The sequence below is a fragment of the Melanostigma gelatinosum genome (genome assembly GCF_949748355.1).
Source record: "Melanostigma gelatinosum genome assembly, chromosome: 10".
Classification (NCBI taxonomy): Eukaryota; Metazoa; Chordata; class Actinopteri; order Perciformes; family Zoarcidae; genus Melanostigma; species Melanostigma gelatinosum.
The window spans coordinates 22,363,210-22,489,712 of NC_136643.1; the positions used below are offsets into that span (position 1 = coordinate 22,363,210).

A 126,503-nucleotide genomic window follows, 5' to 3' on the forward strand; every position below is an offset into this window, starting at 1 on the left:
GCCAAATGTTTTCTCACACTCAGAGCAGCTAAAGAGTTCCTCACCAGCACTACATCTTGAATCACTGACTTCATCCGGTTTCACAGAGTTTAAACCTGACTGAGGTTCTCTGGTCTTCTTCCAATCACCACTGTCATCAGTGTCAAAATAATCTCCAGTCTTCTCATCAGCATCTGGTTCTGGATGTCTATCTGGATCCAAGTTCATGTCTGGTTCTGGTCCTCCACAGTCTTCTCCATCAGCATCTGGTTCTGGATGTCTATCTGGATCCAAGTTCATGTCTGGTTCTGGTCCTCCACAGTCTTCTCCATCAGCATCTGGTTCTGGATGTCTATCTGGATCCAAGTTCATGTCTGGTTCTGGTCCTCCACAGTCTTCTCCATCAGCATCTGGTTCTGGATGTCTATCTGGATCCAAGTTCCTGTCTGGTTCTGGTCCTCCACAGTCCTCTCCATCAGCATCTGTTTTCATCTGTTCAGTTTGTCTTTGATGACGCTGTGAGGACTGAGCTTCCTCTTCTTCATCTTCACTCGTCACAGGAGTGAATGAGAACTTGACATCAGCCTCCTCCAGCCCTTGAAGCTGCTCTCCTTCCTGACTGGTGCAGAGGTCCTCCTGCTCCTCTTTAATGTGTGGGGGTTCTGGGTCCTCCTGCTCCTCTTTAATGTGTGAGGGTTCTGGGTCCTCCTGTTCCTCTTTAATGTGTGGGGGTTCTGGGTCCTCCTGTTCCTCTTTAATGTGTGAGGGCTCTGGGTCCTCCTGTTCCTCTTTAATGTGTGAGGGCTCTGGGTCCTCCTGTTCCTCTTTAATGTGTGAGGGCTCTGGGTCCTCCTGTTCCTCTTTAATGTGTGGGGGTTCTGGGTCCTCCTGTTCCTCTTTAATGTGTGAGGGCTCTGGGTCCTCCTGTTCCTCTTTAATGTGTGGGGGTTCTGGGTCCTCCTGTTCCTCTTTAATGTGTGGGGGTTCTGGGTCCTCCTGGTCCAGACTGGAGCTCCACTCCTGCTGCTCAGAGGGAACCTCTTCTTTAACCAACAACAGCTGCTGGACGTCTGCAGGAAAACAGTAAACACACACAGAGGTGTTACAAAGACATTTTAGAATTGAGCAAATAGTCTCCTGTACATACACTTCCAGAGTATCAACAGAACCCGATAATACAATAATGTAATCAACTTATGTGACCATGACCATATGAACCATTTTAAGCTGCCAAATCCAGGTGGCGTTATCAAAGAGAACAAACTTGTACTTTAAGTTGAAATATGTCCTGTCATCTAGAGGCTGAGAGAACAAATCAGCATACCTGCAAACTCATAAGAGACGAAAAAGGGGACAAGCACCCTAGGGGGGGGGGGGTGTTCCCCGGGAGAATTTTATTTTAAATATGGTCTTTAAAATGTATCATTCTGGTGTACTCTGAGAAGAAAATGAAATGATACATTTACTTTCAGCAAAAAACTAATTTATTATTCAGTTATTAATCAGTATTTCAGCTCTAGTTGAACAGCTGGCTAGTTAGCTTTATTTTTTCATCAATATTCTTAGTATTAACCTTTATTTAGACAAAATCCATTGAGCTAAATTTTTGGTCATATAAAAACAAAGATAGCAAGAGTAGCGAGAACCATCGCCTATACAAAATAAAGGGATTACTTTCCAATTTACATGCATTCAATCCAGTTCAATTTTTTAAATGATGACGGTACAGGCTCCTTAACACTCTCTCTCATTACTTCAGGGCCTTTGGGAGCAACTGCGGTGGGACTATTGGGACCGGAAGTACACTTGCTGTAGTCATTACAGCGAACAGTGTCTGGCAGTGTGATGAGAGGGCACGTGAGCCCTTGTTCCTGTACTTCATATTGAAGCTGATTGGCCAAGACTCGACACGTCACATCAAATATGTTTTATTGCGAAGATCACAACATCACCTCAAATCCTGCTTGGCCAGTTGACCCCACCCAAAAAAATAAAGACTCTACAGGTCTACACTTGATATATTTTGATTCAAAACAGCTTATTTCACCGAAAAGCAACAGGTTTGCAAATATGAAATCAGGAGAAGAAGAAAAAAAGATTCATTGCAACAGAGTCTCACTCCAAACTACATTCAAAGGTATCAGCCAGAGCACGAACAGTGTTTGAGAACTGAGAGAATAAATAAAGTGAACCCACGTGCTCTTTGTATCCGGACTTCCGGGTTGAAAACAGCGTCCAGAAGTTCCCGCTGTCGCTTATTCTCCTGTTTTGAACAAGATAGTTCCTCCTCGTACTCTGCTATCGTTCTTACAAGCAGACCAAATATCTCTTCACAAACCGCAGTTAGTCGCTGGTTGACGAAAGATCTCAGCATTTCTAGTTTAGACATTTTCACTAAACCACAGAAAGTTTCCCTCCAGACGAACTCCTTTAAAAACACCGTTTACTCTCATTCAGCTCTGACTAGCGCTGTGTTGGTCACTTCTGTCCCAGTCCGTCTGTTTCCAGGTAGCATGCTAAGCTACTTCAATCGCTTTATAGGCTACGATGAGATACTTCCTCGCCTCTTTCTTCTTCTTCGCTTTCGTCTTCTTCTTCTTTCACTTTAATGGCGGACTACAGACCAACGTTTAAGGCGCCACCTACTGGACCGGAGTGTGAAACATCATGACTTTATGACAGTTATCATTTAAACACAATACAAATGTTATTAGGGGACAAGCACCCTAGGGGGGGGGGGGGGGTGTACAGCAGGTTTGTACTGCTTCTTCCCATGCAAACGATGCTATGAGAGCGGTGAGAGTGAACCAGAACAGTAAAGTTGTGTGTCGGACGGATAAATAATGAGCTGAAACTCACTATAAAGCTCCCATTAACTGATCCACAGCACTTGACTACAGTTCAACTCAACCAGTCTTGAAGTTTCTATCTCTGAAACTCTAAACCTTCTGAAAAGACTTGATCATCAAAGACTGACAGCTTTACGAAAACCATGACATGTTGGTTTTATTTAGAACAAAAGTGAACATGTACATACATAAAGTATGCGTCCTAATTAAAGATCAAGATACAATTATGTGGGTGTGTTTGTCCCCCCCTCCCCCTCTCTCTCTCTCTCTGTCGTCAGGTTAATCCTCTGCAGGACAGCTGTAGTTTAGCCGATTTAACAGGAGGATTAGCGTCTTCTCACTGCATCATTCAGCTTTACTGCCATCTATACAAACAGCAGCAAGTGGTGGTCAGTGTCACACAACAGGTAACATGACACAGTGGGCGGATAAGACGGGGAATATTGTGTCTACATGATCTTTATAACGTGAAATAAAAATAACAACCAAAAATATAAAGAGAAAGTGCCTGCATAAGAACTCAGATATTGTACTTCAGTAAAAGCAGTAATACTACAATTTACAACCCAAAATGGCAATACTCGTTGCCCAGAATATACTGGGAAATATGTATTTGATGCATGCATGTGTTAATCACTTTAAAGGAATTGTATATTTTGAACATCAGCAGCAAGCAACTATTAGCTATGTAAAGATTTAGTAGAGTAATGGCGTCCTGAGCAGAGAATCCTCTGTGGCTGTGTCCGAAATCAATCACTTTATCTCCACTTTAAAGTGCTTGTGTGGCCTTCACGCCCATTTGGTTCGGTTTGAGCTGCTGCTGCTTTAGTGCGATATCTAGTGGTTCTGAATGTAATAGAACCTTTAATGGTGCAGCTGGAAAAAGTGGAGCGTGTGTGTGTGTGTGTGTGTGTGTAATAGGAGTGGACGTGTTGACCTGGTTTCTGTGGTGTGAAGGTTTTAACTTCGCCCTGCTAACCTCAGAACCAGCAGACCTGCTCAGACAGCTCACTTCGTTCCCACAGCACCAACGGCTGAGACTCATCGGTGTCAAAGTATTTAGAGGCATCCACCGTATCAAACTGACTTTAACTGAACTCCTAGTCACGGAATAAACCTTCATTATCAGCAAATCATGCAGGAGATTCCAATGTTTCTATGATAAATCATTAAAAATGCTTCATAACTACCGGTACATTGTTAAACATCAGAGCTAACGTGTCTTCTACTGAATACACTCTTCAGGTCAGGATGTCATGTGAAGAGACAAAGCCACTTCAGTACATGTACATATTGTATGCCTTGTATAAAGGGCATGATTAACATCCCATTAAATGTCTTTTTGGTTTTAGTCTACTAAGATTTCTATCGTCATTTTTTATGGTTTTTCATACTGAATCACTTATTTCCAAGAAACGTATGAGCATCTCTCTGGTAAACACAAGATTCAAAGTGGTGCTTTTGTCTGATTCTTTCTGCAGAAACTCGGTTTTACAGATCTGTCAGTCAAATCAAGAGAGTTTCTTTGGTCTCAGCCCGAGCTGAATTCATTTTGGGCGACTTTATAGAGAGCAGATCCCAGGACCACAGCATTAAATACTGAACTTGGACAGACTTCCTCCAAGTACTGTGCACCATCAACTTTAAATCGAACAAACTTTAAAAGACTTTAACCCTTGAATGTCTCATCCTATTGGAGGAAATAATGACCAAATAGTTGCCATGACCAAAAACCTTTCGACAAATATGAGTATCTAAAATCTTTATGGCTCGTTCCTTGTGCAGTCTTGGCATTCATTCGCAGGGAAAAAACTAAAACATGATCAATGAAAAGAAAGTGATTGGACCTATTGAAGGCAAGATTGGCAGGAGAGCCGAGTGAGGGATTATTAGCATCCATGGCTACTTTGGAGCACTACCAACAGGTGACATCACGGCTGATCAGCCAACCACAAAGCTGCTAGAGGCCGTCACGGCTCAGCACGTGATCCACCTGCCGCTCTAAAATCCCCACGACGAGTCTTTAAGCTCGCTGTCCTTTCTGCTTCACTTTATCTCCCTCACTTTGGATTCATCCATCCAAGTTTAAAATATGTTAAAGTGAACCAGCCATCTTTAATCCACCTTTTGGGATTTAACAAGAGCAGGAGAGGGAGAAATGAATGAGGAGGGTGAGATGTTGCACTGAGGCTCTCCCTAAGACACTTTCCCTCAGCTTGATTTGATCAGAGTCTGTTTCTTCAGAGCCGCAGACCAAGTCAGCTGCACAGGTGAGCACTGAAATACACCTGTAAATACCTTTATAGAAAATGTGCTTGGTAGAGATTGTTCCTCTTTTTTACAAGATGTACAATTAGAAAGACTTAATTAAGGTCATTATTTTAAAAAGCATCGAGCCAAAGACAAGTTATAATTTAGCAAATTCAAGCAATCCTTAATTTGATTAATATTTGATTCATTTATGAATTTATCTAGAGCCAAATATTCTATAGTATTTTATTGTGCAGCATCTTACCATTCATGTTGTATGTATTTTGGTGAAATTAACATTAAGATAAACATTGATTGTGATGATTGTTATTCTGTTTTTAAGGAGAAAAAGAGTGTAAAACTGGGAAAAGATGTATAATAATTGTTTCTTTTAACCCTTTACTGTGCCTTACTGTTGGTTGCTGCTGGCACCATGTAGTGTTTTCATGCAACTTTAGTGCTCAACTTTAAATAAATATGAACATTTAATGCAGAGCCTGAGATACACAACATTTAATAAACACGAACACAAAATCAAATTGTGTGATGGTGGAGCAGCGAGGATGCAGCGTTGTCAAGAGATACCTCCTCCCTTTGTGCATTCCAATACCCATACCATACAACATAGCATGCTAGAAAAAGATTTAGTCCATCCCAATACATAATATGTCAAATACCAGGATATCCCACTGCATCCGGTCCTATTTTGCAGTATGCAGGACAGCATGCTTTTCTTTAGGTGGCAGATATATGAGCAAGAGGGTCAAAGTTCAAGGTGCCATGTTATGACGAGGTAGTACATCGGAATTAAATGCATTCTGTATGCAACAGTACGCACTTTGTAAGCAGCTTATGAACCAGCTAAAGATTGTAAACAAGAACCACATGGACTGACATCTTCCTGCTCCATGAACGTACTTTTCAAGGCAGTGACTGATGTCATAAAAAAAAAGACTTGTGATATTTTCAGAAACTAGCGTATTGGCTCTTTTGCTGAGAGTTACATGAGACGACAGTCACCACACACAGTACATTCAACAGCCAGTTAGCTTCCCCCTGTTTCCAGTCGTAATGCTAAGCTAACTCGCTGCTGGCTGTAGCTTCATATTCAAAAGACAGACATGAGAGCGGTCTTAAACTTTTCATCCTACTCTCGTCAAGACAGCGAAGTGTATTTCTCAAAATATCGAACTTTTGCTTTAATGTTTACTACCAGCCAAGGGTTCACTAAGAGGAATGGAATAAAAGACAATAGAAAACATTTCAACTTTATTGTTTAATTAACCACGGCTGGAAATGTGTTTTTGGCCCCTTCTCAAGATAATTTAACTCAGATTTGATCACATAAGAAAATAGACAAACCCACGAACTTCATGGACAATAAATCACAGTTAAAACATGTGAGACTGTATCTTTGGTCTGTTAATCGTATGATTGGTGGTTTGATCCCCAGCTCAGTGCCCATGAGCGAGACACTGAACCCCAAATTTAAGGTTAAGTAAGCTTTAGATAAAAGTATCAAAAGGGCCAAATGTAAAGTAATATAATGTTTCAGATGAATGTGAACAAGAAAACCAGAATTCAGGCTCAAATCAACATACCTAAAACTGGCTATGTCTGGCTATGTAACAACCAGCCATACAGGAATCATAATTTTAAAATGTAGATTACTGACATGCAGAACTCTCTTTAGGTAACTGTTAAAATGTCCTTTGTGGTGTGTTTCCTGAAGCCTCGTTCCACCAGCTGTCCTCAAAGCGCCGGCTGAATCCAATTATCTCAAACAGGCGTCACCATCCAGCCACCTCAAGATCCCTGTTAAACGTTAATTAACTGACCTAAATAGACCAAAAACAAGGTAATTGATTTGATTCATTAGGGACATTCTGAACTGTTGATCCTGTCACAGAGCTATTTTAGGGGGGGGGGGGGGCACTAAATAGCACGAGTTAGATATTATTGTAATTTTCTGGACCTTTGCCCGAGGACATTTTCTCAATCTGGACCTTTTGGAATTTTAGTTGAATACCCCTGCAATAGCCTATCATACTTAACGATATAAACCCCGGGCACTAGGATTGAACCAATCTATGAACTGTCTGAAACAATGGATATCCGCGGCCCCAAATGGGCCCCAAACTAATTTTCCGCAAACATGCCACTCCCCTTGGGGCTAAGCCCCCCCATTCTTTAAATCCTAGAAACGCCCCTGTCACAGAAAAACCATGCCAACCGTCAAGAGCAAGAAGAAGAAGCCGAAGAAGGAAGTCATCGAAGGAGAGGAGCAGGGAGAAGGTGAGAGGTGACGCCTGCAGCTCCACACCACACTCTTTTCTCTTCTATTCTAGTTCACCATATTTTGTTTCTCTACAGTTGGTGTGGAGGTGGAGATGGAGGAAGTGACCAATAGGAGCCACTCTGTCAGCAGAGACTCTTTGACCCCAGAGCCGCAGTATCCAGCACCACAGAAGAAGAAGAAAAAGAAGAGGGCGCCTACTATAGGTAGAAACAATGGACCAACTGTTATTCATGCCACCTGTTTTAAGAACCTGCGATTAACATGTGTTTGTGTAAGTAAACACAGTAGAGGGAGGGGTTAAGTTGTATTCACACACCAGTACCTCCATCTTTGTTGTTACACTTTATGCATCAGCATGTTTGTAGAAGCAGAATAGGGATTTCTGGGTCAAAACCCCAGCAAGACTTGCATTATAAGCTATAGTTCTAACATTCTCATATTTAGCAGCGAATGTTTTTCATGTTCACCAGCTAAGTTTGTCTTGTTGTCACGCTAGCATTTGTTAATTAGCGGTAAAAAGTACAGCTGAATCTGATGGGTATGCCATTAGTTTTTTTTGGTATTTTTGTCAGAAACCAAAGTATTTTACAGTTGTTAGTATTGAAGTCTTTTGACTCAAATGTTTACCCAATGATGGCGTTAAATGAAAAGTCTCAGGAGCAACAAGGTTAATGCATCATCCATAGAGAAACATGAATGTCTGACCACATTTAATTCATCCAGTTGTCGTTGAGATATTTCACTATTTCAGTTATATTTTGTGGATAAAACCGATTTTGACACTAAAGTTTACTTTAAACACATTATGGAGACAACAAGAATGAATGAAAAGGAAATAAATTAATCAAATCCCTGAATCCACCATGTTTCATGAACTGAAGGGTTTTTCCGTTCTTCCTTATGAACATGGCGTCCTAAAAAAAATGATTTTATTCAGAAAAGTATTACATGTAGCTCTGACTTTCAGCAAGATACATAGTTTAGTCAAAGTGGAAAAGGTTTTCTTTGTGTTGAAAATAAACCTCATGTTTCATGTGCCGTTTTGTTTTGTTCAGATCTGGAAGCAGAGAATGCCGACGTGCCAAATGGTAACATGGCCGAGCCCGACATGGACGGAGAGGAAATGACTGTTGCCGCAACCAGAAAGACGAAAAGGAAGAGGTGAGTTTAATAATGAGTTCATGAGAATGTTGAAGGGATGATGGATGTAGATGAAAAGTCAAAGGATCACCAAAGTTATTACAAGTCATTCTGAGGGGAAGTTCTGAACCACATTTCATCACAACCAATCCAATGGTTGTTGAGGTATTTCAGTCTCCAACCACACAGCGTGGCTAAACATGTAAGGTGCTTCGGACAAAACCGCTCTTTCTCAAATCACGTGGCAGGAAGGTGAAGGCGCCGGAGCACTACAGCAATGATCTGGGAGCCGAGGACGACGACATCATCACAGACCCTCAGTCCCCGATCCCCCAGCATTCCCTGTTCTCCGCCCCACACGGACACAGCCAGCCGGTCGGCAAAGTCTTTGTGGAGAGAAACAGTGAGTGTGAAAGACAAGGCTGGCAGTGACAACAAACACAACTAGAAAGGTGCACTCATTAGACCACTGCCGTGTTGTGTGATTCAGTGAATACAACCAACAAGTTGCTATAACAATGGCCTGTAAGGCGTCGCAAAACAAACATTCAAACTCAAAAACAATAGGAGACAAACTCAGACAATCAGCTTGAAGTGGCAACCCAAAATATTGCTCAGTTTCTGCAGCAGAATGCGAGATTAGCCGGAGACGGACACAGAGATGCACACTCAGTCCGTCACGGACGCACACACACACACACACACACACACACACACACACACACACACACACACACACGCACGTTTGGACATTTAGTTATTTGTTCATTTGTTTTTAGCCAACAACTACAAAAACAGTGCAAAAATATAATAATAAACTTTTTTATGAAAGAGAAAATTTGAATTTACATTAACTGGAGTGAATAAACAAATGTTCATTCGTCATTGATTGTTCAATTTTAAGTACCATACTCGTCCTTTTGTAGTATTTTTGTCCCACTTCATGTAGTTTGTATCTTGTAATGGCTTCAAGCAAATATCTGTTTGAAAAGAACAAACCCACAAGTTTGTTCTAGGGTTCATAAAATAATAAATCACTTCATTTTATTTCACCAGCAAGGATTTGATTTATTTTACTTGGACCCCATTTAAAATGAGTCACTTCATGCTTCGGCTGATCTCATAAAAAAGTGTGTGTGTGTGTGTGTGTGTGTGTGTGTGTGCAGGGCGTTTCCAAGCAGAGCGAGTTGATCAGCTCCGACACTCTGAGATGATGGATGACTACATGGACCCCAGACAGATCTGGACCACCAGAGACGTCGCTATGAGGGTCCACAGTGGCTTCAGGTCTGCAAACACTCACAAACGCACACATATATACTATTAGAAAACTCTTTTACACATTGTCCTGTGTTTGTGTGTGTGTGTGTGTGTTCTCCCTCTGCAGGGTGATCGGTCTGTTCTCTCACGGTTTCCTGGCCGGCTACGCAGTGTGGAACATCATTGTTGTGTATGTGCTGGCGGGTGAGCAGATGACCATGCTGCCCAACCTGCTGCAGCAGTATCACCTACTGGCCTACCCAGCTCAGTCTCTGCTGTACCTGCTGCTGACCATCAGCACCGTGTCGGCATTCGACAGGTCTGTGGATCTCTGGGTGTGAGAGTGTGTGTGTGTCTGTTTGTTATTGTACCAATACTTGTTGGGTAGTTTTATCTAAATGCATCATATTCTATAAAATCATCATATGTTTGTAGCGCCACTGCCCTATGAGAAAAACAGCTATTTTTCAGCTTTGTCATGAAACATTTGAATAGTTTATTGAGCTTTTAAGAAGTAGGAGAATTTTCACAACACATTAAGGAACACTTAATAATTTAAAATCAACACACCTGGAGCTACATGATGAAAGACGTGACAAATGTGGTGCGGACAAATTACAACATTTGCCTCTGAGCTGAAGTGGCATAGAAGTATAAAGTTGCATTCAAATGAAAATACTCAAGTAAAGTACAATTACGTTGAATTTGTGACGACTAACAGCTTCATGTTTGGTCTCACCTGCAGGGTGAACCTGGCCAAAGCCTCCATGGCACTGAGAGGCTTCCTCACTCTGGACCCTGCTGCTCTGGCTTCTTTCTGTAAGTGAGATAAGACGAAGAAGATGACATGGATGATGAAGATGATGATGATGTGTTCCAAAAAACGTTTCTCTTTGTGTTCAGTGTATTTCATAGCCCTGATCCTGTCCCTCAGTCAGCAAATGACCAGCGATCGCATCAACCTCTATCCTACGGCCAACGAGACTCTGTGGTGAGAACTTGTATTGTGTTTCACTGTATTGTACTGTGTTGTATTGCTTTGTACTGCACCATATTGTGTATTCTGCTGTATTGTAATGCACTGTATTGTATATACTCTCACCTCCTCCAGGCCTCCAGGTTCAGATCAGCAGATCCTGCGGCCGTGGATCATAGTGAACCTGGTGGTGGCGATGTTGGTGGGCCTGGCCTGGGCTGTCGTTTCCACCCGGCCCGACGTCGACTACACAGAAGGTAGGTGGAGATATTGTGCTGCACATTAGTGTCAAGTTAAATCTTTGGTGAAACACATGTATAGAATCGACTCTAATTAAATGTTGGCTGATGGCTTGAACACATGTAACACTAGAGGTGTTTAAAAGACAAATAGAAATATGTGAAGAGGAAACCCCACTCTGATTTATTTTGTAGAATTACTAAGTAAATAGCTGTGCCATTATAGCATCTCTCAGATTATTGTGAATGCATATGTTAAGTCATATTCATTAAGGCTGAAGCAACACGTAATAGTGTAAAAACATTCTTTTTTAGTTTTGTGCATGTATGTTTCATGCTTGATGCTACCATTGGATAGCGCCAAAGTAAAACATGTTATCAAATACTACACACAGTGACTTTACTTTTTCTGCAGAGTTTTTGATGACGATGGAAGTGGAGGGATTCCCGAGAGGAGACGAGAATCTGGACATCCCTGTCTGAAAGTCTGCAAACCTCTCCCCGACTGTCCGTCTGTCCGACTCTAAATCAGTTATCTTGTTCATTTCACGTATGTTTTTGTACAAAATGTTTTCTAGCACTTTGTTTTGCTGAGTGTTATTTTGTAAATAAATAAATACAGTATATGTACAGTATCACCTGTTCGTTGTTTTGTGGTTGTTTTTGTGTTTACAGCATTTGACCACAGGATGGCGCTACTGCTCTAAGAAACAAGTGAGGAGAATTATTTCAATATTGAATTTTATCACATTGTCTGCAGCACTCAGTCAACAACATGAGGTTGAGATGTTCAATTGTAGAATGAAGCTATAATTAAATCCCCATTTTGACAAATCTTTAATGAAGAGTGGTTGCTTCTTGTATTTGTAGTCTTCACTCTTGCTAAACCCAGAAAAGTTTGCAATAAGACAATGGGACAAATACCTGAACCTAATTTTGAGGTTGTGACTTAAATGTATTCTTTCCATTTTATGCCACTATATAGTTAGTATTGTACTTTTTACTGCACTACATTTACACATAGTTTGACATCAACTTTGGTAAACTCTCCTCCACTGATAGTGTCTAACGGGCTCCTGACTGGTTGGCGTCTTGTATGGCAGCCTCTGCATAAATGCAGGCCATTTATCATACCATTTACTGATGAAAAATATTTAAATACTACTTCCACCACTGGAAATTGTCAAGCTTGTCAATGTCCTATCGGATTTACTTCCTGCAGTTTTCTTTTGACGAAGTTCACATGAATGCTCCATTAAACTGATGGGAGTTGAAGATGCGTAATGATTAGATACTTAATGGACATCATTTGCTGTTTCCATAAGGAATCCAACAAGGCCCTCTTAATTACTGCCAAAATTGATGATGATTGGCATGCTCCTGTTCCATTGACATCTCAGGAAAAAATACCGAATTTCCCGTTTTTCTCGTTTGTCGTATTACCAGTTGTGATATTGCCCACATTCCTTGAAGGCAGCGGGATACATCCAGTCAGCGCGCGCCGCAGCCGTTAGTAGTAAAACCATGCAAAGATGGCGGAGCTACAAATGCTGCTGGAGGAGGAAATTCCTGCGGGACGGAGATCTTTACTGGACAGTTTTACCAATCTGGAAAGAGTAGCGGAGTACTGCGAAAGCAACTATGTCCAGGTAAATGTTAGTATTTGAAACAGCAGATGTGTACGTCAAGTTAAAAATGACAAAATCGGGTGTAATGCTAGCAGGGAGTGGGCGGTATGGAGAGAGTGGAGTGATGGAATGACAGTACCAAGATCCGTTATGTGACCGTTAGGTTTGAGATAAAAGATAAAAGTCACGCCGGATTCAATTAAATAAAATCATTAAATCACACGGCTGAACAGTCAGTTCGGCTTCAAAATATTCCAACAAACACCTCTGCTTTTGTGGAAATCCAACTTTTACTGGTTTTGAAACGTGACTGTTTGAATACGTAATTGGGTTATTCAGTTTCTCAAAGTAGATATTTGACGTGATTGTAGTTTTAGTTGGTTTACTGCATGCATGCCGAATGAAAGAGCGATTTGTGTTTTATTTTAAATTATCTTGACTCATCTTCTAGAAGGTGTGTGATGAATGCAGATAAGCAGGGACTCATCAGATGGAGGTGTTTCAGAGCGAGTCTGGTGTGGGAGAGGATGGCCCAGCTAGCTACGACTTAACCAACATGATGTTGTTGTGATTATTACTTAAAATCATGATTTCATTGTAGTGAGAAAATTATCTTCTTTTACCAGTTTGGGGGATTTTGCTGAACATAATCTTGTGATCATTGATTGATTTTACTAAATTATTTTATTTTATTTTTATCAACTGTCTCACTGAGCTTTCTGTTATTGTTTTTATTGCCTTTTGCTTTTTCTGATTTTTCTGTCAAAGCACTTTGTAAACTCTTATATTAACATAAAGTTGTAGTAGATTGAGGGGGTGTTTTTAGTGCTGGTAAAAGCTAATGGGGATCCAAATAAATACTCAAATAAACAAACATGTAAAGTCAGCAATGTTGATGTTTATCACCAGGATGTTGAGCAGATTGGAAAATACCATCCACAAGTTCCACAGCAACCAATCGTTTTCTGGATTCATCAATTTATTGTTTAGTTCAACACGTCTGAAAATTGAGTCCGAGGTGACGTTTTCAAGTTGCTTATTTTGTCCAACCAACAGTTAAAAACCCAAAGATATTCAGTTTATTATCTTGTTGGAAAAAGAAGCACGCTCGGTAATATTTAGCATTTTTGCTTGAAAAATGACTTTAATGGATTATTGAAATGGTTGCATGTTCATTTTATGTTTATCGACAAGGATCGTTTCAGCTCTGCTTATCTGTAAATATATTTATTAAGGTATATGTGTGTGTGTGTGTGTGTGTGGGGGCAGCAAAGACTGTTATGGACAACTGTTCCTCCTCAGTTGGCTTTAAATTAACACATGTTCATCACCACATTTCATCTTCATCACATTCTGCAGCAGTCAATCAACGAGACAAGCTGCATTAACAGTCTGAAAATGAATATGTTATAATTCGGGAATGATTTCTCCCCATTTTTCTTTCTTTCCTTTTTTCTTTCCTCATTTCACCCTTTTTATTTTCCTTATCTTTACCTTATTCTATCTTGTTCCCGTCTCTCCAAATGTCAATTGTTTCTTCCTTCCTTGCCCTCTTTAACTGTTCCTTCCTTATGTCCTTTCACTGAAATAACTCCAAACACTCCTTTCCTGATAACATTCTCCTCTCAGCGTCACACCACCTCTTTCTGAATGAACAAGACTATTTTCTAGTTTATTAGCCGGTTCATACTACATGCCCAAACGGCGCCTAACAGGGCTAACTCTAACCCACTGGATGGCCTACATCCCCGCTGTCAGCAGATGATCCAATAGTTGAGCTTTTGATCTTGTTTTATGGACTAAATATTTGGATTCAGTGTTAACCCATGTTAAGCCCTGTGTGACCCCCTCTTGGGCTATCAGACACCGTCAGGATTAGATTTTTCTTTTTTTGTTTAATGCTGAGCAGCTGCTCATCGTTATACTATTAATCATGTCGTTCTACCAATAATAAAAACTCAGTACTAAGGCATCGACTATTTACATCGGAACAAATCAAGTTGTTGAAATTTGCACAAAAAGTTTATTTACATATTTTACATGATATTGAGCTGAGGGAACTGAAGCAGGAAAACGAGATGCAACTCTGCATCCATCAGCCTAAACATTTAAAAATGTTTAGGCTCCCCCCTTGTCCTTTCTGGGTCCTCCACAGATGGTACTAGTTAGCTGTCAGGAGAAGTAGTCATAATGTAACTTGACCTCCTGCTCATTGAAAACACATGGTACCACTGCAGGAGGCTGGACATTGTGTGTGTGTGTGTGTCTGTGTGTGTGTGTTTTAGCTTGGAAACCATGGTGATTGGTTTTCCAGTTGAAGGAGTATCAGCCTCCACCTTCAGTGTCAGTGCCAGGAACAGCCCCTGCGGGGGCGTTTTGGAAAGACGGGTTTGTTCTCAGAAGCTTGGCAGTTTTTAAACCTGAGCAGATCACATGGCGGTTTCACATCACAGCTAGAGAAAAAGTATTTTTTAAATGTTCTTACTTTGTTTTATGTTTGCTCTTTAGGGGGTTCTTCCATGCTTTCCCTGTTAAAGGGTTTTTGTGGGGGGTAGTTATTCCTTATCTTAAATACTATCTAAATAAAAATGTACTTGACTAGTTGACAGACAATGAGGTGTATCTTACTATAACACACACACACACACACACACACACACAGACAGATTCCCCTCTGTCACACGCTGCCATGCATGGTCTGTAAGTAGAGGCTGTGTGACAGACATGGCTACAATTTGCAGATGTAGATTACGCACACACACACACACATAGGTCTGGTTGTACCTCAGCCACCAATATTTTTTTGCAAGCCTCAATTTCTTTCCAGACAGTTATACATTCAAATACATATTTGTTAAAGGTATTTTTACATTATTGTGTTTTGACAACGATGCATGAAAGGAAAATCGAAAACAACCTTTATATAAACATCCATGTTTGTTTGAGCATTGAGGTTTATTTTGATCACTTACTTGGCTATTCCTAAAGCTTTCAGCCATGTCCCGCTGCTGTGGGAACATCTAAGTACGTGAACCTAGAATTTCCAAGGATCTGCCGGCTGGTTGACCTCGTCTGAACATGTTTTAAAATTGGTTTGCCAGACTTTTTCGTGTTGTTTTTCAGCATCTAAGTGGATAATTTGACAGGAACTTAAAATTTTTTTTTAAACTAAACTACAACTACACTAAAAAGACATACAACTTAAGTATTCTTTTTGGCAATCACAATTTTGACTAAATATTAGTCTAAACTGCTAAAATGTGTATTTAGGAATTTAATTTGTCTCTAATGTCAATAATTTGCCTCCACACCTTCAGGCAGGTTTAATCTCTTTACATGTTGATGTTGAGCAAAGCTCAGAGACAGTGGCTCTTCACTAAATTGAAGCTGGATCACATTAAAAGCCAGCCCACCTTTAAGAGCATCTACAGAAGCTGTGGCTAACTTTGGGGCTAACCCCATTAGCTTTAATCAGGAGTTGTAGCATTAATTTACCAACAAATAGCCTAAACCAAATGCAGGAACATGACCGTTCTTCAGTAAAAAAAAGGTCAGAGGAATCAGAGCGTGCATATGATTCTATGTAGATTAGTCATGTACATGAACCTCGTATATTTAGCTGGAATTGAGAAAAAACAACACTGAAATGTGTGTGTGTGTGTCTGATGCTCTGCGCTGTCCTGAGGCCAGAGAGGCCCCCCTCCAACTAGGTCACCACTAATAGGACATCAGATGGCTGATGGGAAAGAGAGAGAGAAAATAAGAGATGTAATGAGGAGGATGTGATGAAGAGAGGTTGTGTGTGTGTGTGTGTGTGTGTGTGTGTGTGTGTGTGTGTGTGTGTGTGTGTGTGTGTGTGTGTGTGTGTGTGTGTGTGTGTGTGTGTGTGTGTGTGTGTGTGTGTGTGTGTGTGTGTGTGTGTGTGTGTGTGTGTGTGTGTGTGTGTGTGTGTGTGTGTGTGTGTGTGTGTGTGAGTGAGTGAGTGCCCTGTCTCTACATAAGGAGTCCCACTATATCTGGCCTGGACCTCTTTAAAAATATATCCACACATTAGAGGTGAAAGATTCCGATCTTTTCCTTAAGTTTTCCGGTTGTGTTGTGGTTTGGGTCTTTGTTTCTGAACCGTTACACCATAGACTGTGTTTGGATCTTTGTTTACATTTTCAAGAGAGTGTTTGAGCTCTAGCCTAATTCAGTCAACTCTCCCTCGTCCTCCGTGTCCAACGGCGTGGGTAAAGGAGTTGTGGGTGGATCCCAACAGTCCTCTACATCACCACTTTGTAGACTGTATATACTTACCGGTACTATATGCTATACTGCTAGTTTTTCCTTATCGGATGCAAGCGTGTTGTACAGATTGTAAAACCCTCTGAAGTGAATTTGTGATATTGGGCTATAAATTGCATTGGAAATGTAATTGAATATACTTTTGAGCGCTCTGATTGAGTACTTGAAGTTTGAGGTCTGACTGTGAGTAAATGTAAGTGTAAAAGTGTGTGTATATCAGAGACAGACACACATTGGTGTCAGTGTGTTTCTTGTCAACCTCGGGCATGAATGAGTTAGACCTGACCTACATCTTGCTCCAGCACACACACATATATCAGTGTCTTTTTATACTATCCCTGCTGGATTATGTACTCGTACAGTATACATGTTGCAGACACACAAATGAACAACTCACACATTTGGTTACATACATACTGATGCTCATTTTCAGATCGCTTTGCCGCTCTGATTGTGTTTCCTTCAGCCAAACATGGATATCATATCATGACTAAGACGGTAAAGTGGATTAATTAGGGTTAGTATAACTTAGTAAGTGAATGTGCATTTGTCTCTTTTGTTGAATAAATTCTTCTCTGTGAGTAAATTCATATATATATATATAGTGCTATTGTGCAAAACAGTTAAGGCATCACCTGTCATGTTGAGCTGTTGCCAGGGGATTATGGGTAACCCCAGATATGCACTGTTGATACATAAAGACAACAATAAGCTTTTGCGCATGTGTGTACTTCAGCCCTTGTATTGATTGTCTGCCACGACTGTTTTTTCTTCTGCGTCTATGAGAATAAAATGGTGGCACGGTGTGACCTCCGTTCTAAATCTGTCTCCCCTCTCCCTGCAGTCAGCAGACAAGGAGCGAGCGCTGGAGGAGACGAAGAGCTACACCACCCAGTCTCTGGCCAGCGTCGCCTACCTCATCAACACGCTGGCCAACAATGTGCTGCAGATGCTGGACATCCAGGCCTCGCAGCTCCGCCGCATGGAAAGCTCCATCAACCACATTTCACAGGTCTGGTGGGAACACAAGAGGACCCTCAGCTTTGGTTCATTTTGATTTATTTTTATACTGCACAGAGACTTCTCCAAACCCCTCGGTCATAGAAATTCTAAAAATCACAGTCATCAGTCTAAAAATCTCTTTTTCTTCTTTATGATAAATTGAAAATCAGGATATCTTCCCACCAGCAACACTTCATAGACAAATAATAAATCTCATTTTAATTTCACCCGCCCACATTGCCTTGATCACAGGTGTGTACAGGCCCACTGATGCTGAAGAATATTGTGTCATTGATAAAGAACTTGCTTTTTAAACCTTGGATATGTATGTCAGCATGCACAAATCACTGGCACGGACACAGTGTAGCTCTGTTATTCACAGTGAGAGCACTCATGAAAGCACACACAATATGTATAATCATGTATGCATGCAGTCTCACTTATGTTCTTCGCGTCATGCCGAGTAGCATCTCAGGAGGATATTGCACTTACAAAATCCCACAGCGTGCAACAGTGATAAACTGCGGAGGAAAATTAACAGCGAAAATCGGCTAGAGTGCAAAAATATGTATTTATAGTTTCCCACTCTGCATTCTGCACACATGAGAGGTTATTGTATGAATTTCATTGGGGTTATGAACGAAGTTATTTCTTGGCCGGCATGAGTGTTAATGAACTACAGCTGAATACATTTCCTGGTGACAGCTGTCGTTATAGCCAGTGAAATCAACGGTCACTGGTTTAAAGTTTTCAGGAGCAGCTAATTATGTAAGTTAGAAATCAAATCTGCAAATTGTCAGATGGATGTGGAGTCAAAAACACTTTTAATTTGACATCGACCGTTTTAACACTGAGATACTATTAGAAGCATGTCGACAGAAAGATGAATAAGCAGGTTTCTCAATGAACGAATACAATGAAAACGAGGATAAGGCTCCAAACCAGGACCCCAGTTTGCATGTTAACATACAGCTAGTTGAGTACATTTACAGTTTGCTTCAGTATGTTGAAGGAGGCAGTCTAAGAAGACAAAGAAAAACAAGACTCTTCATGTTTGTCAGCTGCTCGGACGAATAAAACCATCTGTAGGTGTGAAGCATCACCAGTGGTCTGATTACACAACACTCTGCACCCACACTGCGTATCGACTCTCTCTCAAATCTGTTGTCATTGGTATACTTCAATAACACCGCATTGATATTCCTAGAAAAACTCACACATCATCCATACAAAGTCAGCCGACGCGTGGCTCAGTGCACTCTGTGTCGAGATTCATTATTTAACACCGACTGTAGGAAAAGAAGAATTTAAATTTTATTAAACATTGAAAGACACAACCGTCCCTATACGGAGTAGTACTTAAAGGAATACAACTTTAACTTTCAGTGGTACAGAGGATCCATTCTCCTCCTCAGACCTCTGAATATTCAGTACAATGAGAATAAGCTCTGCATGCAGAAATAATGAGATGCTTCTCTGTGTTCTGTTAAGCCAGGACTGTGATTACACGTCATAATTACTGCTTTCAGTTCAGTGAGACACAGTCACATCTGTTACGTAGGCGAACGTTTCGGTGCCATGAGGCTCCGTCTCATAAGACTAAAACTGAGATGAGCTTATATAATCCATTTAGCATTTCATGCTGTAGAAATCAGCCAACAATGTGTAAGATGGAGGGACAAACATATGTGTGCAGGATGTGTCTTTAAATGTTTGCTTTAAACATAGTGGCCACCTTGCCCCCCATCGATGTTTGTATTCCTGTGTGTAATGATTTTTAAGTATAATAATCTACTAATATAGATGTTTTCACAGCTGGAATTCCCTGCTTTGAATGTAAAAACCATCGTGATGGCGACTGTTTCAGAACTGTCACCTTTCTCATCTCACTTGAGTAATAGCTTTACTGTCCTATAGTCTTAACTGAAGAGAAAAAGCTATATCAACTGATTGCAACATGTAAACACATGTTTTTTAATGCACCACTGAAAATGCAATTAACACTTGTTCTGACTCGAGACCTAAAAATAAAGCAGCTTTTCATACATATTAAAATGTATAGCACCAAAGATATCTGTGGTGTGAGAGCACAGAACCAGTGTGAAACGTGAAGATTCACTCTCTCTGTCGTTTATCACAGTGAATACATTTAGACTATAAAGACTTCACTCCAGGGAACGTGTGGGCTCCTGAAACTAATTTAGAGTTTCAGTGAGCTGTACTCTGTGTTTACTGCTCATTAGCTAATGTTAGCATAAAAAAATAACCTGATAAACATACCTGCTGTACATTAGCATGTTAGCAGTCAGTCAGTATTTAGCTGTAGATTCTTGTTCTTACCGTAAACAGGATTGGTGACAATCATTTGATTTCCGGTGGGATGAATCACATATTTAAATTTTCTCTGTTTTTTATTGAATCCATTCTTTTAAAGACCGTTGACATTCACAAAGAGAAGGTGGCGAGGCGGGAGATCGGCATCTTGACCACCAATAAGAACACGTCCCGCTCGCATAAAATAGTTGCTCCGGCCAATCCAGAGAGACCGGTGCGCTTCATCAGGAAGCCCATCGACTACAACGTGCTCGATGACATTGGACATGGAGTCAAGGTGGGAATAATAACGAAAATAATGATGATGAAAATGATAATTATACATGTTTTCAGCACAAGAACAGATATTTTTAGTCGGTGTGGCACATTTTAACAGATGTGCCACACAGAGCAACGAGACAGCAAAAGACAGAAATGCAGCCATGAAAAGAGAGTGCAACATTAAGAAGAAGATGAGTAAAAACTAACCAGCTCAAAGCTGAAGGAATCCCACACTTGCTTACTTGTGTGCAGTGTAGTTTAGCGTCTGTGTGTGTCTCACAGAATATGTAGAGTATGCCTTTGCAGTAGTGTAAAATGCCTCTGTGTAGAAGTGGAATTGATTGTCTAGTCATTCTGATTTATTTAAGTGCGACTTAACATGTCTTTCCTGTCCACACTGTTGGCGCTGCATGGTATCATTTCCCTCTGACTCTTTATCTCTTCCTGTCTGCCTGTGCTTCGTCTTTATCTGCGTCTGTGTTTAATGTTTGCGTGATGCTGTTGCACCGACACTAACCTCTAGACAACTGTTCTCTCCTCTTCTTCCTCCTGTTCCCTTTGCTTTCATTGATGCATTCAGTGGTTGTTGAGGTTCAAGGTAAGGATGCACAACACATCTGTACATAATACCAGGACAATAGATCTCGTGTGTAACTGAGGGAGGACAAATAGCCATAGTAAAGCTACATAAAGAAATGCCAGTCATGAACAAAGGGAATGATTGATCCAGTTGGTTGCTAGTTGAAATGTGTACTGCCTAGTCATTTAAAAAAACAAATAAAAACCTATGTGGTAGTTTGAAAGACATTATGATCGTGTTCAAATATGTATTTTCCTCAGGTGAATGGCCAGCAGAACATGAAACTAGGAGTGGGCCTGTCCCGGTCCAACCCCCCCACCCAGAAACCGCCCAGCCCTCCGAGGGCAGGCCAGGGCACCTTAGGGTACGTACCCAGCCTGACATACACACTCACACACATGCACACGCTCACACACACTCTGACATTTACGCATCTTTTGTCATGTGTTCTCCTGTGTTCACGGTTTTATTTCTCAGTGATTGCGATTCTCGCGTTGTGTTTATATTGGTCCTGAATGTGTGAATAATGCGAGCATTTTGTATTAAATGTTTTATTTCAAATGCAAATAGAAGATTATGCAGACACAAATCCTCCTTCACAGAGTCCCAGATGTGTCGTTCTTTGAGCTGACGTCTGAAATAAGTGGCGTGCTGCAGTTTGTGTGCGTTTCTCTCTTGTGGGAGGACAGGGGTTCCTGCGGCGAGTTTATTGCAGATTAGACCCGGCAGAGGGGGATCACATCACACACACACACACACACACACACACACACACACACACACACACACACACTGAAACGTAGTGCTCAGAGGAAGAGGAGTAACGTCATGCGTTGTGAAAGCTTGTTGTGTTCTCAAACATCTAGGTCACCCAGCTGTATCTCTTCCTCTTCTCTCTACTTATCTTTATCTCCAATTTTGCTTCCTCTCCCAATCTTTTCCCTTTCTGTTTATTTCAGTCTCGTCTTCTCCTTCATCTCACTTTCTCCTCCTTTCTAACCTCTCTCTCTCTCTCTCTGTCTTCTTCACTCTGTTCTTCACTCTCTCTCCTCTGACCCAGTGCCCAGTGGCCCGTTAGCTCAGGTTACAAGGTTCATTTATTGACATCGTACAAAAACAGGGTTGTGGACCCAAATGCAGTTTGTAGTCCCATATGCTGCATAAAAACTCTCAAAAAATAGGCAAAACTGTATTATATAGTGGAGGGTGGAAGATGAGTTAACTTAGCATCAAGGCTGGAAACAGGGAGAAATAGCTTGCCTGGCAAAATGTCCAAAGGTAACAAGATCACCCTCTACTACCAGCACCTCTGTTTTATAAATGTACCGCAACGTTTTGTTTCACAGACGGGGTATCTATCAAAGTGTCGAATTATTGCTTTAAAGAATTCTACATCTCATATTTGCGTGACATATTTCAGAACCTAAAATAAAAACTTAAAATTCAATACTGCTAAATGATATGGAGGCAAGCGATAAACTATTACAGCAAGTTATCTATTCATTTAATAATTCCTTTGTTGGAGTATTAAATCATTACAATCCTTAATACAGCACTTACAATGTATGTTACATAACTGTGTGTGTGTGTGGGTGGGTGGGTGTGTGGGTGGGTGTGAGTGTGTAGCCAGCTGGTCTAGTGCCACCTAAGCCCTCCTGTTGGTGTGTTCCTTCCTGTTCCCTGTACTAACCTGCTGATCAGCCGGCTGTTTCTCTACTATGAACCTTCATTAGGTGGCAGGTGGCAGCAGCGTTATCCTTCTGAAACTGTCAAAGTAAGAGCTGACGATGTAAGAGAATGAAGCATAGGAATAAAAATGTAATTTATAGAATTTAAGAAGAGAACGTGTTTGAGTATGTTGGGAAAAGTCAACAGAAGCAGCTCACTCTTTAGTTGGAACTGAAGCTGTCGTTAACGCGCCAAGTCCCTCAAACGCACAGCAGTGTGTTGGCATCACGCTGCAATCACCAGCTCAAGTCCTTCTGTCTTCTCACACACACACACACACACTCCAACAACAACACCCCAGAAACACGCTCACACTTCATTCTATAACTGTTCTGTTCTTATGTAATTCTTGTTTTTGTATTTGCATACTTATAGGCTGTATGCACATTATGCCACACAAAGGTGCAGCTGGTCATATTGCAGAGTTATAACCATGCTTGTGCTTCTTTCTCCTGCAGTAACCGACATTGTTTGTGTTTATTTTGGGAGTAATTCTAATCAAACTTACTCCTGTTTGTCTTCAGTCTGGTTTTCATTCTGTGATGATGCTCAGTTGTCCTTATTCTCTACAGTTTGTGATGCTGGAGGAGTCATAATCCTCTAAAAATACATCCTGACCTTTTAAGCCGTAACCGATTTCTCCACTTCTCTGACAGCAGGGAGGCAAAATCCCAGCCCATACTTAATGTAGAACTGTCTTTTAATTACATATGAATCACCATAGGAGCCATGCCTTTTTAATGTCATGTTTTATTTAATTGTGACTGACGGTTAATACTAGAATACGCTGTCCACTCTTTGAGCCGGTGCTACAGCATGTTAGAGCTACAGTGCCCTCCTGTGGCTCCTTACCCACAGTTACATTATTAAACAGGCTGACTTAACATGATTCAATCTTATTAAAGTAGGAATCTAAATCTGTAACGTCACCTTTTTCCTTCTGCCTCACTTTAAACCAGTGAGGAGATGTGTAAAATTGCTCATTTGAAATAACCACAAAAGGTTTGTAGTGTTACGCAACAATGGTGCTGGACCTTGTCATTTGTAAATATCTCCCCCATTAACCCCGTCTCCACCCTTACCCCCCTTACATGTACAGGAAGAACTCCCCCTACAGGACACTGGAGCCGGTGCGCCCCCCAGTGGTGCCCAACGATTATGTCTCCAGTCCCACCAGAAACAATATGGCCGTCGGACAGCTTCCTAGTCCGGCCCGCACTGCCACCCTCAACCATCGACCCCGAACATACAGGTAGCCAGGTCGGCGGGTAAACATGGCTGCCAGAATGGGATTTCAGAGCTTTCCCTTCTACTCCAATGCTTTTTTCTATTTTTGCCTCTTTGTAGTTAATTTACAAAAAAAGGGCAGATATTCAACACAACTGTATGTCTAGTTTGGGATCACTGATTGTATATTTGCCGCTCTTCAATGCAATATGAGGTCTTGCTGAAGTTGCACAAACATGCTTCGTTCCAATCTAGACTGACAGATGTGTTGAAGACAATGAAACTACACATCCTCTCAGCGTGCTTTGGTTAATGCTTTTGTTCTTGGCTGATCTCATCACATTTAGCCAGCGAACTGAACATGAGCAAATATTTTGGATTTGTTGGAGGCTCATTGATGTCATAATGCCCAAGAAAAAAGGTCCCCAGACTAACGCTCAGGACTGGTAACTTCAAGCAGGAGAGACGGGTTGATAAATAGTAATACTGTGTACTGTAATCCTATTAAAGGAAAGTTTTTGTGCATTTAACTGTGAAGCATGAAGACTAAATAAACAAGATCTAACATGTTGTGTGAGCTTTAGTGGTGCTAGTAGGCAGATTGTTTTGACGGAGCTAGGCTTTATGCTATGCTAAGCTAACCAGATGCTATCCGTCGCTTCATATTCGGCATACAGACATAACAGTAGTAACAATAATAAGATTTGGACCTGTGCTCTCAAGCATCTCTGTGCATTGTTGATGAGTTTTGGACAAGACGGAACATTTAAAGTGACATTGTAGAATAATAATAATCCGAGCGATTTGCGTTTTTCTCAAATCTTTTCTGACGAGTTCTCACCTTTCTTCTGACTTCATTGCTAAACTTCATCACAAGATCTGCTTCTGTCCCGTGTTTCCTCTGGTTCTATTCAGCAGTGATGCTCAGCGAGTTACTTTAGTTTTGGTTTGAAATGCAGCATTGTGCTTTGCTGAAATATTTGACATGGTTACTGCAGTGAACCCTGACTAGTTGATCATTAACGATCAAAAACATCTTTAACTTTCTTCCTACTTTACTGAGAACAGACAGACAAGCACTCACAAATAGATGGTACAGATGGTACAATTTACTGACAACACAATTTCCTTTTGAGCATCTCCTCCAGCTCCGTATTGAGGAGAAGTTTGTGAATCCAGAGCAGAAATTTGAAACCTTCAAACTGTTTAGTGCTTAAATAAAAACGTACAAATGTATTAAAGCCTCCAGCAGTGACAGTCACTGTGTTGCAGCGTCACTGCTGAGTGAACACAGAGGAGTAACGTTCTGCTTTCATCTTCACAGCATCAACTAACTGACTTTCTTCTCATTCATAGATTCATTTTCAGTTTTATTTTCTGCACTTTATGTAACTGTGGGCTTGTCGGTGCTCTGGATGGAAAAAGACAGACCGTTCTAGAATCTTTTCCATCCAATCTCCACCTTTTGTCTGTCCTGATCTAGAGCCTCCAGCCAATCAGAGTATGTGTTTGTAGCTTATCGTTGTTTCATTGCTTCTGTGCCGACATTAACTTGACTCACTGCTGCTGTTCCTGCAGCCATCGCTCTGCTTTTATCCTTTTGTTTTTTCTCTACAGGCAGCTGACTCCCTTTCTGTCTGTTCTGTCTTTTATTATTGTCTTCATCAGTTTCTTTCTGCTTCTAACATCCTCTTTTCTCCTTTCTTAAGCTTCATTATCTGCTTCACGTCCTTCTTAAAATGAGTCAAATTCAATGTCAAAATCAAATTGGTTATTGTTCAGTGACATTCACGTTGCTGCTGAATCTCAATCGAGAGGCAAAGTCCCTCCCCTTCCTGGTGTCCCCGCATGGGACCTTATTTCAGGGAAAAGGTTTGATAGACAGAAGCCAGAGACAAATATATTTTAAATTCAGTTTGTGCCATAAATCGCAGTGGTAGCAGTGGGGGCAGCCATCCCAGCAGCAGCAGTCGGAGCAGCAGCAGGGAGAACAGTGGCAGTGGCAGCGTGGGCATTCCCATCGCTGTGCCGACGCCTTCCCCGCCCTCCACCTTCCCAGGTAACACACACGGACACACACACACACACACACACACACACACACACACACGGACACACACACACGGACACATCCACACTCAACAGTATTTTTATTGAACCACATTAACAGCTTACGTTTTGGGCCTGATGTTTGAATGTCTTCTTGTAGCAACCGCTGCTTGAGATATTTCCAGCTGTGTTTCTCACTCCCTTCCTGCTTATCTCCTCCCTCTTTTCCTTCCTTCCTCCCTTCGTCTCTGAAGTTTCCCCGACTACTGGACCTGCTAGCTCTTCCTCCACTGCTCCTAACTCCTCTCCCTCCCCCTCCCCAACTCCTTCCTCCTTCTCGTCTTCTTCCTCCACCGCAACCTTAACACAACCCAATGCACCCTTATTGCAAAACTCATCTTCGCAACACACCGACTCACCTCCTCCACCAAACCCACGATCACATGCACCCAACGACACTTCTCCGGCCTCTAACCCCGCCCCCAACACGACCGATGTCCAATCGGTTGTTTTTCCTGGAGAGGTGTCTCCTCTCCTTCCTCCTGCCCCTCCTCCTCCACTCTCCCCCTCTTCCTCCTCCTCATCACCTGCCGAAGGTGAGTTTCTCCAACGACCCCACCACCTCCACCGCCTGCTTTCTCCCTTCCGCCATTCTCCACTTTCTTACCAAGAAATCGTTCATGTGTTTTCATTACATTGTAGAGATGAAAAGTGAATCTTGTAATGTTTGTGTATTAACATATCTGATCTTTTTAGGGTTGAGCTCCTATTAGAGCTGCAACTTAAGTTTTATGTTGAATAACTGATTACTCTGCTGATTATTTTCTCTGTTAATCAATTAGTGTTTTAGTTTATGCAATGTAAAAAAAGAGGGAAAAGGCTGAGCCCAAGGCGGTTTTCAAATGTCTTGTGTTGTCCGACCAACAGTCCAAAACCCGAAGATATTCAATTTATAAGGATATAAAACAGAAAAACATCAAATTATTGGTATATTTGCTTTAAAAAATGACGTTCTTGACGTTCTCCCAGAGAAACTTTAATTGATATGAGATCAATAGTTTTAAAAGTCAACTTTATAATGCTGACATCCAGTATTGGGAGTAACAAAGAGTCAGTGGGCTGCAGCTATTATTTCAGTGTGTCTGATACATTTTTAATCAACATTTCATATCCTCTGCTGCTCATCTCATTATCAGGTTGTAGCTTCAGGTTGTTAACTGAATACACAACAAACAGCTGTTTCTCAAAACTCAGTCTGTCACCTCTTGATTCATTCGGCTGGTTGTTCATCTTCGCATCCTGCTTTTTCATTGATGAGTGTTCAAACAGCCAAAAGGAGCAGTTAAATCTTTTCTATTTAAATATATCAGTTACCAGTTCTTAACTTACTCTGTCACCTCGTCAGGCCCCATCGTCCCTCAGTTCTTCAGTATGAACCGGCCTCAGCCCCGACAGCAGGCTCAACAGGTGGGGGGGTCACTGCCGTACCGCCGCCCCCCCTCTGTGACTGGCCAGCCAATCGTAACAGAGAACCAGGTCAACGGCGGTCCCTACTACAACCAAAGCCCAGGTATGTCCTGGGACGCACACCAGTCTGGTCCTTTTTGGTCATTTTCATTATTTGCACACCTTGAATATTTTGGAAATCAGATTATTTGTGTATTTTAAACCTCAAGACGTAAATTATCTCTGATATGTGTGTGTTGGCAGCCTCCCCCCCGCCCCCCTCCCTCCTCCAGTTCAGTCCTCAGCTTCCTCTGATGGGTTTCGTTGCTCGAGTTCAGGAGTCCAGTAAGTATTCAGGTTCCTTCACTCGTATTGTAATATTGTTGAGGAGGTTTTAAGTGCGATGCATCTGTAAAATGTATTTTTCACCTCCAGTCTCAGACGTCCCTCCTCCGCCTCACCCAGCTGCCGAGAGCCAATCAGGGGGCGAGGAGCCCCTCCTTAGTCCTCAGCCATTGGAGGACGGACACGAAGAGGAGGACTCAGCGGTGGTGGAGTACTGTGACCCGTACGCTGAGGAAGACCCACCGTGGGCCCCCAGAACCTACCACGAGAAAGGTACGTATACACCGTACACTACCAGCTTACATTTAGTTCAGTGTTGCATTGTGGGACAGGGATGGACATAATGATGGGTAACCTTACTCAAACATTTTTCAGGCACTCCCCTCTCCTTCATGCCATTCAATAGAAGAACATGGAGAACATGTTGATTATTATTAATAATATCATGCTGTGTTTGTCGCTCTCTAGTGGTGGCCATCTACGACTACGCAGCCGACAAGGAGGACGAATTGTCGTTCCAGGAAGGAGCGATCATCTACGTCATCAAGAAGAACGAGGACGGGTGGTACGAAGGCGTGATGAACGAGACTACGGGCCTCTTCCCTGGGAACTATGTGGAGTCCATCATGCACTACGCCGACTGAGGACCAAGAGGAGTGTTTCTGTTTCCTTGTTTGTTCAGTCTGTTTGTCTCCGGACATGTGTCGTCTCACTCCAGTTCAGCTTCTTGGATCTGAACTGGAAGGGAAAAGTTGACTCAGCTCCTTTTTTTAGTTTTTTCCTTTAGAGTCGCACCAATCAATCGCAAGCAAATCAGAGCATGTGAACAAAACTCGTAGTTTCACAAATATTGTAATGTGACTTTAGTTTATTGGACAGAATCAGAAGCTGTCAGTGAGTCTGAGCATCAGTTCAGACTTTGTTTTGTTCGGCTCTCTGAGCTACATCTGTCTCTTTCTAGCCAACAGGCCTTGTATTTAGGGGTCTCTTAATGCTGGTTCAGTTTATGTATTAATAAGGTCTCTTGTTGGAGAGCTGAGAGGCATTTCAGGCATCTCAATGTTCGGTGTGAGTTTCACTGCAGATGTGTTCGGTGTGAAGGATCCGACATTTCTTTTCTTTTACAGAAGGTTCAGAGAAGTTTCTTTTGATCACAAGAAATGTGTATAAATGTCGACACAACACGTTTGTTTTTTTGAAATCACAAAATAATCACCTTAATCCTTCGAGACAAAATGTGCATGACCCCATGGCGTTTTTGAAGGAGACCTTTAAACACGTCTTCTTTACTCTGTCGATGGAAGAAGCTGTGAAAACCTTCCTTCTCATGACATTGAAATCAATATTTTTGTCACCTCAACTTTCAATCATGGAATGATCATTTTATGTTTACAGGAAAACAAATCTTGTTATGGTCAGGCCATGATTTATTTTTTTGTGATCAAAAGAAAATAATTGCGTGTGCACTACATAATGGCCTCTTTGGGCTTCCGTAGGTTTGCCCCCTGCTACTCTCACCATTCTCACATCTCAGACATTCACAGTCCTCGCCCTGGCCGGAAACATTTAGATCATTTTTAATATTACCACGTAGGAAACGAGAAGAAATATATAAAATATGCTGAGTCTGATTCCAGAGTTGAAAGGAAGCGATACCAAAAAACAACAACACTAAATTCAGAGATTTCCTTTCTTTGTATTTCCTTCCCCGTCGTTCTTCCTCTGAAGCACCTTTACAGACTCTCTCTGGTCTTCTCTGTCTGGTTTAGTGACAAACGCATCGTGTTTCCTGTGACTGCTTCACAATAAAAGCCCCTCCGTGTTTCACCAGTTGATGACTTTCAATGTGAAGCAGCAGCAGGAAACGTCATGTTAGCAGTAACTTAACCCAAATGTAGTATGGTTGCAGGAGATTAAACAGTGAAGCTAATATCAATCAGATCAAATTTAGAAAAGGTCTAGAACCTGCCAGAATGTTTCGGTTATTTATGGACAGAAGTGAGTTCAGGGTCTGGATTTATCAGATGTCTCGGAGCAGGAAATCATTCCTCACCGGCCAGAAACTCTCAGAGTGACGCATCTTTTATTCTACTTTCAGCACAAGAAGTAAAAGCATTTCATATTTTAAGTTTCCCCTGAGAACTGTCCCTCCTCCTTCCACTTGTTATCATCATCTTCCTCATTCACGTCAACCTCACCTGCTTTCGTATTGATATTGTGAAAGCTTATAGAGACGCTGGTGTTGTAACTGACCGCTACTCCTACACACCACGACATCAGTGGCTTCGGTGTATAAGGAGGATTTATTTTATTTATATTTTACTTCCCTTTGACCTTTGCCTTAACAGATATCTCAACATTTTACTGTCTCAAGAGCCTTACCTCCATCTTATCTATCAATAAAGTAAATAAGAACTCTGGGGAAAGAATTAGAGATGAAACGAAGTGCGTAGTGTCACAAAAGAGTTAAAGGAATTCAACTTCAACAGAAGAAAGAGCAATGACACTCAGTGAAGCTGTGTGAGTGAAGTGGAAGTCATCCTGCTGTGACGAACAGTTTTCAGTAAGATTTGTGCCATAAATCTTCATCATCAGCATCCTCACACATCCGTCTTTCATGTGAAGTCTGTAACTTGAGCCTCTGTGTGTTAGTTTAGAGGTGATTTTACCACCAATAAATGACCTTAAATACATCTGGTGGTCAGCGTAGATGAAGACGATTATTTTTGGATTGTGAAGATTTCGTAGTAAAATTCATTGAAGCGTTTGGTCTTATGGTTTTAGTTTTCACTATAATGTCTAAGAACATAACTCAAACCTGACAATCTAAACCGCTAGTTTGGAAAAGAAAGGAAGCATAAGGATATTATATTAAAGGGACACAGTGCTGTTTTTGAACATCTTAACTCCACACTGATACCCCAAAATACTGGCATTAAGATAAGATAGATTCATTTAACTTTAAAGTAGGAGAACTTTCATAAAATGTAGGAATCATTTACGTGTAGCCATACAGAACTTAACCTATTATTACTTGTATTCATTTTGCTCTAGTTTAATAGGATCTCTTAAGCATCCACAGAAGTGTTGATCAGTACATATTAAACTACAGAACGTATTTAAAATGGATTCACGCGTATCTGAAGTGTGACTTGTGTTGTGCTGACTCAGCCTGTGGCCGAGTGGTGAAGTGGAGCTGAACAAACCGCCTGGTGGAGATTGTGGACCTGTTGCCAGTGTTGAAGTTTACAGTGGGTTTGCCTGCATGCCTGATATATAACGGACAGTTTTATTCAAATTGTTTTCATATTCATGTTCATTTTCTTGGGGTTTTTTTTTCACCAACTTGCTTTATGTTCTCTGTTTGATCAGCTGGAGGTTGTGATGTTTCTGTTCAGTAATGTTTGGTTGTAATCGCCCTTTAAAGAGACGTCCCGTGTGTTTGGACTCCAGACTGACTCTCAGATTGGAGGTGGATATTTTTGTGCCATATATCCAGGTGTGTGTGTGTGTGTGTGTGTGTGCCGTATGAACCAAACCTTCCCTCGTGGACTCACGTGACTATGGACCTGAAACGGTGTTTCCTTGTTGTACAGTGTTATTTAAGAGCCACAAAAACCAGAGTATGCCGATCCCTGAGAGAAAAACGAATCTTCTCGGCTGCATCTTATTTTCCTGAAGATGGAGTCGATGTGTGTTCAGTATAAAAAGGTTGAGTACATGTCTCCTCACAGTGTGAGCCCAACAGACCAGTGAACTTAAAGTAGAAACACTAAGCAGCCATGAGTGCATCACTTTAAATAATTTAACCTTTTAGTGTTCTGAGAATTACAGGAAGAAGATACATGCCTGAAGAACATCATTTTGCTCCATATCTCCTCCAGTTTTGATGCTACAAAAACAAATCTTATCTAAAATGATGCACCGTTCTTCGTAGATGGCTGCTGTGACTTTTCTAATTGATAACTTATATTTGATGAACGACTGAGGTTTAGAAACAACCCTATAGACCGATAGTGTTCATATCACAGCAAAAAGGATTCAGGAGTCATTTAGAGTTATTCATATGTATAGTGCATTGAAGTATATGGATTTATATTGTATTATAACTCAGCCGATACATTATGGTCAGTCAGTGTTCTTGTGATTATAAAGTCATTAAAAAAGAATGCCGTTCATCATCAATGCACACAGCAATCACACGTTTTATTCAAGAAATGCTTCTCTAGTTTGTTTTTAAAGCTGATTGAAACCCTTCTATGGATCCAGAGATGCAGTAAAAGGCAAAGTTCATCTCAAAAGTTGTAAACGACTGATGGTCAGACTGAACTGTAATTATTTCCATGTTACTGTTCAGTCTCACTGTCACGTTCATGCCTTCTCTTTGGGAAACAAACGAAAATAATAAAGGTAGTTTTGTCATTTAGACTTCTTCATTTGACACGCCAGAGCCGCAAAGGATTCTGGGAGAAGTTAACATTTGTCATGTCGATGGAAGAAATGCCTAAATTTAAGAGTTATTTCAGTTTACTTGACTTCTAACAACCTGTAGAGCTTTGTAGATGGCAAAGAGCAGTTTACAACGTGTTGAAGTCGTAGCTAAACAGCAAGTTTGAGACCTTTCTGGGTTATTCTTTGAATGTAACTGAAAAACAAGTTTCACCAGAAATAGCGACTCACATTTAAAATCAATCCTTTCATCTGGCCTGAAGTAAAGTCAATTTAAAGCTTGCATCTCTCATCATTGAATCCTCAGTCTGCATGTGTTCCTGTAGAACGTGACATCTAGAGAAACCTTCTGCTTTCCACACTTAAACCTCGACTGAAAGCACATCGCTATTTTGTAAGAAAGTGGGGAAAAAATGGTAAATTCTGAAGTAAATGTTTGAACAGCTCATCTGTGTTGGTGTTTTATTTAATCTTACACACACACGCACTGTCAAGGCCTCTCAGGAAGTTAAGTTTTGAGTGCACAGAATTGCTGCATGTCCTGACAACGCAACCTGTATGTCAGTGGAATAGTGTGAAACTAAAGCAGGAATGTTTATGTTTTTGAGAAAATGTTTTAAAACGAGTTATTTAAAAAATGGCTTGAGTTCCATCATCCTCACACCAGTTGTAAAACTAATTAAAAGTAATAAATATGGTTAATCGTCAGCTCTAGACATTGTGTGGACACTGTCACATTTACTAATTTATATAAACATAATGCAAGATTCAGCATTTACCGGTATAACAAACTGTAAAACGTGTTTAAAAAATGTAATTATTTAAAAATGTATTTACTTAATTACTTTAATAGTTAAAGACAAACCCCCTGATTCATGACTCTAAATATACAAACTCAAAACCTTTATTTTCATTATCATTAATGCAACTGTATATTTGATAAATGATGAGATAAATGTGCTGTAAAGTTGGGCCTAAAATATTTGCCTCTGAGATGTAGTGAAGTAGAAAGTAAAAAATGGAGATAGTGAAGTACAAGTATCTAAAATTGTACTTAGTGTATGTACAGTACCTGAGTAAATTAACTTAGTCACTTACTAACATTGATTATCATTATTGCTCCAGCAAGATGCTGACAAGGGCCATTTAAGGGGTTACAACTTTTACCGTTACTCCAGCGCAAGCCCCGGAAGTACATCGCAAGGGCTTGTGGGTAAAGAGGGTTATTAGCCAGTCAAGTTAGTGTTCATTTCTGGTCAGTTTTATCTTTAAAAGCGTTAGCTAGGAGGTAAGTGGTTCATACACATTACAATAAAACTGGATTTAAAGTCACGTATTATCGTAAAGTGTTAGCGCGAGGGTTTTCTCTTGAGGACAACAGTCCCGATTTGTGCGGGAAGTGAAACCCTGGAACATGAAACTACGCTACCCACAATGCAACGCTCCGGAGGGGTCAAATCTGAATTTAAACGGCTAAAGCAGCAGAGCTGTGTTTAACAGTTCTCTTCACGCTTCAACCAGACCATAATAACTCAGCTCGGTGGATGTTTCGTGGTGTTGTGTAGACGTATGTAGCTACCGACCCGATCAGCGTGGGTTTCCTCGGACAGACTCTTCCGTTTGTGCCATGACTTTTACCGGATTTTGCCAGTTGGCGCTGCTAGGCTAAGCTAACTCGTTGCTAACGTGTGATGACTTTCAGTGCGTTCTGTGACGTCTCGCAGGTGATGACAGATCAACGGTATTAACGGTAACTACAGTTTTATTATAACGCCATTCTCCGAAGAGTCACGTCACCGAGGAGCGAGGAGACCATGACCCTCGCCCCGAAGGAGCTGTCCAACCTGCTGAGCATCATATCGGAGGAGGCATGCACCAACACCTTCGAGAGCCTCTCCACCAACTTCCACCACTACTTCGGGAAAGCGGAGCACTTCCGGGTGGGTTCGGTGCTGGTCATGCTCCTCCAGCAGCCGGACCTGCTTCCAAGCTCTCCGCAGCGGCTCACCGCGCTCTACCTGCTGTGGGAGATGTACCGCACGGAGCCGCTGGCCGCTAACCCGTTCGCCGCAGTGTTTGCACACCTTCTGAATCCATCACCTGCCGGGGAGGAGCCGGAGAAGGTGCTCTCAGGTAGGTGTGTGTGTGTGTGTAGGTCTGTGGCTGTGTGTGTTAAATATTAATATATATATATTTGACATTTCTGAGCCAAATATTGTACTTCTTACTCTACTACATTGATTGATAACTTAAGTTACTTTGTAGATGCAGATTAAATGATACATTTTATTTAAAAAAACACAATATACATTTTAGCATCATTAGTCTGACACATTTGTCTGTTCTGTGTCACGTGACCTCTGCAGGCTTCCTGCCTCCCATCACCCAGCCAGAGAAGTTCTTCCTGTCTCAGCTGATGTTGGCACCGCCGAGGGATCTCTTCAAAAAGACGCCCAGGCAGGTGTCGTGCATGGACGTCGGCAACATGCCCCAGTCCATAGACATCAGTGGGCTGCAGCTAGCGTTAGCAGGTCAGTGCTCGGCTACACCACTGTTCAGCTACTGGAAAAAAACAACACTGCTTGTGTTTAAAGGCTGGAGCTTTACTTGTTTGCTGAAAAGTTAACAATTTGAGCATTTTACAAATTTGTTGGAGCACACACACCACCAGCCTGCTCCTTGTTTTTGTAATTTTTTTTTCCGTGTTTTGTGTGTTTGTTGTGCAGAGCGTCAGTCAGAGCTGCCCACTCAGAGCAAAGCAAGCTTCCCCAGCATCCTGAACGACCCAGATCCAGATTCATCCAACTCAGGATTCGACAGCTCCGTGGCCAATCAGATCATCGAGTCTCTGGTCACAGGGCCCCGCCCTCCTCTGGAGAGTAAGTGTTTTTGATGCTGATGTTGTTTTTAAAGTTGAAGAATTGGTCATCGTGTAGAAAACAGAAACAAAGTTACAGGACGTCTCTGATCTGTGTTTGAACAGAAGGAACCAGGGACTCAGTTTAGTTCAATGTGGCAGATAGTGAACGTTAACGCACTGGTTTCTATTCACATGAAAAGAAAACATTTGATTTGTTGCATGTTATAATGTAGTCTTCTGTCCAATCTTCTGTATTTTGTCTTTTGACTGAGTGCTAATAGCTCAGCTGGTTGCAGACAAAGTGAAATCTTAAATTTATGTCTTTAAACTCAACCTGCTCTACATGTCACTTTGGCAAGTAACCAGGTGAATTTTAGGTAATTTGGAGTCCATATTAAACTCCACAACACAAAAACACATTTGTCAGGTGAAGTGGTTCCATGTTCTAGTGCCCAGGTTACATAACAAAGTGAGAAACCACCAAACAGAAGCTGCTCTAGATCTCAGAGTCCTCATCCCTTCTCTCTCGACTCCTTAAAATGTGCGTCCAAACAACCTGTCCACCCGTCTCCGTCCTCAGGTCACTTTCGGCCGGAGTTCATCCGGCCGCCGCCTCCTCTGCACGTGTGCGAGGATGAGCTGGCGTGGCTGAACCCCACCGAGCCGGACCACAGCGTCCGATGGGATCGCTCCATGTGCGTGAAGAACAGCACCGGCGTGGAGATCAAACGTGTCATGTCCAAGGCCTTCAAGAGCCCGCTGTCCGCCCAGCAGCAGTCACAGGTGAGCTCGTGTCCCGCTGTGTCAGTCACATGGTTGTTTAAAGCCCATTGGTTCCTAGTAGATTCATTCAGTGTTGATTTACTTCATCTCTCTCTCTCCAGCTGCTGGCCGAGTTGGAGAAGGACCCAAAGTTGGTTTATCACATCGGTCTGTCCCCGGCGAAGCTCCCTGACCTGGTGGAGAACAACCCACTGGTGGCCATCGAGATGCTGCTGAAGCTGATGCAGAGTAGCCAGATCACGGAGTATTTCTCCGTGCTGGTGAACATGGACATGTCGCTGCACTCCATGGAGGTCGTCAACAGGTGATGCCACTGCAGTAAAATGTCCCGTGTTCCTAAATTTAACTGAGATCATCATGTTTGTAGCATCGCTGTCCTGAGAGAAGCCACGTTAACGAACCTTATTTCAGCTTTGTGACATTACATTTTCCAGCTTATCTAAGAGGGTTTTTATTTAGCTGAAGAAGCGGGATCATTTTCTCAACATAAAGAAACTCTTCATCCTTCAGTTGATCACAAACATTCAATATCAACACATCTGTCATGTGGTGGACACGTCTTTAAAGGTGCCACTTCTTCTTTAAATGTCGATGATTTAATTAAATTTATTTTTCTTAAATCACTGCTCGTGCTTCCTCAGGTTGACCACAGCTGTGGATTTACCTCCAGAGTTCATCCACCTCTACATCTCCAACTGCATCTCCACCTGTGAGCAAATCAAAGACAAGTACATGCAGGTAGAGTACAACACTTTGCTCATAACTACAGTTAAAATGCTGTTTTATCAGATCTTCGGTCGAACAAAAACAGACAGAAATTCATTGAATGTCTCTTGAGATGCCAAAAATGTCAGTAATTCTCCTGTACATTCATTGTTTATTCATTTATAATAATTATTTCATACAAGATATATTCACAATGCCAGATGATTAAAACAGAATAACAACTAAACTGTTCAGGCCCAGTATTTGGTCCATCTAGTGCAGTCTAATACAACAGCGCTGCATTAAATCCTCCCTCCTGAAGGTTTATAATGCTTTTAGTTTGTAGCTCGAGAGTCGTTTTAACTGACATTTACGACGCTGTCCTCCAGAACCGCCTGGTCCGTCTGGTCTGCGTCTTCCTCCAGTCGCTGATCCGAAACAAGATCATCAACGTCCAGGACCTCTTCATCGAGGTTCAGGCCTTCTGCATCGAGTTCAGCCGCATCCGAGAAGCCGCCGGCCTATTCCGCCTCCTCAAGACCCTGGACACCGGAGACAACCCCGGCGAGGCCAAACCGGCCAAATAACGACGCTCACAGAGACACTGCACGGACGGTGGAAGTGGCCCGAATTACTAAAATAATGCCACGTTTATCAAAACTATCAGAGGGACGTTGTTTGTTTCAACATTCTTCATGTCTTTGTACGTCACAGGAGCCGGAACTAAAGCCAGTTAATATTGTAAATATGTAGTGACGGTTTCTTCAGACCTTAAAATCCAGTTCTGCCTCTGAACTCTGGCACCATTTCCCCCTTTTCTCTTTTCCAGAAGTTTAAAAAAAAAAAGGATCAACTGCGTTCACCTTTTAATTTTTTTTAACCAGGGCTCTCTTTCCTTTGGAAATCTTGCGATTTTTCTCAAATTAAACAGAGTGTTTAATTCAATCTTGTGGTATTTCTGTTCTTTCATTGATGTTTTAATTTATCAGGTAAATATTTATGACATGAATCAACTGAATGCAGCTAAACATTTATGAAGACACAACGGGGCTGAGGCACTGAGGACTTTACTGTCTGTAGACGTCGAGCTGACCCTCAGTGTGAGAAACGTGTTCTCTCGAATCAGATGTTCAGATTTATACCACTCGTGTTTGTACGCCAATTATAAACATTCAGTCATGTCAGCATAGACGAGCTTTTCAGGCAGCGTTAAGTGACAAGTGATATTAGTTGTTACAGGACAATGTCTCGTACAATAACGACACAGTTCTTAATACAAAAATCGGTTTATTTGTTTAATACATTTGGCGTTACCCTGCTTCACTGCTGCACATAAGTGAGATGTTTTAAAAAAGAGAACGGCAATATTACAAAGTTTAACAATCCGATTGCTTTAAATTGTTTGTAGAATCGAACTCCAGGAAGTTCTGTTTGAGTTTAAAGTCTGGATTTTTCTAAAGTGTGTGTAAAAGGAATAGACTGCAGTGGTTGTACCAAAATAAACTTTAATGTCCCGTTGCCTTCAGACATCACTGTTCCTAAATGTGTACCCGGTCAGAAACCCTGTATATCCAATATATTTAGGTGGCTGTGGTCGTTAGGCTCTCTTCATGCCGCGGGCCATGAGGCAGGCGAACACCGTCATCACCATCTTAGGTTTCACCTCCACCAGGTCCTCGGGCAGCGCGTACACCCGGGTGCCGATCTTCCTGGCCATGGAGATGGCGTACCTGTCAACACAATGACGGCGATGAGAAGAACTGTCTCCAAACACCGACTCACAATCTCGCTCTTTCTACAAGACTTCAACATTTCACAGAAGATGGAAATTATGTGAAATAATTAGTAACAAATGTGTCAATACTTTGCATTGTTGAGTTTCTCCTCTTCAGTTAGATCTTCTGTCTTCAGCAGGTCGTATCTGATCGATCCGGGCTGGATCGCATCGATCAAGTCCAGAACTGGCATACTGCTGCTGATAGACCCGTCCTACACACACACATAATGAACCTCTGTCTAACCAGAACTGCACAGCTGCCAGTGGAACTACAAATAAAACTGTCAAAGGAAAGGATGCCATAAATATATCATAAAAAAGTCAAGAGTATAGTATGTCATAAGACATTGTCTAAATACTGTATGAATTTAAAAAATATTATTTACACAATATCTGATCTAATAGTTAGGCTGCCTGATAGTTGTTTTTATATCATTCAGTGTATCAAACCTCCATACTTTGAGGTTTGAAACAGCCTCAAGTCTGACTTGTGGTGGCCAGTTTACTGACATCTTACCTCATATCTGGGTGACAATTAAAAATAAAAAACAACCTCTATTGTCACTACTTTGGCTTGAAATCATCTTTGCTGAAGATACTATGCATCTGACACAGTGAGTTTAGATTTCAACATTGAAAACAAAAACTGAAAAACATTGAAACAATTGTAAAAATTTCAGCTGAAAAAGAAAACGTTTCCAAAAAAACGTTTCCAACAACAAATAAACAAAACACACTTGTTATTATTTTTGACACACTTCGTCAGAAAATTGCAAATAAAAACACCAGAATGAAAATATATTAAATATGTCAAAATAAAATGTAATGGTCAGTTAATTATAAAATAAATTAAAAAGTGTGTTAAATTCCAATGTTTCTTTTACAACTTCAGGTTCTGTTTTCAATGCAAGCATCTATGTTATGTTCCTTGCTCCACAACATGTGAGTTGATGTGTATCTTTGTGCTTCAGTTACCTTAAAGCTGGAGATTTTGGATTTTCCAGCCTGTGTGAGCATGTCGTTGACCCAGGTCACGATGGTGTCATCCGTCACTTTCTGACCGTCGCCCAGGTCCTCCAGGATGTTCAGCGTGTACCTGAGGGAACAGACAGCGATCAGCCCCGTCACCACAGGCAGCATGAGGGGAGAGCACAACAACACCTGCTTTCAAAATAAAAGCTTCACCTGACCAGGGTTGATGCAAAAACATAAGGTCTTCTTTTATAGCGGAGGGAACTGAATTAAATGCTTTTAAAGACGTGTCGTTTGCTGAAACATACTTTTCAGAGCCACTTTGGTACTTAAAACACTATTTTTGTTTATTCCTTTAGGAAAACAGATGTTTTTGTTCCCTCTTTAAAAGTGAAAGGTTTAAAAAACAAAGGTGTTGTTACCTCCTCATGAGCTGCCAGAGCAGAGCGAGGGTGAGCTTTCGATTCCCTGCGTTCAGGTCCTGACCTGCGATTCCCACCAGGGAGAATTTGGCCTCCTTCTTCCCCAACTCCACTGCGTAGTTACAGTTCTCCAGCTGGAACACAGAATAATTATATTCTGTTTTAGTTACAGTCCAGTTGTATTAGCTGGAAGTATTTCATTTTTAGAGCTACACAAACAGTTTCTTTCTGCTTTTTCAGTGCGTCGAAAAGCATGTTGTGTGTGTGTTCAAATCACACAGTGATCAGGCTTAATCTGTTGACTTCTGAGTGTGCTGTCACACATTATTCTCCCACAATGCAATGCACAAAGGACATGGTGGAGCTGCTCTTAGCTGGACAAAATTGAAATCACTTGCAGGAGGTGAGACGGCTCCAGAAATATCTCAGAAAACTAAAATATGACACACATATTGTAGAACTTCCTGTTGGAGTTGAAAAAGGAAAGTGTGTGTTGATATTTTTATAACAACACACACACACACCCACACACACACTTGTCAAATACTTTGGTTTGTGACCAAATTCCTGAAAAACGAATGACTTTCCTGTCAGCCTCATTTGTTCTTTGTGTTTATTGCTAATCACAAGATGATGAACCGTTAAACCTGCTGGCATCAGCATGTTAGTATTTGCTGAGCTTTTTCTCAGTATTTAAACTCTAGCGTGAAACATCATTGTCAATCGTAACAGACTTGAACTTTGCTTGTCGTACCTTCTTCATGTTGCTGCCCAGTTTAGAGTACGGAGGCTTGTTGACTTTGTCCCAGTCCACCGGTACCTTGATCTTCTCGTACAGCTGGAAGATCACCAGTGCGTCATCGATGTCTCTGTAACAAACACACACATTACATGACTTTCACTGCGGGGCCAACCATCAGATAATGCCAAACCATTGTGGTGGTCAGAGAAGAAGAGCGAGTGTTCTTACACGTAGAGGTGGTTGACACGAGGATTGACCCCCAGTGAGTTCATCCAGTTCCTGAAGGTTCGCTCCTCCCTGGTTTCACCTGGAAGAACAACATCAGTGCTCTGATTAAAAGACAGGAATGACTGAAGTACAGTGTAACATGTGACGTGTTTCTCTGTGTCACAAAAACATGTGAATTTAGTCCAGAGGTTGAGTTCCACTGCTCTTCATACTCATAAATATATCTTAACACGTTTAGCTGCCAACAATATATACAAAATAATATTTATGACATGATTTTCAACCATCAAACAATAAAATACAGTGTGTTTTTCTGTTTTTTTGCGTCGGGAACAAATAAAGCTTAAACTGAGTCTAAATAAAAGCTGTGGAAACAGAACAGGAGTAAAATATTGTGCATTGGGTTACATTTCATGATTTTTCTTTCCTTTTACATTCCAGATGGATGTAAAAGTTGGTACAAGGAGTTATTGATTTCATAAATAATTGATCATTCTGCATCATTTTATTATAATTTGTTTAAATCAGGACAAATATTACTGCAAATATATCAGTTCAAAGCAGCAAACTGTGAACTGCGTCTTTGCGTTTGACAACAATGTAGAAATCCTGAAAGTACAGCGGTCCGACACGTTTTCAATTTCAAATTTCCAGACTTCTCGTGGATTTTTCAGACTTGACTGTGTGACACAGAATGCTGTGACACGACTACAGCGCTTACACGCTTGCAGATGGCCTGAATGTTAATAAATAAATTGCAGCAAATAAAAACGTACCCCCGTCCATCAATAAAGATGTTGAGAGGAGGAGAGAGAAGAACAGATCGTCTCATATTCCTTCTCTGTGGATGAACTCACCTTCGATGGAGCTCCAGTCGATGTCCTGGTTCTCTGGTTTCTTCAGAGCCGGGTACTTGTTGAACAGATTGGCGACAAAAGCCAAGTTCAATTTGGGGTTGCCGCGGACGACATCTGTTGGCATGACGAACTGTCTGCATCCGAGGCGGTCGGCCTGATCCAGCATGCACTCGGCCCGCTTCAGGTCGTCCTTCTCCTGCAGAGATGGACGACGACAACTGTGTTCATCTCACATTCAGATCATCTTTCAAATCACTTCTCTCAGATTTTTATAAAAGCTAGCACCGTTTTATTTCCAAATTTATGATTACTACATTGTATCATTATTATTATTGTTAGACTGTTGCTTTAAAAACAAGCGATTTGAAGGCGTCGCCTCGAGCTTTTTCCACAATTTTTTGACATTTATACCAGAGAATTGAAAGTGATGATCGAAAATAGTCTGCAGATTAATCAAGTAAGTAAATAGTTGTGAGTTTCAGCACTAATTTATATTCATACACTTAGAGTTAGTCTCTCTATATAAGAGCCAAGTGAAAAGTCAAGTCAGTTTTAGATAACCCAAAATCCCTCCTTATCCCCAGAGCCTCGACTAAAACGTAAATTAAATTGTCAACTCCATTTCCAGATGAGAGTAGCAATACCTGATACACGAAGGTTAACAACTGAACTGATGAGATCATTAATTAGACTCAGGAGGTTAAAGGAATAGTTCAACAACCCTTTTCCCACAAAATGACGAACTATTCCTTGAAAGTTAAAGCTGCCAAACTACAGCGATTAAACAGATATTGCACGATTCCTCCACATGATATCGGAGTCTCTCACCCTGAGTCCTGACACGTCGATGGCGATGGGGGGGATTCCCTCCTCGTCTCCTTTGGGTGCCACCTGGTTCAGCAGGTTGTAGTACGCCTTGGAGTCCTGAAACATACACAACAGTTTGGGAGAGCGGAATTTGCCTTCAACAGAACATATTTAATCTGTCTTTTGTTTTTTAAAGCAGATAGAAAAACAACAGCATTGATTTTATTGGAGTGAATCTTCTTTTCTTTGTGTCTATTGTTTTGTCAACAACCAAAGTTGTTGCTCACATCCTCGTTTGTTTGGTAGTCAACCCCTTTACATGAAGTTTAGTAGATTTAGTAGATGTGTGTGTGTGAGTGTGTGTGTGTGTGTGTGTGTGTGTGTGTGTGTGTGTGTGTGTGTGTGTGTGTGTGTGTGTGTGTGTGTGTGTGTGATGATAACCTTGATGTCAGAGCTGAAGTTATTGATCTTGGCACAGCCAGCCTCCTCCAGGTGATAGTTGGCCCAACGCAGCAGCAGTTCCTCCGGGGAAAGTTTCATCAGATCCTCCAGACTTTCTCCATCACGCAGCAGAGCGATCAGAGCTGCACACAGCGTGGAACGTGTTCATCAGTGAGCTTTGGAGGTGCTGCTAGGGTTGATTTTGTTACCTTTGGACAGAGCTAGCCGTTTCCCCTAGTTTCCACTTTTTGTGCTAAGCTAACTGTACAGACTGAACCTCTAACTCCCAGCAAGAAGGCAAATAAGCGTATTTGACTAAATGTGGAACTATTCCTTTAAACTCTGGGGTCATTTTTGAGGCTGTCATTAGTTTTGCTGTTCAAAGTTGAATCAACACACACACACACACACACCTTCATTCCTGCTGAGCTCGATGTCGGCGAACAGCCCGATCTTGATGACCTGCCACAGCAGACCCAGGACCAGGTGCTGCCTGCCCTCCTTCAGGTCCTCAGCTCCGATGTTGACCACGTGGCAGCCGATGGCCGACGACGAGTTCAGAGCCAAGTTCAGGTTCTCCTGTTGGGCCGGACGACACGACGCAGGATGTAAACAAACACACACAGAGCGGAGCAGGTAACAGTGGGACCGAACTGAATCAGACACTTGCTGTCTCACCTGGATCGTGAAAGGTGTGAGCTTCTTCTTGTTGATGGTTCTCTCGTCGATGGTGTCCGGGACAGACAGGTTGATCATCTTACTAACAAGCGAGAACATTGTGACATTTTAACGGACCGTTTATAGAATAAAGCACATCCTTAAAGATACTTTCAACGATAAGTCTGACATTTCGGGAATTACACACTTTGCTTTTTTGCTGAGAATTAGATGACTCATACCACTCTTATGTTTTTACAGTGATTATGAAGCTACAGTCAGCCGAGGGTTAGCTCAGCAGAAAGACTTGCATGGCTCTGTACAAAGGTATTGAAATGAACCTACCAGCACCTAATTTGTTGTTTTTACTCTTCAGTATTTGTATAGATTAGAAAAAACAAGATATAACATATCAATTAGCGAGCTTTCGAGATGTCGGTCGGTGGCTTTTGTAACGCTGTTTCCCACTGTTTCCTGTCTTCATGCTAAGCTAAGCTAAGCGGCTGCTGGCTCCAGCGTCATATACCATTTATAGACATTACAGGCGCATCAATCTGAACATGTAACTTTCAGCAAGAGAGCAAAAGAAGCAAACTTGAGAACTGTTGAAAATTGGTCTATTTCTCTCAGCAGAACGTACCACAGAACGATCCCGTCTCCCATAGCGGTGAACAGGTCGTCGGTGTTGGGATCCATCGGCAGAACATGTTTGCAGTCGGCATCCTTCTCCAGAGCTTTATTGATCCAGTTCACAAAGGCCACTTTCTCCTCCTCTGCAGACACAGGAAAGCACACAGCGGGTCACAGAGAGCAGCCAAAAACAAGGTGCTCTTACAAAAGCCCTGATATATGGAAAATGTTGAACTTGAATACAAATAATACTCTTTCTTCAGCTGTGGGAAAAACAAAAGAAGTTGTACTTTGACAATCCTTAAGGCTGTGTGTGTGTGTCACTGATCACAGACCTGAGTATGAGTGCTGAGTGCCGGACTGCTCTGAGGTTCCTGCCACGTTACAGATTCCCTCCTTTTTATTGATGGCCTTCCTGAAGGTCTTTGCCACCTCCGAGCTCTTCAGCCCGTGGACAATCTGACGGTCGACACACGAGTATGAAGATCAGCAATGAATTCACACCAAAGACAGCTTAGAAAAAGGGAAGCGGTTCAAGGTTTCGACAGCAGGGGGTCAGATCATCTTTGAGCATTTCGTTCTGAACGTTTGGCCGGTGGACTCACCTGAGTAAACTCCTCAAAGGTGAGCTGGTCGGTGGTCTTGGTCAGCTCCTGGACGATCTCTCGGACCCTGTAGCCCGGCAGCGCCAGGTTAGCGGCCCTGAAAAGCTCGGTGAGCTCAGCCTTGCTGATGAACCCATTGTTGTCCACATCTGGAGGAGAATGGAAAGAGGTCAGCGGTCAAACACAGGAAACAGACAGCATAACTTTGATACCGTTTTTCCCTAGTTTCAGAATATTTCTGATGAATGTAACCTTTATTTCTCCGAACTATAAAGAGGACAGACTGGTTTGGATTTATAAATGCTAAAAGTAGAAAACGTCAAATCTTTAAAAGGACAATTTCAAAATGAGTAAGTTACAACTAAAGGGTTTTAGAAAGGATTGATAATTTATCCCAAGGGAAGTTATTGTGCAAATAAAACAATTGTAAACAATGCCAGAAATGTAAACAGGTTAACGGTGATGTGCAAACCTATAATATCTGAAGTTGAGTGTGTTTTGTATATTTCTGATGCACCGGTCCTTTGCTGGTTGAGTCAAAAGAGGAGGTGACAGTATCCTCTGTCAGTTCACTTACCAATCTTGGCGAAGGCTTCTCGAAGTTCCTCCTGTTCCTCCGGAGAGATCGGCATTGGGGTGGTCATGCTGGGAACCTGAAACTGAAACAGAACAAAAAACACAACATCCTTAAGTGAAAAGTCAGAACCTGACAGGATGGAGCGGCTCGGCATACGTGTGTAAAGGAGGAACTCGGTGTCTCCTAATGTTGTGATGAAAACTGCTCATAGTTCTCATTTCTGCCAGCCTCCAACTTCCTGCATCGGCTGCACTTCCTGCCTGACAGAGAAGTGTTTCTTTGTCTGTCGCTGGCGTTTGTAATAAGATCAGCTGGTCCCACAGGTAGTCTGTACTCTGACCGGTGGACTGAGCATCACACTCCTGTTGGATAACTCTGTCAGACTCATGCTGGAAATGGAAAATGAATGCCAGCAGAAGCAGAGAAATCCACTGCTTTTCAAACTGCGTACTTCTTTTTACTTTTAGTACTTTATGTATTTAATTGGGACATACTACTACTTCCTCATTACATTGCACTATGACACTCTTACTCATATATCCGCTGGATTGTGGGTCAAAATAGCCTGAAAAGCTGGCTGTAAAAAGTGCAGTAGGACATCCTGGTATATTTGGCATACTGCATTCTACGTACTACGTACTGACAAATACTAAATACTATGTAGCAGGGGTATTGGTTCAGATGTTCTTCATCTTCCTTACCCACAATGCAACTCTCCCTCAAACAAACATGATGTAACATGCTAATCAGTGGGCTTTGGAGGTGCTGGCAGGTGGATTTACTTACCTTTGGACAGAGTCAGAGCACAGAGTCTTTATGCTAAGCTAAGCTAACTGGCTGCTGGCTGTAGGATCACATGTGGTATCATCTGCACAACTTTAAAGCTACTGAAGGGGAAACTAAAGGGGGAAACGTTCTGTCTTTATTTAGTAATATGAGGTCTCCACACGAATACATTGTGTGTTTTAAATGAACTGCAGCAATATAGTTCTGTAACTGTTAACATCAACTTCTTGTGTCTCAAGAAAGGAAAGAGTTGCACATGAGGAAGAGTGAAGCAATTCTGAGAAGTAGGAAATCACATGACACAGAGGGCATTTTATTTCAGCCTGTGGTGATTCACTGAGACAGTGTGTGTGTGTGTGTGTGTGTGTGTGTGTGTGTGTGTGTGTGTGTGTGTGTGTGTGTGTGTGTGTGTGTGTGTGTGTGTGTGTGTGTGTGTGTGTGTGTGTGTGAGTGTGACATACTGATACTGAGGAGAACACTTGAAACCACAAAGAAGACTTCAACCCTCAAGACGAGTGATTCAACTTCCTGCTCTGCTCGAATAAAAAGAAGAAGAGGAAACACGACGGTGTGAAGACTGAGGCCAAATTAAGCAGTGATGATATATTACAGTATACTGTTCCTGAGACCTGTTCCGCTCATTACAATGGGAGCAAAATATTTTATATTTTATAATATATGTGGTCTCTGCTGTATCAATAATTAACAATTTCTTGCTAAATGCATTCTCAAAACAAATCGTCAGTATATAAACGTGATTTCTAAGACGTAGGGTCATATAGAGAGGTTTCTACCTGATGTATCCTCTTCCAAAGTAGACTTAAAGATAATCAAACCCGAATCAAAGCGTAATCGAGCGGATCCGACTCAAACAGCACGGCGCTCCAACGAACAAGCAGCCAAAGTGGAAAATAAGACCGGTACACATCATTTTTCCTGCACTTCACAGTTCAAAGAGGGTCCAGACCGCATGAGCTGAAGCCTTCAGATCTGTGAGCCAATGAGAACAGAGTGGAGTCCTCATACGTGAGATGTGTTACTTCCTTTGCTGCCACACAAGTATAAAAGCTAACAGGCTGCTGCTTTTACTGTTTTTTATGAAGTTGATTCAGTATAAACTCCTCAATGTTGCTCAACTGACCGGAGAACAACCTGTTCCTGCTGTAGTTATAATTCAAGAGCATTAGTTATCAATTCAATGTGTATAATAAAAATAAAATAAAAACTATTGACCTGACATGCTCCATCATTATCTAAATTTGGAAAAAAAAGATGAAGATAAACTAAAAGTGAAACAAAAAAAATTCAAGAAAAGGTCGAACATTTTATTCTGAATAAATTTGTATTTAAAAAGCATAAAAGGAAACAGATCACTGGTCCTTTGCTCAGAGCAGTGAACATCTCCCACAGTGACTAAACACTGAACACTTTTAGCTGGTACTTTTATCCTAAATATTTCATTTTATTTATTTTGACATTTATTGGGTTGTTTTGTTCCAGCTGATTTGTTGAGATGCTCTGCTACATACTTATTAATTGCCCCACTGCTGAGGATCATAAAAGTTGATTCATTTAATTATAAATTAAACTGAAGATGAATTGATTATCAGTTAGTCTCCTGATTATTTTCTCTGTCAATGCATTATCTGTTTGGTATATTAAATGTCAGATTATAGTGAAAAGAACACTGCAATTTCAAAACGTCTTTTTTCAAAACCCAAAGATGTTCAGTTTATTTTCACATGGGACGCGGAAGACGGCAAATCATCACAACTGAGAATCTAAAAATGTTGGAATTTTGCTTTAAAAATGACTGAAACAATCAACATATTGTCAAAGTAGTTGCCAATCATTTTTCTGTCAATTGACAAAATGTTGCAGCTCTAAATCGAACTGAATTGAATTCAACATTTGGAGCAGAGATGCTGAGGTCAGCTCACCCCAACAGGTTCCAACAGGTTTGGTTGTCGCCTGCATCTAAATCTAACACATCCACGTTGCAACGTGTGATGCTCATGATGCAGGAAAGTGTGAAGTTCTGACGGGGAGTCGGTTGATGTCGATCGTTTCCTGTTTGCTTTCAGATGAAATCAACTTGAAGGCTCTTGATAAAATACATATGAATTCAGTTCTTATCAAACCCCAGCAGCCGACAGTTAAGAACTGAAACTACTTCCTTCAAAATCTCACACTGAGGTATCCATTACTTGTAGATAATATCTTGTGAAACTTTTTTATATGAATGTAAAATAAACATGAATATTAAAATGCAATTTCCCTCCTGCTCCTGCCTCCTGATTGGCTTCTGTCAGATTGATTGAAAGTATCTCTGTTGTCAGGAAAATAACACGATTGATTACCTGCAAACTTTGTTCCATATTATCTTTAATCTTTGTGATACCCGGAAACGTTTCACAATGTTGTTGATTAACATGAATTGATAATCGTTTACGGGTAAAACAACTGAAGTTCATCTTTATCCGCGCACACGTGACCCCTGCATGTTACTGTTAGAACATTTAAAAGCTCAGTTGAAGCTTCAAAGTAAGAGAGGACATCACGTCTCTTCTTTAAAATGTTGTTTTAAGGAACATTTGTTCCTTCTCTAAAGTCTAAATGTGACAGCAGCTCTGCTCTGTCCTGAAGAAGCAGAAATGAAACTCAGCAGCTACAAAGAACCTCTGAACAGTTTTAAACATTCACTTCTCATCAGCTTTGTGCTGATTTTAGTTAAGTGACTCAGTCTGACATTTAAAGGTGCAAAACCGGAGACACTCTGCACGTCTTTACCGTTTCTGCCCGTGGCAACAAGCTCCACCTTCTTTGCAGCCATTTGTATTATTTAATTATCTTAAGTATCATCATTCTTTCCATTGTTTTAATTGACTACTTTAGTTTTGCTCTGTGAAATTGTAGACAAGGAATAAAATAAAGATTAGCAGATTTGTGCTTTCCATTTTAATTCATTTCTTTTGGACCTTACTTTGTGGTTATATTAATGTTTTTATCTTGAAATTTTCTTATGTGTGGACCCCGGGAAGAGGTGGATTTCTCCAACGATTCACAGGGTTCAGATCTCTGTGTGCAGCACCTCAATGTGTAAAACAAGGCAGCGCCACTGAGAGGGTTTGTGGTTTGAATCCCAGTGACGACGCCTAGTCCTGAAACAACTAAGCCATTAGAACTGATTAATTAACCCGCCAACAGTTTTGATCATTGGTTCATAAATAACAAACAGTTGTTGGTTCCAGCTTCTCAAATGTGAGGATTCGCTGCTTTTCTCAGTTTTGTTAATCACTGTAGACTGATTATATTTGGGTTTAAGACAGAACGAGATATTTGAAGAGGTCGACTCCGGCTCTGGGGCATTTTGATTGAATTTTGATTGAATTTGTAGGCATTTTAAACACTAAGTGATGGATCAATTGATTGAAAAAGGAAAACAATTGTTACTTGCAGCCCTAGAGCCGCCTCAGTTTTACTGGGAATCAACCAACTCTCTCCCACTTTGAGTTACTGGGGAACAGACATACAGTGAACGTGGTTATTCAACTGTGAGTGCAATTCAATGTCTGAATCTGTGACTGATCAGAGAAAGAAGACTTTATAAATCAATCTTCAGACAATAAAACAGGATTGTCTCTGAGCAGCGCGGCTTCTATCTGTGAGAGTATATTTGCATGAGCTGAACCTCAGCATGCCTCACACGTGCTTGAGGTTTCACGAACTTTATTCACAACATCAAAGTATGAACGAATAAAGAAACACAGTCCTGAGCTGATGGCGGCGTCTCTGGAAGGATTTTGTAGCAGTTGAAGTAAGGCTAACCGCAAACTTCCCTTTCAGCTCGCTGCAGTGGTTTTAACTTCTTCTTCCTCTCCCCTGAAGGCCTCACTCTGCCTCCAACTGCTCTTATCTTTTCAGTTGTACGAGTTTTATATGATTTGGTTGTCGTGACGGGCACAGAGTTGTAAAACGTAAGCGATCCAGCTTTTAAGTTTTTAGCTGTTGCTTCGTGTTCGTTTAAAGAAGTGGGACAATTTGTTAGCATGAACCTGGCCTGCAGTGAAGAACAGTCAGGGGTTTGGATTATGAAAATATGAATATAATACAACAAAATAAGATCACAAACACACTGTCTTCCCTTCTTGTTCTTTTCTGCCATCCCTCTTTTAAAAAAGAACATACAGAATAATAAAAAAGCTCTCAGGTGTCTTTCATCTCACAGTGATGCCTTCAGGAAACACCAGTGTGGACCAGAGGCCCCCGATCTCACGCGTAGTTACCTGAGAGGTGAGGCGAGGAGGCTGGTGATCTCTGGGCGTGGAGGACTGTGAGTCTCTCTCTTCCTCGGTTGGTTCGTCTGGCTGCTGTGCGACTCACTGCTTGACAGGCAGCGCACTGAGTCGCCACCAAAAGCAGTGCGACGACGCCTCTATTCAAATCTACATGGAAGGAAGTGACATGCAAGCCTTCAGAAACAGGAATGAAAGAGGTTTTGTCTTTATATGGCAATGCACGCTGGCTGCGAGCGAAGGTGACCACCTTGAGATGTTACAGTACCGAGGGCTCCATTTAAAATGCTGTCATGATCAGAATAAGGTGGCGATAGAGACCACATTCACATTCTCATCAACTGGATGTGTCAATTATTTTAATGGAGGCAGTTTTTTAAATTGTATATCTGAATACAATGCTGTTGGTCCTTCCTGTGACATTTAAATCAAGCAGCCAGATAGACAGGTGTTTAGAGAGACAGACAGTCAGATTAAGAGGATCCAGACGGGCAGTTTTAAATGTCAAAGTAGAGACGGACTGGTAGAGTGAGGTGGACAGAAAGACAGAAAAGACAGGTGGATACCGCCAGGCAAAGACACAGACACGTAGTGTAAAATACCGATCAAAGGTATAGCAGATAATTAGAGACAAGGAGGTAAATAAGAGAGTCAGACAGGTAGTAATGAGGAAATACTGGTAAAAAGACAAGTTAAGACAGATAAGATGAAGACAGGTAGAGAGGCAGGAGGGTGAAGATAGACAGATAAGACCGGTGGAGACAACCAGGTGATGTCTACATACTTTTGGCAATATATCTGTGTACCTGTCAGCTCCCTCTGGGGATGTTATATTCAATGTTGCATAAAATCTCTCGATACTTTCTCGTCCAACAAACTACCAAGTAAATGCATTCAAACTACAACTATTGAACTACAGACCTCGTTAAACTCCCGGTCTTTGTGTTGTGTATCAGAAATGATGAAAAATCAAGGAGGAACTTTGTTTTGCAAAACAGAGAAAGAGAAGTTACAGTCAGTGTTCCAACTCAGCAGGTTTCGTGGGATGAACCTGTTCCTCTTCTGTCACTGTCAGCATTTTCAGATTCATCTGATAGTTTATCAATGAAGGTATGTCATGAAACTCACCTCTACTCTTTACCTCAGCAGGTATCAGGGTGAGGTAAAGACACCTCCGCCCATCTGACGGACACCGTCACTGAGGGGTTCCCCTGTAAACCACCACGCCTCTGCCCCAAGAACCCCCTACAGAACCCCAAGAACCCCCTACAGACACTCGTCAGGTAAAACTGAATGTATACGTCTAAAACTGGAGAATATCAAAATGTCACTTAAAAAATAACTCTAACTTGTGTTTTGGCAGATACGAGGTTCGTAGAGGACATTGTGAATATCTTGTGTTTAATATCAACTTTATTCAAAATAAGCTTTTGCAGAAACCAAAATGAAAGACATTTGTCCAAATCAACCAAAAGTTTGGTCTTGAATCATATGTTAGCGTACATCTCGCTTCCCACACCGCTGAGAGCTGCTGTTCTTCCTCTGGTCATTGAGGTTGGCGTATTTAAACCATTTCAGGAAGAAGACAGAGATTTTGTGGCCTGCGATCTGTTTTTTTGTTACTGTTCAATTTCAGATGATTTAAGAGAGTTGAATGAAGATTTCTGAAAATTGTGGTTTACAGATGTTTAGGTTTGCTAACTTTGTCTCAAATAACTGTGTTTTGAGATACTGTACTGAAAACTACACAGAGCATTGAACCTCCAAAAGGCAAACAGAGGGAACTGTTTTCAAACATCTACACCCGGAAATCCTACTGTAGGTGACAAGGATGAAACTGAAAGTGACCAACTCATATTTACCCGCCCTGCTTTCCATGTGTGTGTGTTAGATGAGTTCATTTGGGATATTGACTGTCATTGTGCCTCGTATGAATTATTATATATTCATTTTTATTAAGTAAACTATGTGTTGTTATTTCTTTTTTTGTCTAATTACATATACACCAACATGGTGAGGTCAATCAGAAGTAGAAAGATTGGACAAATCACGTGGAAAGATGGATTTTGAAGTATTTGGGTTTGGATTTATTTACAAATATTGTTGTACAGCTGTAAATAACACTGTTAACTTATCACATTATCACATCTCAGGGAATAAACTACTTCAGAGACTATTTATCTTACCAATTGTAAAAACAAAAATAAGAAAGTAAAAACATATAGTACGTTAATTATATTTTGCAAATGTTTTTTTTATTTGAACATGTATTGCAGTTAATAAATAGCTTTTAAAAACTTGTTTGTGTTGAATATTGTATATATTTGTGCCCATTATGGATGCAACTATTTATTATATTGGACCCATAACCAATGTTTTTATTTGATGTATGGTATTTTCTATGTGTATGTATTTATTTAGCATTACTTTTATTTTAACACGTGTTCGAAATGAATAAAGAAATAAATAGATGCATGTCACGTGTCGATGACGTAGAGGTAAACAAAGCGCTGAGCCAATCGCAGAGAGGCAGCTCGGTCAGCCGACAGATGCTTCCGGGATTGTGTTGTGTTGTCAAAATGGCAGAACACCATCATCATCATCACTTCTCTCTGTGCTTCTGCGATTTAATGAGGTACGCTTCTTCTCACACAATCCCTCTCTTCATTCACTTGATGACATTTTATCAACAAAAAGGTAGAATCCCACTGAGACGAACTCGAGTCACGAGTGCAAAGTAACACGTCTTTCGGTAAAGCCCCGGTGGTGTTCCCGTCTACTCACGGTCCTGTGTTGTGTGTCCTAGGTTGTTGTGGTCCCTGGTCTTGCCCTGCGTCTACCTCAGCCTGGTCCTGACCCTCGTGCTGCTGCTGCTCCTGCTGGGGGTCCGACTGTGGCTGCATGGCCGCCGCAAGGCCCGCGGGGCTCCGGACGGAGGCCCCGCGGTGGCTTTCTTCCACCCGTACTGCAACGCCGGAGGAGGCGGGGAGCGGGTCCTCTGGTGCTCCCTGAGGGCCCTCATGAACCGGTACTGTCCAACTGCACCACCAGGTCACACTGTATGGCCAACAGCACGTGGACACACTTGTTCCAATGGCGGAAGTTCTTTACTTCAGTACAATTGTTGAAATTTCACTGAAGTATTTACATTTCCTGCTACTTTAATAATGTAGAATATAGTCCACACATAAATAATGATGTTATATTATAGATTAATGCTAATGCCTGTGTGTTATTTATACTTGAGTACAAGATCTGTCAAGTACTTCACATACTTCAGTGTACTTAACTGGTTTGATGTTTTCCCTCATCTCCTCAGATACCCGAGCGTCTCCTTCGTGGTCTACACTGGAGACCAGGGAGTGACGGGCGAGCAGATTCTGGAGGGAGCCCGCCAGCGTTTCAACATCACGCTGCCCCGACCGATCACCTTCGTCTTCCTGCGACACCGCTCGCTGGTGGAGGCCAGTTCTTACCCGCACTTCACCCTGCTGGGTCAGAGCGGCGGCTCCATGTTCCTCGGTAAGGCCGCGCCAGAACTTATGCTGAATTACTTTTGATGGACGTAGACGGGGATTGTGAGTTCAAGTACATTAACACTGTGTGAGTGTTGCAGGCTGGGAGGCGCTGACGGCCTTCGTCCCCGACCTGTACGTGGACTCGATGGGCTACGCCTTCACCCTGCCCATCTTCCGCTACCTGGGAGGCTGCAAGGTGGCAAGCTACGTCCACTATCCCACCGTCAGCACCGACATGCTGTCTGTGATCAGAGAGAAGAACACCAGGTTCAACAACGCTGACTTCATCTCCAGAAACCCCGTGCTGAGCGCAGTCAAGGTGGTGTACTATTGTTGCTTCGCCCTGCTGTACGGCCTGGCCGGCTCCTGCAGCGACGTCATCATGGTGAACTCCACCTGGACGCTGGGACACATACTGTCTCTGTGGCGCGCCCCGAGCCGCACCAGCATCGTCTACCCTCCCTGCGACGTCAGGGCCTTCCTGGGCGTCCCGCTGGAGGAGGATGAGGACAAAGAGGAAGTGGAGGAGGGCTGGGAAGAGCTCGGACGGGAGCTGAGTAGTGAAGAGGAAGGAGTCGGGGGCAGGAAGTGCCACTCCATCGTGTCGGTGGGTCAGTTCCGACCAGAGAAGGACCACCGGCTGCAGATTCGGGCGTTTCACAAACTGCTGGACAGGAAGGAGGGGCCCGGGGGGCGGGAGTCTCTGCGGCTGGTGCTGATTGGTGGATGCAGGAACCAGGAGGACGAGGAGCGGGTGCTGATGCTGCGGGGGCTCTGCCAGGAGCTGGACGTGGCCGACCGCGTCGACTTCAAACTCAACGTGTCCTTCGAGGAGCTGAAGAGAGAGCTGGTGGACGCCACCATCGGTCTGCACACCATGTGGAACGAACACTTTGGTATAGGTGAGGACAGCACGCCCCACACACACTTCACCAAGTATTTACAAAAACTACACAGGTACTTTATTACTTTGAAGGTCTCCCCAGACATGTTTTTAAGAGATGCAAAAGAAGTTTGATGAATTAAAAAATGAATGACATCTTCTCCCTCATTGAAAAATCAAGAATGTACGGCGATACAAATATTGTCAATTTCAAGTTTAACAGGTGGACACATGACGGCAGAGGATTTCTGACGGTGAATGTTTGTTTGTATTCGATCAGCAGCTCTCTGTCTCTCTCTCTCTCCAGGTGTGGTGGAGTGTATGGCTGCGGGCACCATCGTCCTCGCTCATAAGTCTGGAGGTCCAAAGATGGACATCGTGGTGCCGTACGAAGGCGGACAGACGGGCTTCCTGGCCGACAGCGAGGACGGCTACGCCGCTGCCATGGAAGCCATCTTGGCGCTGTCGCCATCGGCCAGACTGGAGATCCGACGCAACGCCCGGCGCTCTGTGGAGCGATTCTCCGACCAAGAGTTCGAGGCTTGTTTCATCGCTGCCATGGAGTCTCTCATGTGCAAACTGGAGCGATGAGGAGGACCAGACGAGGCCCGGTGTCCACCAGGGACCTGGAATCCATATTAAGTTAATTCTGCTCCCCAGATATATGAGGGGGGGAAGCAGTGAGTCATATCGAAGTTTAAAACAAGCTCAGCTTCCGACGCTGTTACTAAAGTGTGACATAGTGTCTCGTTCCTCATTTAAAATAATAGAGCCCACATTGTTCAGTTCCTGGTGGACACCCAGAGATAAACTTGTCTGTCGTATACGCTGCGATGACGCAAAAACAACAAAAAACATTTCCAGTGACTTTGCATGTGTCAAACTCACGACGACTGTTCACCAAACGGACAGAAACACGGAGAAGAGACGAAGCGTCTAATGTTCGTAGTAACAAACGTCACTGTTGAAATCCTCCCCGAACAGAAAACCGTAGCAGGGCTGATCGCCGTAATGTTGATTCATCAAAGTGACCCCGCTCGGAGGAGCGGATGACAGATGAAACATGGAAGTCGCATCGTGTTCACTGTTAAACCATCAACGTGGCTCACAGCTCAGAGAAGACCTCAAGCTTCAGGGAACTTTTAATCACATTATTCCCAGTTGGAAGTTACATTTACAAGAGGAAATGGATTTTGGGAGTTTTTATCATTATTAACGTCATATCGCTGTGGTATTTGTTCCAGGACCTGTTGAGCCTAGTTTACCACAAAGGCTGACAGCAGAGGGATGCTGCTAGCCTGCGTAAAAGAAGAAAAAGTTTCTCTTCCATCTGTTTCCTTACCAACACGTTTGATCTTGTTCGCCAGCCAGCTTGTGTTTCTTCTCTTTTGATTATGCTAAGCCTGCTTCCCCCTTCTTCCAGTCTTTGTGCTAAGCCAAGCCAAACACATGCTGGACTTATCTCAGTACTGGACGCACAGATATTCAACTTGCATGAATCTTCTCATCTGACGATGAAGCATATTTACCAAAAATGTTCCTTTGAGGTGTTTAAAAATTGAGAGTAGTTAGATTCCAACCAGCTTTTTATGCGGCACCACTGAAGGCCATGTAGTGAGTTATATCAAGTTATACTGGTGTGACTTTGAGTATAGTTTATTTATGATGATGTTTTCCAATTACTGACTGATTCTTGAACAGATGTAAAGGGGTTTGCAATGTTATTTTTCCTCACGAAGTTACCGAAATGAAGACTTTTCTGTTTCTGCGCACATCGAGGGATCACTTCAAAATAGAAATATCTCTCGTTTAAATGTTGTTTCACTTCCTGCATTCCTGTTTGTAATGAGTTCACGAAAATATTATACGTGTTGAATATTAAAAATCTTTATTTCAAAAATGAATTATAACTATTTAAGTATGTCCGTGTTGAGAGGATGAGAAAACTGAACCAATACTGCAATAAACGCAATCGTCAAAACACTTCATAGAAACTGTTTGTTTGTGCTGCCAGCCTGTGGCAAGAAACAGCAACAGCACAGCAAAGGTAACGCACTACTGCTGCTTATTGGAGAAGAACATCCATTTAATAACTGACCAACTGTTTTGGAAATTACTGAGCATTTCCCTTTTTTTGTCAAAAAACATTTGTGTTTTTAAAGATGTGTCTTCAGTAGGAACCTGTTGGCACGGAGCTGAGAGCCGGGGCAGAAAAGTATTGAGAGACGGACGAACACATTGTTACTTTTGGTCTTTTTTCGTGGGATTTGTTGAAGGTAAGAACGATGTAGAACACCACCAGACTCATCCAATATAAAGTACAAAACAACGGACGAAGGAACCTAACAACAGACATGCTGGACCTCAAGCTCTCTTTTTGTATTCTGCACAAAACCAGTTCTTTCTGACTAAACAGTGTGGCAGGCGAAAGCATCAGATCTGTGTGGAGCGATGAGGAGACTTCCTCACATTAATACATGACAATAAATGTCATATCTCCGTCATGTGTTCCACGCTTTGATCTTTGAGTCGAGCTCTTTCAATGAATGACCTCATCTCATTGTGTCCTTAATTTGAATGGTGCTGAACGGATAATTAGCTCCACCAGCTGCTTATCTCCATCAACCGATGAACTCATATTCACACAACAGTAGCGGATGGAAATGCTAATTGATTTGCCTTTACTTTTGCCAATTTCCTGGAAATTTTGTTGTAATTTGCACTGACTTTGGATGCCTTGACTTATGTTCAGAACAGCTATAAACACTTCAAACTAGTCTGTTTCAAGCAAACTGGGGCCTTAAAAACTGAATTTATAGGACAATGAAGGTGGCTGGTTAAAGGAGCCCTCAGAGGAAATCTTACCTCCCCCATAAAACATCTGCAAAGCTGAATTTGACATGTTTTAGTTGCTGCTGTCTTGTTTTGACGTGCGGACAATGTCTGCGCAGGAGTCTTCAACTTCCTGCTGGTTGTGTTGCGAGTGTGCAGCGCTCACTTCTCGTTCATCCCTTCCTCCACCGCTGCCCTCTCCTCTGTGAGCTCCGCCTCGTCCGAGCTCCCGTCCTCCATCACAAACAGGTTCTTCATGGAGTCGGCCACCGCCTCTCTCAGCTCGTCCTCCGACTCCTCGAAGTTGCTGATGAGCAAAGAGGAAATTAAAATGATCTCATGCAGAGCAAAAAACAGTATGTTGTTTGCTAACTCACACTTATACTTATAATTATATTCATAAAGAATTAAGAGGTAAAGAGCAGCGAACAGAAAGCAGTGTTACTCACGTGTCGTCATCGTCTGACCTCGGCTCCAGACGATCTTCATCCATCTCCACATCAGAGGCCTCCTCTTCATCCTCCTCTTCTTCTCTGTCCTTCTCTGGCTCTAAATCTGAGAGTAAACACAGTTCAGTGAGTCCAATTTTTTTTAAGTGGTTGTAATAAAACCTCTGGTTTTCTGTCCATGTTTTTAAGATAAATCCTTTAACTGGACACTTCATTATTCTAATAATAATAATAATTATTATTATTATTCAGATGTCAGTGTGAGAGAGTAAAGTCTGACCTGCATTCACTGAGTCCAGAGTTGATGTGAGCTCAGCCTGAGCGAGAGCGTTCAGCAGGGTGTTGGGGGGGTCATCAACCCACTGTCTGCGACCGCCCGCCTCCTCACCTGAGGGGGGGGGGGGGGGGGGGGTCAGGTGACATACTTGCTCATACATCTTGCATTGTCATGGTCATGTTTCTCTACAGGTTACCTGTAGTGTCCACAGGGATTTTAAAGGATTTTTTGCACTTCCGCTAAGGCGGATTTTGTTTTCCAGTCTTGATGCTAAGCTAAGCTAACCATACACTGGCTGTGCATTCATATTTAATGTACAGACATGCTATCGATCTGAACATCTAGCTCTCAGAAAGACAGCGAATAAACATGTTTATGAAAATGTCAAACTCATACAACTACCTTAAAACTAAGAGAAGACAAGAAAAGCTCAGGAAATAAAAATAAAGTAACTTAAGAAAACAAACTTTAAATCTGTGAAACTTTGGTTTTTGTAAAAAGTGAAAGAGAGAGAAGAGATGAGAAGATTACGTGCTTTTATCACTCACTAATAATGGATAACTAAAAGTTAGCATCCATGACTTGAACACATTTGTGGGCCTCTTCACTCAGATGTTTAACAGGTGTACTGCACCTTGTTCAGCCTCAGCAGCGGTGCTGTGGGCAGAGTTGATGTCCATGTTTGCGAGAGCGTCCAGCAAAGTCTGTGGAGTCCTCTGGCTCCACCCCCTCCTCCCCTCCGACCAATCTCTGAGCTTCAACTCCTCCCCCTCCTGGAAGCTCAGAGTCTGGTTCAGAGGGTCCACTTCCTGATCGGAGGACCAGGGACAGCATGAGAAAGAGACAAAGTGAAGAAGAGGAGCTGTGAAAGAGAGACAGAGAGAGTTGTCACTTACCTCCTCCATTTGTCTTCCATCACCCACTTTCTCCTCTTCTTCCTCGCTTCCCTCCTCTTTCTCCTTCTCTGCGTCCTCTTTCATGGCGTCCTCGTCTAACCGGATCTCAAACATGATTCCTTTCTGCAGGAATAAAAGTTATAGCACGGATTTACACTTGACAGCTGTTGTTCCAGGAGGTTCATGGTCTTTTTGGCCGTTTGTGCGTTTTAATTACCAAAAATGCACACATCACATGAAGGCTATTAATTAGTAAAGTCGCACGAATGAAAAAGATGACATCTTCATCTTCATGGTGCTGATAAATCCAGAGGGGTCATCCTCTGAGAGCAGGAATATCCTCAGCAGCACGTCATGTAAATCTGGCAGGGAGCTATCGAGTCACGTGTGCTGCTCAACAAAGTGTTTGACAAACCAACTTCTATGATTTTAGGAGGACAGCGGGCTGAAAACTGAGCTGCTTATTTAGCGTACCACACGCTATTCTATGTAAAATATTAAAATATTTTGAATTTGGGTAGTCAATCGTGATTAGAAGCTGTTATACCAAGCTCAAAGACAGGTCTGACTCCCGCGTTAAGACTTCAGCTCTGACTGTCTGAGCTGAATATTTAGTGCAGTCACCTTGTCTTTGTGTTTTCTCTCCAGCGCTCTCTTCTGGTCTCTGTTCTCCTCTCTGATCTGCCTCAGAGCTGCATCCATGTCCTGCAGACACAGGAAGGACACGCTGTTAGAGACTCACACGTGTGTGTTCTGTTGAGCGCTTATGGGATGAACACGACTTGTGTAGTTGATTCTGAAACAACTCTGCGTCTGCATGTTTATCTCTGAAAGAGTAGCTGGATGACGGGAGGATGTCACAGAAAAACAAAACAGACAATGTTCAAAGTAATGAAGGAAAACGTCAACAAAGGCAACAATCCTTTCAGAGTATTATTGTTATTAATAGAGTACTGACTGGAGTATGAAAAGCATTATGGCCAGAATGCGAGTGACACAACTGATTTCTTGTGAGTGTTTACCTGTGCAGGTGGAGCTCTCTGCTGCTCAGGTTCTGGGTCTCTGGGTTTCTCCACCACAAAGGTTTCATGTTTGTGTTGTGGCTGAGGCTGACACATGATCAAATGAAAATATATGAATGTTTAACTCGGTCTCATTAATCACGCTGAAGCATTCACAATGAGAGTCACTGACAGGAGGAGCTGATGTTGTCTCATTCAGACTCGATGGGGAGGCAAAGATACTGCAGGAGGTGAATTTGAGTCAGAAATTCAAAATATATCATGATATAATGTAACGAGTAACCCTGTAATCTCATAACTGTACAGTGCTGTAGTGCCTTTAAAGGGCCAGTGTGTAGGATTTAGCAGGATCTATAAGTGAAAATGGAATGTAATATTCATAGCTATGCTCTCCTTAGTGTATAATAGGGCTGTCAACAAATATACTACACACAGCTCATGGTAAACAAACCATGCACCTGCAGTATCAGTGTCGGTTGGTTGTAATCTGCAACCTTTAGTTCACACTAAATCCTACACACTGGTCCTGTAAGGATCACCCAGACAAATCATTGCACAGGTCACGTGCCATGCAATAAAGGGATAACAGAGATGTAGAAATTGTCCCTTTAAAATCAGACACTTTTCTGACCGCTGTTCTGAAACCTGAAGTGGAAATTAGGTTTTCGTGTACCTCTACTTCAGCTCTCAGCCTCATCTGTCTCATCTCCCGGTGATACTGCTGTCTGATGAGATCCAGCTGACGTAGGTAATCCTGCACACACACACGCACACACGCACACACACACACACACACACACACACACACACACACACACACACACACACACACACACACACACACACACACACACACACACACACACACACGCACACACACATAAACTCAACATTCAGGTCTGTTCACAGATTTACTGAATACAATACTTGAGTAGTAGCTGCCAACATGTGGTTCAAAACTCTGCAGAAGCAGTGGTATTTTTGTATTATATATTTTTATATTACTTTATTATATAATATTTCTTTCCAGGATTTCTGTGGAACACCCATTTATGCCAGGCCATTTTTCTACTATTTACATTTTTTTTTGCAAAGCACAACTCCAACACATTTCATTCAGTCTTCACTAAATCATTCTAAACTTCAAAAAGTCAGAACCTTGACTGTAATCACCGACCTGCTGTCCCTCCTGCCTCTTGTCCTGAGGTGCATGTTGTTGTTCAGGTCGCACTTCCTGCTCCTGACCGCCGCGCTTCCTGTTGCACTCAGCTGTACACGGACGCAGACCCTGACGCTCAGAAAGTAGAAGTCAGTTCGCGCTGATCTTTGTTTTAAATGTGATCGTTAGTAATTACTGTGTTCCCTCAGTGTGGGATTTTTCTAAACTGGAAGGAACCTGAATGAGTTGACAGCTAAAATAAATAATTGAATTAATAATCCAATAGTCAAGCCAATAATCAGAAACATGTTGTAGAGTCAGCATGTGTGAGTGACAGAACAGACTGTGAAGCAGGAGCTTCATCCTACCAGCTGTTTCTCTGCTCTCAGCTTGTACTGGTTCGCCTCCTGTCTCCTCTGCAGGTATTCATTACGAGCTGCAGCCACACTGACAAACAAGTGAGGGGGTGGAAACAAAGACATGGTTGATATTGTTATTAAGACAGCATGTCTGGTTTTGATCAGAATCCATAATGACAACACATCACCAATGAATTATGCTGGAAACACAATATCAGCTCCAAAAAACAAGCCAAAACGAATTGTTGACTTAAAACATTCAACATTTTGGGAATTAATATACGGTATCATACAAGCATTACCAAGTTTGAGCTTCTCAAATGTGAGGGTTTCCTGCCTTTTTCCTCTTATGTGATTGTGAATTGAATATATTTGAGTTTTGGACTGTTGATCGGACAAAGCAAGCAGTCTGAATACATCTCTTTGAGTTATGGGGAAATAATCCACAGATTAATCGATAATGAGTATAATTGTTAGTTGCTGCTCTGGGTGTATGAACACTCACAGCTGGTATGGTTCCACAGTGTGGTCTTCACATCGCTCCTTCTGTCTCTCCTGAGGAGGAGGAGGAGGAGGAGGAGGAGGAGGAGGAGGAGGAGGAGGAGGAGGAGGAGGAGGGACGTCTTCCTTGTTCCTCCTCTGAAAGGCGTCCAGCTGGGCGTAGTGGTGCTGGTAATGGCCGACTGGCTGCTGTCCATTAAACCTGCATCAGTAATAGTTTTAGGTCAAAGTGCACCTCTGAAGCTCATTGAGAAGATTTCCATTCATGGAAGAAAGAGGTTGATACAGTCGATCTAATTCACCTTTGCTTCTGCTGCCCTGCAGCTTCTCTGTCTGCAACTCTTTGATGAAGAGGCTGCAATCATAATTAAATGAAGTATTAGAACAATAGAAAGAAGAAAAACAATATATATATATATGTATATATATATATATATTTAAATATATAATACAGCATTTCCTTCTGTAATGTAGCGGAGTTGAAGTTTAAAGTAGCATCAAAATGGAAGTACCTCAAAATTGTATATTTAAGTTCAATACTTGAGTTAGTGTAGTTCGTTTTATTCAACCTGCACACTGTTAATTACTTGTACTCATTTTATTACGACATGTTGGTGATCAGGTGAATTTGATGAGGGCAAACAGCACCAGCACCATCACATACTTGAACATGGGGATGAAACACTATTCACAGGGTTCCAATACGAGGCTATTTTCATATAAATACCGGGGCTCTTTGCCAGTTATTATTATTATTACTTTGTAGTGGGCAGGAGTGTAGACTCTGAGTGGGACTCTCCAGTCTGGCCTCTTCACAGCGACTCCGGGCCTCTCTGCTGCTCTGGACTTCTGCTTGTTCTCTGGATAACAGGAAAGTCTTGAGTTAGAAGAACAAAGCAGGTAAACAAGCTGTTTATCTAGATGAAGGTGCAACTTTGAATGTTGTCAGCGACGTACATTTACTTACCGGTAAGTACGAATTCAAGTCACTTTTTCCATTTAATGTAACTTTATTCTTCTACTCCACTAAATCTCAGAGTCAAATATTGTCTCACAGAACAACAACCCCATAAACATATGATGATCTTATAGAATATGATGCATTGATGTAGATTAAACACTGGCTGCTGTATACATATATCACATGTGCACCTATAGGTGGCATGAGTTGCCGGTTTAGTACTGCTCTTCCTGCCCTTGTTCCTTTGTCTGAAAGTGTTTAAAAATGCTAAAAAAAAAAACTGCTTTAAAATTTGAATAAACACTTTTAAGTTTACAAAAAACATGAAATATAAGACAAAATAAGACATTATGATTTAAGACTTTAATGTCTGATGTTACCAAAACACAAAGCGTGCCAAGATATGATACGATCACAATCAGTCCAATCAGGATCCCGCCCAGCTGTGATACACGACCGAGGAGAGAATCGTGTTTCAGTCTGTCAGACGTGTTGAAGCCGAGCCTGCAGCAACAAAGCCTGATCAGACTGAACTGGTGTCGGTGAACGACCACTGGGTGGCGCCAGAATCCAGAGTCAACACATCTTATGAGAACTTTAACTACTTTACCTTGTGGGGGGCAAGGTATTTTTTTTTTAGCATTATTGTGCAAGACGTTCCATGATAACCTTTCAGCATATTATAACTGAAGTGTTCTGAGATAGAACTAGACTTCTGAACCTCCTCTTGGCTCTGTTTTCAGGATTTACTAAATCTGGCCTGTGATGGGAGACATATAAAAGAGAGGGCGTTTCTATTGGCTGTTCTACAAACACAGATGTGCGTGCAGGACTCTTCGGTGAAAGGCTTTTTTTTAAAGGCAGAATATGCTGAGAGAAAAGTTGCTGTTCCAAAAGGATACCAAATATATACTGCTTACCCCGATCTAAACATTCAGTTTCTGTGGCTGCTGTTATGCTGGTTGTTGTCTGTGTTACATGCGTGTTGTGTACATGTTATTTTCATGTTTATGTGTGTGCGGCCTTACCTGCTGCTCCTGCTCTTGTTTTAACAGCCTGGGATGCTGCTGCTCTGTTTCGATGCAGCACCGTGTGGCCGAACTCCTCCTGCATCACCTGCACATGCACACACACACACACACACACACACACACACACACACACACGCACACACGCACACACACACGCACACACACGTTTATTCATCTGTTCTTCTGGGGACCCTGATCCATGGAAACAGAAAATGGCCACAGAAATTCAAATATTGTAAGAAACTGAATACATACTGTGGCAGCCGGAGGGGCAACCTCAGAGGAGAAGTGGTAGAGGGACGATATTGCCGGACATGGAGGCGGAGCCCCATGTCAGGGAGTGGAAAAGAGCGCCAAACCACCATCAGCCCAAACAAGCAACACCTGAGGAGGAGAGCCGAGGGAGCGACCACACCCTATCGGAGGAGGAGGAGGGGACTATAAAAGGGCCCCGGACACAGGAAACTGGAAGAGAGTAGGAGTGGAAAGAGACGGAGACACAGCAAACGCATTGGAGACAACTGGCTTACCCCTTGATCACCCTGGAACGTCTGACTACCCGCCCGGCTCCCGACCCCTGCCTGTACGACTACCCTGCTCCTGCCCGCGCCCTGGACCGTATGAGGAATACCCGTTGTGCACCGAACCGTGGAAGTGAACCCCGACCATCCCTCTGGAAAGCGGACAGTGTATTGTTGAGTGTCTATCCTACCTCTATCCACTCTCTATCTTCAGTAAAAACCTCACTTGCACCATTTATCTACCGACTGGTTGTGTTTATTGGTCCGTGTTGTCGTGAAACCCCCTTGCCACCCCGGGGGCTGTCACAATTTGGTGGAGAATGTGGGCACAGTCCGGTTCTGGCAACACTGACCGATAGACCGACCAACCCAGTAAGCATGGCCACCCCGGTGCCATTTCAAGAGCTGCTAGCGGGGCTAATCGCTAGCAACCAGGAAACCCAAAAACGCCACGAACAAGCCATGCAAGTACAAATGCAAATCCTCCAAGCACAGCAGCAACAACAATACCAACAGCAAGTACACATGGAGCAGTATATGGCGGTACAAACCGAACGCGCGGAGGCGATGCAAAGCGACATCAAGGGCATGTTACAGACACAACAAGAGCAACGTACCGTGGAGAAAGCCAACCCAGCGCGCTTCCTTCTCAAGCAGACGGCAGCTGACGATGTGGAAATATTTTTTCAGATATTCCAGACAACGGCACTCCGGGAAAAATGGCCAGAAGAGCACTGGGCTGAGTTGATAGCCCCCTTTTTGATCAACGAAACGCAAGTAACGTATCAGGACTTAGAGCGCGCTGGAAAAGTTGACTTCCGGGTGTTGAAAGCGGAAGCGTTACAGCGATGCGGGGTCACGCTGGTACTAAAGGCACAACGATTTCATGAATGGACATATGACACCTCCCTTTCTCCGCGAGCCCAGATGCATGAGATCAAGAGGATTACGACGGCCTGGCTGCACGCAGAGCCCACCGAGGTGTCGCCCACCGATCGTGTCGTCATGGACAAATTCCTCAGATCCCTCCCGTATGAGGCAAAAAAATTGGCCGGCCAGAGAAACCCCCGCAACCTCGAGGAACTGGTAGAGAGCATGGAGGGTTACCACGCAGCACAAGCGTTAGTGCGTGGGGGAAGAAACCCGAAAGTGGAGGGGTCCACCCGCAAAGAAAAGATGAGAACGGAGGAAACTACCTATGTGTCTCCCTCCTTTCCCCCAGGCTTTCCCCGACGTCGGCCGGCGGGTGGACCGGAAGAGAGGAGGTGCTACCACTGCGGCGAGATCGGGCACATCGCATGGGAATGTCCTCACCGCCAGGACGCACCCATGACCACGGCCAGTGAGGGGAGTCGCCCATGCGGACTGATTACCGGATGCTGGGCCACTCACGAGGACCTCATGCCCCTCACCCCGGTCAAAGTAAACGGCCGCGACGCCTCCGCGATGGTGGATTCCGGGAGCGCGATTACCTTGGTGAGACCTACGTTTGCTCAGTACCCGCTCCTAACCGGCACCCGAGCGGTCACGTGCATCCATGGGGAGACCCGCGAATACCCCACCACCGCCCTCGAAATATACACGACGAGGGGTAGATACGTCGGCACTGCAGGAGTAGTGGAAGGACTCCCCGTAGAGGTGCTGGTCGGCCGAGACCTGCCCGTGTTCCAGGAGCTGTGGCGCAGCCTGGTGGTGAAACCAGGTACGACCCCTCACCGAAAGTCCAAGAAGAAAGCCATCTGTGGGCTGGGGGAGGAGATCTCCACCGATCCCCTATCGGAAGGAGTCGCCAGTGCCGTGGCCCGGGCGTTGGTGGAGGCCACCCAACCCAACCCCGAGGACGTATATGCCACAGCCGTCGAGAACGACGGACCCTCCAGCCCCAGTGAGCCCGAAGGAGAGGCGCCACCCATCCCCGAGGAGGCAGATACCCCCTCCCTCGAAGAAGAGGAGCTGGCCGGGCTGTTTCCCCAGGACCCGGAGGAGCCCATCTTACCCGGGCCCCTCACAGGGAGGTTTGGGACGGCCCAGTTGGAGGACCCCAACCTAGCCCACGCCCTTCGGCAGGTGGCCGCCGTAGACGGACGACCACTGGACGGGGTAAGAGACCTCCCTCCCACACATTTCTCCATTTATAACGGGCTCCTCTACCAGGTAGTAATAAAGGACGGGGCCCCCCTCAGGTTGTTACTGGTACCACGTCCTTTCATACCCTCTGTCCTCCAGTTAGCCCACTCCCATATCTTAGGTGCCCATCTAGGAGTGGAGAAAACCCTGGAAAGGGTGAGGGCCAGGTTCCACTGGCCCGGAATAAAAAAAGCCGTGGAGGATTACTGCCGGAGCTGCCCCGAATGTCAACAAGTGGCCCCACAACCCCATCACAGAAACCCGCTGGTGCCCCTGCCGATCATCACCGTCCCCTTCAGCAGGATCGGGATGGACCTAGTGGGGCCCCTACCCAAGACCAACCGGGGACACAGGTACATCCTGGTGATAGTGGATTACGCCACCCGGTATCCCGAAGCCATTCCCCTACGCTCTATGGCCACCAAGGGCATTGCAAGGGAGCTGGTGATGTTGTTTTCCAGGGTCGGAATACCGGAGGAGATTCTCACCGACCAGGGAACCCCGTTCATGTCTAGGATCATGAAGGATCTGTGTGGCATGCTGAAGGTGACCCAACTGAGGACGTCGGTGTATCACCCCCAAACGGACGGACTAGTAGAACGATTCAACCAGACACTGAAGAAAATGTTGAAAAAAACCATGGACCAGGACGGGAAGAATTGGGACCAACTGCTACCCTTCCTGATGTTCTCCATCAGAGAGGTGCCCCAGGCATCTACCGGATTCTCGCCCTTCGAGCTCCTGTACGGTCGACGACCCCGGGGGCTACTCGACCTGGCCAAAGAAGCCTGGGAACACCAACCCTCCCCCTACCGCACCATGGTGGACCACGTCGAGGAGATGAGGGTGAGGATGGCATCCCTCTGGCCCATCGTCCGAGAACACATGGCCGAGGCACAGGCGGCCCAAGCCCGCGTGTACAACCGGGGAACCCAACCCCGAGTGTTTAACCCAGGGGATCGGGTGTTGGTCCTGGTACCCACGGCGGAATGTAAGTTTCTAGCCCGATGGAGGGGGCCGTATGAAGTAATGGAGAAAGTGGGGCCGGTAAACTACCGAGTCCGGCAACCAGGTCGGAGGCACCCGACGAAGGTTTATCATGTGAACCTGCTCAAGAAATGGGTGCGTAGGGATGCCATGCTCTGTTTCTCTCTCTCTACCCTCCCAGGAAAAACGGAGCCAGTCGAGGTACCCGTGGGAGAAGAGTTGACCCCCCGGCAGAAGCAGGACGTCCGGGAAATGGTGGATCGGTTCCGGGACGTGTTCTCCCCGGACCCCGGATACACCACACTGGTGCAACACCGGATAATCACCGAGCCCGGGAAGAAGGTGAAGCTAAGGCCGTACCGCATCCCCGAAGCCCGCCGGGGGGCGATAGAGAGGGAGGTACAGAGTATGCTGGAGGCCGACATCATCGAACCCTCGACGAGCGAGTGGTGCAGCCCTATAGTGTTGGTTCCGAAACCCGATGGCTCGGTCAGGTTCTGCAATGACTTTAGGCAGCTCAACGCCATCTCAAAATTCGATGCCTACCCGATGCCCCGGGTGGACGAGATGATAGAGCGCATCGGGAGGGCCAGATACATCACCACCCTCGACTTGACTAAAGGCTACTGGCAAGTGGCAGTAGCCCCCGAAGACAGGGAAAAAACGGCCTTCACTACGCCCATGGGACTGTACCACTATAAGAGGCTGCCGTTCGGTCTCCACGGAGCCCCCCCCACGTACCAGAGACTGATGGACCAGGTACTACGTCCCCATCGAGAATACGCGGCAGCCTATCTGGACGACATCGTCGTGCACGGGGAGGAATGGGGGGCTCACCTCCAAAGACTGGAAGCCGTCCTGAAAGCTCTGCGAGGGGCGGGGCTGACAGCCAACCCCAAGAAATGTCGCCTCGGCCTCCGGGAAGCTGACTACCTGGGGTACACCATCGGCCGCGGCTGCGTCAAGCCCCAGGTAGGGAAAGTCGAGGCGATCCGGGAATGGCCCCGCCCCCGCACAAAGAAACAGGTACGAGCATTCATTGGGCTAGCTAGCTACTATCGACGGTTTGTTCCCCAGTTCTCTGCTCTTGCAGCACCCCTGACGGACCTAACAAAAAACCGGCTGCCAGATCGGATCGTATGGACGGCAGAGACCGAGGACGCCTTCGAGAAGCTGAAGGAAGTACTCTGTTCTGAACCAGTGCTGGTGACCCCGGACTTTACGCAACCATTGGTGGTACAGACAGATGCCTCCGAGACCGGGGTGGGTGCCGTCCTGTCCCAGCTGAGGGATGGAGAGGAGCACCCGATCACATACGTAAGCAGAAAATTATTACCGAGAGAAACGAGATACGCCACGGTCGAGAAGGAGTGTTTGGCCATCAAATGGGCTCTGGGGGAGTTGAAATATTATCTGCTGGGACGACACTTTACCCTGGTCACGGACCACGCCCCCCTGGTATGGATGTCCCGTTCAAAAGACAATAACGCCCGGGTCACACGCTGGTTTTTATCCCTTCAACCATATGCTTTCTCTGTTGTCCACAGATCCGGGGCCGCTCATGGAAACGCGGACGCCCTGTCTAGACGGGACGCCCTAGGTTCCTGGAGCAGTCCTCCCCCCAGGTCGGATTTAAGGGGGGGGGTATGTGGCAGCCGGAGGGGCAACCTCAGAGGAGAAGTGGTAGAGGGACGATATTGCCGGACATGGAGGCGGAGCCCCATGTCAGGGAGTGGAAAAGAGCGCCAAACCACCATCAGCCCAAACAAGCAACACCTGAGGAGGAGAGCCGAGGGAGCGACCACACCCTATCGGAGGAGGAGGAGGGGACTATAAAAGGGCCCCGGACACAGGAAACTGGAAGAGAGTAGGAGTGGAAAGAGACGGAGACACAGCAAACGCATTGGAGACAACTGGCTTACCCCTTGATCACCCTGGAACGTCTGACTACCCGCCCGGCTCCCGACCCCTGCCTGTACGACTACCCTGCTCCTGCCCGCGCCCTGGACCGTATGAGGAATACCCGTTGTGCACCGAACCGTGGAAGTGAACCCCGACCATCCCTCTGGAAAGCGGACAGTGTATTGTTGAGTGTCTATCCTACCTCTATCCACTCTCTATCTTCAGTAAAAACCTCACTTGCACCATTTATCTACCGACTGGTTGTGTTTATTGGTCCGTGTTGTCGTGAAACCCCCTTGCCACCCCGGGGGCTGTCACAATACATGTAACATTTAAGTACCACTAAATTCAGGTCACTGAAATATTTTTGCTGTATTTCAGGGATATACTGTGTATTTTTAAACCTTTCACTGATTTGATTGTTGAATGGAGTGAGTAGTGAGCCGATCAGATTCACTACCTGTGGATCCAGGTGTTTGCTGATGTGCTTCTCCAGGAATGGACGCCTGAGGACGGAGCTGACCGAGGGTCGGTCCCGGGGGTTGACCTGATAAACAATGCGAGCGTGTTTATGTGTGTGAGGATAATGAAAGTGAAGGTGAACACTGAAGAGCAGCATCATTTGCAGAAGACGCTTTTATATTTGTTCAATGAATTGATAATTATTTGCGCAGTCCAATAACAAAACTCATCGCAAGTGACAACAATGTCACTTGCTTTCTCTACTCTAAATTCTGTTTAATCTGTTCCAAAGCTCCTGTAAACATCTGAAAGACAGCAGCAATAATTACCAGTCTAAATGCTGCAGTGCGTTTCACCTGCCTGAGTGTCTATGGAAGCTTCCTTATCTGCAGCTCAGGCTGATATCCTGAACAGCTGCTCAAACAGTTTCCTGACTTTCTGACATTGACATTTTCTGTTTCAAATGAACTTGTTTTGCAGTTTGAACTCGGAGAACTCAGCAGGCGATGAAAGAAAGAATGTGTCTGGCAAACTGTGAAAATGTCAGACGACCCTTTTGGTAAACCAGCAACTTTGGTATTCTGAATTGTTTTCATTTCAGGTTCCTTCCACACTTTTGAATCACGTCACAATTGAATTGACTTGAATTGGTAAAATTTGTGTCATCAATGTTCAAGTCCTCGGTTTAGCTACAAGTCCTGATCTGTTGTTTATGCAGACCTACTTGTGGTTGATGCACCTCATATCCACACACTGTGAAGAGAATATATGACGAGTATCTCACCTTGAAGAGTTGGGTGACCAGCAGGCGGAGCTCGTAGGAGTAGTGGCTCGGTACTGGGCTGTAGCTCCCTCTGCAAATTTTACCGACCAGCTGCCGCAGACTGCTGCCCTCAAACTGCAGGTGAAGACAGGTAGAAATATAATAATATAATATGTGTGTCAATACATATTACCATAGTAACCACCAGTGACCAACATGAATACAATGTCTATTAACAGTGTTTCTGTAACACAAAATAAAATTGTAATACAAATAGTGCAAATAAATTCATATTGTATGGGTAGATATGTAGATTATACACATGTCTATATACCGGTACAGTCTATACCGCATGGAGGATCTGTTGAGACAGTGAAAAAATGCATTTTTCATTTAAACCGCAAAAACCGATCCACGGACGAAAGTCGATGTTTCAGTGTGTGACAGATTTAAAGTGAGAGGTTTTGGCGCGTTACTTTGAGTGTTGGTTGTATGAAACAAGATATTTGAATACATCACCTTAAGAGTAGAGAGATGCAGCAAAGGAGCCAGACTGGATTTAAACCAGTTACGTTGTGGTGTATGGTCAGCATCTTAACCACTAAGCCCCGTCACAGCTATTTTTCACTTTAAAGACTAAACAATCGATCAAATGATGAAGAAAATGATTCGCTGATTGATATATATTGAAAATAATCGTTAGTTGCAGTGCTCATTTTGCTCTACAGTGTAAGTGCCGAGCTGTTTGTGTGGGTGTGTGTGGTGCAACTTACTGGATGCCTCAGGGTGCAGAGTTCATACAGGACGCAGCCCAGAGACCAGATATCCCTGCAGGGAGGACACACACACACACACACACACACACACACACACATTATGTGGCATTATGAAGGATATTAAAAGCAATCTGACATTAATTTAACAGGATTGTTATATCACCCCCAGATGTGTTCCCGGCTCATGCTTTGAAACTTGACAGAATCAGGGAATGCATTTATGAAGTAACCACGATGCATTAGTGCGTCTTGTGTAACTGGACATATTTCGTGTTGAAACAGGATGCTGGGGCAGGGCCTGACATTATCCGCTGTCCCCCTGAGCTAAAGACATAAACACCAGAAAACAAAACCATCATGTAAAAATCCAGAACAGTGAAGTCTCCAATCAGAGCGAAGCCAACAGAAACTTCTAGTTAAACGGTTTTCAGTTCAGGAGTCATAAGACAGCTTTTTTTCCTTTTTGGCAAGGAAGTAAGTATGTGCATGTGTGTGAGTTTCCTGCTAGTGAGTATGTGTGTGTGTGTGTGTGTGTGTGTATGTGTGTGTGTGTGTGTGTGTGTGTATGATGGTATGATGGTGAAATGAAACACCCATGAGTGACTGTGCTTCAGTGCAACCTCAAAGTAGATGTAAACAAACGAGGCACTGGACCATTGCCACACTACATAAATAATATACAGTGTGAATTGTCATTTAATAATTATAAATGTTTATATACAGCTTCTAATTGATGAAGTAAAAAAAAAAAAAAGGTTTACAGTTTAAGTTTGTGGTGGTGAAAATGCTCGAGAAACATTTAAGGAAGCAAAAGAATTATGTATTCGTTTCGGATATTCACAAGATTTTGTCCGAGTCCGGCCCTGATTTTCATTTGTATTGTCTGAACTACGAGCCACCATAGCTCATGACAGAATGTCAGAGATGTGAAAGCATCCGTACGTACGTCTTGTTGTTGTAGGGTCGACTCTCGCAGATCTCCGGGGAGAGGTAGTACGGTGTCCCAACACAAGTGCTGGCCAGCTCCATAGTGCTGCACAGCCACAGGACACAAACACAACACAGACAGGGTTCATGGCAAAAAGGCACACACAATTGTAAAATCACTCCTTCTATTCATACCAAACATTAAATGACCCCTAACATGCTTGTAAAATGAGACTTTAAAAACGTTGTAGCCTGCAGCCCACTGAAACAGCGACTAGGTAAGAAAGAGACAAGCAACTAGGAATATGCTTATTGCTCTGCATTAGGACAGAACTCAAAAGGGCCGTTTAGGTTAAAGATGCAGCTAGGTTAGCTCATTAGCCAACCTGCAGCATGACTACAAACTGTCCAGTCAAGTTCTTCCACAACTGGGAACACAATTTGTTTCAGGAGTTGGCTTCATACCCGGAGAGCAAGTGGAAACAGGAAAGAGACAAGCACAACATCATGATACGGAAATTGGAAGAACGCCACTGTCTAAAATATATTTGTTTGCTGGAGCATTAAAGAATAAGGCTGGTGGTTCAATGGTGCAGTGGCCGTTCGCAGCTCATCCAAGCAATCTCCCAGTTCTATAGTTAAGGCCGGTGGTTCCCAACCTAGGGGGCGGGCCCCTCCAAATGGTCACCAGATAAATCTGAGGGGCGTGAGTTAATTCGTAGGAGAGGAAAGAAGAAGAATCTAAGTTTCGATCCACAAATCTGTTTCCAGTTTCTAGACTTTTCTCTCATCTTTGATTTGTTTGTGAAACAGTTATTGTTCAGAGGAGAATCGTCTCTTTTGTGGAACTACAACAACTCAGATACATCTAAAACATAGCAACAGGCCAAATTAGAAACTGCTTGCTTGTGTCGGGTTACAAGCAAAAACGGTTGTGAATCATGAGTCTAATTTCTATAAAATAATTATTGTATTTTATAGTTTTGAAATAATACATATAAATATGTTCCCCCTTTTTTCCGTCCTTCAGGGCGACCATTACTTCCACAACATGTGTGTTTAGTCCTGATCGACAGTTTGTTGAATGATAATGACTTGTTTGGAGATCTTCCATGTGTTACAGAGAACTCAGTGGCAAACAGCTGCACTGTGTGTGTGTGTGTGTGTGTGTGTGTGTGTGCGAGTGTGTGTGTGTGTGTGCGTGTGTGTGAAGATGACACTGACTTACTTATTCAACATTCTTGCAATTCCAAAGTCCCCCAGCTTTGCTTTGATCCCTCCGTTGGTTAGGAAGATATTCTGGAGCAGAGGGAGAGCAGGAATGAAAGCATGCCTGTGTTCCAGCAGAGAAACAGTGACTGTGCATGTAAATGTGTGTGTGCGTGTGTAAACAGATATGATTGATGAAAGATAGTGATGGTTGTGAACAGAGACGCAGCCTGTGGTCAGTTATTCTGGGAGTTGGCACACAGCGAGGTCTTTGTTCAGAACAAAGCTGAAGCTCCGGACAGTTCAGCCTCACAATCCTCTGAACTCTGTAATGATAATACTCGTTAATTAAAAAGTTCAACCTCAGGGTCTGTGGGTGATGTTGTTTACCCTGTACAAGTTGTACTAGGAAATGCATGATGTAGAGTGTGTGGGATACAAGGCTCAGTTAAAGTCATAGTCCACCCAAAGGTAGGCCACTGAGCTCTGAGGATCTCAAAGAACCAGACCAAGTTTAACCTGAAAGTGTGTTTGTGTAATGGCTACCCATCAGCCCTCTGCTCACTCGACTCATGTCGAACAACATGGATGTGCTGCTTTTGGAAGCGAATGAAGCGTGATTGTGTGCAGCACTGAAGGCGATCAGATACCTGAGCTTTGATGTCTCTGTGAAGGATCTTCCTGTCGTGGATGTGTTTGAGGCCGAGGCCGATCTGAACAAACCAGTCCACGACCTGAGGAACACACGGCTCCGTTTTAAGACCAAATGACTTCGTAATGACAGAGACATGGAGAGCATCCTCAGCCCTCCAGAGGCCACCTCACCTGCCCCTCGGTGAAGAAGACTCCTCTCTGCATGTTTATCTTCTTCATCAGATCTCCTCCGTCACAGTACTCCATCACTATGTACAGGCTGCCCCTCTCTATAAACACAGCAAACCTACAGTGTATGTTGAGCACAAAGACACGACTACATGTTCTGTGTAGAGTTTTACACTCACCTTGAAATGAACTGATGAATGCCACAATGTTCGGGTGTTTCATCTTTGACAGCAACGTCACTTCTTTCTTGGACGATTCCTTTTCCCTCGCTGACATCTGAGCAGCGAACACATTTTTAATCCAACACTTTAACTTTCTACATGTGTAAATGAACACTAACCTGAAACAGCTGGCTAACAACTGGTTTACATAACAAACCCTCATGTTTTTCAGAACTTTGTATTTCTTTAATATGTTGGGATGCCGCTTAATTTCCTGTGTGGAAATGTCCTGGTTCTCTCTGAATGACACCTTGGGGTGGTCTGCTATTAACCTGTGGTGAAATGATTTTGTAACTATGCACCTCCTCTAAAATCTAATCTGAAATTAGACAAATTGTCTCATGAATGAGATTTTGAAGGGCTTTAATATTTAGTTTGAAGCAATCACTGCTTATTAACTGAGTAAATTGTTGGTGAGGAACCGTTTTACCTTTCTGAGGTTGATCTGTTTGACCACACACTGTCTGTCTCCACCTCCCCCTTTGTCTCGAACCAGGAAGGCTTTACCAAACGCACCCTCTCCAATCTGACGGATGACCTCATAGTTGTTCATGACACCTGCAACAAGAAATAACAATAAAGTTTCTTCACCGAAATGTGAGAAGAGAAAATTATTTTATTTGAGGAGCTCGAACCATCAAATATTTTCGCATTTTTGCTTAAAAAATAAATGATCATTCATCAATCAATTAACACATTTATCAAATTAGTTGCAGTATTTTCTTTTGATCAACTAATCAGTTAATTAACGTATTGTTGCAGCTCTAACAGGTTTTATGATGCTTTGTGGGCAGCATTTTATGTTGTTGTGATATCTACTGTTGATTAGTTTAATCTCCAACAGCAGCAGATCATTATTAAAAAAGCAAATCATTTATTTTGTATGTGAAATATGAACATAGCAGCTACAACTGTTAAATACATGTAGTGAAGTAAAAAGTACAGTTTGCCTCAAATTGTAGTAGAGTTGAAGTATAAACTTGCATAACAAATAGGAATACACAGGTAAGTACCCCAACATTGTACTAAAATATTGTACTTGAGTATATGTAGTTACTTTCCACCGATGTGATTAATCAATACAGATACTATTCCTGAAATTACAGCCGTCTGTATTATCTGCTAAATTGTGGCTAATTTAATGTAAACAACAAAATGTTCCCATCGTTCACAGCGACAACTTCCGGCGGAAAGAGCCAGTTGCCGTGGAGACAGATACACGGGGCTACTAACTTAGCTTCCATGCTAACACAAGTTGAGTTTCGGCAATAAAAAGCTGGTTTTCTCTTTTAGTGGCAGATACAATATATCTTCTTACCCTCTACAGAGTTGTCTTGTTCTCAGAAGTCACATAGTGAAACGAAAAGTGGTGGCAACGAGTTTAAACTAATGAGACGTTGAAGTGTCTACGGTCTGAATACTGTAAAAAATACGTCAAATACGACAAGTGCAAGGGGGAAAACACATGGTATGCTGGGAGTTGTAGTCGTAGTAGTTTTCTTTACTCAGTCCGACAAAACGCATCTTTCTTCCAGCATATTGATGAAATAAACATGAAGTTAGTCAGTTTATGACAACAATATACCCTAAAGAACTCAACTGCCAGTTTACATAAACTTTATTGTTGTATAATTTCAATAGTAGTCCTACTAATCTGAATTTGTTTCAAGATCTGAAATAAAGTGAATAGATGACTAGTTAGTTGATTCCAAGAAAATGTAATTGTTCACGGAGTTCCTCAAATTTCAGATTTATTTTCCATTTTTTCTGATTCTTTTTTAAGTTTGTGCTGAATTACCTGAATTACCCTTTGAATTCATATTACAACATTTAACATTTACTATGAAAGCCCCCCAAAAAACACCCACAATCAATGTGGGTTTGCAGAACGATTTATTGAGATTCATAACAGTGTGATGGCACTTTTATTTATATATCATGCATTCATCTCACACCTGTCCACTCTGTCATCAGAACCAGAGGCTTCTGCAAAGACAAGAGCCAGATTTAAAGCCTCAGTTTGGCAGCAGAGGTTTGGTGCTTTATTCACAGTTACAGATCATGTTGCCGTTGTCACATTTTAGCCATCACACCCCAGAATGATATGCCAGGAATCCATCATGTGTGTACGTGTGTGTGTGTGTGTGTGCGCGTGTGAAGTTATTATAGTGTACTGTATGTTACTCTATCTGAAAGAGTGGTGGAAATGTAGTGTAAGCATCTTCAACTGAATATTTGCCTTATTAATACATTAATTCAATTTAGTCGTGCTAAGCTCGGCTAACTATCTTGATCCCATATCTGCACTGAACATACAGACGTGAAACTGATATTCCTCTCACCTGATAGTGGAGGACAGAGAATTAACAAAGCAATATTTAATAGTCTGTCTTTAGCTTCCAGCTCTTAGCGTTTTAATTATCAGCTTCATTTATCCTCCCACTGCAAAAACAGACACACAACTGTCCATCTATGTTTAAATAAATGTTCTTGCAATCAGATAAGACAAAAGTAATTAGTAAGGGGCCTTTTTGAAGAATGTCCTTTGTTTCAGTAATATTTGTTGTACTTCAGTGATGTGCCATTGTTTCGTTATTCTGGTATGTTATGTTTGTGCTCCATACCTGTGATCATGGTCCTGAGCCACATAAAAAAATGAATTAAACTAAAATGCTAAAGGTTGCTGGTGGTGCTACAGGAAAAGTCTGAGCATCACCACAGTCAGTAGGATTCATCCTCTGGAGACCATGAACATCTAAACTAAATTTAAAGATGAGCCATCCAATAGTCGTCGAGATTATTCAGTCACCACAAAATGTATTGTGCATTGTTTTACATTTTGTAAAATTATCACATTTGGATAAAAATGTACCAGAAAGGTACCAGAAACGACACAGCTATCAGATAAATGTAGAAGTACCAATACATGCAAATACTTTAGTAGTGCAAGTACCTTTTTAAGTACAGTACTTGTGTAAATGTAAATAAATAAATAAATAAAGCACTGATTACTTTGTGTTGTCTTTTCCAAATCTAATCTCTGTAAAGCTTTGTAGTTGTTTTGAAAGACGCGATAAAACTGGAGTTTAGTTCAATAAAAATAGTCAATGATGTTATTAACTTCTGTCATTACATGATCACTTTGAACAACCTCCTCTCTGATCCGTCAAGGTGACACGCCACCTCTAACCACCTGGCTCGTTTCCCATGATGCCCCTGGGCGAGGTCCCTCCGATTAGTGCTGTAATCAAGGACACATTTCCACTGTGATCAAGGACACATTTCCACTGTGATCAAGGACACATTTCCACTGTGATCGAATGACACGCAGGCCGAGCGCCTGCTGTGACAGCTGATCTGGGGTCAGTCCTCCGAGGTGACGGCGGCAGACACACAAGTCATATGATGAGACAGCAGAGGCGTACAAATAAACAAGTCAACGAGTACACAGTGACATTCATCCTCTATAATACTATAAACCAATGTGTACTAATCAGTGGTGGAACAAGTAGTAAAAGGCCTGCATTCAAAATTATGCTTAAGTCCGTATCAGCGAAATAAAATAGATTCTGTAAAATGTCTCTTTTGACATTATGAGATTGTTTGCATTTCACTGTTGTAGCTGCTCAAGGTGGAGCTACTTTTAAGTGCTTTACATGCAGTTAGCTAGTTCAGTGGTTCCCAACCGAGGGCTCAGCCCCATCTAGTTTCAGCTCAGACGTTTCTCTCATATTTGATTTTAATTGAAATATTGATAATTTGAACATCAACTGAAATGAAACCATGTGAGACATTTAGAGTGGAAGTGTCTCTTTGGTGGAACTGATGACTGCACACAAACCCCTCTTCAACAATGTATTATATTTTATACTCCTCTCATATTATGTAAAATCAAGAGTAACTAGTGCCGTCAGATAAATACAGTGAAGAAAATGGGCAATATAAAGTAGAAGTTAACATTAAATTCAAATTCTGACATCAACAATAGTCAGGTTCGATACATTTCGGTGTTCGCTAAAAACGTTCCTTTATGCGGAGGACACCGGCAGCTTAACGACGACTCAAAGGAATGAAAACACGAGAGCACCAGGTTTGTTTTTCTATTTTCTTTATTGTGTTGGTCTGTTCGTAACTTTAAAGAGAGTATATACACAAATTAGTACAACAAGAAGAGTTATCCAAAAGACAAATTACACATAAAAAAAAAAAAAAAAAAGACAAGACAACCCTTGAGAAAACAGATTTTAACATAAGCGTGTGTCTAAACGCCCTGCTGTGAATTATATTTTCTCATTTCTATTCAATGCAAACTCATATTTGAAGCTTAAAAAGAGAACACGTATTCACACTTGTATTTTAAGATAATTTTCCAGTTAAGGAAGAACAGGTGCAGTGTATTAATAGCTACAGCAGACAAAAAACAAAAAAAGTCTCCCTGGACTGATTCTGCGTCAACAACCGGGGTGAGTGGTATAAAAGTCGCCTTTCTCTTGAAACTCAATATGTTTGTACTGAAAAAAGAGGCAAACTACATTTACCCTCGTCGACTGAAATACGTGTTCATGCTAATAAATGCATTTATTTTGATTAAAATAATTTACGATTTCATAATCAGATGACTTTTAACTCGTTATTTATGAAAACATTCCAAGACGATCCCCCCGTACAGAAAAGTGGAAAAATACACAACTCTTTGACTTTTTTTTGTTTTTTTAGTTTTAAATCACAATCAATGAATAGCTTTACCAATCAGCTTCACATTTCACTCCTCTCAACCAGTCAAACTACCTGAAGTAAAGGACAGAAGAAAAAAAGACAGGTTTAAAAAAAAAAAAAAGAAAAAAACAGATCTCACTGCACACCAGTGACTTTAAGAGCAGCTGTGAGGCGACGAGGACTCTTAAGGCTCACAGATCAGAGTTTCCACCACAAACTTGTTCTCGAAGTGACGAATCTTGTGGCAGTTCAGAGCTTCACGCTTCTGCATACCTGTAAGTCAAACAGAGGGATTTAGTGTACCGCTGAGGTCCCCGGTTAGATTCCCCGTCAAGCTCCACGGACAGCGAAGATTAAACTCAGCTTAAAGTCTCAAGGTGTGTTCAGACTGTCGTGGTAGGTGCAACGAATTAGGCTCGCAAAGGCACAGGAAATTTCCTGAAATTTGGTCGGATGGATGGCTGGTATCCTTGCATTCGTTTTGTTTTCTCCGCTTTACTGAACCCACACCTAACCGACTCTGAATCCGGGGTATGAACTGAACCATGACTTCCGTGTACCGTTGCATCCGTAGCCACACGTGATCTTTAAGCAACACATGGTGAACCAAATTCCTCTTTATAGCGTCACTATCTTGTCATTGTCTCGTCCATTTCCGTTGATAAGTCTTTTGGATTTGTTTACACTGTCAACAGGGAGAAACTCATTTCGGTTTCCCGATTTCTTCTACGGGACCTGTGGAACTGACCCCCTGTGGATACATACAATAAACCCCCTGATATGTTCAAGTATCACAGAAACACACACGGCCACATGCCTGAACGACACCAGAGTACATTTGCGGGAGAAGCTTAATTTGTTAACTGTTACACTTGAACGTAAAAGTAATTTTAATAAACTTAAATAAATAAAAAGGCCTGAATGGCTTTCTATTCCTACCCAGAATCCTGTCCCTGTGCTGCAGCTTGAAGGTGTCTTTGCCGCGGCAGAGGTTGTAGATGAAGTAGCCGAGCTGGTCGACGTGCTCCAGGCGCTCCGTCACAATCAACTCCTCGTGGAGCAGGTAAGACTGAGGCAGGTAGGTGCCGGCCTGGGCAGGGAGAGGACAAATAATAATAATGATTACCGAACATCCACTAACACCTGTCAACCCTTAAATATACATTCTACAAAGACTGGAAACGGACACAGCGAGCCTGGCTCTGTCCAAAGGTATTGATCTCATTTAACGCCGTCGTCAGTCACCTTGACGTTGCTGAGCAGGTCCATGAAGTCTCTGGGGGGCATGACGATGGAGGTGTTGAGCGGGATGACGTAGCACTTGTTCAGACTCAGATCAAGGTAGGCGGTCAATCTCTGAAAACCAAGACAAACAGTTACAAACCAAGAAAACGACTATTTATAAAAGCAGTATTTTATTTACCTCAATGGCCCTTTGATTTTTAATACAATGCAAGACACTTCCAGCTAATGTTTCACATTAAAAGTCTTCCAGCCTGCTCGTTCTTGGTGGGCTTTTAATGTGAAAATCCACAGGAATTGTTTCATTGACAGCTGCCATTATTTGAATACTGTGTTCTTTATGTGAAGTCTTAAGAATGTAACTGTAATCTCTCATACGGCACCTTGTTACATTAACATTACAATGTCATTTACATGACATATCATAACTAGCATTCAATCTTTCGAGTCGTTCGTGCTTCTAACAGGAAGCAGCAGAACATCTGGAGTCTCACCCGCTGGAAGTCGTGCACGATGTCGGCCGGGTCTCCGTCTCCGAAATCGGGGACGGGGACGCTGATGAGCTCCACCTGCTCCCTCTCCAGCACCCGGATCCTCTCCTCCATCTGCCGCATGCGGAACTGGTTCGGCAGATCCACGCCAACCTACGAACCAGTTCAGCCAGTTAATTAACCGGCCACACAACTAGTCACACAGGCAGTTCATTTGGTGATTATTTCCATTGTTCACTTTCTGAAAGAGCAGATTTCAACGCCAACCACAAAAGGGGGGTGGAAGGAATGAAAGCGTGACGCAGTGTTCGCACGGTTGAACAAATCCGATAAATTGATAAATGATTAATTGGCAAATCCTTGCCACACTATTACATTCTTGCTAACAGTGTGGAAATGAAGGGAGAACAATGGGGGAGGGGAAAAAAAGCTAACTGTACAACAAACAAAGTTAAAACTAACAACAGAGTGGTCATTTTTGTGTATAACTCAACATAAAGTACCAAAGCTCCGAGAGCACACACAGATTTAAATGACTTTACTGCGAGTCCACTGCTGACTGAAGTTAATTAGTCAGTGACTTTGGTCATCAATCAATCGGTGACTCAGTCTGTAATGATTAATTAAGCTGCAGTGAAAAACACACTTCACGTCACACGTATTGAACACAAACATCAGTGGCTGATAAGCAGCAGGAAGAGCTACCAATGAAGTGATGCGTTGTACAGCTTCATACCTCCTCTTCCTCCTGGATCATGAAGTCTTCCTCGCGGTAGTTCACGCCGCACACAAACACCCGGCCTTCCTGCAGGGACGAGAGGAGGATGACGAAATAGAGATTATCAGAAAACAGACAGAAAAAGAGACATAAATCAGAGTTACGTCTCTACTTTGAGCCTGTACCACTACAGTAGATATGAATGCATGTCAATGTGTTGAATTAACACTGCCTTCTTTACTACATGAGACATTTCGTCTCCTCTCGCTCTGTGAGAGAGTGTCTCGTAGGAGGCTCCTCTCTCCAGGTCTTCATGGTGGAGAAGACGTCGTAGCACCAGGAGGTTTACTCGATGTCGTCCTGGATCAATGTTGTGTTTACATCATCTTTGGCTACCTCATATCGTCATTCTGTTTCTCTACCAGACGCCGCTTCCTTTTTACCGGTTGAATTCGTTATTTTGGAGGGTTTGGAATGCTCTAGATTAGAAAGCCCTTTGAGGCAGATTTTTTTGATTTCGGGCAAATAAAACTGACTATCTTGCAGCCGCTTGTGCGTCTAATGCAAAACTATAAATCCATTTTAGGACTGGCGAGCTGAGTCCTGAAACAGCCACCGTTCTTGAACCTGAAGACAAAGTTTACATTTGTTACCCCAAGAATAGAAAAAGTGTATCATCCATTACAGCCTCATGCATCTGTAGATTCATAGTCGGGTTATATGGCACAAGTTAAAATCACCCGGACACAACAAAACTAAGAGGAAACACTGTCAAGTTCTAAGGTGTTGAACACAGCTGGATTCATTTATCCTCTCACAGCTGTATTTCCTGTGAAGTTTCTGTTTTGGCTGATTCCACTTTGCTGCAGTTATTAATCCCCAGGAACCGGTTTATCCTTTACACTGCTTTAGAACCTGCCCAGGTGGGCGGAGTTAGCGCTTCTCATAAAAAACAGCTCACTGTAGTTTGACTTGCTTCAACCTGTCGAGGTCGTCCGTTCACATTTTCTCCAGAAACATGTGATTAACGCGCCACGCTCGTGAGGCTGTTTTATTGGATCGTGGACTTCAACCCGAATAAAGACTTGGTCAGACGATTTGTTTATGACTTTTATGTTATTGCGATGTATTGCATACATTTGCTCGTGTGGCTGTTTGTTGTGAAACCTCTTCCATTGCGTCTCCAGACTTTTAAGCAGCCAACACCTCCTGGGCCTTTGCAAAACAACAAGTTCTAATCCGCCTTCAAACCTCCTTTGCCGATACTCTGCTAATTGATCATCGTTTTAATTTACCTCTTCTTCCCACCCTTGTTGGGGCTGGTAGCTCACCTCCAGGAAGTAGTAGCGGTACAGGTATGCACCTCCAACCACCACTCCAGACAACATGAGGGCGAGACCCAAGCACATGCACCAGCACCAGGCCCGAGACTGGTGACGCATCGGCAGCGCCGCCTCCGCATCCTGCAGAAGAAGAAGAACGAGGGTCATAAGACGTCATGAAGTCAGGGAATAGATAGGATCTCCTTCAACCACATGATGAATACATGCAGTAAGATCCTCCAGGGGAGAAAGAGAAAACACTTTCATTACTTGCTGGTACTTTCAATTTCCAATATTTCTACAATTCATCACTGGTGTATTTTCTGTACCCGTTGATTCAAAATGTGTCGTCTACATTTAACCATTACGACCCTCTCACAAGCCGCTCACGACACGTTTTAATTCCTCAAATGCAAACTGCATGCAAGTTGCAGACCACATGTCCACATGAGCCTGGTTCCTGACCTCCGAGCTGCAGACCACATCTCTTTTTTCCCCCATTTCACATTTTTGAAGAATAGCATCAAACGGGAACTAAATCCTCGCATCTCCAGTGGCGACTTCATGCTGTCTTTAGTGGCTGTAGTTAAAAAAGTCCAACCAATAAACGATTAGTGCTAGAGGAGCACCTCTTGGTTAAGCAACTACTCCCATGGTAAATATATAAGTATACGTGGAAGCAGAAAGACCGATATCCCATATGACGGTTCAAATAAAAAAACAGACGCATCTGTGAATCTTTCAGCGTTTTATTTCCGCCCGAGTCATTGAAAACGCTGAACACGAATCACTGTGTGGTGTGTTTGAGAGACACTTGAGACTTTGAGCTGAGCGGAGGGGAAAGCACAATTGTCAGTAAATATTCAACGGAGCAGAAGAAACCAGAGCTTATCGCCATCAGGCCGCCATCAGCCGGTGGACTTTGGGCACGGCGGATAAAGAAGCAGCTTCTTCCAGAACAAGCCCCGACTCGTCTCCTGCTGCTACAGACACAAAACCATTTTCAGACTCCGGGAGAAACCTGGTCTGAGGATTAACGGCCGGGAGCCATTAATGTGAGCGTTTGTGGAGCGGCTTCCTTCGACCACCATCACGTCTTCTTAAACTGATGTTATGCCTGAAAACACAACCTGTGGTTTCACTCACAGAAAGGCAGACAAAAGCATTTCGCTGTTTATTGTCAACACACTTTGAAGTTTACTTAAGTGGTTCTCGAGAAGACCACTGGTGTTTGAGATTGTTGAGTCACTGTAAGTTAGGGCGCTTTTACAATCTGTCTGAAATAGACACTTGTGTTTAACTTTGTTTTGTCTATTTAGTTCCCTTAGAAGTCCACAAAACGTCAAAAACAGAAGACACCATCACAGACTCAGAGCTCCTTTAAATGGCTGCTTTTGTCAGACCAACACTCAGAAACCAAAACGTATTCACGATTTATTCTGACATCAAACGCAGCAAAAAAGCAGCAAAAACCTCACATTTGAAAGAGACGATCAACTATAATGTTTCTGACATTAGGTTTGTGCAGAATTGTCTTTGGTTTCCCACAATGCATCACTTCATACCACATGGAACACAAACAAACACCTCGAAGGAACCGCTTTACAAACAGTTTTTTTGTATTTCAGATGTTCAAATTGAAGTTCCTCTTTTAAAAAACGAGAGACCGTTGAGAAAAAGGGAACCAAAGAACGAGTGTTTTAGGAGAGGAAGTGAGGGTGAGCCCTTCAAAGAGGGATGCGCAGAGCGTGCCGTTCGATGTAGCGATGTGTGACCGACACTAGAAGGGAACATTTCCCAGAGGCTGTAAAGCGCCGGACATCTCTGCCGAGTGAACGTTTGTTGGAATCGCTCTCCTTCCCTTTGACTCTGAGGGAAAGAAAAGAGAGGAAGGCAGAGGAGGACGTTTGCATTTACTGCATGTCCTCCAGCAGACAGATGAGAACATCAAACAGTCGAGTTTACAGACGTTCTGCCACTGAAGGCAGAAACAAGAGTTATTGATAGTTTAAGAGATACAACTGTATTTATCGTTATCTTCTCTTACTGTGTTTATTGTCGTGCACAAAAACTCCAAAGGCAAACTCTGTATGTGACCGGTATTTCTACCGGGGAGCTAAAAGAAATAATAAAATAGTCGTGGTGAGTTGGTATTCTGAACCCACAGTGAAGTGTTTGTGTCTCGTAAGTCTTTAAATTCATTAATCTGTTACTCAATGATGATCGCAGCAGCTCAGTTTACTGAGAGTTCAACGGGTTATTCTGATGAATTTTAAGAGGCGAACTACTTCAAACTGTTGCGCACACACAGAATGTAAATATTGTTACAGTTAAAATATGTTTCCAAGAACAAGTGAGCTCTGGACTCTGCTGCAGCGATCTTCCTGTTTCACAACAGTCTGCTAAAGCTTCACCAACAGCCATTTCATAGCTCACTCTCTCTCTCACACACACAACTTCCATCACTGAATAAATAAATGTTTTTTAACATTGAGCAGCAAAGCCTCACCTTTGAGAAGCTAACACCACAGAAGGATTTGTGTTTTTAACAGATTAATCGTGATTATTTAAACTACTGTTTTTTAGTTCTTTCCATCTACTCGTCAATCAATCAACATCTTTTCAAGCCTACTTGATGATTTGAGGAGTAAAATAATTTTCTCACATAAATATTTTTGACAATTCATTAAATATGTAAATGAAGCAGCAAATGTGAAAACTGCAGATTAGGGCTGCCACCAAAGTGCTTCAATTAAAGTGATCAAAGAGCCGAATGTCAATTATTCACATTGTCTGACGCAACAGTACAAAAATGTTGTACTGCCGATGTTGTACGTGCAGGAGCTGATTCCCATTCATTCAGCCTTTTGTATCTAAATAAATGTCAAAACAAACTGATTCACTCCCTCCTTTGTTCTCCAAACTGTGTCCAACTCGTTTATGATTCGTCTCTACGTTGATGTCCGCTGTTGGCACCGCTGTGGTGAGGCTGGTTTATCGGGGCTGCATTCACGTCACACACTCACGCTACTACAGGGATCAATGGCCGTCTTTGTGTGCGAGTGAGATGAACCAACTAGAAAAACCCCAAATTGAATAGGCTGGAACCAGTTTGGCATTTCTGCTCGAAAAATGTATAAAGAAACAACTACTAATCGATTAACTGATCAGCTGATCATTAATCGACCGACTTTTAGGAGAAATGTGTCATGTTAACGTGATGTTATTATCCTACAGAAACGTAATGACAAAAATGTTTTTTCTACATTGTGTAAATACACGACTCCTCTCCGTGATCCTATACACGGTTCGGTCCACGGCGAAATAGCTGAAGCGGATCAGCCTGCCGTGTTGCGAGCGTCGCCTCACCTGAGAGCAGTTTGTGTTCCCATCTCTGTGGAGACAGACAGGCGAGTATCAGTGTGAGACAGAAGAGTATCAGTGTCCGGGATTCGGCTCCAGTTTCCCTGACACTCCATCCTCTGCTCGGAGCTGCATGCGGCCTCTGTGAAGACCGAGGAACTCGACACACCGAAGACCGTGTTCACAGCTTAACCAGACAGTATTCGAGTTATTGAAGTCCATGAAAACAATAAAAGATAAATTAAAACTAAAGTGAAAGTATAATCCAAAGCCAACTGTTCCTCTGCCATTGAACCAGTTGCACAACAAATGTAAAATGAGTGCAGAAAGCCATCACTAAAACGAAACTGCAAGACTTGTTTCAAGTAAAGCAGAACTAAACTAACTGGCGACATAACCAGAGCTGAAACTAACTATTATGAAATATCCAACGTGATATACGTCTTCTTTTGTGCAGCCAACAGTCTAAACCCCACAGATATTTCACCAACTGTCACAATGTGATGAAATAAGGCAGAAAATCCTCACATTTAAGGAGCTGGAACCAGCAAATCTTAGGCGTTTTTTTTGTTTGAAAGAGGACCGAAACGATTATTCGATAATCAAAGTTGTTGCCGCAGCTTTCGACGCAACACATTCATTGCGTAGCTGCTGTAAATGTGGTTCTCTGCACCAGGTGAAGGGTCTCTGGAGGTTGCATATCTGTTGGTTAATCTTCTCTCTTCTTGAGTTTTAGCGCTCGGCGCCCCTGCAGGAGGCTGCTAAGTCTCTCCGGCTGAGTCTCCATCTGACCGATTACACCGTAATCCTTCTCAAGTCGTCTGCATGCCTCAGACGACGATCGGAGGACATGCAAGACCGAGAGCAGCAGCAGGTAGCTCAGGGAGACATTTGGGCTGTAATCCTGTAATGTAGCCGCGTATGTACGATACCGCTGGAAGGTTTGGAATCTCCTACAGCATAAGCTTGATCGGGTCCAGTTGATTGGGCTGAGAGGACTAAGATCTTTAATACATTAAGGTACAAAGTCCTCTTCACAAATACACAATATTTTGCCATCTTTAGCCCTAAAAAGAATGCAACTGATGCAGTTTGGTTGTAATTTTTGGGTTTGCACCAAATGAGCCAGAGTGCAGCCAGCAAACTGAAGTAAAGTAAAGCTGTGAGATTCACATGGAGACGGTCTCTAGCCAGAGATGGAAATAGATGTAAATCATTTCCATGAATGAATCACCTGTTAACTGCTGCAAGATGAAGAACAACATCAAGTATGAAAGATGGCTGACTGCAACTAATGCCCCTTATTCTAATTGAATCATTTGGTCTATGAAATGTCACAATTTCTCTCCGTCACTTCCTGAATCCAAAAGTGAAAAGTTTGTCTGACCAAGAGTCCAAATTTCTTCGTCCTTATTTGACAATCACGCAAGACAAAGAAGAACAGCAATTCCTCACAATTTAGAAGCTGGAACGTTGCATTTTAAAGCATTTAGGATCGACTGATTGATTAATTGATTTATTATTTCACAAAGCCCTATTAAACCGTGCAGTGATGGTGCACCAGCTACCCAAAAAAAACACCTGTAGCAGGGAAACAAAGTAGAGGTGAAAAGGGATTACATGCATACTTTGTTTACTAAATGGGAGATCTCATTGTTGCTCCAGGGCCTGGAGAAGATTCACTCCCACCACCATGTCTGTTTGAGATCTGCACAGTGAATCCTCTGGTACACTGTGGACTCATCCCGTCATCACAAAACAGGAACACACAGTAGGTGTGCGTTACCTGCCGACACACGTCCACAAAAGGCAGACTGCACAGTCATCGAATATTTAAAAAAAAAAACGCACAACTTTCACTGTAAAAGCCAACAAAACTCCACAGTAATTCATGACGTGTATGTGCTCGTCTGGTTTTCCACATGCACGCTCTTAACCCGCACATATAAAAATAATTCCCTCTCACACATTATCAGCAGAGCAACAGCGAGGTCAGCAGCAGCCAACACGTCTTAATAAAGCGTCCTTCCTGCATCCACAGCACACGGCCTCTGAGTATATCCGGCTGCAGTACCGCAGCTCCTATGAAACCACTTTTACAGTTCAGACTCTCTCACCGTCAGCAACAAAACGCTGTTTACTCAGCTGGCTTCAACTAATAAGCTCAAAGTTGTGATAATCAGTGCGTTGTTGTGGAAGAAATACAAAACAAATGTTAAGGACAGCTTCACAAATGCACGATTTTGTTAAGCTAAAAGCAGGTGACGTGATGGAAACTTGATTAACCTGGATTCACACGCTGCTGCTGCGATGTTTACCACACAGAGCCGACAGCAGAGTGTGACGTGTTAATGTGCTGGAAGATAATCTCAGGTGAGCTGCCTGGAGGTCGTCTATAAGCAGAGAAACCGAGGCCCAGTCACCACAAACGTCTGTTCTATTGTGCAACTTATGAAAGATAAAATCAATAACTTTATTAATATATCAATTAAAATAACCGCTATTCAAATGTGAGTATTTGCTGCATTTTCAATCACAGTTATTACTACTTTAAGACCCTTTTGGGCAAAAGACAAAGTGAAGATTGGGAGAGTTTTTAAAACAACAGCTGACCGGTGCGTCCTGGTTCGAATGGAGCAGAGCGCCGTAAAGACTGGATCTATAAACCAGCAGAATCAGCACAAAGACACAGCAGGAAGCTCATTGTTCATTTGCACAAAAGTCAAACTGTGTTTGCAGCCGATAAGCAGATAAGATGCTGATTAACTGTAACGATGCTCTGGATTAATTGGACACAAACAGACCTGATGTTGTACATGTTGAGCTCTGCTACCTCCGTCTAAAGACACTTCTTAATGTCTGAAGACTTGATGACAAACAGTGATTAAAATATGACAAAAGTGTTTCCATTGTTTTGCCACTTTATACTTCTACTCCACTACGTCTCAAAGGGAAATAACTTTTGTTTCCTTACTTAAAATTTCGAATGCAGGACTTTAACTGAGTGTTTAAATACTGCAGTGTGGATACTTTTACTTGAATTAAGTATCAGTATGTTTGTCTTTTTGAAGCGAGCTGGAACTTAATGTTCGACAGGAAGAAAGCGGCTTCCCTTTCTGAACCAGCACGTCTCACTCGGGGAGAGGCTGAGCTCAGCACCCTCAGCCTAAATGTTAAGCTCGGTCTATTTTTTTGTTGCTATAAACGCCTCGCCGTTTTCTGATATGTTATAGAAAATAGCTGAGAGATGAAAACAAAATTGTAATTTTCAAAGCTAAAACGCCACAAATAACTGGTTGTAACGTTTTTTAAATGTGATGATTTTGCAGTTTTTTATTGTCTTTTGAGTGAACTGAATTTGAAGATGTTACTTTTGGCTTTAGGAAAATAAAACACGATGTTTCACTGTTTTTTTAACATATATACTGCAGAGAAAAACGGCACATTAAACAATTACCAGAAATCACAAAAGATAAATAGCTGCATATTACATACATAACTCTACATACGTAATTTAACTCTTATTGTGTCATCAAAAGAATTAGACAGAGACGTGCAAGAGAATCACTTCCTCTTCATGCTTCCTTAAAACTGAAAGAAACAACATGCTGACACACGTATTTTTGAGTCGTGTCTTATTAGAACTAAAATGCATTTAAATACAATTTTATCCTGCAATTGAGACGCTGGAACTCAGAAATGTTCTATCTGACGCTGCAGACGGGGCCACACCACCCAAGTGCAGGAAAATCCCTCCGAACAGCACGAATGCGGACAGAATCTGCTGCGTTTGCAGCCAGAAGAACAACATTAAGCCCCTCGTTGTCACGATAAGAGTCATACTGAAACCAACCCAGACTACCACTACAGTCTGCAGGTCTTAATAACCACACAGGAAGACAGCAGAGTTATGCACAACATCAACTAATGAAACACAACCTCTGCATATATGATCTCTACAGCTCTTGTGTTTTAATGAAGCTTCCTCAGAAAGCCTTCAACAGAAACGGCTTCTTTCACAACAGGGTGGAGACAGAAAGAGTCGCACGAAAGGGTTTACTTAGACTTTATAACACTCACAGAGAGCGAGAACAACCCTCTGAAGGGTTTAACTAGACTTTGTACCAGAGAGAGACAACAACCCTCTGAAGGGTTTAACTAGACTTTGTACCAGAGAGAGACAACAACCCTCTGAAGGGTTTAACTAGACTTTGTACCAGAGAGAGACAACAACCCTCTGAAGGGTTTAACTAGACTTTGTACCAGAGAGAGACAACAACCCTCTGAAGGGTTTAACTAGACTTTGTACCAGAGAGAGACAACAACCCTCTGAAGGGTTTAACTAGACTTTGTACCAGAGAGAGACAACAACCCTCTGAAGGGTTTAACTAGACTTTGTACCAGAGAGACAACAACCCTCTGAAGGGTTTAACTAGACTTTGTACCAGAGAGAGACAACAACCCTCTGAAGGGTTTAACTAGACTTTGTACCAGAGAGAGACAACAAGCCTCTGAAGGGTTTAACTAGACTTTGTACCAGAGAGAGACAACAACCCTCTGAAGGGTTTAACTAGACTTTGTACCAGAGAGAGACAACAACCCTCTGAAGGGTTTAACTAGACTTTGTACCAGAGAGAGACAACAACCCTCTGAAGGGTTTAACTAGACTTTGTACCAGAGAGAGACAACAACCCTCTGAAGGGTTTAACTAGACTTTGTACCAGAGAGAGACAACAACCCTCTGAAGGGTTTAACTAGACTTTGTACCAGAGAGACAACAACCCTCGTTTTGACTCAAAGTTGTCACATTCTTTGCAGCAATTGCAATCTAAAATGTGTATTTCCCTGACGTTCCCAAGGCAATTAAATCCCGGAAAACAACTTTCACAACTTCTCTAGGACTCCTGTGAAACGGGCAACTTGTGACAGGAAGCTTTCTCTCTGTCTGTAACAGGCAGATGATGAAAAACTCAGAAGCTCAAAGGATTTTCTGTCTAATTCACAGACCAAACACTTCATTTGCATGAGCTTGACATTAGCAGGAGATCAGATAACGTTACCTGTTGCAGCTAAAATATTCATGGCTGTTTTTGCTTGATGGGACATTTCATTTCTTAAGCTTGTCCGCTTTCTATTTTGTAAGAGTGAAGCACTTTAGTGCCACAAGATAAAAGGATAAAGGTTTTTCTTTATAATGAGGAGATCAGAGATGAGACTGAGCAACTAAAAGGGAAAAATGAGAGCAAATCCAACCAAAAGGACAGAAAGAAAAAGGTGTTTGACCCTCTTTAAAGGAAACATTTAAATGACTATTCTTCACTTTTTGATGACTTCAATTATTTTTCTTAACACATGTCGAGTTCTTTGAGTTTTCTCACTGAAAACAAATAACTGTGCACCAATGACGCATTTTAAACTTTAAATCACAATCTAAAAAGGATGTTTTCTCGAATTACCACACACATTCAAAAACTATGCTGTAATTATTTTGCCAAAAATAGGAGAAAAAGAAAACAGAAAAATGTGGGAATTACGGTCATAAATTGTATTATTTAAAATGTCAGTAGACAAGTCGGACCGTCAAACATACAACTGTGTAATATTAAATATTATATTATGTTTTTCAAAGAATAAAAACATGAAGTGTTACATGAGGAAGTAACCTAACAGTTATATAACGTTACCATAACACGATTACGAAATCCTGTTAAATTATTGCATTTTTCTTTGTTTTTAAGTGTCTAACTTACAATAACGGTGAAATATAAATAGAGAACTTGGCTAAACTAACCCATTGTGCGTTTATATGAACTGCGCCTTCCTCCCTCGAGCTGGAAGCTCAGTTAGCCATTTTCTACTCACTTTGTCCTCCTCGGGAATGAGAGTTTCCGCGTCCTTTTTCACGTCTTTCTGAGCCAACGCGGAGCTAAAAGACACTTTCACCATCCTGGAAGTAAACCCGCCGAACTCCGGGACGAAACAAGAACCACGAAAAAAGCTGTAAGAACACAGCAAAACAGAGATAATTTGCTCCGAAGTAAAAGGAAGTCACTTCTTCTCTCCAGTGCCAAGTCTGATCTGTTGTGATAACGAAAGAGGGCCAAGCTAAGACACAAACCTGCAAAACTGTTTCCGGTTTGGTTTCAACATAAGAGCATAAATACCAAAACATGGCAACATTTCCTCTTTGAGCTTTGGTGAAAGTTTTTTCATCTTTAACTTGAGTAAAAGTCGAAATACGAATAACTAAGTCGATTTATTTTCTACAATTGTGAGTGTTTATGTTTGAGTATTAATATATCAGTCACAGGAGACGTTTATTGCACAACAGCTTACTTTTGTCAATACTTTAAGTACAATTTACTAATAATACGAATCCTTCTGTACTTTAAGCTGACTGCTGGTACTTTTGATACATTTTGTTGATAATACTTCTGAACTATTACTTGGGAATTTGAAGAGTAGAACATATAATACAGAAATGAAACAACACACAACACATACAAAACACAGAACAGCTGTGTAGCTGTCTCATGTTCTGTTCCTTCATATATTTACTGTACAGACACGAGTTTGAGTCTGATATGAGTATTTGTCAATCTGAACATCTAGCTAACTCCCAGAGAGAAAGCAAATAAACAAATTTCCCAAAATGTGATTTAATTCCATATGTTTGAAGGCCATCAATACCAACACAAGTATACGATACAAAGTGTATTTTCATTGTCCTTTAAGCACAGGATCCTTTATTCACAAAATTTGGAAAATATGGGTACATTTTCCATGGTGTTTTTGGCGCTTTTATTTTGAAGTCAAACACACTCATGTTCTGGAAATGTCTGGCTACCTTCCGTTAACTTGATCCGTTCACACCCATGGTTCCCACAGCTGCTACAGGAGACAACATTCACAAAACTCAACCGACAACCGGGGAATGGTTGCCAGATCTCAGCTGATTTCCCCCGGAGTCATACATTCAAAATTCTGCTCAAGTGAAAGTACAGAGGTGAAGTATCACAAGTGAAAGTAGTTATGACATTAAATCAGTAATGTCTTGTCTTAATGTTTTTATACATTTTTTCACCTCGTTGCTGCTGTACTGACTGATGAGTCGCCAATTTAATTTCGTTGTGTGTTTTTATGATGACAATAAACATCCTTGTCCTTATCCTTATATAGAAACATGTGGGAAATGTGACTGCAGCAGATGTCCAACCCATACGTATACATTATATGAATACGAATTATATGAATACGAATTATATTACTGATATCACTATATAATAATATTTTATTATAATATTGTTATTATTGCGCTTTTATATCATCAAATGATGTGCTCTATCAAAAAATTCACCTAAATTTCTATCATGTATGTTTAATTATATTGTTATAATGTGTATTATTACTTTAATGTCTGTGCCCTACATAAACTGCACATTTATAATATAAAACAGTAAGTAACTACGGTTAGTGGAGTAAAAAGTACAATATTTCCTCAGTGGACTAAAGCTATTGTTGGGGATTTACCCTCGGGGCAAAAAGAAAAACTTCACCAGAAGATGAATACATGTACTTGTAGGAGGTAACTTCACCAGAAGATGGTAGTAGAATACGACACTTCCAGCTTACATTATTAAAAAACCTCAAAGAACAATTTGCAGACGTCACTTCCTGTCTTGCTCAGAAGCGACGCGAGCCAACCATGGCGACGGTGGTAGAGAAATCAACGAAGGAACGGCTGCTGTCTGCGTTGGACGATTTGGAGGTTTTATCCCGGTAAAGTTAAAACTCTCGCAGTTGTAACCTGGTGTCGCTTTTATACGGTTAATTATGGTATTGTTCTTTCACGTGTAGAGAGTTTATTCGGCCTGTCAGAGCACATGAATCAGCTAGCTAACCATCACGTTAGCCGCTATTTGAATCTCCTTTCCTTGTGTTTTTATTATTCCAGAGAGTTGATAGAGATGTTGGCTCTGTCCAGGAATCAGAAGCTGCCACAGACAGGAGAGGACACCCAGGTAACACAACACACAGACCAATAGTTTCATTCATAACGATACACTGTCCAAGAGTTTCATTCACAACAATACACAGACCAAGAGTTTCATTCATAACGATACACTGTCCAACAGTTAAACCATCTGATTTCAATCAGAGTGGTGGAGGTAGTATTTAGTACAATCTATTCAAATAAAACCTGTGTGTGTATATACTGGAAGTGTTTTGTGTGTGGTCCTCAGATCCTGGAGCTGCTGGTGCAAAGGGACCGGGAGTTCCTGGAGCTGATGGAGACGGCTCAGCAGCAGGGGAAGGTCCACCAGGAGATGCAGCTGCTGGAGAAGGAGGTGGAGAAGAAAGACAGCGACATCCAGCAGCTCCAGAAGCAGCTGAAGGAGGCGGAGCACATCCTGGTGGGTGGTGCTTTTGTGACTAATTTAAATATGGGACTTAATACTGTGACATTAAAAACTGTCCAGAAGATCTTTCTGCACCAACACTGTCTTTCCTCACGACTGACTTCTTGCCTAATCTTATCTAAATCGAGTCCTTCATCTTTATTTTTTAAGGCCACTGCTGTTTACCAGGCAAAAGAGAAACTCAAATCCATTGACAAAGCCAGGAAAGGTGAGTTAAAACACCTGTCCATCACTCTCTGATGATTGCTGCTCTTGTTGACTCTGGTTGTGTGTGTGATGGTTTGTTGACTTGTTTTGCAGGAAGCATCTCTTCAGAGGAAATCATCAAGTATGCTCACAGGATCAGTGCCAGTAACGCTGTGTGTGCGCCGCTCAACTGGGTACCAGGTAGGAACCACAGAATAACTGTTCCTCCTGCTCCTCATGTTTCCCTTCACCGCTAACACGTCTGTCGGTTACAGGTGATCCACGCAGACCCTATCCTACTGACCTGGAAATGCGCAGTGGAATGCTGGGTCACATGGCCAACCTGCCGACCAATGGCGTGAATGGTCATCTGCCGGGTGACGCGCTGGCTGCTGGGAGGTTACCAGGTAAGTCCTTCCAAAGGATTAGGGTTTTATGCCTCTGTGCCGGAGACAGAGGCGGGATGTTTTCAGGTTGTCCCGTCCATCTGTGCGTACCTATGTGAACGCCTGGAGGGGATTTCATTACATCTGGCACAGGCATCATCTTGGACTGAAGAAGAAACTGATCACTGTGACCTCACAAAACTCGTTTTTTGGCCATAACTCAAGAATTCATGTGCTTATTATGACCGTTTCACACAAACGTCGAATAGGACAAAATTATGAACTGATGGCATTGTGGACAGACGTGTTGTAGTTCATGGTTAGAAAATGTCTCCTTGTTTATCACGTGTAATGATGCAGATGTTACTCCACTCTCCGAGCACTTCTCCACTAAAGTCGCACGAGTGAGACATCATTTAATAACACAATTTCTTATGAATCAGTTTAAGTCGTAAGTTTTCATTTGGACATTGATTTCTTATATTTTCTTTGGTGAAGGATTTGATTTTGCCCAAACCAGTCGGGCGTAATTGTCAAAGTAAGAGTCCTCTACTGTGTGTATTATTTGTCTTCATCTGGACACCTCAGAGGACATTATTACTGTTATTACATGGGCACTCGCCGGCTAGATTTGTGAATCCCCAGAATAACCTCCGTCTCTCCTCTTTGTCCTCTCAGACGTCCTGACGCCTCACTACCCCTGGCAGTCCTCAGACGTCTCCGTGGGGATGCTGCCTCCTCATCACGGCAACGACTTCGGCCTCGAGCCTCCGGGTCACAACAAGGAGAACGAGGACGACGTGGAAGCCATGTCGACTGATTCCTCCAGCAGCAGCAGTGATTCCGACTGAAAGACTGAGACTGAGTGTGAGTGTTTGAAAGGTCACCACTGAGCTTTGGTCAGACAAAAAGGACAGCAATTAAGCTTGTAAATGTATAAAACCATTCTGTTACTTTTTCTTGACATGTTCCGTTTACGTCAAATCCAAGTCTACATGAGTGTCTTATGGTAAAACTTTGCATGTAGTGAATCTCTGGAGTCACGAAGGAGCTAATTCCTAAATTGAAAAGAGATTAAAAGCTGCATGTAGAAGCTCCACTCTCATTCTTCTCAGCTGAGATCTTTAGTTTAGTCTCTTCTCTGCTATCCTTTAGTAAAATAAGGGCCATCTTTTATGTACATTTTGTAGAATGAGCCGGTTTGTACGAGACATTTTTAGATTCTTGCATTGCAAATAAGGTTATCTTTGTGTTTTAACTCCTCTTCTTTGGATTGTTCGTAACTGGTCCAGTGTGGCCCAGCAGTTGAAGGTTTGAAGAAATCATTATCATAATTAAATCCGACCTAATCGTCAGTCTGTGTGGCTTTAAACAGTCAGAGGGAGCTGTTCCTCCAGAGTAAACAGAGCTTCTTGAATTTGCACCAGTTTGAAAATATAAGTGAAAACAAATAAGAGTGGCTGATGTACTTTAATTGTATATAGTTTAAACACAAATAAGAAAGATCAACTCCTATTCTAAACTTCTACACGACGATGTAATTATTCTAATATCCTTCTAAAAGACACTCAAAGAGAAACCAAACCCAAAATCTGACCTCTTGCTCTTTGTGACCTGTGTTTGAAGTGTGTAACTACTTTTTGTCAGTTTTAGCGTGAATGTTCTACGTGTAGTGCAGGTTGTTGAATAACAATGTGGACTAATGCTGTGGATTTACCTCTGTGTAAATAAGATTGTACATACTCAGCCTTGTAAATAAATACTTTTGGAATAAAAACTGGGTGTGTGTTTGTCCGTTTTTCCATTGTAAAAATAATGTGAAGATTTGTGATAACGTGACGGAGGGAGTGTTTCTTTACGGTTTGATAATATTCAGACTCGGTAAGACACAAGGTGTTGATCAAAAGCCCTGAAAAATACAATAATTCCTATTCTTCATCTACAAATATGAGTTGACTCAGTTAAACATGATTAATACTCTAATTACCATATATTACACAGTAGTGATTGATTTAATTTAGGTGAAAGGCCAGAATGAGTCTATATTTACACTGTCAATGCCATGACACTGCTGCCTTCATGCACTCTGTAAACTGGAAATGTCATGAATCGATATTGTGTATTATAGCTAAAAAGAGCGAAGACATGCTATTTATTTAATCTGGTATCAATTGTACTTCATCTTCGCCTTACACAAATTGTAGTAACTTCAATATTTTCCAGTCTGGGATCAGTTTTTAGATGATTAACTAATTTCCGACAGCATTGAAAGCGACACTGGTCGAAGCCGTCTTAGCAGTTCAACACGCATGCGCGTCAATTACACCACTGAAGAAGGTAGACATGGCGACGTCCCTGATCTGCGGCCGTTTGACGGCTAGCCTGAGAAACTCAGGGGCCAGGAACACCATCAGCTCCGCTTCTAAGGTGAGTGTGTGTTTCCTGCATTGAAGCGATGGTCTCCTGCTTCCCGAGCAGGTATGTGTGGAAGTCACCCACCATCGTTAAAGACTACAGTTTACCCCAAAACGGACAGGGTCAAATCTGACATTAGCAACATCATCATTGGGTTGCTGTTGTTTTGGCTAGCATGCTAACTAGCACGGAGTTAGCGTCAGCTCGGCTGTCACAATGAAGTGACCCAGGCAGAAACATCAGCTAACACACACATAAACGTTTGTTTTATCCGGCGCTTATTCGGTCACATCCGTGTGTTTTCAACAGTGTCTTTTGGAGGTGAATGTGCGCAGTTGTAGCCCGGTGACCTCCACCTGCACAGTGGAGGAGAAGCTCTGCGCCATCGCGTCTGTCCCATTGCGTCTGTCCCATGGCCTCTGTCTCATTGCCATGGCGTCTGTACCATGGCGTCTTCTGGAGGAAAGTTAGCTGGACAAATCCATTCGGCCTCAGTGAGCACTGACAACAGCGTTCACTGCAGAGAAAGGCTGTCAACAATGATCAACAAACATGGCGTCCTGCTGGTATGTCAGAGGAGGTGCCATTATTTTTGCAAGTACAAGTTACAGTAGGTGGGAAACCCATACTTATATTGCTATTAAACTCAAGTTTGTCTCGTGTATTGTCCCGCTCACGCAAGTTGCAAACAACTCATGAGTTGCCTGGCTCAAGGGAAGCTTGTAACGTCTGATCTGGGCCTTAATGTGGAGCTTGTGATTCAGAAAGTATTTACACTGCTTCCCCAGCTCTGAGCCGCCCACAATCCGGTCTGTTGAGTTCTGCTGGCAGCTCCTTCAACCTCATTAATATCAGGTGTGTTTATTTACCAATCATGTCCAATCAATTGAGTTTACCACAGATGGATTTAAATCAAGGTGTAGAGACATCTCAGTTATGATCAAGAGAAATGGGAGACGCCATAATTCAATGTCAGCTGTCATTGTGTCGTTTGCAAAAATGTCTAAAATGCTGTTTTGCTGCAACGTGAAAGGGGACTACTTTCTGAATGCACTGTTCAGTATCTAAAACCAGATATCAGGGATTTGGATTGTTATTTGTTGCAGTTCATATGAATGACATCAGCTGGTGATAACAACTGGAAATGGAAACTGAGAGACAAAACAAGATATGGAACCACCTAGTTCCCCGATCTGCCCTCTGCCCCGTTTAGTCCTGACCAGATGTCCGAGCTGCTAAAAAAGAGTTCAAACAGCAGCGTGTTGGAGCTGAAATTGAGAACCAAAAGTTCTGACGCCATGTTGGAATACCTGGTCTTCTTCTATCTATTTGTGCCCTGTTTTGATCATTGTGTTAGTTGATGTAGCAGATCAGCAGGCTTTTGTGTAAACACTGATGCAGCAGGCAGTATATATTATCAGACCAGCATTACTGACTTCTGTAGTTTTCCCAGATTTTGGTATTTTGAGTTGAGAAGCCCTTTAACACACAATCTCGGTTTCATATCCTTAATGAAGTTCCCTCTGCTGTGTGTGTTGTCCTGCTGACTGTACACTTCTCTGTTCTGAGAAAGTAACTCAAGATGCTTTTGTTGTTGCTGTAGATTGTTTTTTTTTAAATGTGTGTGTTTAGTGTGGACAATCACAACCTGTTGTCTGTAATTTAGCTGTTGTCAGTTTTACAGATGCTGTAATGCATCTCTCTGAGATATTTTAATTCAAATAAGGATTTAAATGTTTTTAAATAGGAATGCACCGATACTGATATTGGGCTTATAATAATTCAAATAACATGATCTTGGACAATATGGCAGATATATTCAATTCTATGTTTTTACACTTTATACACGATATACTCGAATTTTATTGATTTTATTCTGAACACTTTATTCAGTGTGGCTTTGTGGCACAAGGCAGTGAAACTACCTTGTGCCACAGCACCTGTATGTTATCCACCGGGCTTAATAATGATCAGGTTTATCCAAAAGTTTGGCGCGCCTCTCCTCACACAGCGTTGACACTACCGGTAACATTGGCGTGTGTATATATTGCGACGGGCAGTAGAAGCCACACTGTCAATATTTCTTTAGGAATTTTCTAGTTTATGTTACCAATCATCCCAAAGCCCAGATATCATATCAGTATTTGTTTTTTTTTCATATCAGTATCGGGACTGAAAAATGCAAAAGCCATTCAATGCTTGTACATGCAGTAATGAACCCTCTATATAAAAACATGAAGTTTTCATTGGTACTGAAGGAGTCCACTATTGCTGCACAGGTTCTCGGTGGTTCTTCGGGTCTGTTCGGAGCCCATGTGTCCCAGCTGCAGCAGCAGCAGCAGCAGAGGAACCTCTCCCTGCATGAGTACATCAGCATCGGGTTGCTGAAGGAGGCCGGCATCGCTGTGCCAGACGGCTTGGTGGCCAGCTCCTCGGAGGAGGCCTACTCTGTGGCCAAGCAGATCGGTAAGAAACTGGCAATAATCAAATAATAATATCATACATATTTATCTGTACAGATGATCAAAGGAAGGGTCTTTGCTGAACTCAAAGCATCTTATATTGAGGAAGTTTCCCATGCAGCCGTACACGAACTTCAGATAAACAGTTTGTTGATCAAAGAATAATTCAACAAGCTAACAAATCTGACCCGACATTTAATGCTAACTTCGGGTACACACACTTTTCGGCAGCTTCCACAAGAGTATGGAGGTTCGACACCCCGCTCTAGTTCTTATAGACCAACCCAGAGTTTCATGACCTTTCTATGAGGGTTTTTAAACAGCTGTTCAGTATGGGGACGGACAAACACTTGGTCTAAACATAGCAACGTCCCGCTTCAGTGCTATCAGGTGACACCCGGCTAACGTAATTGCAGGACAGTAAGAGGAGGCAGCTCTAATACCTCTGCTCAGCTTTACGGAGCTTTATAGTGAGTTTCAGCTGATTGTGTATCTGTCAGGCCCACAGCTTTAATGTTCTCGATCACTCTTACTGCTGCCATAGCATCGTTTTCAGAGGAAACATGTAGATAGTATCGCATGTGTATCAAATGTATCACAATATCGTTCCAATCTGACGTCTTCAGGTGTTTTTCACACAGTCCAAACCCCAAAGACATTAAGTTTACATTTAAGACTGATGAGCCCAAAACTCTTGATGTTAATTCTTAGCGTTGGTGAATTATCTGAATTGTTTTCTGATAGTCTGGCGCCTGATTGACTTGTTGTCTCAGCACTGCAGTGGGCGGGATGTTAGGGGGAGGTTTGGGATGCAGAAGTCATCATCAGAGTCATCTGTCATAGACGTCTTTTTGTTTCATCACAGTTAATAGGACAGTGTTTTATGGATGGACGTTTCTGTGTGTGTGTCAGCTTCAAAGGACCTGGTGGTGAAAGCTCAGGTGCTGGCTGGCGGCAGAGGAAAGGGGACATTTGAGGGCGGACTGAAGGGAGGAGTGAGGATCGTCTACTCGTAAGTAATCCAGCTTCTTGTCATCAAACACAAATCCAGTACCAACAAACATAAATAATGCTGCATTGACAGTATTAGTGCAGCTCCCCGAGAGTGGGCGTTCGGAACGGGCCGGGTGCTCGGGTGCTTGCGGCGTTCTCAAGAACCGCTCATTAACTCCAGGGAGGTGAAGAAGACTTTGGTTGTAATGATGAAACATCCAGCAGTAAAAGTAGACTGAAGTCTGAGCCACGGCCTGTAAAGGCCCACTTCAGACTATTGAACGCATTCTCACTTCACTAACTTTGACATCATTGGGTCCTCAGCAGTACACACACTTTGGGAACCTGAGACTTTTGCTTTTTATGAACCATTATCCACATTTATTCTGAGCTTCCTGTAGAGAAATTTTAAACCTCTGCTTTTCAAGACGCGCACCACAAATATAAAGTTGTAGCTGAAGTGCTGCATGCGTCTTTTAGAAGGTTGCATTAGTTTTAAGGGGCAAAGCTGTCTTTCAGAAATAGTAAAATGTCAACAGTGTGGCAGGAACAACCTGCAGAGAAGCTGCAAGAACATGAAGGGGAAGATTATCTTCAGTCTGCATGTAGGGAACAAAATACCACCAGAAGCTCTCTAAAAGTCACCATCAGCTTCATGTGGTATTCTTAGATTTGACTGATTAGATGTGATAAGAAGGCCGTGTACATGACGCTCATGATGTTCTTCCTCCCGCTCCTGTCCAGGCCAGAGGAGGCCCGGGACATTTCATCCCAGATGATTGGTCGAAAGCTGTACACCAAGCAGACCGGGGAGGCGGGTCGTATCTGCAACCAGGTGTTCATCTGCGAACGCAGGTACCCGCGCAGAGAGTACTACTTTGCCATCACCATGGAGCGGTCCTACCAGGTGAGGGAACACACACAAACATTTAGATACTGTGAGGCCTGAAGGTGGATTCAAACTGCTGTCTGTACTGTCTGCTACAAGTTTCTGGTGATGGTATAAAGTCATCCCTTTTTGCTGGTTGTGCTGTATCACACCACCAGATGGCAACACAGCACTGAAGATAATGGTGACATAGAGTACAATGGTCTCAGGTCACGGTTTAATGTATGTTAAATGACAGACCGTCAGAGGTTTGATCCCTTCAACGCCCAGTGAATCTCAAGTGTCCTCGTTCAGCTGAATACAGAATGGGCATTGCTGGTGGGGTAGGAAAGGCTTTAAATGTGATTTGACGAGTGAGAAAACCTGCATCGTCTCTCACCAGCGAAGGAACTAAATGGTACCCTTGCTTCATCATTACCAGATTTTCCATCTGACCACTGGCTTTGCCTGCTGGCCTGCTGTCAGTCCACCTCCCAAAAGCTTAGAATTAGGGTTGTTCAGGGAATACCGCCGCTAACGCTGGAAGTAAATTTGGAAATTGGGAGAAAATCCTAAAAATAAGGGGCTTGTCAGTCTTGACTTTAAGAGTCATTTCCAAACAATTTAGTGCTAAAAGTAGCTCCTCAGTCTGGGAGAAGTTGGAGATCAAGTCCAAAGACATACCGCAAGATGAAAAAAGAAGATTTTATAGCCATTGCTCAACTACTTGGTCAGCGAAATATCAATAGTACAGTTTAGGGAGAGTCTGAGTGGTAAGATAAGATACTAAATGTGTCTCTGTAGGAGCAGTATAGTATCCTTGCTCTTCTTCAGTTTGGAGACGGTAATACAGAGACAATGAGATCATTATCATACATCATACATGTCATAGATAATGATGATGATACTCATCAGAGATGTGTCCTTTTGCTCTTATAGTCTTCACTCCTACAGCAGAGAAAAGACAAAAGAAGCTATTTCACAGGTGGGAGTCTGTGGAACAAAACCTTTTATTAAAGGGGGAGTGTTTGAAGTGGAGCGCCTCCCCTTCAGATCTGTCGACAGGGAGACTTCTAGTAACCACAGATCTTAAGATCCAGCATCTCCACAACGTTTAGTTCACTTTTATCTGTGTGCAGAAGAAGTGTCAGTGTAAAGGGCCAGAATAGGGTGCAGCATTCAGCCGTCTCGAAATGTAGATTTGGAAATGTGGATCTTAGATCTGTGAAAATAGAACATAACTTTGGGACGACAAGCAAATAGTTGGCAGACATTATTTTTGTTGATTAGGGGTATTTCAACCTAGAGGGAGTTATCAGAAAATGACAATAACTGACGTCACATCTGGATTGAAACAAACAATTTGGATATTTACTTTTTTGAGCTAGTGTCGCTTGTCCTCGTCTTGTAATACAAATTAGAGCTGAAATGCCGAGTTGATTAATCAATACATCAAGAAATTGATGCAGAAATACAGAAATGAATTGGCAACTATTTAGATAAACGACTAATCGCTTGAGTCACTTTTCAAACAAAAATCTTAAATATAAGGACAACACGATTCATTGATTATCATTCAATCATTTATTGATCATTCCAGCCCTAAAAATAAGTTCAACTTAATGTAAGACTCCACTTTTTGCTGTTTAGATGCTCGTCCTCTCATTTTATGTCATTAAACCACTTTCCTTAGTATGTGGATGGAAATAGTTTGAGATCACGCATCAGGGCGTAGAGAAAAAGCTGCGATCAAGTCGGACAGTTTCCAGCAGACTTCAAAGAATTTACAGGAAGTCACAGAAACGGTTACATCCTGTTGGATCCGATCTGTAGGCTACCTGTAGTTTATGGACAACGTTCGGATATTTTGTAATTCTTTGTCTATGTGAAAATGTGTGCGTGTCTATCATCGGATTCCATCCTTTTTTCTTTCTAAAATCTTTTAATTTCACATATTTTCTAATTGAAATAGTGCAGAAAGTCAGAGTGTCAAACTCCTCATCACCCCCTCTTGTTTCCCACAGGGCCCCGTGTTGATTGGCAGCTCGCAGGGGGGCGTGAACATCGAAGATGTTGCCGCCGAAAGTCCAGACGCCATTGTGAAGGAGCCCATCGACATTGTCGAGGGCATTAAGAAGGAGCAGGCTGTCAAGGTACAAACAATAGTAGATGGAGCAAGTCACAAAACACACGGGAGACGCTCCAACTGTGTGGCTTGGGCTGCAGGAGAAGTCGAAAAAGAGAAGGAAGGGATGCTGTTTGTGTTCACGCTGCATTGTGGGAGACGATGTCTAAATCACGAGAGGCTATATGTTGTGTCTCAGAAGGAAACAGTTTCATTTAACAGGACACAGGTCCAATCTTTTCTCACAAATCAAGTCTCCGCTTAGAGAGAATCTCTTCTCCGCAGACTTCATTCCTCCCGGATGCAGATGTGATTTTTTTGGAGTAACAAAATGATAATTAATCTCCAGGTCTTTATAGAAAACAATCTGTATTTTATGATTGTGAAAGCTGCTTTGAAAATAATCATTCTATTTAGATTTTTCTGTTTGTTATTAGCGACACTCGGATGTTTAAAATCGTCCGTTAGTCAAAAATAAACCCTCGACTTTAAAGGACATGACGGAAACAATTGTTTTATTTACAAAGATTACAGTTTTTCTAAACAGTTGAGCTTTTTTTTTTTCACAGAACAAATGTCTTTTGGACAAACTTCAGTGTGGAACCAACTTCCATCTGAATTATTCAGAGCTGACGTACATGTGAGATACAGCAAACGTCAATGAAGTCTCCAAAGCGGCACTAATTAAAGTTGTCATATTGATAAAGCGTCGACCCTGCCTGTTTCATTTCTCCGTGTTCTGGACGTTATTTCTTTGAACCAGAAAGTCACAACAATAAGTCATGTAGAATACAGATAAACCAAACAAACAGCTCATGCATGGATGCGGCATTTATAGAACCGTAAGCAACAAATCAAAAACTGAAATTGCCATTTTTGTATTTTGCTCAGGCTTTGTGAACAGACATGTTTATCTTTTCTAAATCTTTTCAGATGCCGATTTAAGAGTTTATTTTTTATAAATCTTTAATCTATTTTCTCTGAATTTGATTGTGAATAGACTCATTCCTCCACTCCCTTCATTTTCTTTGTCTCAGTCCAGTTTCCTTCTCGTCTCGCTGTATAATCTTGAGTTTTCGTGGCTCTGGATGTTGGTTGTCGCAGTGAGAGCAGAGACTCGATATATTTGACAAAGGGGAGAGGTGCTGATTGCAAAGCTCTCCAAGTAGGCGGAGGTTCATTGTTGTTCTTTCACTCCTTTTCATTTATTTTTGTTCACCGAGACCACGTTTGTAAAGCTGCACGACATTCATCTGCAGCTTTTACTGTGTTTGCAGTGATGCAAGAAGAAGCTGATGTTCATAGTGTCTTTTAAAAGGCCTTTCCCAACTCTATTTTCTATTAGCAATATAAGTACTACTAGAGCTAAAATCTGGTGAAATTACTTAACGATGTTAATTCTCATTGTTTTCACAGATCAAGTGATCGTGTAATGTACTCTATTCCAGATCGAAGCAATATCAGACGACCCTTATCATAAAGATATAAAAAGTAATTCATGATATACTTCCGTTAACGTATATACTTTCACATTTGGATAAATTACTCGTTCCCGTATGATGTAACTTTGTTGGACTCTGCAAAAGCATTGATACAGAATAAAAACTCAATGAATATAAGCAGGTTAGATGTTAGGAGTTTAAGGCCGGCTTTATTTATTTTGAACATTTTTATACTGAAAACACAATATGCCTTGATTTACATGAAGATTAAGAATAAATGAAAGAGAGAGAGAACAAGAATGATGACAAGAAAAGAGTAATATTAACAAGAATAATACTGTTATTATTGTCATTATACTGTAATGTTAGTGTCTCGCCCTCAAATGTACTAAAACATCCGAGTTTTCTCTTCATCACATGGCGAATGTCAGTGTTTCCACGGTAGATAGATCTAGATAGACCCTCTGACTCGGTCCTCAAACAGCTTTCACACTATTATGTGGGAAATAAACATTACCTGTACTTATAAATAACAGAACAGGGAACACATGTGAACAGTGATGTGATTATTAAAGGTTCCCGAGTCTCTGGTTCAGCAAAAAGCAAACTGGTGGAGACTGTGAAAGGCTTCACTTGTGGCGGAGAAGTCTGAAATAGTAGAAACGACGTCTGTAGACCTGACTCGAGTACTACAGTCCTGGTTTTACTGTAGAGTATGAGCACCACGGTTCAATCGTGCACCATTTGAACCTTTTTCGAGACTGATCAGCAATGACTAATCTTACCTTTCTCTTCAATTTTCTAAACACAAAACTGTTACACCTTCATGTTGTATTCGGTATCAACAACGTGACACGGTAAATGTGCAGATGTGTCTGTGCGGCTGCAGCCTGACATTAACGAATGACAGCCCTCAGCATTGTTTTTATTTGCTCAGCTGGTTGAGAAGATATGTAAATGATTAAAAAACATATTTTAAAATTGTATTTTTTGCTGCCAGTGTTTGAGAGAAGAGAGACTAAGTTAACTAACAGCACAATTGAGTCTAGTATTTTGTTCAGTCTTCAAAGCTGAGATATGAAATGCTGATACTGTGTGTAATACTGAATTACACGGAAATGTTCTGAGGAATGACGCACACACGAGCCATCTGCTGAACTGTATAATCATCTGTTTGATGCGACGGCATTTTAAATGAATAGTGTCTCCTCTTATCTTGTTAGTTTGATCCGTAAACAAACTGAAAACATGTTTGAGCTCACCGATTAACATGTATTAGCGTGAAGACTGGAAACTCCGTCCAGGCTAGTTGTTGTTTCCGGTCTTCATGCTAAGCTAAGCCAACCGGCTGCACCTTCAGAAGGCGTGAACACGATACCGAGTGTTACTAATGAAATCTTTTTGTGTTGCTGCAGGTAGCTCAGAAGATGGGCTTCCCGCCGGCGCTGGTGAACGAGGCGGCGGAGAACATGATGAAACTGTACAATCTGTTCATCAAGTACGACGCTTCCATGTTGGAGATCAACCCCATGGTCGAGGACGCATCTGGAATCGGTGCACACGCACACACACACACACAATGAATGGATCTACTAACAAATATTGTGTGTGCATCAAAGCCTGGTTTATCTTTTTCCTCTGTCGTAGAGGTCCTTCGTTTTAACTCTACTTTAAACACCGTTGCTCTGGGTGACATGTTGTTTCACTACCATGAACACGTACACTGTAGTTTATTTTGACTCGATCCCACATTCACAGTCCTGCTGCCCCAAATACTTACTCGAGCAGCAAAGTTGGATTCATCCACTTCTGAAAATTGTCCAAAACAAATGCATTATTTCCTCCTGTTTGAATCATATATGTGTATTTTTTTTAAAGATATACGTCTTCACTAGGAACCAATGAGCTTGTGGCTGAAAGCCTCAGACAGGAATTCAGACAACATTGACAGATGGACGAACACATGGGTGATTTTGGTCTTTTTCGTGAGATTTGAATAAAATAAATAAATAAAACAAAAGCTCCATATTTAAGCTTTTAAGTTTAAGTCGTGGTTTGAATTCCAGCTCTCTCGGATCAATAAGTTAGGGAGGCATTTAGCATCTAAAAATCGATGGGTCGATCTCACTATTTTCACAAACTTAACTTATTGTTTTAAATGACACTCGCACACACAGAGAGAGATTGATTTCAGTTTGAGGTGTTTTGCGTGTGTTGAGTGCTGGTTAATGACTCTGTAAACCCACATTGATGAGCTCCTCAGGCGTGAGTCAGAGCTCTTTAAACACACTCGTATGAAGAGGAGAACGCAGACCTTTAATTACAACTAATAACCAAAACATGAAACAATCATTAGTTGCAGGCCTGCAACCGAACCTTAACCGCTAACGAGAGCCTGAAATATGTATCAATGTACTGTAATGATGCTTAATATATGTAATGGATCTCCAACTAATGACTCATTTTATTGTGTATTTATCTGTTGATTAATATTATGATTTTGTGCCCCTTCTGGTTTTAAGACTGAAATGGAAATCTCTGCACACAACCGTCACGTCCGTCACGTCAGTAGAACTTAATCTTCTTCTAATGGCAAAGTGTTGTGTTTGTTTGTCACCAGTGATGTGCATGGATGCGAAGATCAACTTCGACACCAACGCAGAGTACCGCCAGAAGATGGTGTTCGCCATGCAGGACTGGACCCAGGAGGATCCCCGGGACAGGCAGGCTGCCAAGGCCGACCTCAACTACATCGGCCTGGATGGAACCATCGGTTGTCTGGGTCAGTGCGACCGTCTACATCTGTCATTTCAATATGTCAACAATGGGGATATGGACGAAACAAACACTTCACTTTCCTGCTAGCTTGTACTGCAGTCAGTGATTTTCAAGTTTGATATTTTACTCTGAAATGACCAAAGAGCGTTGTTCCTTCTAGTTAACGGAGCGGGTCTGGCCATGGCCACCATGGACATCATCAAGCTCCACGGCGGCACACCGGCCAACTTCCTGGATGTAGGAGGAGGAGCCACAGCTCATCAGGTGACCGAGGCCTTCAAACTCATCACCTCTGACAGGAAGGTAAGAACACACCGCCTGCTGATCCCACAGGCTGTTTAATTCTTTATGTAATGCTGGAATTATGATTGCTACACCATTACATTATTTATTGTAGCATATGTAATGCCAATGTTATGGCGGTGTTGCTCAGGTTCAGGCCATCCTGGTCAACATCTTTGGAGGCATCATGAGGTGTGACGTCATCGCTCAGGGCATCATCATGGCTGTAAGCGAACTGGACCTCAAGATCCCCATCGTAGTGCGGTTACAAGGTAGAACACACACGCGCGCGCACACACACACACACACACACTCTTAGAAATCTCTCACATAAAATTAACTGTTAGATTCTCACACATCTGGGAAAACCTGGAACAATTTATCCATGGATGCCGGACATAGGCGGTCGGGCTGCGCTTGCCTTTTAGTGCATGATGGTGCATGTGCGCATGCCCCAGTGGGTAGCTCATGGCCTCCACCTGCACTGCTCTGATACAGTGTAGCACCCACCATCTGGTTCCCTTTCAGGTTAACACGGTTATCTCTGTCTGCGCTGTTGGCACCGTTGGCTGCAAGTCGTCGGCTCAGCCGTCGCCATGTTTAGAGCCATGTGGAGGCAATAGAAATGCTCTGAATTTAGAATTTAGCCCCTTCAACCCAAACACTACGTCTATACTTGAGACTTCCACCAAAATGTGAGATTCACAAATTTTGCTTTTGAAAATGTCCTGAAAATGAATTTAAACACAATAAAACAGAAAGCTTTTTATATACTCAACCGACCTGAGCCATCAGCCTCTTTACACTCCAGTAAACTAAACACACACACACACACACACTGACGGACCTCACCACCTCCAGTCAGACGGGTTAACCGGCAGCAGCTGGCAGCTCAGAGGAACTTGTGTCTGTTTGATGCCTCCCACTTCAAAGTCTGGCTCCTGGACACAGGCAGAGAACGATGAACCCGACTGAACTGTGGATTGTCATGTATTTATATGCATATGTACATTTATACTCTGTATTGTCGAGAGCAACTGGTGATCAAAAAGCTTCTAAGTCCTTTTTGTCTGTACAGCACCTTCAGATGACGTTGATAAATATTTGCGAGCGCACAGATTTGGTGCATCATCAGGTCGTCCTGCCTGATGTCTCGGTTTGGAGTGAAGCTCTAACACTCTGTGCATAAACAGATTTACTCAGTGACACTTTATTAGTCTTTCCTGGCAGTTGTCATCCATGTGTGAAGGAAATTGGACAGGTTTTTAAATCTGATTTTAATAAAACCCTGAAATATAAGTACAACTCTTTTCTTACTTTTAAATCCCCGGAAGTCATAAATGACTGACAGCGGTTGTGACACACGACTGAACACCACAGTGGGAAGAAACGTCAGCGACTGCATGTCAGCTGGCAAGACGCTGTTGGCCAATCAACTACACGCAAGCAGACATTGCCTCCTGGCAAGACTGGCTTCATTAACTCCTAGAGCTGCTGACTTTTTAAGTTCAGTATTTTTTAATATAAGACATCATATTCATGCATATTTAATTTTTTTGTTTTTAAAGTAAGAATGTCATGAATGATTTGGCTGCTTTATTTTTGCTCTCCTCTGAGATGATGTTACACTGTTTTCAAAACCTCACATTCGACAAAATCTTGAATTTAGTTTGTCTTTTTTGAAGGGACGAGAGTGGACGATGCCAAAGCTCTGATCGCTGCCAGTCCGCTGAAAATCCTGGCCTGTGACGACCTGGACGAGGCTGCCAAAATGGTACACACACACACACACACACACACACACACACACTCACACTCTATTTCTCGTGCTGTGAAAACAAATTTGAGTTGATTTATCGTGACAACACACACTTAAGCACACACTACCTTGTATTGTCGGCAGGTAGATGAATAAACGTGTGTGTGTGTGAGATTCTGAGGAGAAATGTCACTTTGGCTTTATAACACATGAGCTCACCAAAGCACAGGAAGCAGCAACCTGTGACTCCCGTTTGACTCCCGTTTGACTCCCGTTCGACCCACCTGACAGTTTCCCCGATTTCAGCCAGTTTAGCATATTTGCATGAATGTTGCTGAATGCATGAAGTTCGCTGTTAGCTTACGTTAGCTGCACAAGCTAGGCTCGCTAGTGTGTACGACTGGCGGCAGGCGGCAAGACTGCCGGAAGGAGCTCAAGTGCATTTATTAAATTGTACGTTTGTAATTTTAAATCTTACAAAGGGGATTTTTATAATTCATGTTTTTATTTTGTGAAAAATCCCACTTTTTAAATTCAATTTTTTTTTAAATATTTAATATTATGACACCATCAGACGCCATTACACTTTTCCTCTCGCGCACCCCCTAGAGGCAGCTCGCGCACCCCCAGGGGTGCACGCACCACACTTTGGGAATCCCTGGTGTAGCAGATAAATCTACATGTATGAGTACGTAAGCTGCCTCCCACTGATGAATGTTAAAGTCATCTTTAACCTTTCTCTTCATCATCCTTTATTCATGTCTCTGCTCGCTTTTATTTTGTGTCTTTTTGTTTCTTGTCAGTACCGGCTGCAATCACGAGTACTGAAACTAAAAAGCTATTAAAAGAAGCATTTTTTTGTCCTGCTATGGTAATTTCTTTTTGGAAGTCATATGGTCAAAAAGCACCTTTTAGAATAATCAGTTATTTTTTTATTTTATATTAGTGGATGTTTTTTTCTAAAGCTCTGGGCAGCCATTGGTTTCCATCTTTTTCCTTATGGTATGAAAATCTTAAACTTGTGATTGTCAGGTGAAACATGTAACTGTATTACTTGTTGTCCTTGATGTGCTGTGTCTTGGCTTTTTACTTCACTTTGGACACATGAATAACTGTAATACCCCCCAGAATCACAGGCCACACCTTCAACAATCTGCTTTTAAACTTCTCGTTTTTTTTCATCTTTGAGGTGACTAGTTGAGCCTAATTTAGTTAGTTTTCTACCAACACATTCTTAACGGTTGATATAATGCCAATTATGTTGTCTAAGACTGTTGAATAGAGATTTACAACTCAAATTAAGCTTTTTTTAAAAACAATTTAGCCCTGGTTACTTGTTAATACATTTTCAAATCATACAGAAACTAAAGGAAACTACCGGTAATGGCTTCCTTGAACAGTTAATCTGATATAATACAAACATCTAAAACACAGCAGCACGGTCTTCAAACTCTTCAGCTGTGATGTGAAGTATATGTGATTTGTAGTAAATGGGCCAAAACATGCAAAACAAGTATGTTCCCTTTAACGTGAGGATCTGCTAACTTTGAAAAATAAGAATATTCGTTGAACTTCACTCGACCGTCTCTCTGCTCACAGGTTGTAAAGCTTTCTGAAATCATCTCACTGGCTAAGGAAGCTCAAGTGGACATCACCTTCCAGCTGCCCATCTAAGAAAGAAGCCTCCATGACTTCCTCACCCTCGCACTTCCTCCATCGCACCCCCAGCCGCCCACCACTCCACCCCAACAGACGGACAGCAAGACGAGCCTCTCGCACCCGAGAGGAGATCAAAGACGCGTAGTTTTCTCCCTCTTGTGCTGTGGCATGATGGCGTGACTCTGTACAGGTGTCCAACAGGTAGACCGCAACAGGTTTCACTTCGGCAGAAAGCAGCCTCCTTTTTAGTCACACTGTCATCTCCGCTTACAGTCTCAACCCGTCACGTTTCCTCAGACCTACAAACTTGAGTTGCACTTGAGTCGATACGCACAAACCTCCACTTTCAACTCCTTCACACACACACGATGAACTGTTCTGTTTACTTCAGTTCTTGTTGGGAAATGTTCCTTCGCCTCCTTTTTCTTTTTTTTGTAGAAAAATTCAAGCATTGCAGCTGAAGCCTGACTGGCATTATTTAGTGTTTCCAGTTCAGTTAAAATGAATAGACTGCTGATTGTTGTTATATCAAGTGGGTGCATATGGTTGACTGAAAAGGCATCAGGACAAGGATTGTAATCTCACTACTTTCTTTAACACACGTAGTTTTGTAGGACTGCCTTTTCAGTGTTTTGTCTCAAAGTAGGAATGTAACAGAATGAAAGACATTTGTTCCCTCTGTGCAGAACATTGAAGTATTTCATCAAACCCATAAATCAGTGCTGAAAAGCCAAACAAAAATACTGAGCTGTGTCTCAGTCAAATACACTGAATAACACGGCAGTATTGATTTAATAACCGTGTTCAGAAACACAAATTGCTTCCGAGAATGAGCTGTTTCCCCCCCCCCAGCAGACGCCTCCACGTTATGTTGTTACCTCCTGTAGACTGAAGTGTTCATCAGCCGGTCTTTACTGGGCAAATAGCACACGTTTCCTTTTTCCCTGAAAAAAATGTTCGACACATTACAAGAGAATTGTGTTAAAAGCTCAATTCGCTGAGGCATAAATCCCCACAGCCTGGACAAATTAATCCAAAACTATGTATGCATTTTTTGAATTGTGGACGCATGAATTGAGAGTGATACAAATGTTGCTCTCCTGCTTGTTTGGTTCTTTGGTTAGTAATGATAAATGTTAAAAACTACTCGGGAGGAACCTTCTCATTATGAGCTGAAGACAGTTTTTGCTGGTTGAAAAACAACCGTTGTGGCAGATTTCATCACCAAAAGACAAAATGTAACTCCGAGCTCAGTCGCTAAATCTTTAAATGTGAGGATGTTTAAAAGATTCAAAACTAAAACTCAGCAGCTTCTCAACTCCATCTTTAAGTTTTGAGTGTTTGGTGGATCAGCCTGTCGACACCAAACCGCCGGGCATGAAGTCCTGCAGGGTCAGCATGGCTCACATGGCTCACCCTCAGCTTTGAACAGGCCACATTTGTCAGTCTAAAATATTAGTTGTGACACCTGTGGACCGGGGCGTATTGATCGCTGCAGTGATCTGGGGCGAGTATTGACGACCGTTCCTGGAGTTTCTGTTTCTGCCTCGGCTGCCGGTAAAGCTGCTTGTGGGTGTGGGGGTCATGTTGAACAGAGGTGATTCATCTCAGATTTTTAAATGAGTCAAATTAATTATTCAGTGTTCCTGTTGTGGAGCTGAACTTTCCCAGAGAAAAGCCCCGAGGGAGGAACTTAAAAGTTGAGTCGAGCGAAAGTGAAATCGGCACGGCGTGGGTTCCTGAGTTCTCTTTGTCTCTCGCTCCGTCAGATGAGCAAAAGGACACTCGTCTCTCTCTTTCTTCCCTGATGATCATTTGCAAGCTGCTGTAGCGTGAGCTCGTGTGCATCGACCCCGTCCTGCTTAAGTGACTCATGCGTCATTATGTTAGCTAACGAGGGCGCACTGGACGTCTGAGGTGCAGGCGGATGTTCATGAGTCGCATCCGTTTCTCCGTTCGAAGCGTAAACCAGATGAGATCGTTAAACGGCCTCGACGGCAGGTTTATTGTCATGTTGGATGCAGCCATTGTAGAAGTCCCTCATTTAAAAGAACTACTGCAGCAAGAGGTTGTTGTTTTTTAGGGTTTTCTCTTCCTTTGCATGTCGAAAGTTACAAGAAATGGAGGCACTGGAGATTTGTGTTTCTGTGTATTTATTTAGTCCTACTTTAATCCCGTTCATTGACTTGCTGCAGGGTTGAACAGGGACTTCTGCAATGGCTTCCACTGTGCAGTCTCCCATCATGCCACGCAGCAGTAGCCATATTCTCTTTCTTTGTTTCTGTATGTGATGTTGGACCTTAGACCTCTCACAACGATAACATGACTGTCGTGGTTTCTTTTCCCTCCTCCTCCTCCAGCGCTCCGAACACAAAGCAACATTGTGAGTTGTACGTCACTTGTTATATCTTGTAAATAACCAAACTGATGTTCTCTCACTGTAAAATATTTCTGCTCCTTCAATGGGCTACTACAAAGGAAGAAAAAATAAATACTGAGAACACCAATGTTTCTGTGGTTTTCTTTTCCCGGCTGTTTTCTGCCACTTATCTGGGTCCGTAGAATACCGTAATGCTATAGTACACATACTTGGCAGGATCCGGATTCCTAACTCCCTGTGGACAAAAAATACCAATTGATTTATGATCGTACCTGACTGTACTCTGACATGATCTCAAATCAAACGTCTACGAGCCCATCCTTCTGGGGAAAAACAGCTTTTTCCGCTCAATCAAGCTGACAGTGAGATTCAGCCCAAACTGTAATGTGGAGTTTATATTAAAGTGTGGTGATATTTGTATATAAGGACTCCAAAGTCCGCAGAGGCAGCAATGTTAAACTGATGCTCTGAGATGAAAATGCATCTTCCAAAAGGAATTCAATAATGAATGAAAACACGACGGAGACATCAGAACCAGCAACACGTTGGCTGCCAAGATGAGACTGATGACATTGAGGGGCATTCGCCAGCCAGTCATATGCAAAAACCTTGGCCAAAAATTCCAATCAGGCGTTATTTGAATAAATTTACCACATATTTGATGTTTTGCTAAAGTTATGCTTCAGACTATTTCTTGGGCACGACCAGTTAATTCATGGATGATCTGCTGGAAGCAGTGGACTATCACTTTTATCAACAGTTTGCTTTCCTTGTGTTTTATAAGAATGGCCGACAGTGTGGTTACGGACTCCGCTCTGTTGATTATGATGTTAAACTGTCTCCGTCTGCGTTGGGTACTGCCGTGGCCCAGACGGAGCTCGCTCTGATTACAGGTTCTTGATGTGCAACGGTCACACGAGGCCGGCTCTAATGGCTGGTTGATTACTGGAGTGGGTGTTTAGTGGCACAACAGAAGACGGCAGGTTGAAATGCCGTTGACTCATATCGACAGAAATAGACACATAATGATCCAAACTCTGTTCAACAATTCATCAAATAACAATTTGTTGGTCGTGCTGAATCTGCAGCTCCCCTCGTCTTTACGGAGCTTTATGTTGAGTTTCCGCTCATTGTTGATGTTGGACCCAAAACTCAACCGTACTGGTTCACTTTTACTGCTCTCATAGCGTCGTTTTCAAAGAAAAAAAAAGCTGTAAACCGCCAACGTACTCTACCTGCTCAGACTCCATGGGACGATCCGGATGTTTTTATACTCAGAAGTCTACATTTTTGGCTTCATGCACCTCTGAGCAACTTGAATGAACGGGGCCCACGCCTCATACGCTGCATCCAGTTCCCTGTGCACATCCGTGGGTAACAACTCGCTGACGTTCAGCACCGTAGCATGTTGGCATGCTCACATGAGTGAGCAGTCATCAAAGTACAGCTGAGGCTGATGGGAATGTCATTAGTTCTGCAGTTTGAAAGTGATGAGCTTCATGTGAACCTGATGACTTTCTTTCCATCTCTTCTTCCTCTCTCTCATGCAGACTCTTCTCCTCCTCCTCAGTATCTCCACCTTTGTGCAGACAGTGATGGAGCTCCTGCAGTGTAAAGACATGCAGCTCGGCCGGCTGTTTGCTCTCAGCTGGCGCAGACTGAGACTCAGGGTTTTGGGGAGTCGTGCTGCTGCAGCTGCCAGTTCATTTACTCACGTGGTGATAAGGCCGATAAGCCTCAGTAAACTGTGTGTGTGTGTGTGTGTGTGTGTGTGAGTGTGTGAGAGTGAGAGGGGGTTGTTTGTCATTTTAGCCCATTCATAAAAAGTAAATTTGCATTCTGTGCTGGAAATGACCATAATATTTCTTGAGTGGCCCATTTAAAAAGTTTACTTAAGGTTTTGTGGATTTTTCAAGTTTTAAATACCTGCAGAGGATGAGAGGAAGAAACGACTCAACCCACGATAATATATGAAGTCAACAGTCACATCAGAGTTGTCGTAATGATGAGATTCGGACTTCAACATCAACATCCAAGTCATATGTGTCAGGCGGGCAAACAGATTTTTCTGAAGGCTCAGATACATCTGACATGAAGCGCCTGACAACGAAACAAACACAGATGTTGAGCTCAGGTATGTCCAAACCAGCCAGAGGGACAGTTAACTGATCAGACTTGTAGAAGACGTCCAAATGATGGCAGGACAAGAAGCTAAATGGGGTTTAATGCTTTACATCCTCTGGGCTTTCTGAATGAAATGAAAACCACATATCTTATGTCCCTTTTAAAGGGTACATGCACAAAAGTACTGAGATGTTTTACTTAAAGGTGCAGTGTGCAGGATTTGGGAATATCTAGTGGAGAAGTTGCAGACTGCAACCAACTGCAACTTCTCCCGTGTGTCAAGCGAGTGGGACAGCAGTGGTGGCTGACCCCCAACTGCAGCAACAAAGCGTTTTAAATTCACTACCACTTTCTGACTGGCTTCACAGCAGCCGGGGCTCATGGGTATTGTAGTATTTAGAGGCAGCTGCCAAACGGGTGGACAAAACATCTCAGAAACTAGGTTGAAATAATTAAAACTGGTGACAGAAATGAATATGGGAATACAGAATGGAGCAAAAACACTTTATTTACAGCAAACTAAAAGACAACACATACCTGTGACGTAAAACTTTGAAACACTCCCACCCATTATTTCCTATCGTCTGTATTTTACTCGACTGATATTCAACTCCCAGCTACTTTAGTTTAACAGAGCATGGTTCTTCGTCAAACACATTCATCACTCATGGCGCATTTTAAAGCAGGACCACAGTGATCGATAATCAATTACAATTATAAGAAATGATCAGTTCTACAGAGACAGACTGGAGAGGTAAAACTAACGGAGCAGCTGTGAATTATTTAATATAGAACTGATTATAATGCAAGTATTGACAGCAGTACAGTACTGAATATGTATTTATTTTTGTGTATATTGCTTGTTACAAGTTTTAAAACTACTCTGAAGAGTTTCATTTCCGTGCCACTGCAGAGTTGATCAAAGTGAGCCGTTAAATCCTGATTGACTTGGTCACAGCAGCTGAGTTCCCCTCTGATGTTAAACTAAGCTTAACTTTCAATTTCATGGCTGCACAATCACTTTCATCAAACATCTTTCGCCTTGTTTTCTGTTTCTAGTGATTAATTCTAGTGACGTCATTTAAAGTGGCTACTATAAATATTTTTTAGCATCATTCAGCTCGTTGTTTGGACTTTTACAGTCGACGACTTCACTGTTTTGGTTCACGCTCTCTGCTCTCGTAGCGATGCTTTTGGCTGGCTTTTGTTTTTTTAGAGAAAGTCAGAGGATCACCAATCTTTTTGAGATTCATCCTGAGGGGAACATGAATGTCTGAACCAAATGTCCTGGCCATTGATCCCAAAGTTGTTGAAATATTTAAGTCTGGAGCAAAGTGGTCCACCGACACTAGCTTTGCTAAAAATTAGACAACACCAGACATGTTTAGTCCTCCAAATGGTCAACAGTGAGGTCAAGAAGACGAGTAGTTGTGTGTGGGGAAACGGGCAATAAAAACAGCAGAATGCTCCTTTAAAATAAACCACATCAGGGAACATCACTGTTTTATTCTGAGTGCTTCTGTTCACTGCAGATTCACGGGTTTGATCGTAATGTAATTTGTGGCTGAGTCGTCATTATCGGCACCATGTTTTCTTCACCCGCCTCTCTCTCTCTGGCCATCGGTGAGGCTCGCTCGTCCTCTCCACAGGTGTGTGATGACTCATGCTGATGTTTTTCTCTCCTCTCCGGTGTAAAGGGGAGGAAAGGGGCCGATGTCTTTTTAAAAATAGAGAATTGAGGCTGCCTGCTGATGGAGCTGTCACTCACACTCAAACCTGTCCACCTACAGCTACCGCGTTGACTTCCAAACCACAATTAATGCCACATTCAAGTCATGTCGGATTTATTGTAAATATGAGCTGCCAAGTAAGAAACTGTTTTGTCCAAAACGTAGTTGTGGTCTCCAAAATGTTTTGTTTGGATTTATATGACTCAACTTTCTTACTTAAGCTCATTTCACGCATGCAGCTCTTTACATAAATGTGCTTTTAATTTAAATGGCGGACTCTGAATAACACTTTTACTTGCTTACAAGGTCGGAACTGTGACATTTCCATAAAACGGTCAGATATTCACAACAGGAACAGAGGGAGCGATTAACTGGGCCTCTTGTTCTGCTTTACAAGATCACGGGCATCAAGAGGGCACTACAGATATAACAAACGAGATATATTGTGTTTATCATTGAGCTTTTTTGTTCCCCCCTGTTTCCAGTCTTTATGCTAAGCTAAGCTAACTGGCTGCTGAGTGACGCTGTCCATTTAACGGATAGATATGAGAGTGATCACGACATCTAACTCTCAGCAAGAGAGAGAATAGCGTATTCCCAAAATGTCCAACTGTTCCTTAAAAGTAGCGGCAACAAAATGAAAACTAAAAATTTCACTTCCTTTTCATGTTTTCCGATTTTTGGAAGCAAGCACATGTTTCACACAAATGTCAAACTACTCCACAATTAATTTCTCCCTCAGTTTACAGTGTGTTTGGTTATCTGACAGACACACACACACACACACACACACACACACACACACACACACACACACACACACACACACACACACACACACACACACACAGACCGAGTACTTTCATGGACAGATGGACCCCCCTCCCCCATGGGTCACATGGTAGCACATATTTCTACATCAGCATCAGCAGTAATAAACCAGATGGATGTAAACGACAAGTAGGGTAACAAATAATAAATCAATAATGACAATAATCACCATGTACAGTAACCTGTATTAATTATTATTTTATTGAAACGGCGACGGAGCCGTGACTGAGCCGCAGCACAGCTGGATCTTGTGTACATTTAACGTAGGACATGCAGGCGATGGCAGATCAGGCTCCAGTGGTTTACATCCGGCGGCGCTAAAGTCCTGAATATGAATCCAGAGGACAACTTTATTCATCAATTCCTGAATTTGTGAGCGCAAATTTCCACATCAGTGTATTTCTCTACCATATTCTTCAGAAACGTGGTGTATTTGAGCTGAATGAGAACTTTATATCATGTTTCATTTCATTATATTCTCCCTTTGAGCCTCACAGAGATGTTACTGTGGCTGCGTAGTCCGGGCCTATTCATATACCTTCCCTTTTGTTCCCACAGGTTACTGTTAAGAGGAAGAAAAAGAAGGCAAAGAAAAGAAAAATCACCTTTTCAAAGCATGACTCAGCCGATGGTTTCCAGAAATAGTCTCTCCATATCAATACCCATCACTCACAGAGCTCACATTGTGAGGTAGTGGTCGCGGTTACTTCCCTCCTCCACGCTGAGTCTCTCTGTCACACCTCCCCAGCAGACGTTCATTTTAAATTCTTGCCACTTTGGGGGCGAGGTAAAATTAGCTCTCCGGCACCCAGTGGCTCTTCATTCACGTTATTACACCCCGAAGCGGCTCAGCTCACAGAGTCGACAGGAAGTCATCTCCGTACAGCCACGGCACGCAGGGGAGTGATGGTGGCACTGAGGATTTGTCACAGGCACATTTAGAATAAAAACTCCATTAAAACCTGATTCATTAACCATTTGAAGAACTCATGAAGTGAGAAATGTAGGCGTGTGTGTTTTGTCAAGCAAAGTCTCTGCTGCTGCAGTAATGACACTTCCATGATCATTTTAACCCACACCATGTTTGTTTTTCCAACGTACCCTCAACGGTTCGTATGATATCCTACGAGAAGTTACTCCTCATTTTTCGTGCATTTTCCAACAAAAGCCAGCAACACCTGTCAATTTGCCGCACGTTACATGTATACGGTCCTTTAAAACAACAATCCGTCTGCACAGGAAACTCTGTAACAAACTTTTTTTTGTCTTTTGGGTTGAAATACGTCTGCCAAGTAAGCACCTAGGACAAGTTAGTTGGGCACCTAGGACTTGAGATTATTGTTGGTGCCGCTGATAACCGGTAACCGGAGCACCTTTCTTTTCTTCAGAGCTATCCTCTTCCTTTATGCTGTAAATTGAGCCTTTATTTTTTAAGGAGATGAAGACCCGGCGGCAGACAGCTGAACTCTTTCTGTTCGAGCTGCTGTCATTTCTACTTTCTGTGGAAGTGAAATCCAGATGTTTGTATTGAGTTTGAAGCTCCCCTTCGGCTTCAAAACCAAGAAAGGAAAGAAGAGGCAGAGCATGAAGGAGACATGAAGGAGACAAGAATTTAGGAAGGAATATTTTTAGACTGATATTTCTACTCTTACTTTAGTAAAGGATCTGAGTACTTCCACCACTGTCATATACATGACAGTTGACTTCATTCACATAATGAAGTCTAATAATACTATTAGGTTATCATGCTTTCCTCTCTGCTGTCAGTTAATGTTAAATATCACCGTTGTACGCCATTAAACAGTTAAAGAATCACAATGTGATGTATTTCATAGCAGTAAATGTCAGAATAATGACATTTCAAGGTTCCATACTTCACAGGGAAACCGAGAGAGTTTTAAAAAACTGAAAATGAGCAGAGTACAAACAGTGTCACTTTACTGTGAAAGTCACAAAAGGCAATCTGTCTAAATTGACCTTAAAACTTCCGACGCAGCACGAGCTTGAACTGAATGTCATCACATTAACAGAAAGGCTGCAGCAGCACGAGGTCAAACACACACAGAGGTCAAACACACACAGAGGTCAAACACACACAGAGGCATCACATGTTGTTTCACCTTTTCAGCGCTCTGTATGAAACGAGTCAGTTAATTATCAGTTTTTATGCACAATTAAATTAAATCAGTTGAATACTGAATGCGAGGAAGACCATTTAAACTGTAGAAATCTGATATCAGACATCAGATCAGTCCAGGTTTTTCTCCTCTCAGGTGTGGTGAGAAATAAACCAATAAACCAATGCAAAAAAATGCATTGTGTAGTTGACTTACTTGCTACATATTCAACTCAACAAATTGTGGCAGTTGCTGAGTAAATGCAGTGTTGTTTCCGGCTCAAACTTTGAAAATCTGTTGTTAAAAGTAACACTTTTGTGAGAACCTATTCAGAGTAGAATGACCTACCGGCACACAGCAGGGACAAACCTCCGGACGCAGCAGCTCTTTTAATTGACTCGCCTGGCAAAGGACGAGTCGTAAAAAGCGGGTCAGCTTTGTCTAAACTGTCACTGAGTCATCGAATCAATGTGACAGTTTAACGGTTGTCTGACATTTTATTCAGATCGTTTGTTCTTTCTCAAACAGCCGACATCCAGAATGAGTCAGAATGAGTCAGAAACAGGTGTGAAAAGTTATATGTTTCTCTGCGTGAATGAGCAACTGAAGTAACACATATATTTCCCTTTCAATGAATATTGTACACTACTTGGTGTACAATAAAAAGCCACTGTTCAGGACCTGCTCAGCAGCAAACAGCAGACAGACACAAGATGGTGAACATAGTGGAGCATAAAGAGACATATATTTCCCTTAGGAGTTGGTGGAGACCAAAAACAGAGGTAAAAGAGAGTGGGTATTGGACTATTCATTCATCACCTCGACACAAACCCCACTGCTTCTCAGTCTAAATCTTGGTCACTGTTTGTTCTAAATTCTCGGCAACGTCTTCTTTTGTAACATGTCCTATTTCAGACGAGTGAAAAGAAAACATCCAAAACACACATTTAGACGTTTCTTTGACAAGGACAACCATTCAGTGTTGTTTTTCCTTTCTTCAGCTCTTTTGCAGCACTAAACCTGTAGCCAGAGTCCCCACAAACCCCCACTGACAAACATTTATCTTCTAACCGCTCTGGTTGTTTGTATCTCGCAGCTTCCAGCTGTGAAAGAGAATTAAACTGTCTGATTGTACAACAGTAACAAATGGACTAATGGCAGACTTGCATGAACAAGGCTGAAAACGTTTCTCTGCAAACAAGGACGAAACAATCATAATATCCCGGTACCCAAATTTGGAGATTGACTTTGCAGTCAGCCTATCTTTGGCTGCATTTGGGCTTCGGAGAGATGATTTCCTCACATTTTACACAACAATCTCGGAGCTGATTGTTTGTTGTGGCTGATAAGAAGGCTTCTTATTGGCTGTAGGGAACCCGGACTTGTGATGAGGTCGTTGCGCTGCTGAGTTGGTAAACACATCCATCAAACGGTGGAGTCCTGACCCCATCATCAGAGCAGAACATCCTCCTGCATCCACTCAGCTCGGACTGATACTCAGTGGTTAGGCCTGCGACACAATCACTCGACGGGTCACAAGACGAATCTCCTTTTTATGGAGTTGTTGTTGGCGATATTGTTGCATGAATATGGGGAGATGAAACAGAAGCAGAGGGTCACATGATGAAGGATGTCTTGGGCCACTCCACCACCTGTGATGCACAGAAACATGATGGCTGGATTTCACTCCGAGTGAAGATTGAAGTGGCCTCCGTTTGTTGTTTGTGATGGATGGGATTTCACTGTTTTCTGTTATCAATCCTGTCAAGAAGAACAAGAAGAATGAATGATGCAGCTTTCACAGGGAGTGCGGCAAACATACACATAAGATGCAAAAATAGACACAAAACAAGGCACTGACAAATAATGCGATACCAAACGTAGTGCAATAGTCGAAAAATATAGATATAATACATGCTCTACTGGCTTTGATCTAATCTCTACTTTAAAAAAAAAACCTCCATGGTGTACTTTTTCTCTTCTGCTGTAGTTTTATCAGTTTCATAATCTTCTGCTGCAGAAACGCCACATTCTCCCCACAGGCATCCTATCTTATCTGTCGCTCCTCAGATTGTTAATTCTACTCCAACTTTACAGACATGTACCCGAAGAGAAAGCCAAGCCTGACTTGTATTATGCTGTTCATTATGCAAAGACTGTCGAACTTAGGAGGATGTGACTGCTGCAAGATTTTGTTGTTGGAGAAGTTTCACTTTTATTGCATCTCCAAACTGTTTGAAGCCAGAGCATCCAAGAAAAGAGCTTTGTTTTTTGGACTTCTACACACGTTTTTATTTCAGACATACTCTTAGTCTGTCTGTTAACCTTTGGTCCAGACTTTAATGTCTTAACTACGCACTGTTGTGCCTGATTACAGTCTCGCAAAGCTGCTAGCATAGCTGTAGATTTACCTCTGTTACTTCTGTTAAAGAGGTTCTATTTTCAGCCTCGTTTGTTAGTTAACAAACAAAACTACTCAACTCTTTAAAGAGTTAAATTTGGTTAAATGTACCAATGAAAGAATGAAACATATTTTGCAGCAGAACACAGACTGAGGAAAATACCCAGAACGAGGCTCTGACAGAGACAGGTGGGCTGCAGGTACACAAGTTAACAGACAGTAATGGCTAGAAAGCTACAGCCGCTATAGAGACAGTCTGACAAACTGCTGATAAGCAGGGGAATGGGTCAGCAGCGAGACTCAGAGGAGGCGACAGCAGGACCAACAGAGTCTGAACCATTTCAGAAAACCCCCAAGCTAGGGAGAGATTGTGAACAATCTGTCCGTTCTCTCTCTGTGTATCAAATGTAATATGAAAGGTGTCTCATTAGCGCATCACCACAAAAGGAAATTACCTTCACAGCTCAGCCTGTCATATGCAGTGATTAGAGACACACAAACAGCCAAGAGGTTCAAAACACAGAATATACGGTAAGGAGTCAGCAGGTTCACGTCCTGCACCTGATCCGATGTGTTTAATAAAACAAACAGAGCCCCCTCTCTCACTGAATGTCTTCCTCTTCTCCTTCACAGTGTTTCTTGTTTGTGTCTCTCAGCACTGTTGGCCTGATTCCCTGCAGGCTGACGCGTTTCCTCCAAACCAGTGATTTGCAACCGTTAATAACTGAGTCAGACTGAGTGGCGCATTACTAGCGTTGCTCCCTGAACCCATGAGTCATGATTTACATTTGTGTGTGCTCACAATATTCATTCACAAATAAACAATGGCATCTCATTTGGCTGTACTCGACCGGCAGAGAGAGCCTCACAACAGCCAAACTCATGATGAACGAAAGTTCAATCCTGCAGGTGGCACAGGGTGAAACCTTTGGTGAGCTGTTTGGAAAGAATTCAAATGAAATTAAAATCAATTCTCATAATTAGAACATGCTTTAATTAAGAAGCTTTTGGGCATTGGATATGAATGAACTCAAATGCATCCTCACAGAGCTGCTAGCTGTTCTCTGAGGATGCTAAAGCGTGTTTACTTTAATATTATATTGTAAATAATTAGAATAAGAGAGTAAAAAAATTGCACCTGTGTGTGTGTGTGTGTGCTCTAAATTGTCAGCTGATGTTTTGTTTTGATCGTCTTTTATTTACAATGCCAATTATGCAGCGTTTCCCAGCAGCCATTGCAGCAGCAGCAGACTGAACAACTGAATAGAGAGTCACCATAGCAACCTCTCTCTCTCTTTTCTTTATTTAGGACCGGTCACATCACAGCTACGTCCACATACGTTTGCACCGATCCAGTTCATCTAAACGGAGTCGTCTCTGTCGGTGGATTTCCTGTTTTTTGTTTTGATTTCAACTCTTGGTGAACTTTTAAGACATGAGTTTTGGCTCCTGGCTCCTTCAGTTTCATGTCGTTATTTACTCTCTGTGGACGGTGGAGACGGAGAAGTATTCTTTTGAGAAGGCTCTGAATAATTTAGTCCCTTTTCTTGTCAATTCAAAATCTGTTTTCTTTATTGTTTGTTTTTCTGCTTTACTTTCCTTCTCCCTACTTGATTAGTTTTCTCCATTATATTACATAACATATATTTAGTCTGTTTCTCTGCTGTTTTTAGTTATTTGTCCTTGTTGCTTTTTTTTCTTTGCATCTTTCTCCTTTAGTCTTTCCTCCTGTCTTACTTCTTTCCTAATTGTTTCGTCTCCTCGTCTTTCATGCTGTGTTTTAATTAATTTTTTTTATGAATTGTAATATGCACAGCAATTACAGAGAAGCAGCCATTGGCAATACACAGCTTAGATCTCAGGTCCCCTCCAACAATGCCCAATAACAAAGGCGTAGCTCACAGTGTTAACCTGAGGGGGAAAAAACTCAAAAAAGTATGCCCTTATCAACGGTAACTGCTAGCACACATACACACTGACATGCACTAACATGCACGCACTGCCGGACCGTCTACCACAACAAAGAACAGAGGAGCTCGGACTAAAACACACAAAGAGGGAGTGGCTTCATCCCTGCTCAGGACGACATGACTCCACTCTTTACATCGCAAATGCTCTGAAGTTTCTGTAAAGAACCTCTAAATATGTAAAGTTAAAGGGATAAAATATAACTTATACAGAATATAAAGTAATATATATATATATTTGTAGAAGAC

General features: G+C 42.5%; 9 protein-coding genes and 1 pseudogene across 11 annotated transcripts in view; 7 read left to right on the forward strand and 3 right to left on the reverse strand.

The window, feature by feature from the left end:
* The window catches only part of LOC306783201 (MAGUK p55 subfamily member 4-like), a 12,424-nt pseudogene extending 11,940 nt beyond the window's left edge, over positions 1 to 484 (forward strand). The window contains exon 15 of the transcript in view: positions 1 to 484. This exon is cut by the window's left edge and continues 1,147 nt beyond it. The product of the transcript in view is annotated as an MAGUK p55 subfamily member 4-like (transcript).
* Positions 485 to 7,303: 6,819 nt separating this feature from the next.
* On the forward strand, positions 7,304 to 11,475 carry LOC306783157 (transmembrane protein 237A-like; the record flags this gene model as incomplete). The annotated part of the gene is made up of 10 exons (XM_079276693.1): positions 7,304 to 7,373; positions 7,452 to 7,580; positions 8,433 to 8,538; positions 8,766 to 8,920; positions 9,684 to 9,804; positions 9,905 to 10,096; positions 10,523 to 10,596; positions 10,681 to 10,768; positions 10,889 to 11,010; positions 11,408 to 11,475. The coding sequence occupies 10 exons, from the start codon at positions 7,304 to 7,306 to the stop codon at positions 11,473 to 11,475; spliced, it is 1,125 nt and encodes a 374-aa protein (XP_079132819.1).
* A 1,049-nt stretch (positions 11,476 to 12,524) lies between these two features.
* Positions 12,525 to 32,774, forward strand: LOC306783503 (abl interactor 2-like; the record flags this gene model as incomplete). The annotated part of the gene is made up of 10 exons (XM_079277185.1): positions 12,525 to 12,641; positions 17,752 to 17,919; positions 20,344 to 20,520; positions 21,345 to 21,448; positions 23,912 to 24,064; positions 25,974 to 26,098; positions 27,494 to 27,658; positions 27,799 to 27,879; positions 27,970 to 28,152; positions 28,348 to 32,774. The coding sequence occupies 10 exons, from the start codon at positions 12,525 to 12,527 to the stop codon at positions 28,521 to 28,523; spliced, it is 1,449 nt and encodes a 482-aa protein (XP_079133311.1). The 3' UTR covers positions 28,524 to 32,774.
* A 1,029-nt stretch (positions 32,775 to 33,803) lies between these two features.
* On the forward strand, positions 33,804 to 37,615 carry cnot11 (CCR4-NOT transcription complex, subunit 11). Its single transcript, XM_079277673.1, has 7 exons — positions 33,804 to 34,461; positions 34,695 to 34,859; positions 35,055 to 35,207; positions 35,769 to 35,971; positions 36,073 to 36,275; positions 36,613 to 36,709; positions 37,066 to 37,615. Exons 1-7 carry the CDS (start codon positions 34,143 to 34,145, stop codon positions 37,261 to 37,263), a joined length of 1,338 nt encoding a protein of 445 aa, XP_079133799.1. The 5' UTR covers positions 33,804 to 34,142; the 3' UTR covers positions 37,264 to 37,615.
* Positions 37,616 to 37,949: 334 nt separating this feature from the next.
* Positions 37,950 to 50,588, reverse strand: lcp1 (lymphocyte cytosolic protein 1 (L-plastin)). The gene is made up of 16 exons (XM_079277231.1): positions 50,464 to 50,588; positions 45,392 to 45,473; positions 44,815 to 44,963; positions 44,545 to 44,668; positions 44,220 to 44,352; positions 43,601 to 43,682; positions 43,336 to 43,501; positions 42,923 to 43,065; positions 42,503 to 42,598; positions 41,675 to 41,870; positions 40,818 to 40,896; positions 40,602 to 40,716; positions 39,848 to 39,981; positions 39,429 to 39,549; positions 38,541 to 38,665; positions 37,950 to 38,406 (listed from the first exon to the last, which is right to left on the reverse strand). The coding sequence occupies exons 2-16, from the start codon at positions 45,456 to 45,458 to the stop codon at positions 38,274 to 38,276; spliced, it is 1,863 nt and encodes a 620-aa protein (XP_079133357.1). The 5' UTR covers positions 45,459 to 45,473; positions 50,464 to 50,588; the 3' UTR covers positions 37,950 to 38,273.
* A 2,447-nt stretch (positions 50,589 to 53,035) lies between these two features.
* Positions 53,036 to 56,809, forward strand: LOC306782920 (GDP-Man:Man(3)GlcNAc(2)-PP-Dol alpha-1,2-mannosyltransferase-like). The gene is made up of 5 exons (XM_079276414.1): positions 53,036 to 53,107; positions 53,279 to 53,500; positions 53,792 to 53,994; positions 54,089 to 54,892; positions 55,181 to 56,809. Exons 1-5 carry the CDS (start codon positions 53,052 to 53,054, stop codon positions 55,462 to 55,464), a joined length of 1,569 nt encoding a protein of 522 aa, XP_079132540.1. The 5' UTR covers positions 53,036 to 53,051; the 3' UTR covers positions 55,465 to 56,809.
* A 1,058-nt stretch (positions 56,810 to 57,867) lies between these two features.
* Positions 57,868 to 75,630, reverse strand: LOC306783526 (serine/threonine-protein kinase Nek5; the record flags this gene model as incomplete). Its single annotated transcript, XM_079277234.1, has 23 exons — positions 57,868 to 58,012; positions 58,155 to 58,254; positions 58,435 to 58,542; positions 59,066 to 59,240; positions 59,328 to 59,450; positions 59,952 to 60,032; positions 60,350 to 60,436; positions 61,023 to 61,103; positions 61,527 to 61,637; positions 61,877 to 61,955; positions 62,373 to 62,570; positions 62,671 to 62,723; positions 63,128 to 63,228; positions 64,358 to 64,445; positions 70,358 to 70,444; positions 71,144 to 71,257; positions 71,896 to 71,950; positions 72,845 to 72,931; positions 74,054 to 74,124; positions 74,685 to 74,768; positions 74,860 to 74,957; positions 75,036 to 75,132; positions 75,508 to 75,630. 23 exons carry the CDS (start codon positions 75,628 to 75,630, stop codon positions 57,868 to 57,870), a joined length of 2,346 nt encoding a protein of 781 aa, XP_079133360.1.
* Positions 75,631 to 79,168: 3,538 nt separating this feature from the next.
* itm2bb (integral membrane protein 2Bb) lies at positions 79,169 to 92,996 on the reverse strand. Of its 2 annotated transcripts, none has more exons than XM_079277486.1 (7): positions 92,792 to 92,996; positions 83,576 to 83,707; positions 82,263 to 82,331; positions 81,530 to 81,679; positions 81,039 to 81,149; positions 80,733 to 80,883; positions 79,169 to 80,066 (listed from the first exon to the last, which is right to left on the reverse strand). In XM_079277486.1, the coding sequence occupies exons 1-7, from the start codon at positions 92,873 to 92,875 to the stop codon at positions 79,978 to 79,980; spliced, it is 786 nt and encodes a 261-aa protein (XP_079133612.1). In that variant the 5' UTR covers positions 92,876 to 92,996; the 3' UTR covers positions 79,169 to 79,977. The 2 variants fall into 2 exon arrangements, with proteins under 2 accessions (XP_079133612.1, XP_079133611.1); XM_079277485.1 differs by having other exon boundaries at positions 83,540 to 83,707.
* A 1,632-nt stretch (positions 92,997 to 94,628) lies between these two features.
* On the forward strand, positions 94,629 to 97,593 carry med4 (mediator complex subunit 4). The gene is made up of 7 exons (XM_079276725.1): positions 94,629 to 94,708; positions 94,884 to 94,950; positions 95,173 to 95,343; positions 95,500 to 95,557; positions 95,650 to 95,736; positions 95,811 to 95,942; positions 96,600 to 97,593. Exons 1-7 carry the CDS (start codon positions 94,635 to 94,637, stop codon positions 96,770 to 96,772), a joined length of 762 nt encoding a protein of 253 aa, XP_079132851.1. The 5' UTR covers positions 94,629 to 94,634; the 3' UTR covers positions 96,773 to 97,593.
* Positions 97,594 to 98,245: 652 nt separating this feature from the next.
* sucla2 (succinate-CoA ligase ADP-forming subunit beta) lies at positions 98,246 to 115,205 on the forward strand. The gene is made up of 11 exons (XM_079276897.1): positions 98,246 to 98,348; positions 100,616 to 100,802; positions 101,711 to 101,810; positions 102,536 to 102,698; positions 104,684 to 104,812; positions 107,642 to 107,780; positions 108,847 to 109,008; positions 109,165 to 109,307; positions 109,438 to 109,558; positions 110,972 to 111,060; positions 112,645 to 115,205. Exons 1-11 carry the CDS (start codon positions 98,265 to 98,267, stop codon positions 112,717 to 112,719), a joined length of 1,392 nt encoding a protein of 463 aa, XP_079133023.1. The 5' UTR covers positions 98,246 to 98,264; the 3' UTR covers positions 112,720 to 115,205.
* Positions 115,206 to 126,503: the final 11,298 nt, after the last annotated feature.

What these genes read in the sequence shown, in the direction of transcription:
- cnot11 (XM_079277673.1), top strand. Translation starts at nt 34,143, where the DNA reads ATGACCCTCGCCCCGAAGGAGCTGTCCAACCTGCTGAGCATCATATCG. An exon ending in GCCGGAGAAGGTGCTCTCAG is followed by an intron (nt 34,462 to 34,694) that starts GTAGGTGTGTGT and finishes TGACCTCTGCAG; the next exon opens with GCTTCCTGCCTCCCATCACC. An exon ending in GCCCCGCCCTCCTCTGGAGA is followed by an intron (nt 35,208 to 35,768) that starts GTAAGTGTTTTT and finishes CTCCGTCCTCAG; the next exon opens with GTCACTTTCGGCCGGAGTTC.
- lcp1 (XM_079277231.1), bottom strand. Translation starts at nt 45,458, where the DNA reads ATGACCACCCCAATGCCGATCTCTCCGGAGGAACAGGAGGAACTTCGA. An exon ending in TCGACGTGTCAGGACTCAGG is followed by an intron (nt 41,871 to 42,502) that starts GTGAGAGACTCC and finishes CCATCTCTGCAG; the next exon opens with GAGAAGGACGACCTGAAGCG. An exon ending in CTCTGGCAGCTCATGAGGAG is followed by an intron (nt 39,550 to 39,847) that starts GTAACAACACCT and finishes CTGTTCCCTCAG; the next exon opens with GTACACGCTGAACATCCTGG.
- LOC306782920 (XM_079276414.1), top strand. Translation starts at nt 53,052, where the DNA reads ATGGCAGAACACCATCATCATCATCACTTCTCTCTGTGCTTCTGCGAT. An exon ending in TGCTTCTGCGATTTAATGAG is followed by an intron (nt 53,108 to 53,278) that starts GTACGCTTCTTC and finishes TGTGTGTCCTAG; the next exon opens with GTTGTTGTGGTCCCTGGTCT. An exon ending in GAACGAACACTTTGGTATAG is followed by an intron (nt 54,893 to 55,180) that starts GTGAGGACAGCA and finishes CTCTCTCTCCAG; the next exon opens with GTGTGGTGGAGTGTATGGCT.
- itm2bb (XM_079277485.1), bottom strand. Translation starts at nt 92,875, where the DNA reads ATGGTGAAAGTGTCTTTTAGCTCCGCGTTGGCTCAGAAAGACGTGAAA. An exon ending in TCGTGCACGACTTCCAGCGG is followed by an intron (nt 81,150 to 81,529) that starts GTGAGACTCCAG and finishes CTTGGTTTTCAG; the next exon opens with AGATTGACCGCCTACCTTGA. An exon ending in ACCTGCTCAGCAACGTCAAG is followed by an intron (nt 80,884 to 81,038) that starts GTGACTGACGAC and finishes CTCCCTGCCCAG; the next exon opens with GCCGGCACCTACCTGCCTCA.
- med4 (XM_079276725.1), top strand. Translation starts at nt 94,635, where the DNA reads ATGGCGACGGTGGTAGAGAAATCAACGAAGGAACGGCTGCTGTCTGCG. An exon ending in GATTTGGAGGTTTTATCCCG is followed by an intron (nt 94,709 to 94,883) that starts GTAAAGTTAAAA and finishes TTATTATTCCAG; the next exon opens with AGAGTTGATAGAGATGTTGG. An exon ending in AGGAGGCGGAGCACATCCTG is followed by an intron (nt 95,344 to 95,499) that starts GTGGGTGGTGCT and finishes TTATTTTTTAAG; the next exon opens with GCCACTGCTGTTTACCAGGC.
- sucla2 (XM_079276897.1), top strand. Translation starts at nt 98,265, where the DNA reads ATGGCGACGTCCCTGATCTGCGGCCGTTTGACGGCTAGCCTGAGAAAC. An exon ending in AGAAGGAGCAGGCTGTCAAG is followed by an intron (nt 104,813 to 107,641) that starts GTACAAACAATA and finishes GTGTTGCTGCAG; the next exon opens with GTAGCTCAGAAGATGGGCTT. An exon ending in TGGACGAGGCTGCCAAAATG is followed by an intron (nt 111,061 to 112,644) that starts GTACACACACAC and finishes CTCTGCTCACAG; the next exon opens with GTTGTAAAGCTTTCTGAAAT.